At 44.0% G+C, this 144,179-nt stretch overlaps 2 long non-coding RNA genes across 2 annotated transcripts; both read left to right on the forward strand.

Moving 5' to 3' along the window:
* Positions 1-1,858: 1,858 nt before the first annotated feature.
* LOC120945943 lies at positions 1,859-69,578 on the forward strand. Its single transcript, XR_005750633.1, has 4 exons — positions 1,859-1,999; positions 58,794-58,856; positions 63,897-63,989; positions 68,293-69,578. It is a non-coding gene; the product is annotated as an uncharacterized LOC120945943 (long non-coding RNA).
* Positions 69,579-132,066: 62,488 nt separating this feature from the next.
* Positions 132,067-139,288, forward strand: LOC120944873. Its single transcript, XR_005750520.1, has 3 exons — positions 132,067-132,151; positions 136,008-136,142; positions 139,247-139,288. It is a non-coding gene; the product is annotated as an uncharacterized LOC120944873 (long non-coding RNA).
* The last annotated feature ends 4,891 nt before the right edge of the window (positions 139,289-144,179 follow it).

Raw genomic sequence — 144,179 nt, forward strand, 5'->3', positions numbered from 1 at the left:
AGGGGGGGAGGGTTCCGATCAGCGGAACTCCACTTTAGGGTGGAGAACCGCTTTAAGCGAAACATGGTCAATTTCAGTGCACCTAATCGGGTCACTAAGCAGGGATTCATTCAGCCGCCATCGAAAAGGGCCCACCTGACCTTGAGGCCGAGAGAGAACCAGACAGACCATGGAGTGGTTATCCAAGGCAGACTCCCTTATGTGTGTCCTATGTATAAGTGGATGCCCCTGCTAGAGAAAAAAATATGGTAAAATATATGGTAAATTCTGGCATATGTGGTGTGCAGAGCCGAGTAATATGTATAATCTCTACTTGTGGGGTGAGTTTTTCTCCAAATGCCAACCAGACCAAGGACATGAAGAATTTTAGCAAATAGTAAGCTCATATTTGGGGGCCATTGAAGCTGGGTGGTGGCCAGCCTAGATTTGGGGAGACTAGGCGAGATTGGAGTCCCGTCCCCCCCCCAAAGATCGCCACCCCCTCAAAACCCTCTTTTTAAAATGTTTATATCTTTGACTTTGTGTCTTGTAAAGTTCCTTGGGCATTTCTTTTTTTGTATTTATAATATATATTATGCAATATGATAAATGTTTGCTTTTGGGTTTAATACCGTTTTAATGTAATACAGAGTGCACTCATGACACAGAATTCCTATAACATTAGGTTTTATAAAGCGAGAGCAAAGCAGTAGCTACTTACTTTCAGACTCCAGCTCTATTTGAAAGTTCCTCCACTGACGCATACATTTCTGTTTTTACATTTTAGCTTGAGCTATTGAGTTCTGTAAACATCAGGGTTTTTAAAGCAAAGCAGATACAGATAGCCTGTAAAATTTAACAACATGAGCCTAGAGCTCCACCTGCTGCCTGAAAATTTGAATACAAAATATTGATATGTAATTTTTCATATTCACCTACCAGCATGTCTTTGGAGTGTGGGAGGAAACCCAAGCGCAGGGAAGACATTCAAACTGAACCAAAATAAAACACTAAGGCACTGTGATGCATTATTAATTTGTAATATATATCATGGAAAATACAAAAAAAAATTCAAAAAATAAAACATTTTCTTTTTAAGGATTTTAGTTTTATTGAATTAAAACCAAAATTGCATTGTTTGCATCTGCAGCCATCCAACTTTTCATTCATTTCCAGGTCATGTAACCTGAAACCAATATGTAGGCAGCTCAGCATTGTAGGCTTTGATGTTATTCAGGTCTTCTTTCACTTGGGTAAACATATATGTGTTAAAGCGGATGTGCCATGGGAAAAAAATATTAAAAGCCAGCAGCTACAAATACTGCAGCTGCTGACTTTTAATATTAGGACACTTACCTGTCCTGGAGTCCAGCGCCGATCGCAGCAGAGGACGAGCGATCGCTCGTCTCTCTGCTGCTCCCCCCGCCATCCACGCTGAGGGAACCAGGAAGTGAAGCGCTGCGGCATTACTGCACGGTTCCTTACGGCGCATGCGCGAGTCGCGCCGCGCCCGCCGATTGGCTCCCGCTGTGTGTTGGGAGCCGAGTGTTCCCAGCACACAACGGGGGGGTGACGGGATGTGACGGAATGCCCGTCTTTTGCCTGTGAATGCCGGGCCGGAAGTGGGTACAAATACCTGTCTTTAGACAGGTATCTGCACCCCCCTCCCCCCTGAAAGGTGTCAAATGTGACACCGGAGGGGGGAGGGTTCCGATCAGCGGGACTCCACTTTAGGGTGGAGAACCGCTTTTAAGCAGGGGTTATTAACATCTACCCTAAGTTCATCTTTAAAGCTGAACACTGGGCATTCTCTAAATTGTTAAAATGCCCCCTTCTTTTCCCAGCTGATAAAGATATAATGCTTGTTTTGTCTAGGAGATGAGGTCCTCTTCTAATATATACCAGAATATGCTGGTCCTGGATTCAAAACGATGCCATTGGCGAGGGCCAGCAACTAGTGGGGGACCAGTCATCACAACCAGAACCAATGGGGATGAAGACCACAGGAGCCTGGATTAAGGTAATACTTTGTTTTATACGATCACCTAGAAAAAAGCATTAAATCCTCGACTTTGGGGCCATTCTAATAGATTTGCAAATACCCCGGGGTAGATGGAAAACCCTTTAAATTATAGATGGAGACCGTAATGGGTCCTTTTTGTCTATTTACGGCTCAGCACAATTTGTGATTGCGCTAAGAATCTTATTAACTTCTTCAAAAAAGTGTTTTTTGGAGATGACTATTCCTGTGTGATTTAAAACTCTCAATCTGCTCCATAAGACTCACTATTCATTGGAATTACTGGAAGTTAGTGGCCATCTGCCAAATAAATATAGAAGTTTGTGCTTGGCAGTGTGTCTCCTAATTACCGCTATGAAATATTTATACAGGCATTTACAAACAAAACACTAATTTAATCAAATTTTTTTTTAAATCTGCAACTTAGCAAAACAGGACATGTAACAACTGCTGAGAAATAGAATTTAAAAGAAGAAAGAAAATAAAACAAATTCTGCTTTATTTCCGTTTCAGCTGTAGTTTCCACAAATTATGTCCTCTTATATATTTTTTTCTCTTAATTTGTCAAATTTATTGAAGGAAACTGTTTAATAAATGCTCTGTTTTTTCTTAATGCTGTCTTTGGAATTCTCCCAATGCAGTTCCGGACTCCAAAAACAAGAATTGCACATTCATTTTACACTGGCAGAATATAACCGTTTTACAGGTGTAATTACTGCAACATCTTAATAAGACAAGTAGTTTAAACGAAAATGAGATAATTTGGAAATTCAGTATGTTTTGGAGAAAATGTTTTTGAACTTTGGAACATTTTGAAGAATTCAAATTTTTACTGTAGAAAGGGGAGAAAAATGTGGGACTTTAAATGAAACGCACGGACTATATACGTCTCCATCATTGATACAATGTATATAACACAGAACAGTTGGGAGTTTATATGAGGTAAAAACAGTGAGAAAAATGTATAAATATTTATTATAAAAACAATACAAAATGCCATAGACACATACATGAGTTTACAAATAGTGTGTAGTCTTTTTTTGATGTCACAATGTAGAGAATACGATTTCCTATCATCTGTGCCCAGCGCTGAGCAATCCTCTTTTTATTGTTCAGTGAAATAAAACAGACTTTCAGACAAAGACCAAAGTCCTTGCTTGAGTGAAAGGTTATTTACATATCTCGTGCACTAGCCTGCAGACACGCACAGCTTCTTGTCTATGTATATTCTGATGGCTGTTTACACTGAACTGTGGATCACCTCATATTTTGAAACCATTTAATCAAAACACAGGAAAGACAGCCAATCCTGGGAGAGCTGGACAGGAGAGGAGAGGGGAGGGGGATGTGAATTGTGTACTTTACAGAAGCTGTGCATGTCTGCAAGCTAGTGCACGAGATATGTAAATAACCTGTCACTCAAGAAAGGACTTTGGTCTTTATCTGGAAGTCTGTTTTATTTCACTGAACAATAAAAAGAGGATTGCTCAGAGCTGGATTAACTCTGTGTGGCAAGACTGGGCACAGATGATAGGAAATATTTTTCTCTACATTGTGGCATCAAAAAAATATCCCCCAAGATTTAGCGTCACTTGAATGAGAGGGTGGCATAATAACATGAGAATTGTTGAGAGACTTAAACACATCCATATGAAAACAAGATGCATCCTGATATGCCCGACATGTTTCGTGGATCAACCACTTCTTCCGGGTCAGGTGCATCCATGGCTATGAAAAAGTATAAAGGTAAAGCCAATATAGTCTAATGCATAACCATAAATTGGGATAAAACAAAAGGTACCAGTGTATATATATAAAATACTACTCATAATATGTAGAGAAAGGAAATCATCCATTCTTCATATACTCAAATTTAAGCGCAGTCTAAAACCTATGGGGCTGGAACCCGAGGGCTATCCGAGAGGTCTATCATGGATGCTGTGGGAGGGTTGGCCGTGCAGAAATGACTGCACAAAAATAATTCCCAAACCATGGGAAAAACGGAATGTCTCAAATTGAGATCTGTGTGGGCTCCATTTCTATGGAATGCAAAAAATAAAATGGCTATGAAGAATTATTGTGATAAAAAAGGGGAAAGGAACACAAAGTAGGAGCCGACACCATAAAAATAATGAAAAATATGGTATGTGGACAGGCCCTCTATGTATGTCAAGGGTAAGCAACCTTGGCCCTCCAGCTGTGGTGAAACGACATGTCCCACAAGACATTGTAAGACCCTTAAAATCAGAGGCATGACTCCTAGAGGCAGAGGCATAATGGGATTTGTAGTTTCATTACAGCTGAAGGGCCAAGGTTGCCTACCCCTGATGTACATAGAGGGCCTGTCCACATACCATATTTTTTATTATGATATTGGGGAGTCCATGAAAAGCGAAGATGTACAGTGAGGAGATAGTCTTTTGATTTAAGGAATAAGGTACATATTTTACCTTATTCCTTAAGGTGTATTTCCACTTTTAAAGCCAAGTTTTTGAAAACACCTACTGTACAGTACTTTATACGCGTTGGCTTATTGATAAGCTGCACCAAAAATGTATCGTGCTTGTTGTTATTCAAAACGATTTAAAGTGCATTACACCCTTAATTACCACCCAACCCCATCTTCTCCATGAATCCCAATGCAAAAAAAAATAAAATAAAAAAATTCACCAAAATATTTTTTCTACAAAATGAAAACTGTTACATTTCTGCTTCCTATGCAGTATACCATGAATTGCATAACTACAGCTAATTTGAGATTAAACCAGTACAAAGAGTAGAACATGGAAAGTATGTATTCGAGACGGTCTTTTTTGTTTGTAGAATAGGCAAGAATTGAAACGGCACCTTTTCTGCTAAACAATTCTTTGCAAAATGAAACAAAAAATATGTTTTTCCTTTTTTGAGCTTGGTTATTCCTGAACCATTTATTTTTCCTAGAGCAGAACGCTGTCCTTGCCCAACTACAGATATATTTCTATTTACTTAGGGCCAGTTCACGCCATAGAAACCCCCTTGTGGGTAGACCAATTGTCGGGGGCATTGGGTCACTCAATGAGCGTCTGGGGGAATGGGTAGACAGTCAGTTGCAGCCTTTAGTAGTTAGCCTTCCTGGGTTTTTTAGGGACACCAAACAGCTCCTCATCAAACTGAAATATTTTGAGTGGAAAGCTAATTACAGATGGATCACTTGTGAAGTTACAAGTTTGTACGCCAGCATTCCCAAATCTTTATGTATACAAGCTGTCGCTTTTTCCTTAAACAGTCTGGGAACTACTCATTAGTCCTTCAAGAATTAATTTAGCTGTTCTTAGATTTTCTACTCGCACACAACTTTTTCATGTTCGACAGGTGCTGTTACCTCCAAATACGTTTTTGCCCTCCCTAGCCAACCACCGTATGGGGTGGTGGAAAAGGACACACATTTTTGGACATGATAGCCCCCGCCACGCAGACACAGCTTTCTTCTGTCGTTACATTGATGCCCTGCTGTTCATTGTATTGACGATCAGGTTGATCTAAATGTATGGCTCCACTATCTAAATGACAATAATCTCAATTTAAAGTTCACGGGACATCTGCATGATGCCTCTATTGAGTTTCTTGATGTACAGCTGTTGGGTAGGAATGGTGCCGTAGTCACTGGATCATACAGGAAACCTACAGCTGGTAATGCATTACTAAGAGCCGACTCTAGACACACTTTTAGAAGTGTCCTGGTTGACCAGTTTTTGAGGCTTAAAAGTTTGTGTAGCGATGATGTTGGTTTTATTAAGGAAGCAGAGGACATGTCCCAAAGATTTAGAGACAGAGGCTATCTAGCAAAAGTTCTCAATAGAGCCTTTTGTGTTGCCAGTGAAGTTCCTAGGAACGAGTTGCTACTAGAAAGGAACCCAAGGTATCGCTTTGATAGGAGACATTCTCCATCTGTGGCAGACCCTCCCATGTTCTCCACACCATAGACATTCTCCCTCTGTGGCAGACACTCCCGTGTTCTCCACACCATACGCATTCTCCCTCTGTGGCAGACACTCCAATGTTCTCCACACCATACACATTCTCCCTCTGTGGCAGACACTCCCGTGTTCTCCACACCATACACATTCTCCCTCTGTGGCAGACACTCCCGTGTTCTCCACACCATACACATTCTTCCTCTGTGGCAGACACTGCCGTGTTCTCCACACCATACACATTCTCCCTCTGTGGCAGACACTCCCGTGTTCTCCACACCATACACATTCTTCCTCTGTGGCAGACACTCCCGTGTTCTCCACACCATACACATTCTTCCTCTGTGGCAGACACTCCCGTGTTCTCCACACCATACACATTCTCCCTCTGTGGCAGACACTCCCATGTTATCCACACCATACACATTCTCCCTCTGTGGCAGACACTCCTGTGTTCTCCACACCATACACATTCTCCCTCTGTGGCAGACACTCCTGTGTTCTCCACACCATACACATTCTCCCTCTGTGGCAGACCCTCCCATGTTCTCCACACCATACACATTCTCCCTCTGTGGCAGACACTCCCGTGTTCTCCACACCATACACATTCTCCCTCTGTGGCAGACACTCCTGTGTTCTCCACACCATACAGCACTGAATTTAATAGGATTAAATACACAGTCACTAAGTACTTACCTATTCTTTTTAATGATCCTATATACAGCAAGGTTTTGTCCAAGGGTATCAAGACAGTGTCTCGTAGGGCCCCTACCCTAGGTGGATCGTTATTGCCTAGTTTATTCACCAGTAAGAAATCTGACTCTAATTGGCTATGTTTCAAAGGTAACTTTAGATGTGGCATGAGGGGTTGCGACTATTGTTGCCATATCAAAAGACGTTTGTTCAAGTGTCACCGGTTGCGGCTTTGAGATTTTCTCAATTGTAATACTAGGTTCTTGATTTATGTCATCAAATGCGATCTATGCCACATCCAATATGTAGGTCTGACAACACTCAGGTTAAAAGATTATCTTTACGATCACCTGCGAGATATTGAGAAAAGCAAGTCCACCAATGTGGCTAAACATTGGAATTTGGATCACTATACAGACATTTCTAGTCTGTAAATACAGGGTATTGTTAGGATAGTGACACCAATAAGAGGGGGTGATAGATTCAGGGCACTGTAAACGTGAAGTGTTCTGGACCTTCACGATGAATTCCAGAATTCCGGCTGGGTTAAAGTTTGAGTGGGATGTCTCCTATTATGATTAGGTATGCCTGTCATTAGTACTCTTAAGCCCTGTACACACGATCGGATATCTGATGGATTTTTTCATCGTATATCCGATGAAGCTGACTTTCATCAGTCTTGCCTACACACCATCGGTTAAAAATCCAATCGTGTCCAACGCGGTGACGTAAAACACTACGACGTGCTGAGAAAAGTTCAATGCTTCCGAGAAATGCGTCGATATGATTCTGAGCATGTGTGGATTTTTGACCGATCAACTTCCCCACAGATGATCGTTTTTTTTCTCTATCGGTTTTTTAACCATAGGAACATTTTTAAGCTCGTTCAATTTTTTTTTTCACTGATGGAAAAAAAAAACAATGGGGCCCACTGTCTGTATGATCCAGTGACTACGGCACCTATTCCTGTCTGATGAAAACGGTCCATCGGTCCGTTTTCATCAGACAAACCGATCGTGTGTATAGGGCTGCAATCTGGATGCCATGACTAGTCTATAGGTTTATATCAATTTAATCTACTATTTTTATTTTTTGATCCTGTTCCATAGGTACACAATTCATATTATAATTTAATTAGGTTTATTTAGATTCAGCTGTTTATATTTTGACGTTTAGATATTTGACCTTCTAGAATACGGCTCCAAGGGATGACATTACCTACTGTGTCAGTGTTTTCACATGATGTGATCATTGCAGCAATTGCTAGTATTTTTTTATTTACACTACACAGTGGATAGTGTCTTCATGATATGTTTGACCATAGAAGCCATTACTGACTTGAGATGTTTATTCGATGGTATTCATTTTTGATATTTTTCAATTTACTGTTGAGTGGATCTATTATTTGTCATATCTGTCGTTTGTCAATGTGGGCAGCTTGTGGATGCCTGATTTACAGATGAGTGCATTGATATACATTTATCAATTAATTGGCTAACCCAGCTGGTTGAATTTGGTATATAACATTGATCAGCCGTGAACTCAACAGCACTTTAGTCTGTAGCCTCGTGCACACGCTCGGTTTTCCCGGCAAGAAAACTGCTGGCAGAGCTTTCTTGCCGAGTAAACCAAGCGTGTGTACGAAGCTTTGAGGTTTCTCATCAGAAAAACTGCCCAGAATCTATATTTCCTCGTTGTGATTCTCGGCAGTGTTTTCCTGCTGAGAAACCAGAGCATCTGTATACTTACCTGTCGCCGTGAAAATGACTTTGACGCATGCGTGGTAGCTTCCAAGGCATAGGTAGGGTGTAACAAGAATACTCGAGGCCTTTTATTTGATAGGCTGTCAGGATTTTATCTGTGACTTTGCCCCAGGTAGGGAAATGGTACCTCCTGTCCATTTTATATCACCGTCAACTGGGAAATTAAAAAAAAAAAATCTTCCTAAGAAAATCAGAGGCGGCAATCAAAACCTGAATAGTTCTAACCCTTCCCCTTGCTAAAATAAACGTAAAAACTAGCTATGTTAAACCATTCGCCCAGGTCTGTGTCTCAGTGTATCTTACAGTCGAATGTCCATAGTGAAGGTGCGCGTAAACATACACAGGTGGTCATTATGCTATTAACTACTAGTATATTTTAGGATTATAGGAGGAAAACTACCTACACATGAGTAGACTATGAGGAAAAAAAAAGGTTCAGGTCTACACTGCTTTGAGTCTGCAGTGCTCACTCTTGAATATATATACAGAGTTGAACGCGTCCATCATAAGAGCTGTGGTGTTTTGGAAATTGAGATTCTTTTCCACCCATGTTCTCAAATACTCCACCCTGCAGCTTGCTTGTCTCTTTATTGACAGCTAAGTGAAAAGTGGTCCTGCAAATGAGCTTGGTGTTTATTGCCTGTAAGGATGGATGGACATCCAAAATGATGTATAGCTCATTAATGTTAGTGTTTGCCAAGGCGTGATGATAGAAATTATGGGAAAGTATTGGCTGAACTTTCTACAGCCTTAAAAGTCTTCCAAAGCCTAGCAGGGCTGGGACTTGTACTGTTTATCTGTGACAACTATTCCCAGGATTGTTCAGTTTCAAAATGGAGTTCAACTGGTGCTCACAAATATGACTGCTCCATTAAATGCTTGTTACTGGACATTCTGAAAATAATTAATATACAGTACTCGATCTAAACTTGCATTTAAAAATAAAGTCAGACAGGCCAAGGTTACAATCCTTACACTGGTTCCCATATGCTTAACATTGGGAGTTGAGGCGTTCAATCACCTAGTGATTAGATGTTTCAAGACTGTGTAAAAGCGTTCCATCCTTGAAATGGTTAAAGGGGTTGTAAAGGTCCAATTTTTTATTTTCCTAAATAGCTTCCTTTACCTTAGTGCAGTCCTCCTTCACTTACCTCATCCTTCCATTTTGCTTTTACATGTTCTTATTTCTTCTGAGAAATCCTCACTTCCTGTTCTTCTGTCTGTAACTCCACACAGTAATGCAAGGCTTTCTCCCTGGTGTGGAGTGTCGTGCTCGCCCCCTCCCTTGGACTACGGGAGAGTCAGGACACCCACTAACACACAGCTCCTTTATCTACAATTTAGAGAGCATCCTGACTCTCCTGTAGTCCAAGGGAGGAGGTGAGCACGACACTCCACACCAGGGAGAAAGCCTTACATTACTGTGTGGAGTTACAGACAGAAGAACAGGAAGTGAGGATTTCTCAGAAGAAATAAGGACATGTAAAAGCAAAATGGAAGGATGAGGTAAGTGAAGGAGGACTGCACTAAGGTAAAGGAAGCTACTTAGGAAAAACAATTGTACCTTTACAACCCCCTTAAAGTAAAAATAAATTTTGATACAATTGCCTATATTTTAATTGTTGAACCCCCCCCATATAATATATTTCTTACATTTCCTAACAAATCACAATGTTAATGAATTTTTTATAGTTTTTCAAAGCCCTGGCTTGATCCCCTTTCTTTGCAGTTAGTACAGTTGGTAGGCATGAACTTCCTCCTGGCCGACAATGTCTTAGACCCTGTGTCCTTAGGGCCCACTAACAGGCCAGATTTTATGTATTAACTTAGGGAGATGCAGACTAGTATACTGCAATCAATGAGCAGCAAATTATATCACCTGTGATTTATTTCAGTTATGTTGCAAACCTGGCCTGTTAGGCTGGACTCACACCTATGCATTTTTAGTGCTTTTTGCATTTTGCAGATTTGCACTACAGTCCATTTAACATGGTTTCCAATGGAACACGTTCTGTAGTGCAAATCTGAAAAATGCAAAAAAGCACTAAAAATACATAGGTGTGAATCCAGCCTTAATGGGCCCTGAGGACAGGGTTGATGACCACTGTCTTAGAGTCATGGATGACGTTGGGTTGGCGGCACAGCTCTTGGGATTTAGTGGCCTTTTGGCCCATCAGACACAAAGACTAGTTGAAGCTTTGTAGTCATATGACCAGATAGAAAATGTTTTAAAAATAGCATACAATAATAATAATAATATACATACACATACACATACACATACACACACACACACACACACACACACACACACACACACACACACATATTACTAAAAATATTGGCACGCCTGCCTTTACAAGCACATGAACTTTAATGGCATCCAAGTCTTAGTCCATAGGGTCCAAATTCTATTGGCCCACCCTTTGCAGCTATAGCAGCTTTAACTCTTCTGGGAAGGCTGTCCACGATGTTTGAGAGTGTCTATGGGAATGTTTGACCATTCTTCCAGAAGCACATTTGTTAGGTTAGGCACTGATGTGGATGAGAAGACCTGGCTTACAGTCTCAACTCTTATTCATCCCAATGGTGCTCTTTTGGGTTGAGGTCAGGACTCTGTACAGGCCAGTCAAGTTCCTCCACCCCAAACATGCCAAAGATGTCTTTATGGACTTTGCTTTGTGCACTGGTCCAAATCATTTGGTGGAGGGGGAATTATTGTGTGGGGTTGTTTTTCAGGGGTTGTGCTTGTGCTTAGTTCCTTTGAAGAAAACTCTTAAGGCGTTGGCATACCAAGACATTCTGGACAATTTCATGCTCCCAACTTTGTATAAAAAGTTGTGGGGATGGTCCCTTTCTGTTCCAACATGACTGCGCACCAGTGCACAAATCAAGGCCCATAAAGACATGAATGAGTGAGTTTGGGGTGGAGTAACTTAACTGGTCTACACAGAGTTCTGACCTCAACCTGATAGAACACCTTTGGGGTGAATTAGAGCGGAGATTGTGAGCTAGACCATCTCGTCCACATCAGTGCCTGACCTTACAAGTGTGCTTCTGGAAGAATGGTTAATCATTCCCATAGACACAATCCTATACCTTGTGTACAGCCTTCCCAGAAGAGTTGAAGCTGTTATAGCTGCAAACTCAATATTGAACCCTGTGGATTTAGATCAAGATGCCATTAAAGATCATGTGCGTGTAAAGGCAGGTATTCCAATAATTTTGGTAATAGTATATATAATATAATTTTTTAAATCATATTTAATTGAAGGCATTTTATAGATATAAACATCATCATAGGGTACAGAAAAAAAACATGGTCTAGCGCACTTATCTATATATATATATATATATATATATATATATATATATATATATATATATATATATATATATATATATATAATAATAATTGTGTGTGAGCAATAATATAGAGAGTGAACAAAATAAAGTAAAAAAATAATCCATGACATATCACCTCCAGGAATTGCATAGACCACATAGCCATGTCCAGAAATATCATAGACTATACAGTCACCTTAGTGAACCACAGAATTACAGCTAGTGTTTCTACAGGTCGGAGAGTCATTTTCGGGAATTCCATACACCACATGCACCATGCAGAGTAACCACCAACATTTTCACATATCACAAAAACACTGCCATTGGTTCTACAAAGATGAAGAGCAACCTACAGTGTTTTCCCAGAATATGAATGAATTATCTCCAGTGTTTTTTCATATGTACCATGAGTAGTCATCTCTAGATAATCCATAGACCATGAGGAGTTTGCCTTTATTGTTTCCATGAACCATAAAGAATCACCATTGTTTTTCCTAGACCACAAACTGCAAACATCTATTTTATAAGACCATGTTTCCACAGACTATGGAAAGTAATCTGTAGAATTCCTTGTTGACCATCCAGAAATTCTATAGACCACAAAGAGTAACCTCCATTAAGAGATATGGAGGTGCATAGTCGATGAAGTCACCTCAGGAGCTCCAAATCCCACAAAAAGTCCCCTCTCAAATTTCACCGACCACTAATAATCCTCTCCAGGAATTCACTGTGATACCAATTGTAATTCCATTTTCAAAACAGTTCTCTTTTTACAGACCCTACACATATGACTCCTATTCAATGAAACACCTAGTTATTTCCAGTGGACTGCGTCAGGGAAACGAACCTGCTTCCAGAAAGCTAAAAGCCGAGCATCTTACGAGAAATGTTATTAGAACAATTTATTAGTGTGGGCATATTTACTGTGCCAGCAAGAAAAATACAAACCAGTTACCTGCCATACATTCACCCATGCTTTCTATGTCTTGTTTGTACATTGTGTTTCCGTTACTGGAACTGATCATGAGGAAAGGTCAATACTGGAAGTCCAAACCTATTAATATTGTGAGAATGGACAACCGAGAGACAACACGTTTGAATTCTGGAGAAAAAAGCCAAGTAAAACCTAACTAAATCATCATCTGTCATCAAACATATTCTACAAACAGATTGCCTAAGAAAGTTGTCCATCTGGACAAGTACTTACTTTGATTTGTTACAAGTAATTTTTAAAAATGAATGACAAAAAGGAAAATTAAATTTTTAACCATTTTTTTGGGCCACCACCATACAACCTTTCTTAACCACTTCCCGCCCGGCCTATAGCCGATTTACGTCCGGGAAGTGGTTATGAAATCCTGACAGGACGTTCCAGAACGTCCTGCAGGATTTCATGCTGCGCGCGCCTGTGGGGGCGCGCAGCGCGGCGATCAGTGATGCGCGGTGTCAGTCTGACACCCTGCATCTCCGATCTCGGTAACGAGCCTCTGGCCACGTGATCAGCCGTGTCCAATCGCGGCTGATCACGATGTAAACAGGAAGAGCCGTTGATGGCTCTTCCTCACTCGCGTTTGACAGACGCGAGTAGAGGAGAGCCGATCGGCGGCTCTCCTGACAGGGGGGGTTCGCGCTGATTGTTTATCAGCGCAGCCCCCCCTCGGATTGCCACACTGGACCACCAGGGATGCCCACCCTGGACCACCAGGGTGGGCAAAAAAAAAAAAAAAGCCTGCAAAAAAAAGTCAAAAATAAATAAATAAAAAAAGCATTCAAAAAAAGAAAAAAGATGCCAATCAGTGCCCACAAATGGGCACTGACTGGCAACCTGGCAAAATCAGTGCTGCCCCACAGTGCCACCCCAGTGTCCATCAGTGCCACCCCACAGTGTCCATCAGTGCCACCCCACAGTGCCCATCCATGCCCAATGCCCACCTATCAGTGCCCATCTGTGCCACCCATAAGTATCCATCAGTGCCACCCATCTGTGCCGCCTATGAGTGCCCATCTGTGCTGCCTATGAGTGCCCATCAGTGCCACCCATGAGTGCCCATCAGTGCCGCCTATGTGTGCCCATCAGTGCCGCCTATGTGTGCCCATCAGTGCCGCCTATGAGTGCCCATCAGTGCCGCATACCAGCGCCGCCAATCAGTGCCACCTCATCTGTGCCCGTCAGTACTACCTCATCGATGTCCATCAGTGCCATCTCATCGGTGCCCATTAGTGCCGCCAAATCAGTGCCCGTAATTGAAAGAGAAAACTTATTTACAAAAAAATTAACAGAAAAAAATAAAAACGTAATTTTTTTTCCAAATTTTCAGTCTTTTTTTAGTTGTTGTGCAAAAAAAAAAATCGCAGAGGTGATCGAATACCACCAAAAGAAAGCTCTATTTGTGGGGATAAAAGGACGCCAATTTTGTTTGGGTACAGTGTAGCATGACCGCGCAATTGCCATTCAAAATACGACAGTGCTGAAAGCTGAAAATTGGCTTGGGCGGGAAGCTGCGTAAGTGCCTGGTATGGAAGTGGTTAATGTAAGCTACCTAAAAGTAGCATTTTTCTCAATGACAAAGCTCTGGCTTTTAGCAAGGTTCTTTTTTCCTTTTTGTTAAAAATGTTCTTGTCTTTTACGTGGTGCACAGAGGTCATCATACAGCATTTCAGTAAAATATTACGTGTGGTCATTTACACAGAACAGGATAGAGGAGGAAAGCATAGGTAGAGATTAGAATTGGCTCCATGGTAGGTACAGTATATCCTCAAATAATGTGGATTTGAATGTAAAGGGGTTGTAAACCTTTCCCGTTCTTTCACCTTAATGCATTATCATCAGCCCTTTCACACTGCTAGTGCCCAAAAAACGCTGGTAAAGCTCCGCTAAGACCCCTTTCACACTGGGGCATTTTTCAGGCGCTCTAACGTTAAAACAAGTGCCTCAATGGGAAGGGGTGCTTCAGGAGCGGTGTATTCACTGCTCCTAAAGCGCTGCAAAGAAGCTTCTTGCAGGACTTTTTTGGCGCCCTGCCAGCGCAGCGCCTCAGTATGAAAGCGCTCTGACTTTCACATTGGGATTGCAGATGAGGCTTCTTTCAGGCGCTTTACAGGTGCTTTTTTAGCGCTTTAGTGTGAAAGCATTCGGGCTTTCACATTGGGATTGCAAATGCAGCTTTTTTCAGGCGCTTTACAGACACTTTTTTTAACGGAACTGTTAGACAGGGCCAAATAAGTTTTGTTGCTGGTAAGTGAGCTGGGAATTTTTGCTTGTTTTTGATGCGAGTTGCCCTTCCATCTGCTGCTTGCTGCAAAGGCCAGTCATAGGTTGTGGTGGTTACCATTTGTATAGTTGCTGAATTGGTGTGGGGACGTACGGATACCTTCAGCTGCCATTGTTGCCTTGCTGGGTGTCCTGTGTGTTCCTGTACCTTTAAGGAGGGCTGGGCTCCCTCCAGGCACACCTATCCTTAAACTATACACTGCTATATGTGCTCCAACGTATGCAGCTTAGTTGACGGCTGGCTAAGTTGGTTATGGAGATAGAGCACGCATGAATCCATTCCAGTGGTTAGGCCTGTATGGCACTCCGTCAGTGTTTATTTGCATGTGACAAGAAGCAGAGCCGAGAAGTGGATTATGCTGTGCAGGACCGTGGAACACAACCTGAAGGAACTTCCCTGCAGAAGCTTCTCTTTCATGTTCAAGTGGTAGCTGCTTCCGACAAAACCACATTCAAATCAAATAGGATTATGGGACCCCTGTGTGGCAATCACAGCAGGCCCACCCCATACATTATGCCTTAATTGTCTGCTGAGTGAAAGCCCTTCAAAGCCAAGGCGAAACAAGTGATCTGTTTCAGAACTATACTTTGCTTCAGACATAATTCAATTAATGCCACATCCTGCTTCCCATCTGATTCCGCTCCTGTCTTTCTTGTGGGAAGCAGGTTAAATCCAACTGAAGAAAGCAGGGCAAAGTGATGCATCTGGCCTTGTTGTGTGTGCAGGTTCTTGCTGTGAGACAGTGTGAGTAGTGTTCAGATTAGAAACAGGCTTGCATTATTCCACACAGCCTTCTCTGGGCCTCAGAGCTTCTTCCAGTCCTCCAGATGTGACTGACATCACCGGTTCTGTCTATCCGGAGGTTGCATGTTGAAAGCAAATAGACTGATCACAATAGAGTTTTTTTTTTCATAAGATAACAAAGTCCAATGCATTGTAGTATATGTATTCTTCTCTTTGCCAGTGACAAAACAAAAGATAAACACAAATGTTGGCTCGTGTTTTTTACATACCAGGGATACTTTTTACTCTGATTAGCTGATTACAACTTAAGTGGTCAATGCTTCAGCATTTGATGCTACCCTTGTGAGAGTCGGAGAGGGGTCTGCAGGGACATTTAGGGGTTCTGCAGGATTTAGACCTGTCTTTAGGCCTGAGAGGTTTACAATAAAAGCTATGAGAGGCAAACAACCAGAGCTGAGACCTAAAATGGCATTGAGGTCAGCTATGAGAGGCTTCATTTTATTGAACTGAAACGGACTTTGTCCATCCAACTCCATACTGGATGATCAAATCTACTGTGTTTCCCTGAAAATAAGCCCTACCCCGAAAGTAAGCCCTAGCGTGATTATCGGGGCGGGCTGCAATATAAGCCCTACCCTGAAAGTAAGCCCTAGTCAAAGTTCATTAAAAATCTATTTTTTCAAACCTATACATTGCTGCAGTGTTTCCGTTTATTACTGTGTTAAACAATATGGTACCGTTATGTTTAAAGCCACTGCTGATCCGTCCTCTTCTCGCCTCGTCTGCATCCCGTCCCTCTTCTCTCTCACTCTCTCCTCCCGGATGACGAAAGAAGAGCAGGTGAATACCGGTACACCAGGGAGCTGTAAACCCTACGGTAAAAGGTATTTTCTATGGTACTGCACCATATACAGTGCCAAGATGTCTTTCTGAAAATACCGTAATGACTCCTGACCTGACAGTTGGGGGGGGGGGGGGGGGGGACAGGGGGACACAGAATCTTTGTAAAATTTGTACATTCCGTAAATAAATAAGCCCTACCCCGAAAGTAAACCCTAGTGTGTTGTTTGTGGACAAAATTAATATAAGACCCAGTCTTACTTTCAGGGAAACACGGTACTATCAAATGCCATCCTAAATTAGGTGAAAGATGGAGTTTGGTCTACTTCCTTTAAACTGTTTACTGTCACGCCGTGTCCAAGATTTGATCCTGGGACCTAGTGTTGTTCATAGACAGTTTTCTATGTCCTGAAACACCAGGGAACTTGTTTTAGGTTTGAATCCTGATTACTTTCTGCTTTTGTGTTTGATGTTGGCTCCACCCTGGGACCAGCTGTTTGTAGTTATCTGATCAGCGACCCTATAAATCTCCACTTCCTCTTCCTGTCCTTGCCCTAGTATAGGTTCCTGTTTATGGATGCTCTTAGTGTTGTTGCTGACTTGGCTCGTTCTTGACTTTGATTCTCGGATTATCCTTTGGACTTTGCTTATCTTGTTGCCGACCCCGCCTGGCTCGTTCTTGACTGCGTCAAGCCGATCACCTGCCAGTGCCCACAGTGCCACCCATTAGTGCCCACAGTGCCACTTGTTTGTCACCAATCAGTGTTGCCAACCAGTGCCGCCCTTCAGTATCAACTACCAGTGCCTGTCGGTGCCATCTATCGGTACCTATCAGTGCCACTCATCAATGCCACCCATCAGTGCCGCCTTATCTGTGCCTATCAGTGACCACCAGTGCCACCTTTATCAGTGCATATCAATGAAGGAAAAAAATTACCTGTTTGTAAAAAGTTATAACAAACTATGAAACGTGAAACATTTTTTATTTTTTCCCAAATTTTCCATCTTTTTTTGTTTAGCAAAAAATAAAAACCCCAGCAGTGATTAAATACCACCAAAAGAAAGCTCTATTTGTGTGTGCGTCAGCGCTGACAATTGGTCTGGGCAGGATGGGGGTATAAGTGCCCAGTAAGGAAGTAGTTAAGGACTCTACAACTTTGCTACAGACTAAATACGATACACTAATTTGGGTTATTTTCACCAAAAGAAATGTAGCAGAATACATTTTGTTCTAAATTTATGAAGAACAATTATTTATTTGCAAACTTTTATAACAGAACAGCTGAAATTTGGCCTGGAAGGGGGTAAAAGTACCCCGTATTGAAGTGGTTAATTGAACAAGCTGAATGGCTACCATGCAAAGCTGCACCAGATTTTGCTCTCTTCTGTTTTAGTAAATCAACCCCTTTGTCTACTCTGTGCCCTCTATCTTTGTAATCCCAATAATTATTATAATACAGAATTTATATAGCGCCAACAGTCTGTACTGTGCTTTACAACATGAGGGTCGACAGTACATTTGCAATACAATTTAATTCAATAGAGGAGGAATCGTGGGCCCTGCTCGTTAGAAGAGCCAATAATCCTAGATTGTAAGCTCTAAGCCTGCTGGGTATAGTTCAAAGGCCATGCAGTGTATTATGGTTTGAGTCGGATGAGTCTGCACAAAAATTCACCAGGACTGTGAATCTTGTACCCACAGGATTCATCTCAAATCCATGGTAGCGGCAAATCAAACCTCATCCAGTAATAAATGCAAGACTTGGAGATCAAAGGGCCTGTAAATACTAAACAAATTGGTTTGTACATAGTAGTTATAAAGGAAAAGAAAAATGTTCATCCACTAAGATCTGCCAGAAACTCAGCAGGTTAAATGTCTTGATTTAATTAGGGGCTTTCATAATAACACGTATCTGTTACAGTGCGATGGGGAATATGTTTGAGATAAATCAAAGAGATACTGGAACGAGCACTTAAGAATGTACTAATGCAGACATAAATTACAGGAAAACACATGCAGCAATAACCGTTCCAGGAACCTGAAATAACATTTCAAACAGGGTCAGAAGATTGTTGGACTTTGTACCCATGGAAAAAGCTATAAAGTCTTTTACCCAGACACACTTAGGGGTGGGTTATCAGATGCAAATCTGGCTGAGGCCAGGCACATGATTGCTTTTAGAAGAGCCACATTATTTTATAATACAAAAATGATTGCTGCTATGAACTATGAAGAAGAAGAATAATAAATAATAATAAATATATATATATATATATATATATATATATATATATATATATATATATATATATATATATATATATATATATATATTGTATTTTACAAAAGTGCCTACACCCCTCACATTTTTGTAAATATTTTATAATATCTTTTCATGTGACAACACTGAAGAAATTGCACTTTTCTACAATGTAAAGTAGTGACTAGTGAGTCTACAGCTTGTATTCGGCTACTTTCATAACTGAGACGCTTTACAGGTGCTATGACACTAAAAATATCGCCTGCATAGGGCCGGTAAAGTGCCTCTTCTCTTGCTCCAGTATGAAAGCCTGAGGGTGCGCTGGCAGGATGCTAAAAAAAAAAGTCCTGCAAGCTGCATCTCTGAGGCGCTGTAAGAGCGGTGTATACACCGCTCCTAAAGCACCCTTGCCCCTTGAAAAAGGGTTACTAGCGCTTTGTTGGTGCTAGTAACCCTTTTTCAGCCATTAACGGGGGATAAAAGCGTCCCGCTAGCGGCAGAATATCGGTAAAAGGTGACTGTAAATCGTCGCTAAAAATAGCGGTGATTTACCGCTGACGCCCTCAGTATGAAATTAGCCTAATGCCACGTACACACAATCGGACATTCTGACATCAAAACCGTGGTTTTTTTTTTTTTCGACGGATTGTTCGCTCAAACTTGTCTTGCATACACATAGTCACACAAATGTTGTCGGAAATTCCGAACGTCAAGAACGCGGTCACGTACAACACTACGACGAGCCGAGAAAAATTAAGATCAATGATTCCGAGCATGCGTTGGATTTTTGTGCGTCGGAATTGGCTACAGACAATCAGAATTTTCGACTAGAACTTTTGTCTGAAAAATTGAGAACCAGCTCTCAAACATTTGTTGAAGAGGGCGCTAGTGAGATAAATCACCTAGTGTGAATATATATAAATCCTGACAGCTGGGACACACCCACTATGGTGGATCCCAATTGGCAGGGTGATGCTACTAAAATTAAACACTCCACTTGATATGAATACAACAATCCGCGAATCTCTATCTGGAATGATAAAGATATCCTAGGTGTACACAAATAAGTCCAAAGTATATAGTATGTGAAAGTAAAAATTATAAATATAAAAATGCACAAAAAAGTGTGGAAAAAGTGTTTCTTGAATAGCACAATTGATAAGAAAACTCCCATCACAGGATTCTTCATTTACTGTTTATGCAAGTAATCCAGGTGATAATGCAGCCTCCGCTATCTATTAGACTTCACCCGAAGTGCTCTTAATAGGGAATGCGCTTACCGATTAAATGGACCACTTTAATGAAAAAGTAGGTCTGCTACGCTGAACAGGTTAAAGTGCCTGTACACTATTCATCAGACGCTGGAACTGGCACGATGCTTTCAGCAGTGGTATCCCAGAGATCCAACCACAAAAAACAAAAAGGAGTCTAATAGTATAATACCGCTTTAATAAATAATAGATAAAAACAGGCTGAATGGCCTCCCCCCTTTTTGCCTACATATACCAGAAATCTCTGCGGTCACGATCCACGAACGTACGCGCGGCCGTCGCATTTTCTTACATCGTCTGTAGTCGGCTTTTTCCGGCGTATAGTTAAAGCTGGTGTTAAGTATGGCCGTCGTTCCCGCTTTTAATTCTTTTTTTTTTAATTCTTTTTTTTTTTTTTTTTCGTAAGTCGTCCGTGAATCGGGATGGACGTAACTCACGTCTAAGTTAAAAAAAATTACGTCCTAGCGATGTCATTTAGCGCAATGCACGGAGGGAAATTTCGGAACGACGCATGCGCAGTTCATTCAGCGCGGGGACGCGCTTCATTTAAATGTAACCCGCCCCCTAATCGCCGATTTGTATTCTGCCGCCAGAGATACACTACGCCGCCGTAACTTACGGCGCGAAATCTTTGAGGATTGGAAATCCTGCCAGGTAAGGCGGCGTAGCGTATCTCTGATACGCTGCGCCCATCTATTTCTATGTGGATCTTGCCCTCCTTGTTCTTCTTTACACTGAAGAATATGCAAATCACTAGTTACGGCGATTCACGAACATCCGCGTTACCCATCGCTCTAACTTTACGTTGTTTCCGTCGAGATACGCCGCGTAAAACTAGGGATGCCCTCTAGGTGGACTAACCCATGTTAATTATGGCCGTCGTTCCCGCGTTGAAATGTGAAAATTCACATCGTTTGCGTAAGTCGTCCGTGAATGGCGCTGGACGCCATTTACGTTAACGTCTAAGCAAATGACGTCCGTGCGACGTCATTCAGCGCAATGCACGTCGGGTAATTTTCCCGACGGAGCATGCGCAGTACGTTTGGCGCGGGAACGCGCCTAATTTAAATGGTGCCCGCCCCATTTGAATTAGGCGGGCTTGCGCCGAGCGCATTTACGTTACACCGCCGCAAGTTTACAGGTAAGAGCTTTGTGAATCAGGCACTTACGCTGTAAACTTGCGGCGGTGTAACGTAATTGGGATATGTTACGCCGCCGCAGCGTAGCGTAAATGTATGTGAATCTGGCCCTATGTTTTCGTCCATAGTTGAGTCGTTTAGCCTTGTTTCCACGCTGGAAGTATGTTATTTGGCAGCAATTCTTCCATAATGACCACTTCTGGTCAGTCTTCTTAAGACAGTAGGTGATTGTACCTGGGGCCCACTGGTTTCCGCCATTACTGTGCTTATGACACTGCTGGACATCTTTCGATCTTGAAGGGAAGTAAGCATGATGGGCCAGATCCACAGCCCCGCAGCGCAACGTAACTTAACAGATTTAAGATTACACTGCCGCAAATTTCCTAAGTTAGGTATCGATCCACAACACACTTACCTGGAAATTTGCGGCGGTGTAACTCAAATTCGTCCGGCGCAAGGCGTTCCTAATCTAATGGGGCGAGTCCCATTTAAATTAGGCGCGCTCCCGCGCCGGACGTACTGCGCATGCTTGTGACGCAAATTTCCCGACGTGCTTTGCGCGACGTGACATCATTTTTTGATCGGCGCGTAGCGGATTTCCGTATTCCCGTGCGGCTTACGCAATCGACGTAAAATTTAAAAATTAGACGCGGGAAGGACGGCCATTGTGACGGTATCAGTATGATATCCCCGTCAAGCATTCCCTCCTCTCCATACAAGAACATCACAGGATCATCACACATGAGTCAAGACTGAATGCTGGAACCAAGACTGATTTATTGGCAGCTTGCTGCTGGTTATAAATACAGTTTTACAAGCTAAATCCTTAATCAAGGAACAATGGGAGCTCCACCCCCTTTTCACCCACTCGGGGGTTTCTCATACAGAATATAGCCAGACAATTCGGAGCCGACCTGAGACACATTTTCTTTAAATAATGACATCAGGGAAGTAAATTACAAGGTGTACAGAACAGATTAGCTGGGCAGCCTGGCACCGCATAATGAAGCAATCAGAATACATAACATGAGTTACCTCTAATCACAGTAACAGGTTTAACATCCCTTTGAAAGAAGGAGCTAGCTGCAGACGGGTCATTAACATGTCAATAGCTTGTAACACATGAATCCATTTTACCTCTAACCCACAATTTAACCAAGCAGGGAGATTTACACTGACATATCCTTCAAAATGGCCCCCCTTTTTCTCCCTGCTCCGGCAAATCCGGTTGGACCTTCCCTGGTCCAGTAGGGTTGACGGGTTCAGAGCTTTTAGTCCGAGGTTAACTCCGTTTGGCGTGACTGACCTCCATTGGTAACTGCTTCCGACTCAGGTATGCCACCGGGTCGTCAGATCACACGCCGGTCAGTCCCCAAGTCTTTGTGCGATCTGCAGAGTCACCAGAGGTCAGTGTGAAGACGGCGAATGGGTCTGTGCGCCGCCGTCTAGGTGTCCCGCTATGGGAGGGGCAGGTTATGGCTCTGAAGTGACAATCACAGGAGATTCATAAAAAGGAAAAGTTATATTTGTTGAAATGCTGTAGCACTGGTGCTCAGAGTCCGGGGGGGGGGAGGGGAATCAGAGCCCCATAAGGTCAGCCACCCCCTGCTCCCTCCGCAGCCGCCGGTTCTCCTCTTGGAGCTTCTCCAGCTCCATCTCCAGTTCATGGAGCCTGGGGGGGTCAGCCTGCTGTGACCTCAGGTGGTTGTTCTCCTCCTCCATGCGGCTTATGCACTCCTCCAGCTCTATGTATTCACGGATCAGCTCCTGCTTGCTCATGTCCTGCAGGCTTTCCACGTGGTCCTTCATCATCAGGAACTGGGTGGTGGTGTAAGGGGCCACCGGTGGGCCCTTGGCGAACATCTCGGCCCGCATCTGGGGCGCCCGATGCGATTCCATCTTCTCCAGTCGCTTCTTCTCCTCCCAGGTCCGCTGGTTATACGGCTTCCAGGACCTCTTCTTCTTGGGGGGTAGCCGGCGGTGCCTCTTTCTGCCCAGCTCCCTCCAGGGCCCCTCCGGCTCATGGCTGTCACCCATGACCAGCTGACAATGGTGTTCCCTGTTGTCCGTAATAACAGATTGTACCATGAGGGCTTCGTAAGGGGTGCCCAATGGTTCTTCCTGACCCAGCTCCTGTGGATCCCAAGCAGAGTCTACACAATGGGCTGCTGCTGGTGGGCGGTACCCAGGTTGAGACCAATTTGATCTGGTGTTGTCATTCAGGGGGCAATTCTGCTTGAAGTGACCCAACTGTTTGCACCGGAAGCAGCGTTGTTCGTTGTCCTCCTGGCGTGGATAGCGAGGGCTCGATGTCATCGGTCTGTTAGGCGGTTGGTATCTAGCGGCTGGTGGGTGTGAGGGCGCCGTTGGTCGTGGAGGTTGTACCCGTGGTGTGACCTGGTTTGTCTTGCGAGTATCCGCATATTCATCCGCCAACTTCGCGGCCTCTGGTAGAGTCATGGGCCTGCGATCTCTCACCCAATCTTTGACGTCCGTCTGGATGTGATTGTAAAATTGCTCCAGGAGCATTAGTTGCAAAATGTCCTCTGCGGTGGTGGCCTGGCTGCTGTTAACCCAGTTAGAGGCCGACCGGGACAACTGGCATGCCCATTCCGCGTAAGAGTCTTTCGTGGTTTTGCGTGAGTCCCTGAACTTCTGTCGGTGGGACTCTGGGGTTACTGCATAACGAGCCAGGAGCACTTCTTTAACCCGGGCGTAGCTATGGATATCCTGATCTGGCACGGTCCGGAAAGCATCAGAAGCTTTGCCTGACAGTTTGCCTGACAATATTGCAACCCAGTCTCCTCTAGCTATTCGGTGCAGGTTACATTGTCGCTCAAAATCTGCCAGGTAGTTATCAATCTCACAGTCCTTTTCATCAAAAGCTTTAAAAGCGCTAAACGGAATCTTCCTTGTGTCTGCTGTGCTGTACTCACTGTTTGGAGGATGTGCAGCTGCTTGTTGGACTGCTGCCAGTTTTAACTGTAGCTCTGCATCTCTTATTCGTTTATCCTTCTGTAGCTCTGCGTCTCTTATTTGTTAATCCTCCTGTAGTTCTGCGTCTCTTATTTGTTTAGCCTCCTGTAGTTCTGCGTCTCTTATTTGTTTAGCCTTCTGTAGTTCTGCGTCTCTTATGTGTTTATCCTCCTTCGCTAACAGGTCCATCACTTTCAGCACCACATCCGGCGTTGGGTTCGGGCCGAACCACGCTAGCTTCTCTCTCATTAGCTTGTTGGTTGGTGACTCCTCCTGAATCACTGGTGTCTCCATCTCTTGTACTGCTGGCGTTGCTGCAATCCCGTCCTCCTGGTCCATCTCCATTAATTCTGCTATGATGACCCGCTTGGTTTTGTTGCTAGCAATCTTTCCACGAACTTCCAGTAGTTCTTTTAAGCAGGGTGTAGCAGCCTTCCATTCACTGTTCCCAGTGTCTGCTTGGAGTCCTGGTGTAAGGGAGAGTAGAAGGGAAGATCCCGCTGCTGCCAACCAATTGTGACGGTATCGGTATGATATCCCCGTCAAGCATTCCCTCCTCTCCATACAAGAACATCACAGGATCATCACACATGAGTCAAGACTGAATGCTGGAACCAAGACTGATTTATTGGCAGCTTGCTGCTGGTTATAAATACAGTTTTACAAGCTAAATCCTTAATCAAGGAACAATGGGAGCTCCACCCCCTTTTCACCCACTCGGGGGTTTCTCATAAAGAATATAGCCAGACAATTCGGAGCCGACCTGAGACACATTTTCTTTAAATAATGACATCAGGGAAGTAAATTACAAGGTGTACAGAACAGATTAGCTGGGCAGCCTGGCACCGCATAATGAAGCAATCAGAATACATAACATTAGTCACCTCTAATCACAGTAACAGGTTTAACATCCCTTTGAAAGAAGGAGCTAGCTGCAGACGGGTCATTAACATGTCAATAGCTTGTAACACATGAATCCATTTTACCTCTAACCCACAATTTAACCAAGCAGGGAGATTTACACTGACATATCCTTCACAGTCATACTTTACACAGCAGTACGCCTGCTGTGTAAAAGTAGGGCTGGTTTACAAAAGTGTAACTAAGCGACGGGAAACTAACGTAGCGGCGACGTAGCGAACGCGAAAAAGCTTTGAGGATCGACGTAACTCCTCATTAGCATACCCGACGCGTAATTTTGACGATGAATGCCCCCAGCGGCGGTCGCGGTACTGCATCTTAAGATCCGGCAGTGTAAAACTATTACACCTGCCGGATCTTCTGTCTATCTCTTGGAAACTGATTCTGTGGATCAGTTCCAAAGATAGAAACAGGGATACGAAGGCGTATCAGTAGATACGCCGGCGTATCCCTTTTGAGGATCTGGCCCGATGTGTCTTTTTAATTGCTGCATTACATACAACTAACTGTAATCCTTCAAAATTCCAGTGGACATTACAGTGGATTTTTAAAGCTGTTAAAGCGTTTAAAGTGTAACTAATTTCGATTTAAAAAAAAATCAGATATAGTAGAAAAAAGTTAGATACCTAGTCAAGTTTTTATTACTGTCTGTGTCTCCATTGGAAAGATTCACCCTTTCCATTTGTTCTTGGTTGTCACAGCAAAAGGTTAAGGAAAGTCCTCCAATGGGGACATGGCTCCTATGACAACTCTCTTAGATGGGAATTTATTTTATTTAGAGAGATTTCTTCTAATTTCCTGTTGCATCTTTGGAAAAGGAAGTAAAGGGAAATCCCTCAAGAGACACAAGGACAGAAAAACCCTTATTAAAAGTATAACAGTCAGGGCATTTGTATTTTTTAGAAGAAAGTCAGCAACGATAGCCCCCTGTTTTTCTAATTACATATTACTATCTAATCTCCCTTTAACAGTCATACAGACACACATGAATAAAGCATTGGAAATGAGTAATAAGGCTTAGCACCCACCCCTTTGTGTGATCTCAAGGTCCTGTGGGTTATCTAAAGCAAGGCCCCAGTGGTAGCAGCCTTCTCCTTAATCTCACGTTGTCTTATTGAAACCTCAGACTATGGGGCAGAGATGTGGAGGAGTCACTCCACTGACCCAATCATGTGTGCATAAAGTTCACCTTGAGCTACAGAGATCTGTAAACAATATGATTTTTAGAAATAAAAATAGGCAGGGAGATATAGAAACATAAGAACACAGGCTGGAGCTTCAAATGTTGGCTGAAATGATAAAATATTTATATGTAGTATTTTACTTTTACATGACTGACTAAAAACTGAAGAATTAGGGAAAGGAAATATATATACAACCATTTATGTTTTACATTTGTTACACATTTTGAAGACGGGGCAGTTCTTGGCAATAACCAATCTCGATTTATCTACGCACACTCTTGTGGACGAGGCCAGTAGATTGGTACACAAGATGGAGTAAAGGCACACAGAGACCAAGTGAAGTGACACTGTTATTTGGTTGATTAGAAATAACACATAACATGTGAAGGACAACAGGAAGGTTCTTACTTGGCAGTCCCAACTAATATGGCATCAGTTTTTATACCACACATGGGTGTAATAGTTCTCATCAACCTTGGCGTTACTATACTATAACACAGTTCCAGCACTTAAGATGTTACCTTGATCATACTTGCGTTACCAGAACAGCATCTGAGTGGAGGGGGTTGCTGAAAGGCAGAGCAGCGGTACAAGCGAATTTAGTGGACCATTAAAAAGTTTCTTGTCCCAGCTCTCTTTAAAGTCACCAGATAAGGGGACCAGCAGAGGTAACCCTGCTCTGTCCCTCACCATGAACCTCTCTTCCAATCTAACAGCAGCTCCCCTGATCACACCTAAGGAGGCTTCAGAGGATCAAAGCTCCTCTCAACCTCCATTCCCCCTGTACAGTGGCCAGCCAAACAGCTACACCTACAGAGAGGGGGGTAAACTGCATCTGACTACACCCTTTGAACTAAGAGTCACCAATAAGCCCATAACATGGCAATCTAGCAAACGATATAACGTGGGAAAATTGTCTTGGGGCTCTTTCACACGAGCGGACCGTTTAGGTCCGCCTGCCAATTTTTTTTGAACGTGCGCTCCGTGCTCCTTTATGGAGCCACGGATGTCAGCGGTAATATGCCCACTGACAAATCCGACCCGCTCCGATCCACCAAAGTGTGATGGAGGAAAACCCTATTTCTCTTTCGTTCATAGACGGACACAGCATCCTTTGACCTTAGGGTTATGCTTCTTCCTACCAGGAGATTTAGGCAGAATTCTACAGCACTTAAGGTGTTAAAAACTTTCCTTCATGCCGCTCCTCCCAGGGGGCGTGGCTCCCCCAGGCATAACCCACACTCTGCTTTAGCAGCCTCAGTTTGTTTCTGCCTAACCGTCAGGAGAGTCAGGCTCTCTCTGGAGTCCTGGACTCTGGAGTTTTTTCTTGCAAATTTTTTTGCATTTTGCGAGTTTTTTCCTCGCTTTTTTATTTTATTTTTATTTTTGAATCCTGCGATTCTTCTATCAACAGCCGACTGGGTGACAGGCTGGGTCCTCGACCCTTGTAGTCCCCCCAGGTTCGGCCTTCGAGCGTGTGCCGGCCCTCAGCTCCGCTTTGGGACGTCCACGACAGGCCCCATTGCTCCAGGGGCGGCCGGGGAACTTCGGTTCTAGGGCACACATATGACCGGTCTCTATGGCCTTGTCACAGTGTGTCTGGCTGACAGCCATGCCGTTCGCGGACGTTGGTTCTGTCTGGGATACCTCCAGCCAGGTAGTCGCAGGACAGGTAAGTAGTGGCCCCTTACTCAGGTAAGTGGTCTGGCTGGAATGTTTTCCCTTGGGAGGTCGACTGAGGGTTTTCCCCTGCTTTCCTCTCTCCCTTATTCCTCTCCCTCCTTTCCCCTTTGGGTGACGGCTGTGCAGGGGGTTTTTTCCCTGGGGCTCATATTTTTTTTTTTTTTTTTTTTTTTTTTCACTCGGGTATGGCTGGGGCTGTTCTGTGTCACTGCAGGGGACTGTGGTGGACATTCTGGGCATTTTTGTGTGTGCTGTGTGCTGTTTTGGTGTACTGTCATTTTTGGGTACACTGTCTTTTTAAAACTGCGCAACGGCGGCCATTTTGCCGGAGCCGCGCTTGTATTATTCGGCGGCCATTTTCTTGTGGCCGGCGCCATTTTCAGCACTAGTTCGGCCTCTAGTGGCCGTTTCGGCGGGGAAAAAAGACCGCGAATCATCTGAGGGGACAGACGCAGCGCTGCAGCTTCTCCTCAGCACACACTTGCCTTCACAGACCGCGCTGTACCAGGGGGTGGTGAGTCTCAGGGGGCCCCATACTGTGCTCTAGCGGCCGGGAGGTGACCTGTGGGGGACTTTTTTCCTGCCCTTGGCAGTAGGGGTGAAATGGCAACGGCAATATGGAGCCTGAATCAGGCCCCTCATTTCTTACAATGCCGGAATTAACCCTTAAGCGCCCCTCCCCCTGCCACATCTGTTCAATCGGTGTCGGCTGTCCTGGAGTCTTTTCTCACCAGGTTTGAAGCAGCCAGTGCTCGGTTGGGGGGTAAAAAAGCGCCCCCCCCCCGGAGGCTGTTTCTGGGGATATCTCTGACGCAGAATCTGATGCTTCTGGTTCTGTCATGTCAGAGGATGCGGGCTTAACCCACATGGACAGCGAGGATGACTCTGCTGCGGAGTCTGCTGATAAGGAATTTGTTGGAGCTCTTATTACTGCGGTGCGTGAGGCTCTTCATTTAGAGGATTTGGCGGAGACACCAGCGGTGTCAGTCCTTTTGGATTCCGCAAACCACCGCGTACCGCTAAGGTATTCCCCTGTGTTCCTTATTTAGACAATATGTTGTATAAGGAATGGGATACACCGCAAAAGGCTTTTACGGTTCCTAAAAGCTTTGCTACCGTTACCCCCTGGAGGAGGACTTTTTTAAAAAAAAGTGGGTCACTCCTCCGTCGGTGGACCCTCCTGTGTCCAGACTGAGTAAGGCTACTACGTTGCCTGTGGAGGGGGCTCCTGCTTTCAAGGACCCCGCTAATAGGAGAGTGGAGGCCGTGGCCCGCTCCCTGTTCTCGGTGGTGGGTTCGGTGGTAAGGCCGGCTCTGGCCGGAGCCCTGGTAGCTCAGACGCTGACTGAAAGGGCGAAGCTCCTGCTGCAGGACCTGGAGGTCCAGGGGGCTTCCGAGTCCTCTAGGGACCTGGCTGAACAGTTGATTCAGGGTCAGAAGTTTTCTCTGCGAGGCGGATATGGATTAGATTCCTTTGCTTTCCAGGGCTTCTGTCTACGCAGTGGTTCTGCGCCGCCTTATATGGCTGAAGTGCTGGTCGGCTGACCAGTACTCAAAAAAGGCCTTGGTAGATTTGCCCTTTAAGGGCGGACGGCTTTTGGGGGCATCCCTGGATGACATCATTAAGGATGCCACTGGAGGTAAGAGCACCTTGCTCCCTCAGTCGGGGAAGGGTAGGGAACCTCGCCGCAAGCAAGGTCCTACTTTTACTACCCCCTAAACGGTTTTTTTTCGTGCGCCAGCGCGGCTGGAAAAGGTCCGCAAGGTGCAAAAGCCCTTGCTGCCGGGCGTAAGCGCCCCTGGTTCAAAAAACCGAACAAGCCTGCGGACAAGCCTGCTTCCGCATGAAGGTCTGCCCCCGCCCGGGTCTCGGGTGGGGGGACGGCTTCACGACTTCGTGGATCGGTGGAATTCTCTTCTATCCGACCGTTGGGTTTGCGAGGTGGTCGCCTCGGGGTACAAGATAGAGTTCCTTTCTTGTCCCCCAAACAGATTTTTTTCCATCCAACCTCCAGCTTCCTCCGGATCGTCGGCTAGCCCTGTCCGGGGCTGTCCAGGATCTTCTGGACAGGGGGGTGGTTGTGCCGGTCCCCTCGCTGGAACGGTTTCGGGGGTTCTACTCCAATCTGTTCGTGGTCCCCAAGAAGGGAGGGGTTCGCCCTATCCTGGACCTAAAGGCCCTCAACTCCTTTGTCAAGGTGCAGCGATTCAGGATGGAGTCGGTCCGTTCTATCATGGCGTCCCTCCACCAGGGGGACTTCATGGCGTCCTGAGGCGTCATGGACGCATACCTGCATGTTCCCGTTTGCACAAGCCACCAAAGGTATCTGCGCTTTGCGATCGGGGAGGACCACTATCAATTCGTGGCCCTCCCGTTCGGGCTGGCGTCGGCACCACGGGTGTTCACCAAGGTGCTCGCCCCGATCCTGGCCTTGCTACGGCAGCGAGGGATCGCTATCGTGGGATACCTGGACGACCTTCTCCTGAGAGCTTCTTCAGGCTCAGAGTTAGAGGAGGACGTGTCCATCACGTGTCGGACTCTGCAGGAGTTCGGCTGGTTTCTGAATCTCAGAAAATCAGTGTTGGTTCCGTCCCAGAAGCTGGAACCCCTGGGGCTGGTTTTGGATTCGGGGGAGACAAAAGTGTTCCTCCCATCGCAAAACCTGCTGACCCTGCAATCTGCAGTGAGACAGTTGTTGACCCAGAAGTGGTCATCTCTTCGCTTCTGCATGCGGGTTCTGGGTCTGATGGTGGCCTCCTTCGAGGCAGTTCTGTATGCCCAATCCACACCAGGGTACTACAGAAGGAGATTCTGTCACGATGGGACAGGGTCCCATCTTCTCTGGATCACCAGATTCGGTTGAGCCATCTGGCCAAGTCTTCCCTGGCATGGTGGCTGACGTCTCCGGTGCTTCGGTCCGGGAAGTCTTTTCTTCCGTGCCGCTGGACAGTGGTCACGACGGATGCCAGCCTCTTCGGCTGGGGGGGCGTCTGGGGCACCCAGTCAGCCCAGGGGCGCTGGACTCGGGAGGAGTCCCGCCTGCCGATCAATATCCTGGAGCTCCGAGCAATCAAGCTGTGCCTTGTCAGGTGGTCGCTGGAGCTAAAGGGCCGTCCTGTCAGGATCCAGTCCGACAACGCCACGGCCGTGGCGTACATCAATCATCAGGGCGGCACAAGGAGCTCGGCCGCGGCGACGGAGGTCGCTCACATACTTCGGTGGGCCGAAAGGTCCGTTCCGGCCCTGTCGGCGGTATACATTCCGGGAGTTCTGAATTGGCAAGCCGACTCCCTAAGTCGCATGACTCTGGATCAAGGGGAGTGGTCTCTCCACCCGGAGGTGTTTCAGATCCTGTGCCAAAAATGGGGCACTCCAGACGTGGACCTTCTGGCGTCCCGTCTCAATCGGAAGGTACCATGGTTTGTGGCTAGGTCAAGGGACCCGTGGGCAGACACGTCAGACGCGTTAGTGGCTCCCTGGGTCAATATCACCTGATTTACGCCTTCCCTCCTCTAAGGCTCCTACCCCGCCTGCTGCGCAGGGTGGAAGCCGAAGGTATTCCAACGATCCTGATCGCCCCGGATTGGCCGCGTCACTCTTGGTACGCGGACCTGGTACGTCTGGTGACAGACGCCCCCTGGCGTCTGCCTCTGAGGGAAGATCTCCTGTCTCAGGGCCCGATCTTCCATCCTGCTTTACGGTCACTGGCTTTAACGACGTGGCTGTTGAAAACCAGGTACTGAAGGACCGGGGCCTGTCGGGCCCGGTAATCTCTACCATGCTGCGTGCACGGAAGTCCACTTCTCGAAAAATTTACCATCGTACATGGAAAGCATACATCTCTATGTGTGAGGAGATGAAGTGGCACCCCCCGTACTTACGTGGTGTCCCGGATCCTGCTGTTCCTACAGCGGGGAGTGGACCAGGCTCTTGCCTTGAGCACGATCAAGAGTCAGATTTCTGCTCAGGCTGTTTATTTTCAGCGTCCCTTGGCAGCGAATTCTTTGGTTCGCACGTTTGTGCAGGGGGTCCGGCATGTGGCCCCCCCGGTGCGCCCTCCGCTACCTTCTTGGGACTTGAACTTGGTCCTCTCGGCGCTTCAGCGTGCCCCCTTTGAGGACATTCGGGAGATCCCCTTGCTGACTTTGTCGCAGAAGGTGGTCTTTCTGGTAGCTATTACCTCTATCAGACGAGTGTCTGAACTGGCGGCCTTGTATTGCAAGGCCCCCTACTTGGTCATCCATCAGGATAAGGCGGTGCTGCGCCCGCAGCCCTCTTTTCTTCCGAAGGTCGTTTCGGCCTTTCACATTAACGAGGACATTGTTGTTCCATCATTATGTCCTCAGCCGAAGAACCCGAAGGAGGCCTCTTTACATTCTCTGGATGTGGTTCGGGCCCTTCGAGTTTACTTGTCGGCGACAGCTCCGTTCCGGAAGTCGGACTCGCTGTTCGTGTCTGTGTCCGGTCCCAGTAAGGGCCTGGCAGTCTCGTCGGCCACCATTTCCAGGTGGATCCGACAGGTTGTGCTTCAGGCCTACGCCCTGAAGGGGCGGGCGCCTCCCTTTCGGGTCATGGCGCATTCGACCAGGGCGATCGGGGCCTCCTGGGCTTCCGACACCAAGCCTCTGTGTTACAGGTGTGTAAGGCAGCGACCTGGTCGTCGTTCCACACTTTTTCAAAGTTTTATAAGGTGGATGTGAGTGCATCTTCTGATGCCTCCTTCGGCCGCAGGGTGTTACAGGCGGCAGTTTAAGGTTGGAGTTCCTCCGTTGAGTAACTCCGGTTTTGTTTGGGGTGTAACCTGTTTTTGCTGTGTTATTTTCCCACCCCTCGAATTTTTTTGACACTGCTTGGGGACGTCCCTAAGGTCAAAGGATGCTGTGTCCGTCTATGAACGAAAGAGAAAAAAGGATTTTTGTACTCACCGTAAAATCCATTTCTCTGAGTTCATAGACGGACACAGCACCCACCCCTCCTTTGTTTGTACTGCTTGTTACGAACTGAGGCTGCTAAAGCAGAGTGTGGGTTATGCCTGGGGGAGCCACGCCCCCTGGGAGGAGCGGCATGAAGGAAAGTTTTTAACACCTTAAGTGCTGTAGAATTCTGCCTAAATCTCCTGGTAGGAAGAAGCATAACCCTAAGGTCAAAGGATGCTGTGTCCGTCTATGAACTCAGAGAAATGGATTTTACGGTGAGTACAAAAATCCTTTTTTTCCATCCGTCTGGCGGATCGGGTGACAACGGACTCTACGGTCCGTCGTCATCCGTTCCCCCATGGGGGAGAGCGGCGCCCTTGACAGGTCGGTCACTGCACAGTGTGCAGGGACAGACCTGTCATCTGCCCGCTCAGCGGGGATCGACGGTCCGCCAAGTGTGAAAGAGCCCTAAGTTTAAATAATCTGATGAATAATATATTAATAATAATATTTGTAGTTTGTGGTTATATATGTACATGGGGTAGCCATTTTTTCATCACAAGGAATTTAACATTAAAATAATTCCCCCCAAATTTCCATTAAAAACTGAAAAAAATCTAAATTTATTGACATTAAGGTGTCACAGGGTCTTAAATAGCTCCTGAGGGTTATGGGATGTCCCTATCATCTATCCTTGACCTGTTTTGTATCAAAAAGGGACACATATTATTAAAAAAAAAACACAAAGTAAAAAAAACAAGCAAATAAAAACAAAAATTTAAAAATGTGAAGAGATAGTTCACATATATTGATCATATACACAAAAGATGAAAATATAAAATACAAATTCCTTAAATATGCCCCCCAAAAATAGAGGAAAAAAAAGACGCGGGTTGTTTTTCTGTTTTTTTTTTTTTTAAACACAGAGCTGCCCGTTGTCAATGAGACTGAAAGACAGGGAAATCCAAGCTTTTGAGGTATTACAAAAACAGGAGATGAAGGAACGTTTTCCAATACAGACACTTGTCCCTGATATTCCACTCACTCTATAAAGATTTACTCTTACCTCCTGTGGAAAGGACAAGACGTGAGCAGAAAAATCCCCTATAGGACACAGATGGCAAAAAAACCCTAACAAGGGTTTTAACATTCCTATACTCTAGCCAAAATGAACAATAACGTTTTGGCTTTAGATATACTTGAAGCCAAAGTTCTTCTTTAATATGGCTTAGTGGTAAATGTTCCTTGCTGTGCTGAGCATTTGGAAAGGAGGGAACAGCGTGGCCGGTAGCTGTGAGAATTTATTGTCTGTTGGACAAGTCATTTCTTGGATTTTAATGCAGAAGAACTGCACATGAGGGACCTGGTTTTATTTAGGTTGTGCTATAATGATGAACAGTGTGACATCGGCTTCCATTGGACTCTGTTACTTCACGGCACAAGTGTAACGCTTTCCAAGCTGCTCTCGGCATCAACAGCCAGGATTATTTCATGAAGTAATGTGGCGAATGATATTCCCAGTCCTGAGCGTGGAATGTTTCTGATCAGCAGTTTTCCACAAAGTTTAGTTTTCTTGAGAAATCTTTGAAGGGCAAATCCAACCAAACAACTATCTATACTCTGAATGTAGATTGGAGTGGAATTTCAGAGTATTTAAATGACCAGCTCCAGCAAAATTAAAGCATTAGCTTCTCAACACTATCAACCTACCCACAGCAGTGGGTACTCTCAGGCCTCGTACACACGGACGGACAATCCGATGAAAACAGTCCGCCGGAACGTTTTCATCGGACATGTCCGCTGCCGGATTTTGGTCTGATGTGTGTACACACCATGAGACCAAAATCCCTGCGGACAGCGAACGCGGTGACGTGGTCGCGACGATGATGTGGCAACGTGCACGACCCTGGAAGGTCAAAGCTTTCACGCATGCGTCGAATCACTTTGACGCATGCGAGGGCTTTCGGCCGAGCGGACATGTCCGACGGACAGGCTTCCAGCGGACATGTTTCATAGCATGCTATTAAACATTTGTCCGCTGGAAACCTGTCCGCTAGGCCGTGAATCCGGTCCGGTCGGCTGTACAGACGACCGAACATGTCCGCGGAAACTGGTCCGCGGACCAGTTTCAGCAGACATGTTCGGTCGTGTGTACGAGGCCTCAAAGGAAAAAAATCCCCAGAGGATTGTGGGATATCTAAAAACAGAGCAGAGGGCAGGGAGGTGGAAGTCCTTCTGAGCTTAAGCTGCTGAGCTCTGTAACAGACGTTGTTCAGCAAAGCAGTTACAGTTAGACTGGTACACTTGAGAAAAAGGATCCTATAGTGGCAAATAGAATTATGAACCATTCATCTGCTATATGTCCTATTTACATAATGATAAAAAAAAAAAAAAACTAAGCATGTATTTTTAAACTTGATTGTAATAAATCCAGGAAGAAAAAATTATACATTCACATTTTAAATGAAACAATATAGCAGATTTCAGTTATGGAACATACTCAGGTAGTCAGGATTAGCCATCTGACTTTCTTCTCGCACCTTCTGACTTGCACAATCTGGTCAGAGAAAGTGTTGCTTTCCCAGGTGACTTAAAGGGAAAATTTCTCTTGAATTGAGTGGTGTCCAGTGGCACTAGTAGTGGGGGAAGTACCATAATGCCGCGTACACACGATCGTTTTTTTTATCCATCGGTGGAAAAACTAGGAACTTGTTTTAAAATTATCTGATGGTTAAAAAAACTATGGAAAAAAAACGATCGTCTGTGGTGGCACGTCCATCGGTTAAAAATCCACGCATGCTCAGAATCAAGTCGACGCATGCTTGGAAGCATTGAACTTCATTTTTCTCAGCACATTGTGTTTTACGTCACCGCGTTCTGACACGATCATTTTTTTTTAACTGATGGTGTGTAGGCAAGACTGATGAAAGTGATCTTCATCGGATATCTGATGAAAAAATCCATCAGACCGCTTTCATCGGATGAACCGATCGTGTGTACTATCTTCTGCAGGTAGAACTTTTTGGGCGTTTTTTCCTGATAGGGTTGTTTTAATGCATTGGGCCAGTCCATCTAAAAATTATGCTAATTTTCATCAAGAAAAATGTTGTTTGAGAAGGACAAGGTGCTCCAATTTTTCCACATTTGGTTTTACAGAAAACATAAAGAACAAGTACAGAACAAAATAGAACTAGCTTATAGTTAAGTGAAAGTGTGGTCCACAATCAACTTAATACAGACAATTTACATTGGACTTGTCAATTGAGTTTGAGAGTAGAGTTCAGTACATTCATTAAAGGATTCCCTTCATGGCAATAAAGTAAACTTGGTCCAGTTCCCAATATGGTGCCATTCATACATAATGGAAAAAACAAATAGAAGGTACAGTTCAATAAATTCAGTGAGCTATGGGCCAAATTCTCAAAAGAGATACGCAGACTTAACTGCTGTTCAGCCTGCGTATCCCTGTGCCTAACTTTGGAAACGATTCTCAAAAGGCTTTTTCCAAAGTTAGGCAGAAAATCTGACATGTGTAAGACACTTACACGGTCAGATTTTAGGATGCAGTACCGCATCCGCCACTGGGGGCATTTCTCATTGAAATGCAGCTTTGCGTATGCAAATGAGGACTTAAGCAGATTTTCAAAGCATTTCAGCACTTTGATTTCTGCCTAAGTTCCGAATTTGCCGGCGCAAAACTAGGGCTGGTTTTATAATGTGGAAAGTTAGCCAAACCTTGTAAAGGCCCATTCCAGCGACGGCATTTGGTATGCATTCCTGAGGGAGAACTCCACGGCAATTTTAAAATTCAAAACCGGCATGGGTTCCCCCCCAGGAGCATACCAGGCCCTTAGGTCTGGTATGGGTTGTAAGGAGACCCCCCCACGCCGAAAAATTGACGTAGGGGGTCCCCCTACAATCCATACCAGACCCGTATCCAAAGCACGCTACCCGGCCGGTCAGGAATGGGAGTGGGGACGAGCGAGCGCCCCCCCCCCCCTCCTGAGCCGTGCCAGGCCGCATGCCCTCAACATGGGGGGGTTGGGTGCTCTGGGGCAGGGGGGCGCACTGCGGGCCCCCCCACCCCAGAGCACCCTGTCCCCATGTTGATGAGGACAGGACCTCTTCCCGACAACCCTTGCCGTTGGTTGGCAAAAAGTAAAATGTAGTAAACACACAACACAAGGCTTTTTAAAATAATTTATTATTCTGCTCCGGATGCCCCCCCTGTCTTCGTTATTAGCTCAATTACCAGGGGGGGCTTCTTCTTCCACTCTCCGGGGGTCTTCTCCGCTCTCCGGGGGGGGGGTTTCTTCTTCCGCTCTCCGGGGGGGGCTTCTCCGGACTCCGGGGGGCTTCTTCCATCTTCTCCCCTCTTCCGCTGTTGACTCGGCGAACCCCGGTTCTTCTGCAGCTCTCCGGTGCCTTCTTCTTCAGCGCTGGCTGCCTGCTATGTTTGTGTGTTAGCTCGATTTCAAACAGGCAGCCGGCGCGGTCTTCTGTGACGCCAGGGTCTTCTGGTCTTCTGTTCTTCCGATGTTGCCTCGTCGCCTGTTGTCGCTGTAATGATGGAAGCGCGCCTTGCATCCCATTTATATAGGCATCACCGTCCCATCATGCTCCGGCAGGTACCCACGTGGTGGGTGCACGTGGGTAGGCACCCACCACGTGGGTACCTACCGGAGCATGATGGGACGGTGATGCCTATATAAATGTGATGCAAGGCGCGCTTCCATCATTACAGCGACAACAGGCGATGAGGCAACATCGGAAGAACAGAAGACCAGAAGACCCTGGCGTCACAGAAGACCGCGCCGGCTGCCTGTTTGAAATCGAGCTAACACACAAACATAGCAGGCAGCCAGCGCTGAAGAAGAAGGCACCGGAGAGCTGCAGAAGAACCGGGGTTCGCCGAGTCAACAGCGGAAGAGGGGAGAAGATGGAAGAAGCCCCCCGGAGTCCGGAGAAGCCCCCCCCGGAGAGCGGAAGAAGAAACCCCCCCCCGGAGAGCGGAGAAGACCCCCGGAGAGTGGAAGAAGAAGCCCCCCCTGGTAATTGAGCTAATAACGAAGACAGGGGGGGCATCCGGAGCAGAATAATAAATTATTTTAAAAAGCCTTGTGTTGTGTGTTTACTACATTTTACTTTTTGCCTCCAGGTGAATGGATAGGGGTACGATGTACCCCATATCCATTCACTTAGGGTGGGGGGCCGGTATCTGGGGGCCCCCTTATTTGAGGGGACTCCCAGATTCCGATAAGCCCCCTCCCGCAGACCCCGACAACCAACGGCAAGGGTTGTCGGGAAGAGGTCCTGTCCTCATCAACATGGGGACAGGGTGCTCTGGGGTGGGGGGGCCCGCAGTGCGCCCCCCTGCCCCAGAGCACCCAACCCCCCCATGTTGAGGGCATGCGGCCTGGCACGGCTCAGGAGGGGGGGGGACGCTCGCTCGTCCCCACTCCCATTCCTGACCGGCCGGGTAGCGTGCTTTGGATACGGGTCTGGTATGGATTGTAGGGGGACCCCCTACGTAAATTTTTCGGCGTGGGGGGGTCTCCTTACAACCCATACCAGACCTAAGGGCCTGGTATGCTCCTGGGGGGGGAACCCATGCCGTTTTTTTCTTTGAAAATTGGCATGGAGTTCTCCCTCTCAGGAATGCATGCTGAGCGACGCTGACATTTTTTTTTATAATTATTTGTTTTCCCGGCGCGTCTTTTTTTTTCACCCGTCGCAACTTTAGTGTCCCGTCGAAATTCTCAAAGCCGACCGGCGTTAATTACGCTCGCGCGCTGCACGTCGGGAAAATTACGTCACACGCATGCGCAGTACGGCCGGCGCGGGAGCGCGCCTCATTTAAATTTTAAACGCCCCCAGGAGAGGAGGACCGCCTTACGACGGCGGCACTTAAGTTACACAGCGTGTAATTTCTACCTAAGTGCTTTGACGATCAGGCACTTAGGTAGAAATTTTAAGTCAGTGTAACTTAACTGCTGAAATTTAAGTTACGCAGACTTTTTGAGAATTTGGCCCTATGATCTTAGTGCATGACTAAGGTAGGAGGTTGCAAGTGTAGGGTCGTTGAACCTACTGCGCCATATTTTCTCACATTTTTGAAGGCCAACTGTACAGGTTTAAAACGGAGTTCCGGCCACAATTTCACTTTTTAAATATAAATACCCCTGTAATACACAAGCTTAATGTATTCTAGTAAATTTAGAACTTTATAAAATAGAAATTGACTGGGGCCATCTTAAGCAGGGGCATCATGAAGCCAGACTGTATGACTTCCTGGATTTCAGCCTTGCACATGCTCAGTGCTGCACAAGCAGTGTCAGATCAGGTTTCAGCACCTGTGCTGTCCAAGTCACATGATTCTTTGAGACTGGGGAGTGCACAGACTCCTGGAAAGTTACACCCACTACATTCCCAGGAGTCTGTGCGGTGTAGGTTAGGAAGCTTAAGCACCTAGGTGCAGGAAGAGGGAAGATTAACTATTCTGCCTAGCAACAACACTTTGAAGGCATCTAAAAAAAAAAAAAAAATCGTAAAGGACTAATGACATTTTTTTAAAACTACTGATGTAATGTTATATTTATGGGTGGAACTCCACTTTAAGTTAAACTCTCTAACTAGGATATTTGCCTTCTGTGTTTAGAGGCAAGTTGTGGGAGGTTGGAAGTTAGCCAATATTGTACCATCGTTTTCCTGGCTAAGTACAAGTGACTCCTAGGTCTATCTGGGGATCATCAAGTAGTTTCAGAATACCCATATTTGGATCAGAAATGCAAGGAAGATTACATGAATGGGTAATAATATTTACCACATTTTGCCAATATATCGGATCAGTTTTGGGCACCTCCAAAACATGTGAATAAGATCTCCCTGTCTCATGGTACACATAGGGTATAACAGGGAGTCTACAGGAAATGCATTACATTCTTAGGGGAATATAGTACACCCAAAGTAGTCGAAAATATATTTTAATTGCAGGATTGTGATATAACATGAATACTCCAACAGTGAGATATCTCCACTTGAATGTTTTCCTACCTGTTTTTGCATGGCACTTCCAGTAATGGGGAAACATGTGTCTAATTCCGTTCTCTTCAATGTCACAGCATTGATATTTTTTCAACCCAGGCCCCCCAGTGCTTTCACATTGGAACAATGACGTGTTTTCAGCTTTGTAAAGCTCCAATTCTTGACTTGGAGCTTTCAGAGAGCTCATACTTGTTTCCACAAGCCTATAGGTAATAGGGAAGTGCAGAAAAAAAATACAACAGGATGAGTGGGAATCACAGCATTTGTGTAGAATTGGGAACTCAAGCACTAAGGTCTCACTAATGGAGTCCCCTAGAGATATAAGAAACTATTAGTTTTACGTGGACTGACTCGTTAATGAACATTTTACTCACAAAACATAAGTATGTGCAGTGCCAAAATATTGGTTAGAAGAAAAAAGAATCCTGAAATATAACTTCCACCAGGCGCAAGTGTTTGTGGCTAAACACGCTAAACCAAATGGGGAAACAATGCTTATGAATGAGGGTCACATTTATATTTAACTTATTGGGAGCCAACTGCAGGATATTTATAGAGTGTAGGGAAGTCTCTTGTTCCACTAAGTCAAGCAGCCTTGCAGTTCCCATTGGCCCATAATTAGAGACATAACTTCCCTTCTGGCAATCACCAGATTACCAGCCTGGGCTTGAATATGATTATAGGCTCTGGGGAACCTTGATGTTTTAGTAGAAAGATCAGTAATGCGGAAAAGTTCCCAGAATCTTTTATAATATTTTCATTCACAACAGCTTTTCTGGAAAATGCCGTATTTACGTGATGACTACTGTCAGTATGAACATATACACAGGTGTAATGATTTTGTATCTTTTTGATCTTGGATCCTCAAATATTTTTGTATACGCAGGAAGAAAGTTTGGGGAGATGAAACAATATGACCTTGCAGTTTTTAGAAAAACACTAAAAACTGCTATCGCAAAAACTTTGAAAAAAGTTGAAAAACTCACTGCAAAGATACTGCCATTTTTATAATGTTATTTTAATGTCCAGTGTGCATGAGGCCTTGGTCTTCCAACAGTTGTCTCCAGGAGGAGTGCAAGTGTGTGCATTTTTGTGTGCATAGTTTTGTGTGTGTTGTGTGGCATTGGCAGCCCATTAATGCACCAGTGTCATCACATCCTTTAGTATGAGTGTCACAAGGAGGGTTAGGGTGAGAATTACAAGGGGTGTAAGTGTTAAGGCTACACAAAGGGAAGTGTGAGGGATGCAGGTAGGGTTAATTTTAGATTAACAGGAAGGATTACAGGAAGGATTAACATGGAGGGTTAGCATTAGGGTTACACAAAAAGCTAGCATAAGGTTCACAGAGAGGTTAAATGTTAGGGTAACAGGGAGTGATAATGTTAGGGTTAGGGAGGGCAACTGTGAGGTTTAGGGTTGCAACAAAAGTAACTGTGAACAGCTTAGGGCAATGCTGTATGTCCCAGAAGCTCTGCAATTAAATGTACACAGTGCCCATAGCAGGATAGTCATATATTCAATTACTGGCTGTTAACCATGCTGGTGGGGATTCTGTAGGGTTGTATAATATAGTTTTATGCTGCATTTCCATCCTGGATTTTTGGGAAAGACAATCCAGGATAGCCAAGGTCTTTAAAAAAAAAAAATGTAGGTTTGTTTTTAATAATATAGACAGGGAAGCTAATTTCTTAAAAAAAAAAATATATGTATGGATCCCACAAGGTACTGATTCCTATTGTGTGTTCTATCCAGCCTCTATGCGATGGAAGCCTCCCAGGCGATGTCTATATACACAAACCATATCAACTACCACTTTATCTGTAATGGACCTACTTAGAAGACCCATCTAAATGTCTTCTTGATTGTAGAAAGAAATGTTTGGACAGCCGCACTCTGGAAAAACCTTCTCGGTTGCCTTTTATTGATAAAAGTATTCAAACACCACACATCACAGCAAAGACAGAGGCATACAGCTGACGTTTCGCACTACAATCAGTTCTTACTCATAGCTCATGTCTTCTTGCACTGTTAATTCTTCACATCTGATCTGAACTTTGGAAGTTCCTAGTTTAACAAACTTGAGGTGATTGTAACTGTATAAGTGCACTTAGACAGAGTATTGTCAATGATATTTTTTATTTTTTTTTGCACGTACAATTTTTCGGTACAAGCTTTTGGGGTATGTCCCCCTTCTTCAAGATCCGAGCAGTACTCAAGGAGGATCTTGAAGAAGGGGACATACCCTGAAAACTTGTCCTGAAAAATTGTATGTTAGAATAAAAAAAAAAAGGATTACGTACTCAATTGTTTCTAGTTTAACAAGAGATGAAGAAGTTGGCTATCATGTAGGCCAGGGGTCGGCAACCTACGGCCTATGGGCCACCCCCAGCCTGCCGCCGATAAATGTCTGGCCCTTCAATGCACGTGATGAATTGACGTGCACCCGACCCACGGACATTTTTTGTAGGGCCGGCGGATGGCTTTCTTTGGATAAAAACCGAGGCAGTTAAGAATCCCCCCTCCCGTTGCCCCCCCCCCCCCCCCCCCCCCCCGTGGCTCGCCCAAGCTCTCCCATCCCACCGGGAGGCTCGAGCGACGAGCCGGACGGTCCACCGGCTGGCTGGAGAACCGTACTAAGCCAGAACCGGCTTTGATTGGGTCTCGGATCTAGTAATCCAGAAGCGATGTTATGACATCACTTCTGGTTTACAGAAGACATAAAGGCGTTGGATTTAAAACAAATGACAGTATTCAAATTTGCCAAACTTGTTATTTTGAATGCTTTGAAGGTGCAAAGGAGGGATTTGGGGTCTTATAGACAGCAGAGCTCTCCATAAAGAGTACCTGTCACTGCCTATTACTGTCACAAGGGGTGTTTACATTTCTTGTTGTGACAGCAATAAAAGTGATCAGAGAAAAAAATTAATGAAGGGACAGCGTAAAAAATAAAATAATAATTTATTTTTTAAAGCACCCCTCCCTTCTCACGTGCGACATAAGTCTTGCCCGCAAATGTAAACCGTGTTCAACCACACATTTTGAGGTATCGCCGCAATCATTGGAGCAAGAGCAATAATTCTAGTACTAAACCTCCTCTCTATCTCTAAACTGGTATCCTGTAGACATTTTTAAAGTGTTGCCTATTGGAGATTTTTAAGTACCGTTGTCTGTCGCCATTCCACCAGTGTGCGCAATTTTAAGTCATGACATGTTGGGTACCTTATTATTATCTTCATTTATTATCAGGTGAATGCGGCCCTTCATTCATTCACTAAGTGTAAAAAAGGTTGCTGACCCCTGATGCAGGCTTTTTAGTTTTTAGGGTGAACATTCCACATGGCTGGCTTTGCTAAGAGAACAACAGAGAAACAGACAACAATTTCTAAACCGCCATGTTTCATAGAACTAGGGATGTTTTACTCTTTGCATTAGAATGTTTTACAGTTGCAATTAAATCATTTGTACTTTGCAGTAGTCAGATTCCCTTATGAGGGCTTATTGGGCTTGTAGAAACAGAGAATGTTTTTCTTTTCCTTTCAACGCATTCTGACGTTGGAATGGGCTGGAGGTAACGGTATATATCACAGTTGTTTTACAGGGGTAATCATACTTGTGATTTATCATAGCCATGTACCATAGCATACTTTTTGAAGTTATGCCACCACCGCTTAGAATGGAATTTTTTTTTTTCTATGAAAAGTTTCTAAAACTAGACTCTAAATCAATCTTGTAAATCCCCACCAATATGAAATGATGTGCTTTACAGAACTTCCACCCATTATTTATCCTTCATGATTCACCATGATTTAGGGTGGTGCATTGGCCAATAAAAAAAAAAAAGATTGCAAAAAATACAATTCAAAAATGATTTGTTTAATTAACCACTTAAGACCCGGACCTTTAGGCAGCTAAAGGACCCGGCCAGGTTTTGCGATTCGGCACTGCGTCGCTTTAACAAACAATTGCGCGGTCGTGCGACGTGGCTCCCAAACAAAATTGGCGTCCTTTTTTTTCCCCACAAATAGAGCTTTCTTTTGGTGGTATTTGATCACCTCTGCGGTTTTTATTTTTTGCTCTATAAACAAAAATATAGCGACAATTTTGAAAAAAATGCAATATTTTTTACTTTTTGCTATAATAAATATCCCCCAAAAATATATAAAAACATTTTTTTTCCCTCAGTTTAGGCCGATACGTATTCTTCCACATATTTTTGGTAAAAAAAAAACGCAATAAGCGTTTATCGGTTGGTTTGCGCAAAATTTATAGCATTTCCAAAATAGGGGATAGTTTTATTGCAATTTTATAATTTTTTTTTTTTTTTACTACTAATGGCGGCGATCAGCGATTTTTTTTAATTTTTTTTATTTTTTATTTCGTGACTGCGACATTATGGCGGACACTTCGGACAATTTTGACACATTTTTGGGACCATTGTCATTTTCACAGCAAAAAATGCATTATTTACTGTGAAAATGACAATTGCAGTTTGGGAGTTAACCCCTTCAGCGCCCCCTTGTGGTTATGTATGACCTAATATGTGTTTCTAACTGTAGGGGGGTGTGGCTGTAGGTGTGACATCATCGATTGTGTATCCCTATAAAAGGGATCACACGATCGATGACGGAGCCACAGTGAAGAACGGGGAAGCGGTGTTTACACACAGCTGTCCCCGTTCTTCAGCTCTGGGGACCAATCGCGGGACTCCAGCGGCGATCGGGTCCGCGGATCCCGCGGTCCCGGAGCTTCGGGTCGCGGGCGCCATGGCTGTACGTGCATGTGCCCAGCCGTGCCATTCTGCTGACGTAAATGTGCAGGAGGCGGTCCTTAAGCGGTTAAATCCAGAGACCTGCATTCCAAGCTCATTCATATCTGTGGATAATTATGAATATTGGGTTTTTGGCATGCAGCAAACACTGTGGATCTTTAAAGTGAAACCATGATAGTTTGGGCATATGTTTTTACACAATTTTTACATGTTTTTAAATCTCTTTCATGGATTTACAGGTTTTCAAAATAGGGCGTACAGTAGAAAATGATTGCTTTAAAGTGGAAATAAACCCTCCTATCCTGTTCAGCCAAGGAAGCTGCCATCTTAGCTTGAAGTAAATTCAAAATACTAACAACTACTTACAAAGCCATCCACACTTCAGCCCCCAGCTACATCACTAGCCTAGTCTCTAAATACCAACCCACTCGTTCTCCCCTCTTTCCTCTCAAGACCTCCTGCTCTCTAGCACCCTTGTCACCTCCTCACATGCTCACCTCCAGGACTTTTCCAGAGCCTCTCCAATCCTATGGAATGACTTAACCCAATCTGTCTGTCTATCTCCTACTTTATTAGCTTTTAGAACATTTAGACGATCCCTGAAAACCCTCCTCTACAGAGAATAGGGTGACCACATTTCCAAACTGCCATTCAGGGACACCCCCCTTCCTAAAAAAAATATATTTTTTATACCTTTTTTTGTGGCCCCATAGATTTCACTGGTTCATCCTGGGACCTAGAGTTCTTCACTGGTTGGGGTGGGTGGGGGGCGGTCACATCTTCAGCTCTGAGGGGTTCATGGTGGGACCTGTAGTCCTTCACCTTTGGGGGTCACATAATATCTAAAGATGTGACCTCCCCCAAATTTGAAGGACTACAACACCCAGCATGAACCCCCTGAGATCTAAGGGTGTGATCCCATAGATTTCACAGGGGGTCACACCCCCCAAAAGTAAAAGAACTACCTGTCCTAGAATGAACCCCTGAGATCTAAGGGTGTGACCTTAGATCTCAGCATGAACCTGTGAGATCTAGAGTGTGATCCCATAGATTTCACAGATCTATGCTGGGACCTGTAGTTCTTCACTATTTGAGGGTGGGGGGGGGGGGCACATCTTCAGCTCTGAGGGGTTCATGCTGGGACCTGTAGTTCGTCACTAGTTGGGGGGGGGGGGGTGTCACATCTTAAGCTCTGTTTATGCTTGGACCTGTGTCAGTTTCATTCCGGGACACTGTATTGTCCCAGAGTGAAGCTGCCCGGGACAGACCTGCAGAATGCGGGACTGTCCCGGGCAATCTGGGACACGTGGTCACCCTAACAGAGAATCCTATCCTATCCACACCTAACTGTATTTAAATTTTCTCCATCAGCTCACCCCCCACAGTTATTACCTTTTGTTCCACTTGATCCCCCTTCTAGATTGTAAGCTCTAACGTATTGATTTGTATTGTAACTGTACTGTCTGCCCTCATGTTGTAAAGCGCTGCGCAAACTGTTGGCACTATATAAATCCTGTATAATAATAATAATAATTTTGGCTTCTGTTTGATCTTCAACTGCCACGGTGCTGCACGTCATAAGTTACTAACTCCAGCCATTTACTTGTATGACGTTGGCACATGCGCACTGAAGAAACGGCACATATGTGCCGCTACCGGTGTCTCCCGGGCGCATGCACAGGAGTGACGTCATCACGGCCCTGGCCAATCACAGCACCTAAACCAAATTTTTTTTTTTTTTTTATTCTCGTATGGGAACAGAACAAACGTTTAATGTGTACTGTTTTCGTACAAGAAAAATCTGAAAAAAGACTGTGCATGATCAGAAACAATAAACAACAACAAAACAAGCCTTGGTCGTATTGAGAATTTTCGTAAGAATTTTTGCACAAATTTCCATTCGTCGGTTCTCATTTTAGTATTTGAGGGAGTTTGAAGCAGAGAAAGAGCTCACCCTGTGATGGTGAGGGTGAGCAATAATGACTAGATCTCACTGAGCAACGTCTTGGAAGTATTCCAGTCAGGCTTTTTGAGGTCAGACATCTCAAGTCTCCCGGCTGACAGCCGCAGCAGCCCGAGGTGCTAGGGTACCCACGTGTCCTGGATTGCCCAGGACTGTCCGGCAATTTACATCTCTGTCCCAGGTCTCGGGCGCCTTCATTCCAGGACAATACAGTGTCATGGAATGAAATGGAGGACACACAGCCAATGGCAGCCATCCTAACTGATCACCGGCGGAACTGGTTGCTAGGGCCGTCCCGCTTGGCGTCTAACAACCAGTGACGTCACACACAGGCTCTGAGTATGGTCGTGTCAGGAGCTTGGCCCGTGTTAGTGCTGCAGTGGCTCCACCCGTCTTCTCAGATGCCCATGGTCCGCCACCTGGTGACAAGATGCAGCAGAGGGACTGGTCTGGGTCCTGACCTGGGAGTAAAAGGAGTGCAGCAGCCAGGAGTCATGTCCTGTCTGGAGACTCTGGTCTGGAGTACTATGTGCAGTGTGAATGTTATGATCATCATCTTTGTCTGTGTTCTGTCACTGTGTGGCACTGGCACCTGGCTCAGGTCAACAGCTCCCTGACTTCTCCTCTTCCTCTTCTGCTCTGCCCTACTTTGTAAGCAGTGCTTACAAAAATATATGTCCACAGGGGTGGTTGCAGATACAGTCTAAAAACTAAGCACCTCCTGCTTACATGATTCTTGCCTGTCTTTGCATATGTATTCTTCTTTCCAAAGGTATAATTATAGATCAGGTAACTGCTATGGAGCTCATAAGCATGGTGTCCGATCACTCCGGTCCTGTACATGGCTTGGCTATGGAGTCCATGTCACGGAGCTGAAGAACAGGGAGATGCCTATGTAAACAAGGCATTTCCCTGTTCTGCCTAGTGACAGGACAGTGATCTACTGCTCCCTGTCATCGGCAGCACTGATCACTATCGTGTCACTGGTAGCCCACCACACCCCCCCCACAGTTACAATCACTCCCTAGGACACACTTAACCCCTTCCTTGCCCCCTAGTGGTTAACCCCTTCCCTGCCAGTGTCATTTACACAGTAATCAGTGCATTTTTATAGCACTGATCGCTGTATAAATGACAATGGTCCCAAAATAGCATCAAAAGTGTCCGATGTGTCCACCATAATGTCGCAGTCATGATAAAAATCGCAGATCGCCGCCATTTCTAATAAAAAAAAAACTAACCTTTACAACCCCTTTAAGATGAACCTTAAAGTGGTTGTAAAGCCTAAACACTTTTTACCTTAATGTAGAGGTGTCAAACTCGATTTCATTGTGGGCCGCATTAGCATTATGATTGCCCTCAAAAGGGCCGGTTGTATCTGTAAAATTAGATGTCCAGCGCATCCCCTCCCCTTTACATTATATATCAAGAGCCACCCCACCATCAGAAGTTGAGTCCCCCACTCTCCCTTACATCACAGTGCACCCCCCCTTTCCTTATGCTGCTGCTGGGAAGAAACTGGATGCATTGCTTGAAAGCGGAAAGTAAGGGGTCTCTGGAGTAGGGCCAGAGAAGGGCTGGAGCTCTCCTGCAGTCGCATGAAATGGCCTGGAGGGCCGGATTCGGCCTGAGGGGCCTTGTGTTTGACATCTGTGCCTTAATGCATTCCTTTGAATTAGGTAAAAAAAATGTAAGTTTCCTCACCCCCCTCCTTTTACTTACCTGAGCCGTCATTCGATCCAGTGTCGTGCATGCCTGCTGCTCTTCTCTCCCCTCAATTCTGGGTCTCGCTATGCCCTTGGCTTCCAGTGCTGTTAATCCATACCAGTGATGAGGGAGCGGGGGGCAGGGGCGTGTCCCGTTTTCTGTGTCAATGGACGCAGCAGCGGAGCTTGTGTGCGAGCACACGAGTGCCTTCTTGGGAAGCGGCTTCCTATGGGGGCACTGGACAGAGAGAAGGGGCCAGGACCACCGACAGGGACCCAACAAGAGGAGGTTCACCAGCGCTATGTGCAATTACGTTGCACGCAGCACGTGCCCCGCAGGGACTCGCAGAGAGCGATTGCTCGGGAAAATGTCCATGGACGTCCTCCCGGCAATTAAGGCCTGCGCTGTAGCCGTATTTCGTCTATAGCGCGGGCAGCAAGTGGTTAAGGAAAAGCTTAGTTCACACAATATATGCTAGCCAGGATGTTGAAGTCCCTTCTAATAAAGAAAGGTGATCTGGGAAATAAGTCAAGCCCAACAGAAATATTTCTGGTGCCGTGCTCAAATGCCAAAGCTCAGATTTGGCATTTTTTTTTCCTTTTTTACCTACTGCACTATTAAAAATAGAAAATATATTTCTGGCTGTAATGCTCCACTCCTCTCTGGTAAAAGTTGAATGACAAAGAGATCGAGGACATACTGTACAGCAGGGGTCTCAAACTGGTGGCCCTACAGCTGTTGCAAAACTACAAGTCCCATCATACCTCTGCCTGTGGGGAGTCATGCTTATAACTGTCAACCTTGCAATGCCTCATGGGACTTGTAGTTTTGCAGCAGCTGGAGGGCCGCCAGTTTGAGACCCCTGCTGTACAGGATACAGATACAAGTAGATAACCTGAGTTGTTAACCTGAGAAGCAAAATAGATTGTAAGGGCAGAACAACTCTTCTTCTGAATAGAGCAGATCCTCTAGCCCTGGATAACAGGAAACAATTCCCTATATATTTTGTGAGGGGAATGTGTAGGAATATAAATTTAATTAAAAATTAATATAAAATTCCCTGAGAACTTGATATCTTTTCCTAGTTAAAGGGGTTGTAATGGCTAGGCGTTAAGTTGAAATAACACCTGGTCACCAGCCACCCCGTTTTACTTACCTGAGCCCCTTCATCTCCTTGGCGTGAACACGCTATCCTTCTCTCCACAGGGTCCCGACTCTTGATTGGATAGATTGATAGCAGCGCAGCCATTGGCTTGCTTCTGTCAATCAAATCAAATGACGCAAGCGTCGGGGGGTGGGGACGAGGGACCACCGAGGGACCCCAGAAGAGGATGTTCAGGCCACTCTGTGCAAAACGAGCTGTACAGTGGAGCTAAGTATGACATGTATGTTATTTAAATAAAAAAAGATCCTTTTACAATCACTTTAAGGGGAATGTTTCATTACAGGATTTAATCATATATCCTGTTCTCGGGGTGAAGCTAGAAGACCCCATATGTCTCCCATGAGAGGACCTTTTCACTACTGTCACATAAGGGGCTTGACAGTACATACATATACTGTATACATGGTTGTAACGGTCACCACCGTTTACGTCATTCCATTCCGACCCATTCCAAAGGAATAAATAAAAGAGGAAGCCATTCAAATGTAAATATACCAAATTTTTATTGTGTGTTTATGAAATTATAATTATGGACCTATACACATTTTTTCCTTTTCCAACTATATATACTCTGATTAAACCAAGAGTCCTTTGGTAAAATCAATTGGCCAAAAGTGAAGATCTAGTGATCCTCTCGCCCATTTGCTGGCACACTGTTGACCAAGAGATTCCAAGCCTGCCCACCACGGCAAGGTAGACTCTTCTAGGGCAGGACCTACACTAACTACACTAAGCTACCCTACTGGATGCTAGTCATCCTTTTTCTAATGTTGGATGTATGTTTGTAGTAGGCCTCATCCTATAATCTGTGTGTGCGATCTACAGTACTCTCTCCTAATTTGGTTGTCTGTCTGTGTGCCACTATCTAAAGCATGTACCAGTCAGTTTATGTACATCTGGACGTCCTCTGTTAGTGTATGTCAGTGCATGCCAGTCATTGTATGTTGTCCAGTGTGTGTCAGTAAATAATTGTTAGTCCTGTTTTTAGCTTGGCACGTAGTCATACTTATCTGCATGTAAACATCGCTTGTGACAGGTACTCTTTATGGAGGGATTGGAGGTCTAAAAGACCCCCAATCCCTCCTTTGCACTTCAAAGTATTCAGATTGCCAAAATCTGTGATTCTGAATACTCTATATTTTTTTTTTAATCAGGCGCCATTGGCCGCTGAGTAAACTGGAAGTGACATTGTGACGTTGCTTCTGTGTTTACATACTGGAGACTGTAACTAAGCCATTTCTGGCTTCGTGACGGTCTCTGTCTAGACGCCAAAAGAGGCAGATCGTCGATCATGTCTTCCGTTGGGACGGGAGGCCCGGTAAGAGCGACGGAAGGCAGGGGGGGGGGGGGGGGGATGTCCCTTCCCGCTCCTTCGGGATAACAACCGAGCGGATTTTAGCCGCATCGGTTGTTATTCCTGGAAAGCCGACCACTGGCTCTAAAAAACAGTACTGTGTTGATGCCTGCAGCTGTGATCATCATCCCGGTATAACCCCGTAAAACCGAGGACACATATATGCCTACGCTGTGCGGGAAGCAGCTATATATATATATATATATATATATATATATATATATATATATATATATACACACATACACACATACACACATACACACACACACACACACACACACACACATATATATATATATATATATATATATATATATATTAGGGCTTTGTGGTCGATTAATCGTTTTTTTTTTTTTTAATCGATTAATCGACTAATTTCGATTAATTAACGCACATACAGATACAACTACTTTTAGCTGATCTCCTTGCATTGCAACTCTGCATTAGCCACTGGTAAATGTGGTGGGGGCAGTATGGGGGCAGATGTGTATATTCTTGCAGTATGGGGGCAGATGTGTATATTACAGCATCTGCCCCCATGCTGTAATATACACATCTGCCCCCATGTGTACATTACAGCATGGGGGCAGATGTGTATATTCTTGCAGTATGGTGGCAGATGTGTATATTCTTGCAGTATGGGGGCAGATGTGTATATTCTTGCAGTATGGGGGCAGATGTGTATATTACAGCATGGGGTCAGATGTGTACATTACAGCATGGGGGCAGATGTGTATATTACAGCATGGGGGCAGATGCTGTAATATACACATCTGCCCCCATACTGCAATAATATACACATCTGCCCCCATACTGCAAGAATATACACATCTGCCCCCACCACATTTACCAGTGGCTAATGCAGAGTTGCAATGCAAGGAGATCAGCTAAAAGTAGTTGTGTGGCAGATGTGTATATTCTTGCAGTTTGGGGGCAGATGTGTATATTACAGCATCTGCCCCCATGCTGTAATATACACATCTGCCCCCATGCTTTAATATACACATCTGCCTCCCATACTGCAAGAATATACACATCTGCCCCCATGTGTACATTACAGCATGGGGGCAGATGTGTATATTCTTGCAGTTTGGGGGCAGATGTGTACATTACAGCATGGGGGCAGATGTGTATATTCTTGCAGCATGGGGGCAGATGTGTATATTCTTGCAGTATGGGGGCAGATGTGTACATTACAGCATGGGGGCAGATGTGTACATTACAGCATGGGGGCAGATGTGTACATTACAGCATGGGGGCAGATGTGTACATCACAGCATGGGGGCAGATGTGTACATTACAGCATGGGGGCAGATGTGTACATTACAGCATGGGGGCAGATGTGTACATTACAGCATCTGCCCCCATGCTGTAATATACACATCTGCCCCCATGCTTTAATATACACATCTGCCTCCCATACTGCAAGAATATGCACATCTGCCCCCATGTGTACATTACAGCATGGGGGCAGATGTGTATATTCTTGCAGTATGGGGGCAGATGTGTACATTACAGCATGGGGGCAGATGTGTACATTACAGCATGGGGGCAGATGTGTACATTACAGCATGGGGGGCAGATGTGTACATTACAGCATCTGCCCCCATGCTTTAATATACACATCTGTCCCCATACTCCAGGAATATATACATCTGCCCCGAAATGTTACCACACACAGATGGTTGTCCTTTCTTACCTGACTATCAGGCAGGCAGACCCATCTGCAGAGTAGCTGATGGACACACGTGCGCAAGGGAAGAAGATACAAGCAGGCGGGCAGGTGATGATGACGTCAGCGCGCCGCTACTCGGCTGCCGCCGGGTGGACCAAGATGGCCACGGCTCCGGAGCTAGGCCGAAGCCGCGGCCTTTCCTATGGGCGAGACCGCGGAGCTCACTCCGCGGATCGTCATCGATCAAAATAATTTTAATCGACCAAAGAAATTAACGATTAATCGACCAATTAATCGTTAATTTCCGCAGCCCTAATATATATATATATATATATATATATATATATATATACACACACACACACACACACACACACACACACACACCTGGCAAGCGCACTCATGGCAGTGGCAAAACCACTGTTTGGGTAAGTAACCTTGATCTTTCATTCAGATCACATTTAGCTGGTATATTCAGTTCTTCAAGATGTAAAATAAGTAGCAATGGGAGCTGCATTTTTCAGAGATATTTTCTGCCGTGTCTTCCCAAAGTTGCATGTTTTAGCCAGCAGTCATGAAAGTCGGCAAAAGTGTGATTTGATTGCATTGAGTGATTTTAACAGCTCCTCTTTTTTTAAAACAACATCCTGCCTTTAATACCAGACAGAAGTCTTTTGAAAATCCAAGTCTGATCGAATGTTCCAAAACTTCCAATCTCCCCGCTCGGTGCGTTTTACGGAAACAACGGGAGGTGACGTGGACCAAGGCCACGGGATATATACAAAAGTATCAGGTTCTGGCATTTCTTTAAATAATTTGCCTATGTTGTACATTGTCTGCCCCAAAGAAAACAGAGTTAAACGGAGGAAAGTGTATTCGAAACAGAGAACCGCTCAGTGATTAAACAGTGAGCCATGCGAGCGGGACGCTTAAAGAAAATGTTGTCTGTGAAAAGTGAGTGTATGTTTTGGAATGTCGAGAGTAGAAAGCCTTCTAGGCCTGCCAATCCTCTTCGCCTCATTTACCTTTGCAACAAAAGACAAACAAAGACCTTTTTTCCATACGTTTCAGAATCCCGCTGCCTGTACACATCTTCCATGCTAGGGAGTCAAAGATAGGTAATTCACTCTATAACTCCCAGCTATGCTTTGATTTGCAGCCAACCAGCGGGAATGAGCTGTAAAACACAGAAGTTTTTTTTTTTTTTTTTACCCCCCCTTGCACATATTCACATTAATCAAAAGCCATGTGAAGTGCCATTACCAGTCTCTGGAACCTGCTAGGATGGCAGGGCAGAAAGGCCAAGAACTCCTACAGGTGCAGCTTCTTGTGTTCACAAAAAACAAGCACAGTCGTTTTAGAAAAAATTGAAAGTGGAAATTCTCAAGTTTGCGTGATTTACTTTTGTGAAAAAAAATCATTATTTAGAGAGTATGGCCCGGATTCACATACATTGGCGCACATTTATGCCGCAGCACAGAGAGGCAAGCACAGAATTCACAAAGCATTTGCCTCCCAAACTGCGCTGTGTTTCCTCGGCGTAAGCCGGCGTAGGTGGAAGTGGGCGTGAGGCATGCTAATGAGACGTGGCCCCATGCAAATGATGGGTCGAGCGCCAGACAGATTTGAATAATGAACGGCGCATGCGCTGTCCCATGGATGTATCCCAGTGCGCATGCTCAGAATCATGTCGGAACTATTCCCTAAAATACGACGGATCACTGCCTACGACGTGAACGTAACCTACGCCTAGTCATATTCACTTACAACGTAAACGACATAAGATACGACGGCTTGTGTTCCCTGGTCCATACCTTTGCATGGGTTGCACCTCCTATATGGGGAAAAACTTAACGCCGGACGTACGACTTACGCAAACCGCGTATATTATGCGCCGGGCGCAAGTACGTTCGTGAATCGACGTGTCTCCCTCATTTCCATATTTGAATAGGAAATCGATGGGAGCGCCCCTTGCGGCCAGCGTAAATATGTGCCCACGATACGCCGGCGTAGGCAAGTTTGGTCGGTCGGATAAAGCCTATTTTCAGGCATATCTTGGTTTCAGAGTCCGGCGCATAGATATGTTGGCGCATATTTACACTTATGCGGCGTATCTCGAGATACGTCGGCATAAGTGCTTTGTGAATCCGTACCTATGTGCTTTATTGGTAGTTATGTAGCACCTTCCTAGTTTAGAGCAGGCTGCTATGAAAATTTACTCACTCAATGCATTTTATTGACAGTAGCAAGAGCCAATGGCTCCTGCTGCTTCTCGACTGCAGTGTGAAAAGTAATTAAGGGAAGAATCCCCCTCCTGCCCAGACCAATTTTCAGCTTTCAGCGCTGCCACTCAATGACAATAGCATGGTCATACAAGTACCCAAATTACATTTTTATCATTTTTTTTTCTTAATGACAGAGCTTTCTTTTGGTGGTATTAACTCCTGTTGTGTTTTTTTTTTTTTTTTTTACTTACCCCTTCATAAAAAGAAATCAGGTTTGTCTGACAACTTCTGTCTTTCATGAATCATTGCTGTCTGTTGCTGAAAATATTTTCTTCCAGCAAGAACTCGTCTATGTGGTCTTGTATTAATCTCTCCAGTATCTTCTCATCTATAGAAGTTAAACTAACAGGTCTATAGTTACTTGGTAAAGACTTTGTTCCCTTTTTAAATATAGGCACCACATTGGCCCTGCGCCAATCCAGTGGTACTATTCCTGTCATTAATGAGTCCCTAAAAATTAGAAACAATGGCTTCGAAATTACAGAGCTCAATTCTTTTAGGATCCGTGGGTGGATGCCATCTGGTCTAGGTGCTTTATCCACCTTTATTCTGTCTAAATATTTCTGGACCATATCACTTTTGAGCCATTGTGGATGATTTGGGGCTGTGTCACTCCCACCCCCATTATGGACATGAGCTCCCCCATGCTCCTTTGTATACACAGAGCTGAAGAATGTATTTAATAAATTTGCCTTTTCCTTTTTCCCAGTAATCCACTCTGGATTATTTTGTAAATGGCACAAGTCTGTTTACATCTGACGCTCTATCGAGGTGAATGGAGGGTCAGTTTAGGTCCTTATGAAAAACGGACAGGTGGACCCGATCGGTCCGATTGTGTGAAAGGGGCCCAAGGCTGCTTTCACACTGATGCACTTCGGTTTACCTGCATCTCAACTGACCTCAATATTCACATCTTCCTCAGGATTCCTGCAGGGAATGCTGGCTGCTGCTGTTCCCCAGGCGTGTATGGCTATCGGCTGCTGCTGTCCCTAGAGCAGATATACGGCTGGCGGCTGCTGCTGGTTGTCCTCAATTGCAGGTATTGCTGGTGGGTACTGCTGGCTAGTACTACTGGTGTGTATCCCCTGGTGGCTGCTGTCCCAAATCACGTTTTCCCAACCCGCCATTCCTGATCATCAGGAATGTCCTCACACTCTCTGACCATCTCTTGTATCATGTCTCCTGCTCTATCTCCCTAAACCCTGCCCCCCCCCACTCATCTCCCTAACCCCTATCTCTCTTCCCCCTCTATCTCCCTGTCCCCTCCTCCATCTCCCTAACCTCCCCTCTATCCCCACCACATCTATTTCCAATGCATGCAGCCAGTGACATCACTGTCACATGTTCTCTGAAGCAATGGGCCATGTGTGGCGTTCCTTTCCGAGCCTGTGCATGCGCGGGAGTGATGTCATCGGGGCTCTGCGATGAAAACTAGCTCATTATGCCTTTTGTCTGACAGGTTTTTCTTTTTTGGGGGGAATTTTTTCAGATGTTTACAACCTCTTTAATATGCCCTACTGTGCTCCATAATGTGGACTCCTACCCCCATGTGCCCTCCTGTGTGCCCTTTATAGTGCCATCCTGTGTGCCCCATAATCTGCTCAGCTGTATGCCCCATAATGTGTCCTTCCCCTCCCCTGTAATGTGTCTGGTGTGCGCTCATGCCCCCTTGCAATATGCCTTGCTGTGCCCAATAATGTGCCCTCCTGCCCAATGTAATGCTTCCTGTTGTGCTCTATAATGTGCCCTCCCCCCCATGTAATGTGTCCTACTGTGCCCCATAAAGTGCCCTTCTCCCCCATCATATAATGTGCCCTGCTGTGCCCCTCTGTAATGTGCCTTGGTGTTCCCCATAACGTGCCCTGCTTTGCCGCCCCCATGTAATGTGAACTGGTGTGCCCCATAATGTGCCCTGCTGCTCCCCATGTAGTGTGCCCTCCTGACCCCCTGTACTCTGACCTCCTGACTCTTATATTTTGCCATGATTCCCCCCCCCCCCCCCCCGTGTTCTGCCCTGCTGCCTCCTGTGTACTGTGGAAATCGTTTTTGGTACATTTCGGAAATGTGCCATAGTTGCACTTTACTGTAAGTAAATTCTTTCTTTATTTTCTTAACTTATTAAACATTAATGCTAAACATGGTGTAGAGAAATTCTGGGACAAACGCATGAAATGTGGACAGTGCAATTAGTAGGTGTGGCTTGAGTGTGGGTGGGGACACAGGGGGCCCCATTATCGCATATTACCTGGGGGCCCCATGAGTTGTCAGTCCGCCCCTGGACTGCACTTTTGAGTAGGGGTCGTCAGATATCGATTTTTCAGGGCCGATGCGATACCGATTTTTCAGCTGCCTTTCAGGCTGATATCAGGCGCCGATATTCTGTAGATTTAAACTTTTTATTTTTACACATTCCATTAAAATTTACAGGTTCTCAATTATTCTAAAGGGAAAAATTATGATCGTCTGTAGCATGCTTGGAAGCATTGAACTTTAATTTTCTCGGCTTGTCATAGTGTTCGTCACCACGTTCTTGACGGTCGAAAGTTCAGAGAACTTTTGTGTGACCGTGTGTATTCAAGCCAAGCTTGAGCGGGATTCCGTCGGAAAAACCATCCGAGATTTTCCCAACGGAAAATCCGATTGTGTGTACGGGGCATTAGGGAATTACCACCCTGATTTTATGTGATAAGGCTTCTACAACTTAACAACCACTTAAGGCTCAGTTCACACTGGTGTGATGCGAGATACCCTGCAAATCCAGTGCGGCAGTTCACACTGCCCTATGCGAATCGCTGGGAGTGGCAATACAAAGTTAATGACACCCCAGATTGGTTTGCAGATCGCAGTGGTCAGGAATTGGATCACATAGATGTGAACACCCATGAGATCCGATTCTGGTGCGGACAATACAAAGGGTCCTGGACGATTTTGCTCCGAATGCGATGCAAACTTAGCCATACAATCTTTGTGGCTGAATTTACATCGCACAGACATTGCATGTGATCTGCACTGCAGTACGGTGCTAATCACATGCTATGTCTGACATCGCACAAGTGTGAACCGGCACTAACACGGTTTTATGTGTGTGGTTGTATTACCCTAATTTGACATCAGCGGCGCACGCGCTGTGAATGCCCGCCTGAAGTTCTGGCAGACGCTGCTGGACCTTGCCAGGAAGAAGACTCCCACACGCATGCATGGGAGTGATGTAATTGCGACTCTGGCCACTCACAGCACTTGAGCTGCAAACTCGGAAGAACGGCAGAGGACAAAATGTCAGCTCTCTCGGCGTAGACCGGGCTGCGATTCTAAGGACCTCGTCCTAAGGTAAGTATTTCATAATGAGCTAGTATGCGGTGCATACTAGCTAATTATGCCTTTGCCTTTACAGGTGTTTTTTTTTTTTACATGTGCAGTTACAACCACTTTATGCGTAAACCGAACCCATTGTCTTAATGTTGGGCTCTCTGGTACTTGCCAATATTTTTAAATCGGATATTTTTCTTCATTTATTAAGTGCGGCAACACCATTTTCTTATATGGCTTTATTGTAAAGTTAGTTTTATGAAGTAATTAGGTTCCTGGGTCATTAGGCATGCTCACTCCCATCATTTCCTGAATCTGTTGCATCACTTCCTGCCTAAATTTCTGTAATCTTGAACACTCCCACCATATGTGCGCCATTGTTCCTCTCTTCCCACAACATCTCAAACAAAGCGGTGATTTCTCTGGTTGATATTTATGTACTTTAGTAGGTGTTGTATACCATCTTGACAGACATTTATAATTAATTTCTATCGTGTTTGTATCTCTTGCTGTTCCATCTGCTAACGTCAATGTTTTCTCTTTGTCTTGCTCAATCCAGTGTGCACCAAGTTTCGCTTCCCATTTTCCTAGAAAAGGCGATACCATTGGCTCCGCCTTTAGGGTAAGAATCTTCTAAATCTGGGAAATACAGTGCTTTGGGGCCTTCTGTAAAGTGAGCAATTTTAAAAAATGGCAGTGAGCTTTCCCCTGATCTTATTGGGTGCGGCAATGTCTTTACAAAATGTCTAAAACCGGATCTCATCTATTAACAATAATTATATTTTGTGTCTTAGTTCCTGAATTGAGCATATCTCTCCCTCTTTCATAATATCCTTTAATTGTGCATTTTTATCATTTATCCATACTCCAAATAGTATCTTATTCCCTGGTAAAAAATAATTTGTTCTCAAAAGTGGTACTAATGGTGAATTATATTACCATTTTCTTTGTGCAATAAATCCCATATCCTAATTACATTAATTAATACATGTGTGCCTTTATAAAGTTTACGATATCACCTTAGTCAATAGTGTCTTACTTAAGGCCTTGTACACACGAGAGGATTTCCGCTGGAAACGGTCCGCTGGACCGTTTCCAGCGGATAAATCCTCTGGCGGATTTGGATCTGATGGCTGTACACACCATCAGATCAAAATCCCAGCGGAATACATCCGCGGTGACATGGCCGCGCCGTCGCCGCGACGATGACGCGGCGATGTGCGCGACCCTGGAAGGTAAATACTTCCACGCATGCGTCGAATCATTACGACGCATGCGAGGGATGGGATCGGACGGACTTATCCGATGAGTCTGTACAGACGACCGGATAAGTCCGGCGGACAGGATTCCAGCAGATAGATTTCTTAGCATGCTAAGAAATTTTTATCCGCTGAAAATCCGTCGGCTGGATTTTTATCCACCTGAAAATGTCCGCTAGGCCGTACACACAACCAGATCTATCTGCTGAACTGATCCGCGGAAAAATCCCAGCGGATAGATCCGGTCGTGTGTACGGGGCCTAACGTGTTTTCAGTGTCAACCTAACTTTTTTCCCTGTGCATTAAAAGTCCAATCTACAATTAGTGATAGCAAAACTGCATTCTATTATCTTTTATAGTCTGGTACAACCAATCCTTCATGTATTTTATCTTTACCTTAAACTGCAAACTGTATTCTCTTTTTTTATGCTGCCATATAAACTTAAGTATCATCTTTTTTTATTTTAATACAAACGTTTTTTATTGAATTTTTAAAAGCATAATCAGATAATGACGTTTACATATATTGTCAGGTAACAGTCATGGGAAAGTTTACATAAAATGCATAGCATACCCAAATCTTAAATCTTAAGTGTATTACAGCATGCTACAGTTCGTTCCTGTCAAAATCTCTTGTTAATACATACAGTACATGGTGTTAGTACCAAAACATCGATATAATACTTTATCATCTATAAGGCTTGGTAAACACATTCTTCTCTATTGAATAAGTGGTAGAGACAAAGATAATTTTTTTTTTAACAAAACTATAAAAAGAGAAGAAAACACCAACAAAGAGGCAATCAAGACTAAGATACAGGAGTCCTCCACAAACCAGGGGCAAACTACTCGGCTGTACAGAAAGGCTTTTGGGCTTTAAGGACCCTCTCCTTTTTTTTAACTAATGCTTGTATTCATTTCCATAAACTTGGACTGGAGACTTTCAAGCTAGTATTCAGTGAGTCAGGCTTACCCCTCTGGTCACTGGTGTCCAGCCTACTACACATAGCCTACTTCCTGACCACCCGTGTGTGCCCCTGGAACACTATTCTCCCTTTTTGCTTGCCAGCAATTGACCGCTGTATCACCCATTGCAACATTGTTTTGCTTCAAATGATAATATCCTACCCTCAACGCGGTTAACCTCTTATATTGAATTGTCTGTGCTCCTGAGGAAGCGCTATCTATAGTGCGTAACATGTAGAGCGAGCCCTCTTGTTCCTCTGGACTACCACTTGGTTACACACTACACAGTCAACTTTACAATTATGCTCTGTATTTGAGCCTCCTATGGTAGAACTGTATCATAATTGTGACAACCTATGTGGACCAGTTATTTACTTGATTTATTTTGATTTTATGTCTGTAACTGTTTTTATGACATTCTTATAAAATACATTTATTTTGTTTTCTTACCATATGTACTGTGTGCCTTCAAAGTCCACAAGATATGCTGTGTGCCATAGCAAGTTGAAAACCTGCATCGTTAGGTAAGTTGTTGAAGGGACCCTGTACCCCCTGCTATACCTGTCTATTATTTACTCAGCTCCCATAGGGTATGCAATTTTTCCATTTTGCGGTCAAACACATGCATTGTGTCTATGATTGTGTGTTGTACCCTTTCCATTGGTTTGATTGTTTTCATCCTCTGTAATACCTGAGGCCACGGCACGGTTGGAGTCCTCCAATTCAGTGCTATGCTATGGCCCATAGCACCGCACAAAGGAGAAGGCACATTGGTGCGTTCAACGATGCAAGAGCACGTTATTTGGCCTGCCTTAGAGGCTACCTTCTCCCAAATAAGTATCAACTTCTTAAAAACTTAAAACCTAAATTGATTGTAAAGGCAGAAAGTTTTTTTTTTTTTAGCTTAATGCATTAAGATAAACAGCCTTATGTGTGTAGCAGCCACCCCAGCACCCCCTAATACTTACCTGAGCCCCCTCTCTGTCCAGCGATGTCCAGGACTCTCCCTCCTGGTTGCAGTGGCAGCTGGTGATAATTTTTTTACATTGCACCCGGTCCAGTGGTTCAGTCGGGTACGGAGGACACTTGGCCCATCTTCCCCTTATCTCCCCTGTGGTCTTCCTGATTCTCCTCCCTTCACTTACTTCATCCTTCCATTTTTCTTTTAAATGTCCTTATTTCTTCTGAGAAATGCTCTCTTCCTGTTCTTCTGTCTGTAACTCCACACAGTAATGTGAGGCTTTCTTCCTGGTATGGAGAAAGCCTCTTGAGGGGGCGAGCAGGAGGGTCAGGACGCCCACTAACACACAGCTCCTTTCTCTATCTGCAAAGTAGAGAGCGTCCTGACACTCCTGCTCGCCCCCTCCTCTCTCAAGAGGCTTTCTCCACACCAGGGAGAAAGCCTTGCATTACTGTGTGGAGTTACAGACAGAAGAACAGGAAGTGAGGATTTCTCAGAAGAAATAAGGACATTTAAAAGTAAAATAGGAGGATGAGGTAAGTGAAGGAGGACTGCACTAAGGTAAAGGAAGCTATTTAGGGAAAAATAAAATTACCTTTACAACCCCTTTTAGGTTTAGGGTACCATATGGTACTGGACACCATCTTCGAAGGAGCTGCATCATTCTATTGTTTTTTTGTGATCACGTACCCATGTGACTGATCTGAATCCATGGTAGTTGGGCTTTACTCTTGGATACATAGGTTCAAATGCACAGTTTGCTATGGTTGAACTGGAAATATTTGCTGGTTTTATTATTTGACTTGTAAGATCTCATTCACACTGGCCATTTAGTCCCTGTGCATGATATTTCAGCATTTTTGTGCGAGTTGAAGGCACAGGTCACCATCCAACCCTTTAGCCGGCAGCTTGTAGATTGATTTAGACTGCTGGATGGTGCATCAAGTGGTAGCAGTGCATAGGGCCGTATGTGCCCAGGAAGAATGCCCAGAATGCTAGAAGTCTGCCTCACTGAGTTTTATAGGCTGCTGGCCCTCGGGGGTGGACGGGTGCACTTTTGCTTTTCGCCAGCACAAAAACTCCAGAATCTCATTTGCAGGGGGTAAACACACATACTTTGCTGCAGCCTTTTTCTACCCAAGTCCTGTATACCTGATTTGCTCTCGTTTTAAAATGTATTTGGCACCCGGGTTGAATTTACTCTGAAGCTATTTCAAAAATTCACACTGTGCTTTGACTCACTATTGCCAATTGTTCAGCTAAATCTCTTGTCTGGAAAATGTATTTCAGTATGAAAAATATATCTTGTTATAAAGGTAGTGCCATATTCTGTCTACGCATCCATGGGTTGTGTTCTGGATGCACTTCAACTTTCATGTAAGTTTTAGAACACGCTGTACTTTTGCTATATGACAAAGACTTTAAACATTTTAATTTATTCAAAATGTGCTAGATTTTGAGGAACAAACAGGGAAAAGGAAGACTGTTTTAAAGGAGAATTTCACAGAGTTTTGTTTGGCCACCAGGGCAGTTGACAAGGCAGTACAGCCAGCCCTCCTGTACTTGGCCCGGGCCTCATCAGTTCAAAAGGGGGTCTAAGCATCTGATGAGAAGGAGGGCTGGATGCATTACCTTATTGCTGGCACTTGTGATTCTTGTTGATCCCCCTGTAATGCTTACGGCTTCTAATTTTCTTTATCCCACTAGCTATGCTGCAGGGGGAACGGTTCTGTGTCCATTCCTCACTGAAGCATAATAAACGATGTTATAGTTTTTACTATGCTTCTGCTTGAACAGCCTCATAACACTTTCCATTTATTCACTGTACAGTGCACCTGAAACTGCAGAGAAAGGGACTGATGAATTTGTGTCCTTGGTCCATTTCTCATTCATTAGTTGTCTGTTTAGACTTTAGACCCATATTTCTCCAAGGGCCCCCCAAAAGGGCAGTTAAAAATTAAAAAAAATAAATAGAAGTCAAATATTTTTTTTTTAAAAAGTGGTCAAGTTCTAAAAAATAAAATAAAAAAATGAAGCACTCCTTCAGATGTTCTTTGATCTCTGAAGAGCAGCCAGCATTTGGATCGCTCCTAACCCTGGGTTCACACTATTGCAATGCGGGAACCATGCATCGCATCTGTCTCGCAGGCAGTTCACACTGCTCTCTGCGAACCGCTATCATGGCCCTGCCATTTTATTGAAAATATCTTTTGATATTTTCAAATGCTGGGCCCTGTTAGGTAGGTTGTAAGGGGCCCCATGATTTCTAACAGCGGCCTTGTTGGCCACATAACATAAACCCAATGCAATTTCGGAATAACAGTAACACCTTCTGTGGAAAAACATTGGTTATGAGATTTCCATGGATGTACAAGTCATACACATTTGGTCACAGCTTTTATTAAAGTGATTCTAAAGTCTATTTTTTTTATCTATTAAAATAACAAACATGTTATACTCATCTGCTGTGTTGCAGTAGTTTGGAACTCTAAAAAGCAATTGATTTGAGGAAGAAACGGTGTATGGACATGATGCAAGGTGTACTTACATATGGAACAAAGTTTAACTGGTGAGTTAAGTTCCACCTTAAGGCAATCTGAACACAGACAACATTTTATTCTGCGTGCCTGTTTGAGTAGATCATCTAATTTGCATTTTGGAGCCTGTCCAGCGTCAGAATAGAGAGAGTGATTTCACACCTCTGTGTTCTTTTGTGTCCCAGGTGCGGTGCTTAAAAAAACACTTGCTGCATCTATGGTGTGGTTTCCATCAAAATACACTTTCCATAGGGATGAATGGTATCACATGTAAAAACCTGTCTAAAAAGTGCCAAAAATGTTTCAAGAAACACAACCACACCTAAAATGCCATGCACCTTTAACATAGAGGTATAGATGTGGCCTGAGACATAAAATAAAGACTACATTTAGAGTTTGAAACATCTGAGTTGAAAATGTAAGCATAAGGCCGGGTACACACGAACAAACATGTACGGTGAAACCAGTCCGTCGGACCGTTTTCACCGTACATGCCTGCCAGAGGGCTTCTGTACGATGGTTGTACTAACCATCGTACAGCAGTCCGCGCGTAAACAATACGCGGGGCGTGTCCGCGTCGTCGCCGCGACGATGACGCGGCAATGACGCGGAGACGTGGGCGGGCCTGCCATTTAAGGGCTTTCACGCATGCGTCAAAGTCATTCGACGCATGCGAGGGACGGCGGGCGCCTGGACATGTACGGTAGGTCTGTACTGACGACCGTACATGTCCGAGCGGGCAGGATTCCAGCGGACGGTTTTAAAACACGTCCACGAATATTTGCCCGCTGGGAAAAGGCCCGGCGGGCAAATGTTTGCTGGAATTCGGCCCGTTCGCGCCTACACACGACCGAACATGTATGCTGAAACTGGCCTGCGGACCAGTTTCAGCATACATGTTTGGTCGTGTGTACGGGGCCTTAGGCTATATTTAATAAAAAAAAAAAAAAAACATTTTAACAGAATACTATAGATTTACAGTGCAATGCATCACAATACTAGGAGGTTAGTGATTGTCTACTTTATACACATCCATCTGAGGAGGGGTTGAGGATAATGCAAGAAAAACCTGTCAGTCTGCCTTTACTGGTGTATCTACTGGACCTTCTGTTGATTTCTCTGCAACTTTGTATGATTCCCTGAGCTCCTTCTGTCTCCTTCTGTCTATTTCTTGTTGCTGCTTTGTCTGATTCTCCAGGGTCCTCCTGCATTTTTATGTGTAACTCTTTTTTTTATTCATTTAAAGAGGTTACAAACAGATATCTAAAAAGCAGATTTGTACAAACATTAGGGCCTCATACACACAGACGTTTTAAAAAAACATGCTGTAAAGCTAGTACCGATGCCAGGAAAAAAGCAGTGTTAAAAACACAATTTTATCCGCGTTTTGCATTGGCATCAATGTGTGTTTAGCCACACTAGCTTTTAGCCGCGTTTCTGTCTCTATTCAAAATCAATAGTTCCCTATGGGAGCCCATTGATTTAAATAGAAGTCGCACCATAAGTCGGATCAAGACTTGTGTGCTGAGAATCCTGAAGGGGAACACCGCCAAAATGTAAACCAAAAATTAGTGTGAGGTTCCCCCCAAGATGATACCAGACCCCTCGGTCTGGTATTGATCTTAGGACGAACCCCCTACTCCCAAAAATGGTGTGACGGTTACCCCCCAAGATCCATACCAGACTCTTATCTGAGCACACAGCCCGGCAGGTCAGGAAAAGGTGAGAGCAAGCCCCCCCCCTCTTGGACCATACCAGGCCACATGCCCTCAACATGTGGGGGCGTGGGTGCTTTGGGGCAGGGGGGCTCTACACCCTCCCATCCCAAAGCACCTTGTCCCCATGTTGATGAAAGTATTTCAGAATGACAATAGAAACAATCAGCTTTCAGCAATACACAGTCAGATAATATGAGAAAGTAATTAGATTGCAATAGATAACAAGGAACAATGAGGTATCACAGTCTATAGCAGAGTCGTATAAAGGTGCGCACTGGTTGTGGGAAGGAAGCCTCCCACCAATGCAGTCATACTACAAAAAGCTATATGCACAGACCTAAGACTACTAAGCCTAACCGTATTGGATAGGGTATATATATATATATATATATATATATATATATATACACACCCTATTAGGAAGAGTCAGTTCGTAGTTGGAGCTAAATCGTTAGTTGGGGCCCCTTACAGTTGAATCATAAGTGATGATGAAGTTTAGGTCAGATCTGCATGTAGTGAATAAGGGGTTATAGGTTCTCCTTAGAAGAAGTGAGAGTAAATGTGTATTTTAGCGGTGTCCATGTGTGAAAAGCCGGGCTGGTGGGGAAGGGCAAAGGTGTCTGCTAGCAGTGTCCATGTGTGAGAGAGAGTGGGGGTTGGGCAGACTGCACTCTCACCAATCCTGAGTTAACGTAGCACTCCGTAACTGAAAAAGGGAAAAACAGGCTCTGCATCAATCATAGGACGATGTGAAGAATGCACAATAAACTGCGGGGAAGTTGGCGAAAAACCATAGGTGTGTCTAGATGTGGATATCTCTGTGCCTCTGGATGCTGGAGAAGACTGTGGTGCTGAGTACTGGCCCTAGAACAGGCGGTGTCACTGAACCTCTGGTGCTCTTCCAAGATTGTAACTGAACCCCTGGCTGCAGATGGACAGTGTAGCCATATTGTGACACACAGCTGGCAGAACGACTGCACCTGACTAGAAACTTTAGGGGTCCCCAAGGTAAGAGTGAACCCACTAGTTGCAGTCAAATTTATAGACTTCCCCGGAATCCCCTGGTACTCTGGTCCTGATGGAACTTGTAGTCTCCAGGTCATTTCCTTTTTACAGTAAGTGTTAAGTAAAGGACTTAATGTACCATGGTCCTCAGCTTCAGGATCAGGAAAGGCTGCCTCCCTCTAGAGGCAGGAAGATGATGCAGAGATATATCCATGAGCTCAGGGGGGAAGTAAACAGTTCATTGCTTACCCAGTAATGGCTCCCCATCCTATTACTTACAGTAGTATCCTCGTACCTGGCTACACTTGGCTTCCGCCTGTCAATTAGCCACCTAATTTAAGAGAAGCTGGGGAAATCAGGATCTGTGTTGGCCTTACTGCCAGTGAATAATATCCAGCCTGACATAAAGCCTGCTTTCCCATCATCTTCTTGGAGTAGGCACCTTTAGTAGTTAGTGAGCTTATATGAAGCATCAGAGAACATAAACACTGCAGAAGATCTGAGGAAGCTGGGCAGCTAAAAGCAGACTGTCTATGAAAAAGAAGTACAATCTCTATTTACTACTTGGCAGTAGATTATGTATATAAGGAAAGCTAAGTGTTTAGAAAATGACACTTATCCTTCATGGCAAACGAGTCTTGAAAATGTTTATGGGTCTGGAAGGGATGTGGTAATTTGCTGAAGACAAATTTATGATTCACAAACCTTGAACGTATTTGCCATGGTTTATTAAGTGATGAATCCTGCCACTGAATCAGGGATGATCTCGAAGGTCTGGTTTTGATCACACATGAAGTTGGAAAAGCTTGTCCCATACCTTTCTGTTAAGACATTGCTGTGGAACTGCAAAGTCCGATATTGTACAGTAGAGGTAATAAGCCCATCAACCAAGGACAGACAGAGGACTCCTATACCTGGCCCCTCATATGAGGCTCCTCATATGTGGATGTTCTCCTGCCATGATGACACTTCAATAGATCAGGACTCTGTTAGGAATTGACATGGCATAGTATGTTACATTTTTAAATACAGCTGTCGTGTCCATCTTACCATGTCTCTTTACTATCCGGACACTCATTATTCCATACTATCCAACTGCCCCCTTTGCTTTTCCAGCACCACTTTTTGTTACATTACCATTATGTTCACTCGTTGCCCACCTCTATTTTTTTTTTAGGTTTAGTCTATCTTGCCTACACCCTCTGTTTTACATGTGTCTTTAAATGGGACACAATTTAACTTCTGTAAAGCAATAACAAAAAGACCCCCCCCCACCCTTGCTATTTTCCTAATTGGATTATGTGTAAAAAAAAAATGATCTAGTAATAATAACTACTTTATATAGTTCAGGTAAGCTTGGTGATTTTACAATACATAAGAAATTAATTTGAACCCATGCAGGACATGGCAAGGGCAAAGCAAAAACTTTACTTAAATGCTGACCCATCATCGTTCCGCAGCTACTTCTACTAACCTTTCTTTCTGTGCCCTGGTATTCTTTTTTTCCTGCTGCAACTAAAGGAAAGTACATATCTGTAGCCAGGTGGTGGAATATAAAGATATGGTGAATGAGACATTGTTTTCTTTTACTGTGATACACTATGCCTTCCAGCCAGCAGGGGGAGAACTATACAGAAGAGCCTATGGACTTCACAGAGCACTGGAGGTCATGGGATTGTGAATTTCGGGATATGAATCATACAATAGACTTTATGGATGCACATACTACACTTCCCATGGGACCCTGAGGAGGAAGAGGAGGAGAGATATGACTTTTAAGAAACCGAATGGAAAGGTTCACTCTCTTGGCACCAGAGGACTCGAGGTGAGCACAACATCAGCAGGCCGTGGCAGCAGGGACTGGAGTCCGAGACTGGGCGATTCCGGCAGCTGAGAGAGGACCAGCAGGCATCCGCAGTGATCACATCACACCCTGCTTGCAGAGAAACTGGAGCAATTTTACATATTCACTCCCCCACACCCCCAAATGCTGGAGCCACCAGTGTGAAGCTATAAAGGGGCCCTTTTCTGCAGAAAGAACTCTGAAGTCATGTTGCAAGGATCTATGAGAGGGAAGATCACCTACCTTTTGAATACTGTAAAGCTAATTATGAGTTGCTGAGAGCAGGACAATAATCCATCTAGTGTCCATACTGAAACACTACCGCATAAAGACTGAATCAACACTACAACCACTTCACACGCTCATATTGTGCCAACACTGCACATAGACTGCATCTATACTGTATGCTGGACCATCAGGATTGTTAATAAGTGGACCAACGCTTATTAGGGGCCCCAACTATAGCCTGCAGGAGAACACCACAAAGAAATGCCCCATATTAAGAAACTCTATCAAAGCCCTTCCTCACCCCTACCTTTCATCCATCTACGGGTACCTCTTCAAAATAGGCCTAGCATAGCCTCCCTTAAAGCATTTTGGCAGTATAGTCTCCCAAGTTCAGTAAATCTTTCCTCTTTACTGCCTTTAGCACTCAAGGCGACTTGCTATAGTTCATGCTGCTCCTTGCACTTAGTTCTGCTTTACATCTTCATCTGATTACTGTTTCTAACATATTTTGGTTTGTTTCTTATTATCATTATACACGATTTATATAGCACCAACAGTTTACGTGGCGCTTTACAATGTAGACGGGCATGGACCCCTACATCCACCAGGTGGATATGGAGGTCAGAAAATATATCCATCGACCACCATTGCCGATCATGTGAAACTTCCGTATATAAATTTCAGTAATTTAAGACGAAGTGTCTCCGACCTTGTAAACTTTTAATCTAGTATGTTTGAGGTACTTGTGAGGTCGAGACAAAAAGCAGAGAACTCTCCCCATCCTGCGGCTTCTGCTGGGGTAGGGCTACATATGTAAGCTACAAGTCTTTCTGATTGGAGCCTACATAGGGCTAAGGATTCTCTGCCTACCCCCAAGTGACAGTGCAACTTGTCACTTAGGAAGCCAGCACTGTATTGTGGGAGGCAGGAAGAAAGTCATGTATTCCCCATGCACAGAATTATTATTTTTTTTTTTACTCCAGGCGGACAAATGGCATTGAAAAGGTGGAGAGGTGATTATAAAGAGAAGTAGAGATTGGGCATTTAGGTCAACTTGCTGCTTTGTTCTGCATGGGAAAAGCACAGGTTTACTTTAATACATGAAACAGTATCTCTAAAAGTAACTAATCTAGCTGTGCCTATAAAAATATAACGTGTAGATTTTTATAGTAACACAATTTCAAGAAAAAAGTGATGGTGTTCCTCTAAAACTAGTATGTTGGTGGTGAATACCAATTATATACTGCAAACCTACTCTGTTTTAACTATATTTGTACTGGTCCAGTGATCATAAAGACCATTGACTCGCACATTTGTTTTAACAGAAAAAAAGGAAAATTTATGGTGCTCATTGCCCAAAACAAATGTTTTAATATTAGTGTTTGACACCAACAATGTATTGAAAATAACCATGTGGACCTTTAATTAAAGTGAACCTATTGCAAAGCAAAAAACTTTCACATTTTATTATAGATCCTCTCTAAATATTTGTAAAGTATATTTCAAGCCATTTTTTAGTCATGGATGGCGTGTGGAAGGATTAGAACCCTCGTCCGGCTTTTATTGCGTTCTGTGTTCACACTGGGGAGATTCACCCCTGTATTGGTCCTGGTGACCATTGTTAGTGAGGCAGACAGTGATGGGAAATTCATTTTTTTTTTTTACAGTTTTCAGTGAAAATCTGAGCTATTCCCCTTACTTTGGGGAGATTTTATTCACTTCCTGGCATGTTTTTAAGACAAAATCTAACAGGAAATCTCCCCAACATGATATAGACAACAGTCAGAGATTCTAACCATTTACTACTCTGTTTAAAACTACAAAAAAGTTTTGGCAACAGATACATTGCAAGGCCTTGCATAATAGAACATATCAATAAAAACCCAAGTAATTCTGGTTGCATAGTTGAAATTCCCATGGCTTATTACTTAACTTGAGCATGAAACTTTAATTACATCATATTGTGCACACTCAAAGATTTCTATGAAATTTGTTCAAGAAGGGGAAAATAGTTAACTTTAGTTCCTCCAAATACTGAGCTCTGTCTCTTAAAAAAAAAAAGCCACAAGAATGCTCATTAATTTAATAATTTCCTGTCTCCGTACCTTCAGCTGGTTTCTTAGACATTGTGGAACCTGAAAAATAAGTTCAAGGAGAAGGAGGCCCAACGTGAGACATCAAAAAACACACAAATGCATGGGTGGTTTTGGCCATTGTCTACCACTTTCCAGTTCCGTTAGGCAGTTCCTCAGTTAAATGTCTTTGATACTTGGCACAAAATTTCAGGCTTCGTCTGACATGACTTTGATTTAGCATCTTTGGGCCACAGGCTTCCAATGAATATGAAAGGTGAGGCAACAGCCAAAGTCTACAAACTCCTCTCCAGACATCTTTGGTGTTCTGTTTTCCTTGCTCTTGGCGTGGTCGGTTCTCCTGTGGACATTACCATTTTATGAGCTTAAAAAATGTTGACTTTATTAATGTTCCTCTTGGGATACATTTTTACAGGTCATTTTCCAACATCAATTGATGACTAAATGCTCTTATTAAATCTACTAATCAAACAAGCTGCCTAAGAATTAGGATAAGAATAAATTCATTCTATAGGTAGTGCCTAGTGCTTGACCCAGGGAGGGTTGGAAACATTATTGGTCAAAAATTATCAAAGTGTAAGACTGAGCTATGTATTTTCTGGGGAAATTACAAGTCTGCTGACAGCAAAAGGAAAGCAATCCTTCTTCTCTAACACAGCGATCACTCACTCATCCTGTACATTGTAACAAGTTAAGAGACTGCAACAGTGGGATGACCTGTGTGAGACATTTATGCATAGCCAATATAATAAAACAACTTTGCGGGGATTAGGATTTACTTCTAATTCAATTAAATAAATGCAGACCCTGGATGATGCCTGAACAAAGGTGGGGATTGTTTCTGGGCAAAAATGCAGATGAAGGCATTGTCAGGGGGGGAAGTACTGTGATGTCTGTGAGATGTAATAAATGCCTAAAAGTGTTACAATCACATTTCTTAATATGATACTTGGCATGTACACAATAACCCCATACCAATTTAGAGGGGGATCAGAGTGTTAACTAGCTCTGATTCAATTAATATGTTCAAAATTGGGTCTCTGTCTCAGCTTGGTTGTGCTGTGGGCTCACTCTGTTGTCCCTGGAGTGCTATTCCCACCCCAGGATGATAGGTGGCAGCAGTGGAGTCGAGGTTTGGGTGCTCTTTCCCAGCAGCCAATCAGGAGGGTTTTTTCCTCGCTGTGCATGCTGGGGGAGGGTACTTATGGGTAGCAATAGGAGGAAGGAGATGGACAGCCGCACTCCGAAATAACTTTTCAAAAAAGTTGTCTTTTATTTTCAAGCAGGAACATGCATAATCACCACAACCATAAACCAGGACAGCCATTGGTCTGTATGGGACAGACGCCATTGGTCTGGTTTCTTCTTCTTTGAGTGCGGCACCCACCTTCAGGGTGACTGCATCACGGCACCCCGGTGAAATGGCCTTCCAGGCTGGGGTGCGCGTGCCACGCAGTGTTCCTGGTTCCGGTACCAGGTTGGTCCGGAACATTTGAGCTGTGGCGGGGAGCCCAGTAGTCGATTAGGTTCCCAATCCTGAAAGATCCCAAGCGAGGAAGCTGTTCGGTGGGAAGTCCATCTGAGGAGAGCCAATGAGGGGCTGTGATCCAATAGGGTCTCAACAAACCACGGGGAATCAAGGTAACCGGACACTGAGAGGTTGGTCACCTATCAGTTGGTAACCTGCAAACTACCTGAAGGAGATCCTGGCACAAATTCTATTAAGGAGAATCACCTCCGTTATTTCAATCCTAAGGAGGGTCTGTGGCAGAGACTTTTTCCTTCAAGTTCCGAGTGATACTCTGGCTGCCAGGCCAGTAAGAGAGGCCTGTCCGGGTACACGAAGTCCACTCAGGCAGGAGTGGCGCAAGAAGTGTTACACGTAGGAGCAGGACTGTTTCCCTATTATTATGCCTGAATCTGCTGTTCTCCTTCTGCTTTCTCTACCTCTCTACTCTACCTTTCACCAAAAGTTTTACTGTTTTTACCCGGCTGGGTAATAAAGAGCACAGCAAAAGACACCTGTCGTGGACATTCCATTACTGCTACATTCACCATACACCCTTAGGCCCCATACACACGAGAGGATTTATCCGCGAATACGGTCCAGCGGACCGTTTCCGCGGATAAATCCTCTCGAGGATTTCAGCGGATTTCCATGCGATGGAGTGTACTCACCATCGCATTGAAATCCGCGCCGAAATCCTCTGGCGATGACGTGTCGCGCCGTCGCCGCGATTATGACGCGGCGACGCTGTCATATGAGGAATTCCACGCATGCGTCGAATCATTACGACGCATGCGGGGGATCCCTTCGGACGGATGGATCCGGTGAGTCTATACAGACCAGCGGATCCATCCGTTGGGATGGATTCCAGCGGATAGATTTGTTTAGCATGTCGGCAAATATTTGATCTGCTGGAATCCATCCCAGGGGATAAATATCCGCGGAAACAGATCCGCTGGAGTGTACACACCATAGGATCTATCCGCTGAAACCCATTCGCTGGGATTTTTCAGCGGATGGATTCTATCGTGTGTATGGGGCCTTAGACGTCGGAGGAGCCATGAGTTAACATGCCACCCAAAACAAACCAGCAGCTCCTTCGGGGGTAGTGCTACATTAGGGCTGCAACTAACAATTATTTTCATAATCGATTAGTTGGCCGATTATTGTTTAGATTAATCAGAAAATAGCCTTAAATAAAATAAAAATGGCATTTTTATATTTTTTTGGGCCAATTTGTTGTTGGGCAGATTACAAAACACACATTGCCGCTAAAAGACATAACATGCTTTTCTGCAGCTTCTCCATTGAAGTATATTGAACCAAAAAAAACAAAATAGCACCATTTTGCGTTAAAGTCCTTGCCCTTTCCAAATACGCAGCAGCTGAAAAAAAAATCATGGATGTGAATGTGTCCCATAGGAAAACATGTAAATGAACTGTAGTGTGTTTCTGTAAAAAGCACCAAAAAACTGGTGTAAACCCAGGCCTGAGATGTTTAGTAACATAATGGGGTTAATAAAACAAAATAAGTACAAAAAGAGCAAATAATCGCTACTGTAAGGCCTTGTACACAAACTATAGGTTAAACAGAGGACAACGGTCGGATGGACCGTTTTCATCAGTCAAAACCGATCGTGTGTAGGCCCCATAGGTTTTTTAACCATCGGTTAAAAAAAAAAAGCCAACTTGCTTTAAATTTAACCTATGGATTCCTAACCGATAGGTCAAAACCGATCGTTAGTAGGCACGACCATCGGTTAAAAACCCGCGCATGCTCAGAATCAAGTCGACGCATGCTTGGAAGCATTGAACTTCATTTTTTCAGCACGTCGGTGTGTGGGCGCGATGGACCATCAGTCAGCTTCATCAGTTAACCTATGACAACGGTCCTTCAGACCGTTTTCATCGGATGGACTGATCATGTGTACGCGGCTTTAGGGGTTAATTTTTTTACTGTGGGAGTAATATTTACAGTAGCGATTTGCTTTTTTCTACTCTAAAGGGCTAATTTTTGTTTTTTTTAACTCCATTATCTTACTGGCCGATTAATCGATTATGAAAATTTTAATCGTTTAATTTAATAATCGATTAGTTGTCGATTAATCGATTCATTGTTTCGGCCCTATGCTACATATATATAAATTACTGTGTGTATATATTGTTTCATCTGTCCGCAGTTCTTCTTTAAAATATATATATTCTGTATTATAAGGACGCCGTGACAAAGTCTGAACATGCATTTCACTTAAAATAGTGAAAGCGGCAGGTGAAGCGCTGAGAAACTTTAATGAGAAACTCCACTACCATTGGCCTGCCAAGCCTGAGATAAATGTAGTAACTGCGATATAGCTCCCGTTATTATCTGATGAGGAATTCCTTGCACTTTGCAATCCGTCACAAATATCTACTTCATCTTATGATTCTCAGATTGATTTCAAACCTGTGATCACAGATCATCTGTCAGCAAGTCAAACTTCAGAGATCTGTGCTGGCTGAGTTCCAGGAAAAGGTCATCAAGATTCCTCAGGCGAGAGTGTATAATTATCCTAGCCAAATGTCAAGATACAGCGCTTACATAGCAACTGTAGCCAAAAATGAAGGAAATAAGTGACTGGGGCATTTTGAGCCTGTGGATATATAACAAGTGACTGATAGTTGACCCCCACATTAACAACTTTATCATTAAATATCTACAAAGGCAATGAAAATATTGAAGAAAATAGGCCATGGTACATGTATTTATTAACCTTTATAAAACAACTTATAACCTATTTCCACCAGGCTTTTTTAACCACTTCAATACAGTGCTTCTAAACCCCCTTCTTACCCAGACCAATTTTCAGCTTTCGGTGCTCTCACACTTTGAATGACAATTACTCAGTCATGCAACACTGTACCCAAATAAAAATTGCGTCCTTTTTTTCACACAAATAGAGCTTTCTTTTGGTGGTATTTAATCACTCGTGGGTTTTTTATTTTTTGCGCTATAAACAAAAAAAGACCGTAAATTTTGTGAAAAATTGCCTTTTTCTTTGTTTTTGTCATAAAATTTAGCAAATTAGTAATTTTTCTTCATACATTTTGGCCAAAATTTATACTGCTACATATCTTTGGTAAAAATAACCCAAATCGGTGTATATTATTTGGTCTTTGTGAAAGTTATAGAGTCTACAAACTATGGTGCCAATCCCTGAAAAATGATCAATCTGATCACACTTGAAGTACTGACTGCCTATCTAATTTCTTGAGATACTAACAAGTCAGAAAAGTACAAATACCCCCCAAATGACCCCATTTTAGAAAGTAGACATTCCAAGGTATTAAATAAGTAGCATGGCGATTTTTTTTAAGTTGTAATTTTTTCCCACAATTCTTTGCAAAATGAAGATTTTTTTTTTTTTTACAAAATTGACATATTAACTGGTTATTTCTCTCACAGAGCATATGCATACAACAAATTACACCCCAAAATACATTCTGCTGTTCCTCCTGAGTATGGGGATACCAAATGTGTGGGACTTTTACACAGCCTGGCCACATACAAAGGCCCAACATTGAAGTAGCGCCATCAGGCGATCTACGAGCATAAATTGCACATCTCATTTCTCAACCACCTATTACAATTTGAAGGCCCTGGAGCACCAGGACAATAGAATTGCCCACAAAATGACCCCATTTTGGAAAGCAGACACCCCAACGTATAATCTAGGAGGCATAATGAGTCTTTTGAGCGGTTATTTTTTTCCAGAAGTTTTGGGAAAATGTGGAAAAAAAATGAAAACGCATTTTATTTACACAAAGTTGTCTATTTATAAAGATATTTCGAACACATAGCATATGCATAGCAAAAATGACACCCCAAAATACATTCTGCAACTCCTCCTGAGTATGGGGATACCAAATGTGTGGGACTTTTACACAGCCTGGCCCCATACAAAAGCCCAACATTGAAGTAGCACCATCAGGCGATCTACGAGCATAAATTGCACATCTCATTTCTCAACCACCTATTACACTTTTGAAGGCCCTGGAGCACCAGGACAATGGAATTGCCCAAAAAATGACACCATTTTGGAAAGCAGACACCCCAACGTATAATCTATGAGGCATAATGAGTCTTTTGAGCGGTTATTTTTTCCAGAAGTTTTGGGAAAATGTGGAAAAAAAATGAAAACACATTTTATTTACACAAAGTTGTCTATTTATAAAGATATTTCGAACACATAGCAAAAATGACACCCCAAAATACATTTTGCAACTCCTCCTGAGTATGGGGATACCAAATGTGTGGGACTTTTACACAGCCTGGCCCCATACAAAGGCCCAACATTGAAGTAGCGCCATCAGGCGATCTACGAGCATAAATTGCACATCTCATTTCTCAACCACCTATTACACTTTTGAAGGCCCTGGAGCACCAGGACAATGGAATTGCCCAAAAAATTACACCATTTTGGAAAGCAGACACCCCAACGTATAATCTATGAGGCATAATGAGTCTTTTGAGCGGTTATTTTTTTCCAGAAGTTTTGGGAAAATGTGGAAAAAAAATAAACACATTTTATTTACACAAAGTTGTCTATTTATAAAGATATTTCGAACACATAGCATATGCATAGCAAAATTGACACCCCAAAATACATTCTGCTACTCCTCCTGAGTATGGGGATACCAAATGTGTGGGACTTTTACACAGCCTGGCCACATATAAAGGCCCAACATTGAAGTAGCACCATCAGGCGATCTACGAGCATAAATTGCACATCTCATTTCTCAACCACCTATTACACTTTTGAAGGCCCTGGAGCACCAGAACAATGGAATTGACCACAAAATGACCCCATTTTGGAAAGCAGACACCCCAACATATAATCTATGAGGCATAATGAGTCTTTTGAGCGGTTATTTTTTTTCCAGAAGTTTTGGGAACACGTGGAAAAAAAATTAAAACTCATTTTTTTTACACAAAGTTGTCGATTTATAAGATATTTCCAACACATAGCATGTACAGAGCAAAAATTACACCCTAAAATACATTCTGCTACTCGTTCTGAGTATGGGGATACCACATGTGTGAGACTGTTACACAGCTTGGCCACATACAGATGCCCAACATCCAAGTAGCACCATCAGGCATTCTAGGAGCATACATTACATATATAATTTCCTGGCAACCTATCATTTTTGAAGGCTCTTCATATTTCTAACACATAGCATGTACATACCTAGAATTACAATCCAAAATAAATTATATTGCGGAAAGGGTAAAAAAAAAGTCTTACCTGTGCTTTTAGTAGTGTCCACAGAAGAGAGCACTGGTCCAGGCAGCAGTCAGGGATGTGCTTAGCGACAGCTATAGTGATTCTCCAGGCAGCATATTTCCAGGCAGCATATTTCCAGGTAGCAGTGGTCTGGCTCGTTCATGCCGCAGGCAAATATGATGGCAGGCATGATGGCAGTAAGTCAGCAGCAGGCTGAGGGCTGCAATCGGGTAAGACCTGTGCACAGGGGCACAGGGGTAGAGGCTTCGACCCACCCAAATCTCTATGAAGCCTCCGGACTCCAGACCCTAATCCGGAAATTACGAAACCCGGAGAAAACAAAAAAAATGTTTTCTCCATCCGGAAAAACTATTCTGGAGCCCCTCACATATGTGAGACCCCTGTGTACTACAATAGCAGGGCAACAGATCAGTCCAAGTGGTAGGCAAAAGCATAGTCCATAAAACAAGCCAGGGTCAGTTCACGTGAAATCAGTCCAAACGGTAGGCAGAGGCATTGTCAAAAAACAGGCCAGGGTCAGTTTACGTGGAAGCAGTCCAAGCGGTAGGCAAAAGCATAGTCCATAAAACAAGCCAGGGTCAGTTCACGTGAAATCAGTCCAAACGGTAGGCAGAGGCATTGTCAAAAAACAGGCCAGGGTCAATTTACGTATAAGCAGTCCAAACGGTAGGCAGAGGCATAGTCAAAAAACAGGCCAGGGTCAGTTCACGTGGAAGGCAGTAGAATGAAAATGGTCAGAAAATGGTGAGATGGGGGAAATGGTTAAAAATATAGACTAATATTTTAGGGATTCATGATAATATTCAAAGCATTCTCCAATGCAAAGGCCAGGTTGGGAGGGACATCGGGGACAATGGTAGCTGGTATCTTTTCGAAATCCTTTTTTGCTGCACATGCGACATCTTTTTTGCCGTCTTCGGCCTTCTTCGGATGGTGGGATGTTGTAAGGGTAGTGGAGTCCATGAAGTCGGCTAACAACATCAGAGCAAAGGGTTTCAGAGGGGGGTCTTTGTGGATAGATGAGGGCCGTGACTACTTCTTCTGTGAAGTGTAGGAAGGGGGCAGGGTTTTCAGTGGATTTGGAGTAGACTACATAAGAGTTATAAATGGCCAAATGGATAAGGTAAATTGCTACCTTCTTGTACCAGAATCGGGACCTCCTTATTGATAGATAGGGCTGAATCATTTGATCGTTGAAATCCACCCCCCCATGTACAAATTATAATCTTGGACACATGTCGGCTTTTCAATGGGACCTCGTCTTCGTTGAACAACAACAGCAGTGTCATTATGAATGGTGGACAGCATGTGCACGTCTCTGCTATCCTTCCACCTCAAGGCCAGCACTTCGTTGCACCTCAGTGTTGCTCTTTGCCCCCTTCGCAGCTTTTTGCTTACAATGGATTGTGGGAAGCCCTTCCTATTTTTTCTGGAGGTTCCGCAGGCCAGGGTTTTTTCAACATATAAGTGTCGGAAAAGGGGCAGGCTCGTATAAAAATTGTCAAGGTAAAGATGATATCCTTTTCTCAGGAGTGGGTAAGCCAGGTCCCATACGATTTTTCCAGCTGTGCCTATGTAGGCCGGGCACTCAGGAGGCTGGAGCTGGGAATCTTTTCCTTCATATATGCGGAACGCATACAAATATCCCGTGGCTCTCTCACACAGTTTGTAAAACTTGACACCATATTTAGCCTTTTTACTAGGAATATATTGCTTTATTCCTAGACGGCCACAAAAGGGTACCAGGGATTCATCCACACATATGTGTTTATCGGGGACATAGAGTTCTGCAAATTGTTGGGAAAGGAAATTTATCAGGGGGCGAATCTTATACAACTTATCGGAATCTGGATGATTACGGGGAGGGCACTGGGTATTGTCATTGATATGAAAGAATCTCATTATCATTTCATATCGGGACCTGGGCATTGTGGCAGAATACATGGGCTGGTGGTAGATGGGTTTGGTGGACCAATAGGAATGTCCTTGAATTTTTTTGTTAAGCCCCATGTTTATGGTAAGGCCAATAAACAATTTGAACTCCTCCAAATTTACATCTCTCAACTCAAATGGACGGGCATAAGATGATTGGGGGTTGTTGGCAATAAACTGCTGGGCATACAAATTTGTCTGGTCGATAAGGAACTGCAGAAAAGTGTCGGGCAAAAAAAGATGAAGAAAATCAATTTCCAAAAAATTTTGGGTGTTGGCCTGCACACCTGGCTGTGCTGTGAAAGGGGGAATAATTGTTGATCCAGATCCGGAAGGCAGCCATGTTGGATTGGCAAGAACATCTGGCATAAATGTAGTGGCCCTGGCTGCTGGGGGACGTGACACTCCAGGAGTTGGGGGGGTTGAATTTCTTGCGCTGGTACTTGGATGTGATGTGGCAGCATTGGTACTGGGCCTGGGCATTTGTTCGCGAGGGGTTTCGCTGGCGGCATCGCTGGTACTGGACCTTTGTTCCCGGGGCCTATTGCTGGCGGCAGCGCTGGTACTGGGCCTATTGCTGGCGGCAGCGCTGGTACTGGGCCTATTGCTGGCGGCAGCGCTGGTACTGGGCCTATTGCTGGCGGCAGCGCTGGTACTGGGCCTAGGAATATATTCCTGGTTGCTGGCGGCTGCCTGGTTTTCAGAGGGCCGTGCCCTTTTAGGGGGGACCCATTCTTCATCTGAATCATTGCTGTGTTCAATCGGTTCAAATGACGAATTTGATTCGGAATCAGAAATGGAATCTGATGAGAGCTCCCCGGTGCTCTCATCGGTCATTGAGATGATCTGGAACGCCTCCTCACCAGAATACAATCTTTTGGACATTTTGGCGGGTAGCTGTATACGATGGGTGGCAGGTGACGGTCACTGATGGGTGATGGTGTGACGGGAGATGGTCACTGATGGGGTGACAGGCCACGGACGGTGACGGGTGATGAGTGACAAGCCACAGACGGTGACGGCGATGGTCACAGATGGGTGACAGACGATGGTCACTGATGGGGTGACAGGTCACGGATGGTGACGGGTGATGGTCACAGATGGGTGACAAGCGACAGACGGTGACGGGTGATGGTCACAGATGGGTGACAAGCGACAGACGGTGACGGCGATGGTCACTGATGGGTGACGGTCTCTGATGGGTGCACCGCTGATGGTCACTGATGGGTGACGGGTGATAGGGCAGGTCACTGATGTGTGACGGGTGCACCGCTGATGGGTGATGGGAGATAGAGCACAGTCACTGATGGGTGACGGGTGATGGGTGACAGGTGCACCGCTGATGGTCACAGATGGGTGACAGGGCAGGTCACTGATGGGTGACGTGTGACATGACGGGTCACTGATGGGTGACAGGACGGGTCACTGATGGGTGACGGGTGACAGGACGGGTCACTGATGGGTGACGGGTGACAGGACGGGTCACCGATGGGTGACGGGACAGGGCAGGTCACTGATGGGTGACGGGACAGGGCAGGTCACTGATGGGTGACGGGACAGGGCAGTCTCTTTGTGTGACAGGTGCACTTTATGGGTGACTGTTGGGTGACTGGTGACAATTGGGGGGGGGGGGGCAAAGGGACAGGTGTGGTGTTTGTGCAGACACTACAGAAACAGAACTAACTCACTGCTTCTAGCTCTTCTCTCCTCACACTGGAAATGATGTGTGAGGAGAAAAAGAGCTGGCAACAGTGTTGCAGGCTCTGTGTTTACACTTAGTGATCAGGCTGTGAATGGATCACAGCTGATCACGTGGTACACAGCCCTGACCAATGGCTGTGTACCATTGTCGGTGACGAGCAGTGTTCCCGAGAACACGCTGCCACCGACGTGCACTCGCGGGGCGCGCGCGCGCGATCCGCATACAACGCTTCTTCCTATTTTGTGATCAGCCGTGAATTCATCACGGCCGATCACAGGGTTAACAGCGCATCCGCGCCGCTGTTCACCCCTGTCGGTGATGAGCGGTGTCTCGGTGACACGCCGCCACCGACAGTACAGGGATGCGCGCACGCGATCGCGCGCATTCCCTATTTAAATGACAGGACGTCATATGACGTCCTGTCAGAACAATGGAGTCCTCCGCCCGCCGTCATTTGACGGCGCGCGGTGGACAAGTGGTTAAATCTGCAGGGTAAACCAGTGCCAGTTGACCATAAAAGTACCATGGAACATATTAACCACCTACACTGAAGCTTGCTGTGAGTGGAGGACACAAGCTCCAGCTACACGACCTGGGAACCAAAAGTCTTTGATGGAGCTTTGAATTTCTTGTCTTGCTGTGTTCTATTGTGAACAGTATTATCCAGGGCCAGATTTCAGCTTTGAGGGTTCCTGGTTGCCTTGGGCCTAGAAGGCATCCAGGGGCCAGTCACCAACTCTGCTTAACTAAGTGACTTTATCTCAGTATCTACCAACCTTTCCCAACACTCAGCCCAGCAAATGAGAAATAGTCGGTGGTGGATCGAAGATTGCACATTCATTAACAACCAAGTAAGCAGGAAGAGTCCAAAGATGCTGAGATTCCAACATGGAGAAATCTCATCATGTCATGCTGTAATCTCATCATCTTTGGACTCTTCCTGCTTACTTGAAGACTTAGGGCCCTCAGAGGTTAAAAAAGTTGCTTAATCTGCGGTTCCCTTTGGCTCTTAGAACCTTAGAGTGCATACAAATAGCTATTCATGTCTGTGTCTTTAACCATGCAATCAAAACCTGCCTCTACATAGAAGATGCCCTTTGCCCTAAGATCTGCGCATTAGCACATAGCTGTTTTGTGGATCAGTACAGAGTCGGACTGTGCGTTCATCTGTGGTGTTCACGCATGTGCATTAGCGTGAGTTAGCAGGTGCATCTGCACTGGCGTTTGGCACCCATTGGTCTATTTAAAACCACTTGCCAACCGGCTCACGCCAATATACGGCAGCAGAGTGGCACAAAAAAAATTATAAAAAATGCCATAAATCTACTCACTATTTTGTAGACGCTATAACACATTTGCGCAAAGCAATCAATATAGGCTAATTGCGTTTTTTTTTTTTTTTACCAAAAATATGTAGAAGAATACATATTGGCCTAAACTGATGAAGAAATTATGAAAATATATTTTTTTCTAAATTGTCGCTTTTGTTTTTTAGTTTATAGCGCAAAAAATAAAAACCGCAGATATGAGCAAATACCACCAAAAGAAAGCTCTATTTGTGGAAAAAAAAAGGACGTCTATTTTGTTTGGGTATAACGTTGCACGACCGCACAATTGTCAGTTAAAGCGACGCAGTGCCGTACCGAAAAAAAAGGCCTGGTTGTTAGGGAGGCAAATCCTTCCAGGACTGAAGTGGTTAAAGCGTTACAAGACTAAAAGGAATTGCTGAGTGGTTGCCAGTTTCAGTGACCTTTGACCAGATCATCCTGTGCCCTTGACCTGGATTGGCTACTGGTTTGCACTCTGACTTCATCCTCTGCCTGCTGATATCAACCCAGGCCTGACTTCTGACCCTTCTTCGGTCTTTCGAATTGGTACCCTTTCTGCCCGGTTGTCTACTCTGGCTTGTTTTGACTACTTTGACTCCTGTGCTCCATCTGTGTGAAAACATTCTGCACAAGTTCCAGTCTTGCAGCCTAAGCATTTCAGCAGTATCCAGACTGCCATCTAGCCACCCACCGTGTCAGGACCTACTACAGGCACCCATGTTACTCCTTGTCCTGCTGCATCATGTCAACAACTCCGGGGGGTACTGGACAGGAGGTGTAAGGGAAGCCCTCCCATTGGCTCGGCCAATACCAGGTATATGACACTAGCAGTCAAAGGCAACAGTGCCTTGGAGTGATCTGTCTACTTGTCTTTTTTTGCTTGTCTATTTTTTAAGCGGACCCGATCAAACCATTCATTACCCTCTATGGACTGGTGATGTAAATGGACATGTGTCCGTTTACACCCACGACATCCAATTCAATCCTATCTGCTAAAAACAGAAGGATGCTGGATCGTCTAGCGATTTGGATGACAGTCGGATGTAATCGGACAGGTGGTCTGTTTAAATCTGACCGCTGTTAGAAGAAAGCGGGCTGTGTCAATATCGGCTTGCATAAGCAGAGGGGACAAGGACCTGTCATCCACCTGCTTAGCAGGGATTAGCAGACAGAGTCCACCTGTGTAAAGAGCCCTTAGATCCGACACTGCCCAAACATAATCACAGTCAGAAAGTGTGTTGCTATTTTTCAAGGGGGGAATAAAAGTCAAAAGGATTTTTTTTTTTTTCAAGATAATGCTTATGCACAGTTGAGATTTCTATTAATGCTATTAAACTTCTATATATTCCCTATAACATACTATAGCATAATTTTCCATTTTTGAGTTTATGTCCACTTTACCTAATCCGTTTCCTACTTCTAGACATGCTCCACCTTCCAACTCTGGTGGCTCTAGAGTGATGAGTGATATATGCTGTTCATCTTTGGAGGGCAAAGCTCTAAGCAATCATTTGAAATACAAAGTTGTATATGTCTAAATACTTTAAAGATTCTGTGGCAGTGGTGCCAGACCTACGAGCCACATGTGGCCAAAGACTGCAATGAAGGTGGCCCAACACAAAATCATAAACTTTCTAAAAAAAAATTGTAAAAATGTATTTATACTTGGCAAACATATGGGGCCGAAGAACAATTTGACCGTGTCTCTTTACTGGACTTTTATAAGTTTTATCTTCCCACAGAAAATTATCCCCTCTTCACAATCACACCTTATTGATGTCATCAGTTCTCTGCAGCACCTATATTTGTGAGCAACTTCTTTCAAGGATGAAGCATTTGAAGGGAAAAAATACCTGATGAGAACCATGAGATGTCATTGAGGCTGGGTTCACATGTGTGGCACTGGGTTCGTGCCTTGGGTCTGATGCGTGTCTGTTCACTGGTTCAGGTGCAGATCAGATCCAAATTTTTGCCTGAAATTGCACCTGAACTGGACTCAAAAACCACCGGACCCTCCTGCAATACGGACCGCGGCCACCCCGGACCTGTGTGAACTGGTTCCATTGAAATTCCGACAAGAAAACCATGGATTTTTTTCCGACTGAATTTTGGCTCAAACTTGTGTTGCATACACACGGTCACACACAATTTTCAGACTGTCAAGAACACGGTGATGTACAGCACTACAACGAGCCTAGAAAAGTTCAGTGATTCCGAGCATGCGTCAAATTGATTCCGAGCATGTGTGTTTTTTTGCACGTTGGAATTGCATACAGACCATCTGAATTTCCGACAATAACTTTTCCCGTCGGAAAATTTGAAAACCAGCTCTCAAATTTTTGCTGTCGGAAATTCTGACAGAAAGAGACCGATAAGGCCTACACACGGTCGGAAATTCCGACCAAAAGCTCACATCGAACTTTTCTTGTCGGAAATTCCAACAGTGTGTACGCAGCATAACACTCGCCTGTCATTCGAAATTGGATGCAGGGAAATTCACATATATGTGAACCCAGCTTAACAGTTGGTACTGCATCCATCGACTCAAATATAGATGCGTTGGTTGATAAAAAACAGTTATTGCACTAGTTTTATGTCGCCCTCTTTTATTTTTATAATAAAAAAATATTACAAAAAAATGATCTATATCGTGATCAATAAAGTCCTACTAAATGGGTGTTTTAAAAAAAATAACAAACACGTTATACTTACTAGCTCTGTTCTGTGGTTTTGCACAGAGGAGCCCAGATCCTCTTCTTCTCGGGTTCCTCGTCAGTGCTCATGGTCTCTCTCTCCTGTCTAGTGCCCCCACAGCATGCAGCTTGATGTGGAGGGCATCCATCCAGACAAGGATCCATGGCTCGGTCCGCCCCCTCTCACCCCTCATTATTATATTATACAGGATTTATATAGGGCCAACAGTTCGCGCAGGACATAAGAAAATGAAGGCATACATTACCGTTGCATTACAATTTGGTACAAGAGGAATCAGAGGACCCTGCTCGTTAGAGCTTACAATCAAAGTGATTGCCCTCATTGGCTCACTGACTGATTCATTGACAGCAGTGGGAACCAATAACACCCGTTGTGTGTCTCAGCCAATCAGGAGGGAGAGACCTGAACAGCCTAGTCTCTTGTGCAACATCGCTGGATCGAGATAGGGCTCAGGTAAGTATTAGGGGGGCTATGGGAAGCATAGTATAGAATGCATTAAAAAAAAAAATTCTGCCTTTAGAAACACTTTAACTTGTGATCTGCCTGACTTTCTCTGCTAATCAGCTATCCTTGTGGTTAGTGCCCAGGAAGGTCAAAATGTTGGGCACCCCTGTTTTTATAGATATGCTAGATCAGAGATCTTTAAATAAAGTTTGTGAATATTTCCCCTATTCTTACTGGCCCACCGCACACAAAATTCCCCCTAGTTACTTTAATGAGCTGAAACTTTAATTTCCAGCTGCTCCAATTAAGCTGATGTTAAAAACAAACAGTAATTCTATGTCTATAGTACAGAACATCAATCAGTGTTCAGCCTTTTACGCATGGTCCCAATTAAAACTGAATAAAGCTAATACCAAAATCTCTTTTAAAAAACATACCAATCTTAGTTAGCAATGTTTCTACTTCAGGCAAATGGCTGAGAAATATTTTACTTTCATATTCACATTACATGTTAATTGGGACAAATGAAACTTAAAACACGTACTCTAATTGAGAATATCCGCAGTTATCTAATGGCCACATCTCAGTTATCCCAGGCTAGGCAAGTAGGAGACTTCTCATGGCTTGGAGCCCTGGAAATGTCAGTTTTAATAATGGCCCAATACAAATCACAGTAGGATGAGTAAAGAACAATAGAACAAAGGGGGAGAGAATGTGCAATGTTATTAATACTAGAGCATCTTCTGACTGAGGACATGTGGCAGCTTTTGGCCAAATGCTAATATGAAGACAATAACGTCTTTCAACGATATTGAAAGAAGAAAGGCTGATGTTTAAAAAACATGCCATTCTTTTCAGGTCTGGATCGGAGTGCAGACGACACGGGCCTAGGTTGGTAGAACAAGTACAGGTGTCACTGGCCAACAGAAAGCCGAGTCTTATTAATACTGTGCCAGATAGTTAAGCAACAGGTACTTGCCAACGTAATGCAATTATTGGTTCTCTTGTGCCCAGGATCCATGCAACAGAGATGAGAGCATAAATACCTTTAATGAAATTATTGCCACGAGTCAAACTGATTTGGAGAAACTCACAGGTAAGGTAAACTTACACTTGGCCTACTAACAAGATTTCACAGAGACAGCCTAACCATCCATTGCCAGCAGGGCGAATGAGAAACACAATACATAAAATTGACAGATGCAAGTTTTTTTTTTCAATAAATGTTTTTGAAGGTAATTGCAATATAGGCTATAGCAATAATGGTAATATATTTTTCATTTAACAATTGGCATAAACCATGTAGCCTAGGCATTGTGTACGTGGGTGTATTATAAAACAGGAGTAGGATACAACAAGTTATCAAAGTGACTTTCATGCTGAGATAACTGGATGGATCATCTGTGGCGGATCCCTAAAGACTACAAGGTGGAACAAAAGAGGGGGAGAGTAGGGAAGGTTGGGGTGGTGGTGGTGGGGGGGCGTACACCAATTTATACTGTAAAAAAGACATTAGGACTGTGACTAAAGTCATGAGCTGGGTGCTCTCGGTCAGGGTTTTGGTGATTGAGGTATCGGTGAGGAAGGAGGGTGGTCATGTTGGAGGATTTCTAGAACTTCGAGTCCCACTGGTTGTGGGTTGGTTGTGGGAGGAGAGCCTCGTAGTATGAGAACATTTTTTTTCTTCTTTAGATAATGTCGATTTCACGAAGACCTGCCATCTGGTGTATAAACGTGCATTGGATTCTTTGTGTTTGAGATTGGTGTTGAGTTTGTCTTTGTGCAATAAGTGTTGAAGTTCCTGTTTGATTTGTGAGATCTTAGGACAGTTGGGGGAAGTCCAATTTTTTTAATATGGATCTTCTGGCAACTAGGTGGCAGATCAGGGTCTAGTCTTTGTGTGGTGGGTGGGTGTTGGGGGACCATTGTAGTAGTTGATTGTCCCAGTACCCGAAGATGAGGAGCAGGGGGTCTTTTGGTAGTTTTAGCAGGGTTATATCAAGTATGTAGGAGATGACTTGATCCTAGAAGGTAGAGATGAAGGTGCATGCCCAAAAATGGTGAGTTAGGGATGGTCTTGGCTGGTGGCATAGGGGGCAGTTGGCGGTGCCCTGGTTTTTCTTGTCTGACAGGAAGGGTATATAGGCATGGTGAATAATTTTTGGTTGGGTTTCTCTCCATGATTCATTGGGGATCAGTTGTTGGATTTTGTTTTATCCTAGTAGAAGTTCATCTACTCTGTCTGTGTCAGGAAAGTCTCTGCCCCAGTTTTCTGCTGATGAGGATGCTATCGTAGGAGTGGTCTTTTGCAAGAGAGGTTTGTAGATGTCGGAAATTGTATCTGAGCAGAAGAGCTGTGATTGTCACTTTAAATCTCAGATAAAAGTGATTGGTTGTTTGATTGCTTAAACTGACCCCCAGAAGTGTAACCCACCAGCCCTTAAATCCAAGCTCTTCTGTCCCACCTGCATGGCAGCTGGCATCAGGTAGAGGGGAGGGAGACCAGAAAACATTAGTTCACTTGTAGTAGTAGTCCCGTAGTGCAGTCTATTTTATCCAATGTAGGTGGCGCTAGACCACAGGGGCATTGCAATTGGAAGGGAAGTCGAGAGGAACTTGGTTCCTCTTTGGTTTCCTGAGTCACTGGGGAAGCTATCCGATTGGATGCTGCCACCCCATGTAATTCTGACAGCCATTTAAGGCCCTGGCTCCCAGGTTTGGCAAACATTTCATGTGTGGTTAGTGTTGGGACAGGTGACCTGTCTGACAGGGACAGTGATTAGTGACAAGGAGAGGTTCCAGACAAGTAGTGAAAGGATAGGGACATGCCATCCTTCCTGGAGACCTTTCCACTTGGGTATGGACTCGGCAGGCCGCTTTCCGCCTCTCAAGACAGATGCTATCGACACATCTGAGACCTGCTCTGTTACACATCGCTGATGCATTCTTTGAGTGTTCCTATTTAGGCGCCTTACCGACCGGCTTGTTGTAAATGATTGAACTTTGACATTTGACAAGTTCTGTATAACATCGTTTCCGGTTTCTGCTCAATTTTTGGTTTTCTAATGGCGGGCAAGCACATTTTTTACAAACAGACCCCAAATTTTGGTCACGGTCTTCTTAGTTCAGCTGATAGATGGATATTCTTTGCCGTTCAAATGTGCATAATGTTTCTGGAATCTTATTCTTGACTGTAGACATTTCTTCCTCTCATTTTTTTTTTTCTCGAGTTTTAAAAGGTTTTTCCCTAAGACTTGCTGAAGAATGACATAACTATGAAACAACATCAAATGTAGTTTTATAATCACTAGGATTACAACACATAATACAAACCCTAATCCTATCCATTTCTTTCAATGAAAACGCTGTGCCCAAAGGAACCAGTTTTATTATATTCCATGTTTCAGACACTCTGACCCAGATTCCATCCTTGTTACTGCAGAAAAAAGTACTCTACTACAGATTACAAGGCTACTCATTGACGCAGGTGTAATGAGAACATGTGCTTCATTATAAAGTATTAGCTCTGGACGGGTATGGGTTTAAGACAGATCATTTCCACCTTCCAATGACAGAACTTTTCAGATGAAACAATAGTGTGCATGGACCCCAGTGGCCAGCTCTGTCCTGCTCACTTACTTTGTGCCAATTTATTTGGCACATGTAACGTATAATTGAGTTTTTATGAACAGATGGATTTCATTACTTGGTATTATACTACCAGGCATATCTTCAGTAACATAATTATGTGCTGAAATAAGTGGAGTCAATGAAAAAATATAGACTTTATGTGAAAAGGCACGTGTTGAATTCACACTGGCTGCAAGTTTGGCCGCAAGTTATCTAGCAACGCATCTGTCTGTGTGTCTATTAATAATACTATATTTACACACTGTTGCGCTTTTACACACCAATGTACCATTAATAATGAATAAATCTATATTTAGCATATATTGGAGTCCAGCATGTTCTTGGAGCTAGCATGATCATCAGAGTGGAACCGGTTAGTGGATTTCCCCCAACTACAACCCTACCATTTTGTATATACCTCATGGTATCTCTTGCCTTACCACCTTACTAACAAAAGTTACACTTTAACCAGTTCAGTGCCAGCACTTTTTAGCCTTTAACATTTTTTAAGTATATGTACAGGCATTGCCTACATTTACCCCCAAACTCAATTTCCCCCCTCTAAAGCATGCCCTGGCATTATTGTTTTTAAATATTTTTTCTGTAATAAATAAAAGCCTTTATTGCTTCCTGTGAGTTCATCACCAGGTTTGTAAACATTTTCCAGGAGCAGCTTCTAGGAACTAGTTTCTACATCTCCCAAGAGCCTTTTCCTTACACACTGTGGTCAGCCTTTTGGGAGTCATGGGAGCAGTATTGGTTTTCAGGGAAAAATCAATGTGCACATGTAGGGAAGGACAGACAGAGATGGAGGTTAGTTGAAGTTCTGTATCCCAGCAGGCAGGGATGACAACACTGGTTGGCATTTCGGTGCAGCAAAGGGCACTGTGCAATGAAAAACGCCACAATGACGTCACATACAGTCCATGCCGTCACATACACGTACACATACAGCGTGGTCTGTATGTGATGTCATAATGCACGAGTTGCCAATTGTAATGGGTGTTTTTCATTGAGAGCCATCAGCCTGCTGTTTTACTTTTTGTACACTGGATTTGTACTTTTGGAGTACTGTGGATTTTTGGAAGCCTAATAAATGGTGAGAGTATTTTTAGACATACTTCACTATGGAAGTGCATTGTTTTACCCTTTTTTACCCTTTTTTTACAGTGGTTTTCTGCTGAGTGGTGTAAGTGTCCCTCCATTGAATGTCTGCTCATAGGGTTGTATCAAGACGAGTTTGACCATTTATAATTTTTTTAATCAAATTTTTATAAAAAAAAATTCTTAAGATACAAACAAGGCAAAACAAATTAATAATTTTATGGCCCATCATATTTGATGAGGCGCCTGTCAACTGCTGTTATCTGGGGGTGGACCCCACTCATTTCCATAAGAGCACATTGCACCTGTTGATTGTGGCTCTTTGGATATATTGTGACATGACTGGACTGGTTTCTAAACTTGATTTGATTAACTTTTTTGCATGTTTCAATTGGGTTTATGTGTGTATAGGGCCTTGTTTATAAAGTTTTCTTGTATATTATTCCTTGTAAAATCCTGGGGTTCTCCGAGGCATGGAGCTTAAGCCAACCTGCTTCTTCACCAAGGCCCCTGATAGTGGGGATGGACTTGAAGCAAGCTGGAACCAGGTTGCAGCCCCAATGTTATGTATCACGTACCTGGTAGCCAGAGCCCGATGGTAGGAGAAGGCCTCTCTTACAGCTCCGGCTCGTGAGCTGCCGGATTGGGAACAGCAGACTCAGGAGCCTGGCGGGGTAGGAGTGCCGGCGTGCTGGGTAGGTGAAGCAGGTGCTGACTTCCTCTGGACGGGTAGGCTGGAAGGTGATTGGATCACTGATAGCAGACGGAAGCAGAGTCAGGTAAGCCGGGTCACAACAGATGGTTCAGGTAATCAGATGCAGCAGGCAGAAGAGTAATCAGGGTACAAGCAGGAAGGTCTGGCAATGGTAGGTCAATCAGAAGAGGTGGTCAATGGAAGCCGAGGTCAGGATCGGAGAGGTACGGATGGTCAAACAAGCCGGGTCACAAGTTCAATCAGAAGTTCAAATCAGGTAAGCAGGTTCTCAGGTTCAAGTTCAATCAGGGACTGCAGATCAGACAGCAACTTGCAGGAAGCAAGGACTGAGCTTTTAAAGGCGTTTTGGCGCCAAGGAGGGTTCACGTGCACGCGCGCGCTCCCGCTGCGCACGTGCGCGCGCGCGCCGCTGACGCACGCGCGCGTCCCGCTGATGCACGCCGCTGTCTCAGCCCAATGCTGGGCTGACGATTTTGGAAGGTGAGTCCCTGACATTGCCCCCCCCCAAGGGGCAACCTCCGGATGCCCAGTCGGGCCATTTTGTCAGGATGAGCGAGAAAAAATGCACGTATTAGTCTTTTGGCATGGATATTACCTTCGGGTTCCCAGGAATTGTCTTCTGGTCCATAACCTTTCCACTTGATCAGGAATTGGTTTTGTCCTTGTCTTTTCCTACAATCCAGGATAGTCTCTACCACGAATTCCTCGTTGCCATCGACATGGATCGGTTCGGGAGGTTTGGACCCCCTATTAGGAAAAGGATCTGGAACTGCGGGTTTTAACAAAGAGACATGGAACACAGGATGCACTTTAAGAGAATCAGATAAGGATAGTTCATATGAAACTGTATTGATCTTTCTTTTGACCGGAAAGGGTCCCAAAAATTTTGGTCCCAATTTCTTGGATGGACAGGCTAGTCTAAGATTGTTCGTAGAAAGCCATACCTGGTCTCCCGGTCTCAGATCTAGCTCACCTCTCCTTTTCCTGTCAAAGAACCTCTTACTGTCAGCCTGGGCCTTGGTCACCGTCTCCCGTAACAGTTGGTTATTGCGGTTGAGGAACTCCATAGTGCTCTGTACAGCCGGAACTGAGGACTCTGAAAGAAAGTCTGGTAAAAAGGTTAAGTTGAAACCATAGTTGGCAAAAAAGGGAGATTGCCCCGTAGCAGAATGACTGGCGTTATTGTACGCAAATTCCGCTAGGGGTAACAGAGACACCCAATCATCTTGGGAGAACGTTGTAAAACACCTGATGTACTGTTCCAAAGTCTGATTGGTTCTTTCAGTTTGCCCATTGGTCTGAGGATGATAGGCCGAGGATAGAGCAAGTTCAATCTGTAGCGTCTTACAGAGAGCTTTCCAGAACCGAGAGGTGAATTGAACTCCTCTATCTGACACGATGTTGGAGGGCACCCCATGTAGTCTGACGATTTCTTTAATGAATACACGAGCAGTCTCAATGGCAGAAGGTGTATTCTTTAAAGGAAGAAAATGGGCCATTTTGGTCAAACGGTCCACAATCACAAAAATGACAGAACAACCCTCAGAGCAGGGAAGTTCTACAATAAAATCCATGGCGATCATTTTCCATGGTCGATCGGGTACAGGTAGTGGTTTCAGTAGGCCCCAAGCTTGGTTTCGGGGTGTCTTGTTCCGGTTACAGATAGGGCAAGATCGGATATAGGACTTGCAAAAATCCTCTAAGCCGGGCCACCAGAAGGTGCGGCGTACTAGTTCCAGGGTTTTGCGAACCCCAAAATGTCCTGCCAGTGGGTGGTCGTGCAGATGTTTTAAAACTTCGACTCGGGTCTTTTCAGGTACAAAAATTTGGCTTCCTTTCCAAAATAATCCATCTCTGGACTCTAGAGAAATATTGGGAGGTTTTGAAGATTCAGATGACGCTCCTCTAAGTAATGATATAAGATCGGCATGTAATAGCAGAAAGCTGTTTTCTGGAAGAATGGTGTCAGGGGTAGAGGTGTCCTTTGGGTTGTCAAACATTCGGGACAGAGCGTCTGGCTTGACATTCTTTGATCCAGGACGGTAGGTGATGTGGAAACAGAAACGGGAGAAGAAGAGAGCCCAGCGGGCCTGTCGAGGTTTCAATCGTTTAGCAGTTCTTAAATATTCCAGGTTTTTATGGTCCGTATAAATTAGTACTGGATGTGCAGCACCTTCCAACAGGTATCTCCACTCTTCTAATGCGGCCTTGATGGCCAATAATTCACGATCACCTACGTCGTAGTTTCTCTCCGCAGGGGAGAGTTTTCGGGAGAAGAAGCCCACCGGGTGTACTAAGTCCTTGTTCCCAAGTCGTTGAGATATAACGGCCCCTACAGCGACTTCAGAAGCATCCACCTCAAGGAGAAAAGGTAGAACCGGGTTGGGGTGACTGAGGATCGGAGCAGAAGTGAAGAGTCCCTTCAAGGTGTCGAAGGCCTTCTGAGCCTCGGAGTTCCAGTGGAAACGGAAATTTTGTCTGGTGAGTTGTGTAATGGGAGCCACGATGGAAGAAAAACCTTTAATAAAGCGTCTATAGAAATTTGCAAATCCTATAAATCTTTGTACCCCCTTTTTATCTAGAGGTACTGGCCAGTCCAGAATGGCAGACACTTTCTTTGGGTCCATCTCGATTCCCGTCGGGGAGATCACCAGACCCAGGAACTGAATGGTGTGTAACTCAAATTCGCATTTTTCTGCCTTTGCGTATAAGCCGTGCAGGCGGAGCCGGTTTAAAACTCTGCAGACATGCTCCCGATGTTTGTCTAACGAGCCAGAGAAAACCAGTATATCATCCAGGTAGACGATGACGAAGATGTCTAAAAAGTCTCTAAACACGTCGTTGACGAAATGCTGAAAGGTAGCAGGAGCGTTGCATAACCCAAAAGGCATAACGAGGTACTCGTAGTGGCCATACCGAGTGCGAAAGGCAGTTTTCCACTCATCACCGTCTCTGATGCGAATTAAATTATAAGCCCCCCTCAGGTCCAGCTTGGTGAAAATGGTGGCGGATCTTAGTTTTTGGAATAATTCAGGTATTAGGGGCAACGGGTATCGGTTTTTAACCGTGATGTTGTTGAGCTCCCGATAGTCGATGCATGGGCGAAGGGTTTGATCCTTCTTGGCAACAAAAAATATTCCAGCACCCGCCGGTGAGGTGGATGGCCGAATGAATCCCTTGTTTAGGTTTTCATCAATGTAAATTTTCAGAGCATCTTGTTCTTTCTCGGATAATGGAAAGATGCGCCCAAAAGGGATCTCAGCCCCAGGAAGCAGTTCTATCGGGCAGTCATAAGGACGGTGAGGTGGTAGGGAGTCGGCCCCCTTTTTGCTGAACACATCGAGGAACTCGTGATAATGTTCCGGGACGGACTGGAGTAAACTGGGATCGGTGTTCAGGCATAGCAGAGTGGGAGAAAAACTAGGTACTTTAGGTAAACAATATTCTTGACAGTACCGAGAAGGAAATCGCAAAGTTCCAGAGGACCAATCAACCTGAGGGTTATGAATCCGGAGCCAGGGAATGCCAAGAATCACAGGAAAAAGAGGAGAGGAGATCACATCCAAAATTAATAATTCCTTATGATGAGCGGAAGTAGTAGCAGGTAGAGGAAGGGTTTCTTGTGTTACTTGTCCTGATTTAATGTGGGATCCATCAGCTAGAAAAACGGAAAGTTTGAAGTTCTTCCTTCGAAGAGGAATATTGTGTAGGTTGGCAAAGGCGGCATCAATGAAGCAGCTGCAGGCCCCGGAGTCAATAATTGCGTTGACCGGAATCGTTCTTCCTTGGAGCTGAAAAGACAGAGAGAGAGCAAGGTGGTTTGTATTGACTGGGAGAGCGGAAACGTTGAGAGAAACAGAGGAATGGCACTTACGCATCTTGGTGGGACAGTTGGCGACGTAATGACCGGGCTCACCGCAGTACAGGCATAGATTCAGTTGACGACGGCGTGCTCGTTCTTCTGGAGGCAATGTGGGTCGCATGACTCCGAGTTGCATAGGCTCAGAAGTATCTGGAGGGGAGCTGGCAGGACTTGGGCAGACAGGTGGTTGATATCGGGATGCAGGCATGGGTGCTTTGGTAGTGACCCAAACTGGACGATTTAAATGAGAAGAACGTTCGGTCCGTCGTTCCCGTAGGCGTCGATCAATCTGAATAGCCTTGTCGATCAAATCTTCTAAGGTATCAGGAACCCCGATGCGAGCCAGTTCATCTTTTAAGGCCTCTGAAAGTCCCAGGCGGAACTGGTGTCGCAGAGCTGCGCTGTTCCACTGAGTGTCCGCACTCCAGCGGCGAAAGTCCGCGACATAATCCTCCACTGCTCGGCGGCCTTGTTGAAGTGCGAGCAGGGCGGCCTCGGCAGTGGTAGTCCGCTGAGGATCATCATACATTTGTGCCATGACCCGAAAAAAGGCTAGTAAAGTCTCTGTGTTGGTGCCATTTTCTTCCAATAATCGGTGTGCCCAAGCTAGGGGCTCTCCTTGAAGAAGAGAAACCACAAATCCCACTTTAGTGGCTTCTAGGGAAAAAGTCCTGGGTTGAAGGGCAAAATATAATTGACAGGCATTACGAAAATCCCGGAATTTGGAACGATCCCCGGTGAATCGCTCTGGCATCGGAACTCTGGGTTCGGGCGGTAGCATTACTACGGATGGAGCAGAGGCCGATGGAGATGATCTGGCAGCGGATGTAGAAGCTGTGTCTCCGGATAGGTTCTGTACTTGACCTTCCAGTCGCATGTAGCCGTCCTGTAGGTTCTTTACAGCTTGTGTGAGGGATGCGAGGTGTTTGCAAATCTCCTCCATGGCCGGGGCCATTCCTGAGGGCTCTGTCATGGCTGTCTGATACTGTTATGTATCACGTACCTGGTAGCCAGAGCCCGATGGTAGGAGAAGGCCTCTCTTACAGCTCCGGCTCGTGAGCTGCCGGATTGGGAACAGCAGACTCAGGAGCCTGGCGGGGTAGGAGTGCCGGCGTGCTGGGTAGGTGAAGCAGGTGCTGACTTCCTCTGGACGGGTAGGCTGGAAGGTGATTGGATCACTGATAGCAGACGGAAGCAGAGTCAGGTAAGCCGGGTCACAACAGATGGTTCAGGTAATCAGATGCAGCAGGCAGAAGAGTAATCAGGGTACAAGCAGGAAGGTCTGGCAATGGTAGGTCAATCAGAAGAGGTGGTCAATGGAAGCCGAGGTCAGGATCGGAGAGGTACGGATGGTCAAACAAGCCGGGTCACAAGTTCAATCAGAAGTTCAAATCAGGTAAGCAGGTTCTCAGGTTCAAGTTCAATCAGGGACTGCAGATCAGACAGCAACTTGCAGGAAGCAAGGACTGAGCTTTTAAAGGCGTTTTGGCGCCAAGGAGGGTTCACGTGCACGCGCGCGCTCCCGCTGCGCACGTGCGCGCGCGCGCCGCTGACGCACGCGCGCGCGCCGCTGACGCACGCGCGCGTCCCGCTGATGCACGCCGCTGTCTCAGCCCAATGCTGGGCTGACGATTTTGGAAGGTGAGTCCCTGACACCCAAGGTACGCCCAGCTGATGATACAGACACCACTCGCGTATGCAGAGTACAGATGGCAGGAGATATGAGGATGTGGGAAACAAGGCGAGGTCAGGGTAAGCGGCAGGCAAGCACTAACAGAAGACAAATCCAGGGTCAGCACATGGGAAGTCAGACACTCAATACACTAAACATTAGGCAAACAGGAGCTTAAAGTGGAGTGCCACACGATTTTTTTTAGTTAACCTTAATAGCATTCTCGCATTACATACATTGTCAAATGAAAAACAAATAAAAAATTCCCAGGGGATACCATGTTTTCTATAGCGTTTCTTGTCTCTGACACCCGCGGGTATGGTTTCATATCCAGCGCACTGTCTCCTGGGAGCTATGTGTCGTCATTCCCAGGAGTCAGTGCGGATGGGCGCCGCTAATTCTCGCAAGATTTGTTTATCTTCATTGCCATCACAACGGGGCGTGGGCACTTTGGACGATGCCGCCCGATGTGATGGCAACGTCGAAAGTTTACAGCTGTGCGCCGTACATAATGCACATGTGTGGGAACGAGCGGTGCATGCTGGTAGCTCAGCATCACCGCATCCCGGAACTGTCTGCTTGTAGGCTTCACATGCCCACAGGCAAGAAGAAAACGGCCAGGAAGAAATTGTATAACTTCGTATTTTATACGAAACCGGACATTGGGGATATATTGGAAAAAATAAGTGAGTGTTACATTTAAATTATATAAACTTACGAAGTGTTTAAAAAATCGAAATAAATTGACGTTGGAACTCTAACTAGCAAGTTGCGAAGGCTCCACTAAGCATGTGTTTTATGTAGGGAAATAAAATAAAAACCCACAGAATAGCAGGTGACAACATAGGTGAGCACAGAAGCCAAACAACACATGTGAAAAGAATCACAGGTCTAGCAAAACTACTGCAGCAAAGAGGTAAGAATTATGCAGGCAGGAAATTGCAGGCTAAACCATATGATGGAAAAATTGGAAAAAACTGCGCTAAAAGGTGCTAAAAGGAAAAAACAACTATAGAACTAAGTTGTAGTTTGTTCAGTGCCGCGATTAACATGTAAACAATTGGTACAAAAGAATATATGAAAAGAAAAAATAAATCGCGCTTCCCCCTAACCATGTGATGTAAATATAAATTAAGAAAATTTCAATCACCAAAATTATAATACCAAAAACAGGCTAGTAATTAACTTAACAAGAAAGGACAACAAAGGCCTACTCACAATTGTGGTAGAAAGATACCCAGTAAGAGGCATAATCCATAAAGACTGCAGCATGTGGAACCCAAACCACACTCCAAATGGTCATGGAGGAAGTGAAGAGGGTCACTGCCGGCTGACGCGTTTCAAAGCACAATGCTTCTTCATCAGAGCCCAGCAGTGTACTACCCTCAGTAAATCCCCTTTATATACACCCATGCGCACATGAACCTGCACCACAAAACAAGCCATGGAGGACCTCCCAGAGGTAATAGAGACTCCTCCCACCAAGGTGGGAGGTCTTGCATAACTGACACTAGAGATGGTCAACAGCTAATGCCCTGTACACACGATCAGTTCGTCTGATGAAAACGGTCTGATGGATTTTTCCATCAGTTATCCAGTGAAGCTGACTGATGATCAGTCGTGCCTACACACCATCAGTTAAAAAAACGATTGTGTCAGAACGCAGTGACGTAAAACACAACGACGTGCTGAAAAAAATGTTCAATGCTTCCAAGTTCAATGCTTCCAAGCATGCGTTGACTTGATTCTGAGCATGCGTGGATTTTTAACTGATGGACGTAACCACAAACAATCGTTTTTTTCAATAGGTTTTTTATCCATCAGATAATTTTAAAACAAGTTCCTAGTTTTTTGACTGATGGATAAAAAACCGATGGGGCCCACACACGATAGGTTAGTCTGATGAAAACGGTCCATCAGACCGTTTTCATCAGATGAACTGATTGTGTATACGCAGCATTAGGGTGGACATAAGATGAAAGATAATAATAAAGAAAATAATGAAGCACCCATAGGATATGCGACCATGGCAAATCACCAGCACTGGCAAGGCTAATAACAGTAAAACACGCAAAGAGTAGTAATATAACTAAGCGTGCATACAAACATATATACTACACTTTTTGTGGACGAAGTAAGTTATTACAAAACGGACGTAGGGCGTATCGGCGCACTGACGTCCCCTTAAGCTCCACACGATCCCCCAGTAGGACGGGTGTCTGGATTCTGTGTACCGGCCGGCACACCAGATTCAAGACCTATTTCTTTCTGCTACATTGTAAGTGTAACATCAACTTTTTAAATAAACATTTTATACGTTTAATGTGCTATGTTTAGCTATCATTATCTCTTGCATGTCGGGTGCATATGCCGATGAACCATGAGACCAATGAGATTCACTGGTGTTCAGCATTGTTTGTGTATTATTCAAGCACCTATGGACTTTATTTTTTATTTTATTTTTTCATTTCCATTTATGCATTGGTTATTAATTTAATTTAATTGTATTAATTGGCATGAGATTGCTTGCAATATGGTAACTGATGCTTTATAATGTTGGACACATTAGTCTTTTATTACCATATGCTATTAGTCACATATTAGTTCATTGCTAGCCTGTTTTTGGTATTATAAATTTGGTGATTGAAACTTCCTTAATTTATATTTACATCACGTGGTTAGGGGGAAACACGATTTATTTTTTTCTTTTCATATAAACCATATGATGAAAAAGGCACAAACCGGTTGATTTACTAAAACTGGAGAGTGCAAAATCTGGTGCATGGTAGCCAACTAGTTTCTAACTTCAGCTTGTTCAATTAAAGCGGAGGTCCACACAAAAAGTAAACCTCCGCTTTTCGAAACCCTCCCCCCTCCGGTGTCACATTTGGCACCTTTCAGGGGGGTGCAGATACCTGTGTAATACAGGTATTTGCACCACTTCCGGGAATAGACTCCCGCGGGAGTCACACCCCTTCCTGTCCCCTCCCCCCTGCTGTCTTCTGGGAAACACACTGGTCCCAGAAACCGCTCGCACAGGGAACCGGGCAGTGAAGTCGCAATGCTTCACTTCCTGATTGCCTCACCAAGGGTGTCAGTGGGGGCAACCGAGAGACGAGCGATTGGTCGTCCTTGGCTGCTGACATTGCGGGCGCAATGGACAGGTAAGTGTCCATTTACTAAAAGTCAGCAACTGCAGTATTTGTAGCTGCTGTTTTTTTTTTTTTTTAATTGGGTGGACCTCCGCTTTAAGCTTTGACAAAAAAGAAAACAAAAATTTGTAAGCCGATTGGTTTCTATGCAGATCTGCACCATATTTTGCACTCTCCAGTTTTAGTAAATCAACCCTAAAGTATTTTTTGGTGAAAATCGTACAGTATGTCAAAATAACCAATAGGTCCAGAGATATAGAGGGTTGACATTACTGTAAATGCAGACTTCAACTTTTTCTGTAGAATTCTACCTTTGCCCCACCTCCTCCCACTTCTTAAGCCTTCTGTTTGGTTTTCATGTGACTGCATCACATTAAGAATCAATAAGGACCCATAAGAGGTGGGAGGGGGCAGAACCAAACCTGTTTTCGCAGGTAACAGGGTTACTTTAAAGTTTTCAAAGGTATCACTTCTGTTCCAAAAAAAGTATTTTGGAATTTGTAGTCTATCCTAATTCTAACATTCTCTGCGACATGCAGAGCTTTAATGTAAAAATGGTGTCTAAGACTGATGTGTATGTGTAAAATTTATTTTCTGTGATTAAAGTTGAATGCAGCATGAAATGTCCACAAACATCTCATGTTAATTTTCTGGTGATCTGTGATCCAGCGTCATCTTATCCTGCATTTCATTACCTCTGTGTATTCTGGATTATGTTGGCTCTCTCCTCACTATGTGGATGTTCTGTAACTTGGTAATGTCAGTGTATCCAGTGTACTGTATAACTGCAGATAAAAGCTTTCCCACACTCACTGGAATGTCCAGTAAAAATATCAATTTATTGGGTATCTGGAATCACACAGTAAAAATCACAACTACAGAGTATTAAAGCATCCACCTGTATTCATATGAAACATTGGGGAAGGCAGTTTAAATAAGCAACAAGTTAAAGAATCGGTACAGACAAAACTGGCATTTAGGTTTTTGGTGTATGCGGGAGGGTTATATCATGTAACAATTTATTCTATGTCTTAGGGACTGTATTGGTAAGACCTCTGCTCTTGTGTTCCTAGGTCTACACAATTTCTGTGGCGATCTTCAAGGACTTCTATTCTTCCTGTTGAATTTCTGTTTATTTTATATTATCGAGAATGGAACGTAAAAAAGCTGTAACGTACAAAGGTGGGCAGGAACAGCCAACGTCAGGAATTATGTCAGGGAGATCTTGCTCTTGGAGTACCCAAGTCATAAGCCAGGGGCTGACACAGTCCATCAGGGGCTTCTTATATCAAAAACTCTACTTTGGGAGGATTGACCTTGTAATTCAATTGGTGAATGACTAATCAAATCTAGGAAACAATACAGATGTGGTAAAATAATAATTTAGTATAACTGATTCTAGACAGAACTGGAGGGAATACCCAAAACTCCTAGATGGACAGGAACAAAGTTAGGAAATTATGTCAGGATGACCTTGATCTTGGAGCACTTAAGGCATATAAAGCCAGGTGCTTATACCAAAAATAAAATTTTAAGAGGAATAAACTTGTAATTCAGTTAGTGAATAACTAATCCTATCCAGGAAACATTTCAGGTGTGTTAAAATCATTATTTAATATAACCAATTCCAGACATATTCTCAGTGCTTACAGAAGAGACTGGTAGGAACATCCAAAATGTCAGAAAGATCCTGTTCTTGGAATATCAAGACATACAGTAAGAAGCTAGGGACTGATGAAGGCCTCTTATATCTAAAATTATACTTTGGGGGGATTGACCCTGGTATTCAATTGGTGAATTGGTAATCGTATCCAGGAAAAATGTCAGATGTTTGACAATCCTAGTTTAATATACCCAATTCTGGGAAAAATCTCAGTGCATCCAGATGGGACTGCAGCATCGTCAAATGACTGTGCAACATTTCTTTTGTAAACCCAACAAAGGACATTGCTTGGGAACAATTTTTTTTTACCTCCACTTCAAAAGGCTACTATTCGTAGCTATTCAGAAAAATTGTGTCACCAATAGCCACAAAGAGAATTCCTCCCCCTTTCGATAAAACTCTAATAATAAAGATGAAAGTCCCTAAATGATTTATTATCATTTTATTAGTACTTACTTTCTGAGTTTTACCCCAGAGTACATGGAGGCCTTTTGCCCCAGTGTAAGGTTCCCTTATGCTGCTAACCAATAGAGGATCTAAAAGGTTCCCTCTTACAGCCTTAACATACCCCTCCTGTCCTTCAGGCCACTGGTGGGGAAGCATAGACACTCTGACTTCTCATGTAAACCCTTCATTTCATCTACGTTCCAATACAAAGGCTGGGAAGTGTTGTTCTTTGTCAACGCAAGCCAAATCAAAGGAATTTGACAGATTGCTTACCGTTACAAAATATCTCATTACATGAAAAGGAAACATTGTCATGTATCACTTTCATTTACAAGCCACTAACTTGTAGGGCGTGCTTGTCTCAGCTTGGTTTCCGTGGGCAGGAACAATCCTTTTTCTTGATCATATTTCAAGACAAAGTTTTGCAAGAAAAGTTATAGATCTTATCATAAGCTTCCAGATTTCAACTTCAATCTGCTATGAAAGCACCTCTACTTAGCTTAACCGCAGCCGGACAAAGTGTTTTGCATGCAAGCAATGTGACATAAAGATAGGAAAATGAGATCAAGCAATTTGTAACAGGAACCATAGCTATTCGACCAATAAAAGCACATAATGTGCCATTCCTTAACGGATAAATAAAACTGATCGCAGATCTGGAATATGATTTTTTTTTTGTTTATTTAGAACAGACACTTTAAAGGAAAACCGTCTTCAGGGAAATATGAATGCTAAGGTTGCACAAGCATATGGGAAACAAAAGCAAAATTCGTGATCTACAAACTTGCTCTGGGTTCATGATTAGTAACAATGGTCGCCAACCTTTCGGACCTCACGGACCACCAAACTCACAATTTTGAATCCCGCAGACCACTAACATGAATTTTACATGCCTTATACACGCAGTGCTCCGGCTCTCGGCCCCCCCTCCCCTGGATCACACTGCTGCCTTAAACTCACAATTCTTAAGTGGTTAAGTGAGTTATTCCTAAGAATTGCAGGCCTACAATAATAAAACGCCAAATTTCCATGCAACATAATTGTACCGCTTTCAGCACCTAAAACCAGAAAGAATCATACCGCCAGGGAGGTTAAACTATTTAGAGGGTTCTTTACTGTAAGAGCGGCAAGGATGTGTAACTCCCTTCCACAGGCAGTGGTATCAGTGGGGAGCATCGATAGTTTCAAAAAACTATTAGATAAGCACCTGAACGACCACAACATACAGGGAAATGGAATGCAATACTGACATATAATCACACACATAGGTTGGACTTGATGGACTTGTGTCTTTTTTCCAACCTCACCTACTATATGTAACCATTTACAAAACATGCCTAAAATAATAATAAAAAAAAAAAAGCTATTTTTTTTCCTTTCTATACATTTTTGGAGAAGGTCTTGTACAGACTACAGACTACTCTGAACAATTATTGAAATAAAGAAATTTAACAATATTGTAGAAATACAGTTTCATAGACAATAATAGGAAGATAGTCAAGAACAGTATTTGACACAATGCAGCATAAAACAATCATGGACTATCTATATTGAACATGTATTCCATTTTGCATTGTATACAAAAGAAAAATAATAATTAAGAATCAAAGATATGAAAAACATGAGATCAATTTAAGTAAACCGTCAGTTATCGTCTGATAGAACACACATCATTCAAAAGTTTAAGCCTAGGTTCACATTGCTGCGGGTTAGAAATTGTGCGAGTTCAGCTGAATGAAAGCATGTAACAAAAATAGGGTAGAGGTTATCCCAATTTGGCAGCAAAATTGAAAATACGCTTTTATTAAATAAATTGTAAAATCTGATGTCCCGTAATCTAACTGATCTACTACCCTTAGATCACCAATTCTTTATTATTCATAGATGTGGGCATCAAAAATCAGCTATGAGATAAAAGATTAGGAAAGTAAACTTTGGTCAAAAGTCAGATGTTAACAAAGTACAAGATGTGAATGCTGGAGGTGATCCCAAAATTCAAATAGAATCAGAGTTGTGACCAAATTGTGATGTCCTGAGCCAAATCAGATTTCAGAGTTTTTTTTCTTTTTTTTTTTAGCATTTTGGTTTCCTAAAATCTCTCTCACTTATACAATTCTTTGAAAAAGTGACTCATGATTAGAGTGCCAGTGACGGGAGTCACTTTGGGCGGTGGGCTTGTGGAACTCAGCTTAACTTAGAAAGCTCTGGAAACCTATTTTCCAGCTCCACTGGCACTCTTATGTGTAAATCACCCAGGGCCAGATCCACAAAAGGGATACGCCGGCGTATCTACTGATACGCCGTCGTATCTACTGATACGCCGTCGTATCTACTGATACGCCGTCGTATCCCTGTTTCTAACTATGGAACTGATCCACAGAATCATAGATAGGCAGAAGATCCGACATGTGTAAGGGACTTACACTGCCGGATCTTAGGATGCAGTACCGCATCCGCCGCTGGGGGCATTTCGAGTCGAAATGCCGCGTCGGGTATGCAAATTAGCACTTACAGAGATCCACGAAGCTTTTCAGCTTTGTTTTTTCTCCGTAAGTATTAGTTTGCAAACGCAAAATTAGGGCTGCTTTTACAAGGTGTAAAGTTAGTACACCATGTAAAAGTAGACCCTTCTTTCCCGTGACGCTGTAATTTTTTTTTTAAACTTTTTTTTTTTTTCCGCTGTATCTTTTTTTTTTCCCGACGCAACTTTTTTTACCCGTCGCGATTCACAAAACTCGGCGTAACGTAAAACCGCGCAAAGCACGTCGGGAAAATGACGTCGGGAGCATGCGCAGTACGTGGGACTCGCCCCATGAAATTAGGAACGCCTTGCGCCGGACGATTTTAAGTTACACCGCTCAAAATTTCTAGGTAAGTGCTTTGTGGATCGGGCACTTAGGTAGAGATTTTGCGGCGGTTTAACTTAAATGGAAAAAAATACTTTGCGCCGGGTTTTTGTGGATCTGGCCCCCTGTGTCTATTAAGGGCAAAGGGTGACTGAGCACCCCAGTTTGGTCTGTCCTAACCAGACTCACCGTACAACCACACTGGACTCGGCATCTTGTTTTACCCCTGTTATCCAGGGTTCTATATGTGTGGTTTGTGGTGAAAGCAGTAAGGGGCTCTTTCACTTGGGAAAGTAATATTTATGAACAATATCGCTTAAGAAATATATGAAAATAAATAATTCCACCCTTCAGACTGTTAGAATATTGTAGGATTGTCTCATAGACCATTGCTAGATAGTTTGAGGTGGGGTGGTGGTAGCTATGTGTTTATTTTTAAGTGGCTATATCCCATTGTTCTATTGTTTCTGTCTGCCTTGGGAGCAACCTATTATGGGATGTATATGTGTATGTGGTTTAGCTGCTAAAGGGGAGGGGGGATTTCTCTTGCAGCCTTTCCGAAATGTAGTTTTCCCCCGCCCTGAGTCATTATGCAGAGAAGGAGGATTGTCCCCTGGATGTATATCTCTTTGTACCTGTGTTTGAATAAACAGTCTTATGTTTTGCGCCACCCTACACTGATGTCTCGACAAGTGAATGGGTGAACTAAGGGATCTTGGATCGTGCTGGTACCAGGCGGAACATACTCGGCGGACATACTACTCTTGAGAACAGGGGTCTGTCACAGTGCCCCTATGCCTGCTGGTTTGATTACCTTGCCACCCCCAAGGCTCCTGCCCCCTGCCAGGCTCAAATTCCGAGTAATATCTTACCATTCCTTCATCAATATTTGGAATGCTTGACTCATACTACTTCTTATGCTTCCACTCACTTGAATGGGCTTCCCAACGCGTGACAGATGCCCCAAAGTTGCTCCAGAACCTTTTTAGTTGTGGATCATTGGGTGTTTTCTTGGTGTGCATTTTGAGGTGTTTGTAGCTTGACAAACATGCAACAAACGCACATCTGCTGCCCGCGCTTGGGGTGCCATTAAAAGAACATTTCTGAAACGCACAGCAAACTGCACATTTTTGTGTATGTTGTCACACATTTCAGAAATGCACAGGTGTCAATGCAGCCTAAGGCCCCTTTCACATGGGCGCCTCCGTTGGACGGAATTCATTTGCTCAGCGGGGGATCGCTTTGCTGTTCTCTGCTGAGCAGGCGGGTGAGAGGTCCTGAAACGATAAAAAACGTTGCCGCACTAAACATAGATATTGAATAAACAAGTGCATCTCCACCGATATTGATACAAAATGCCTCCTTACCAGAGGTCTAGACTCCAAATAAGACAGGTAATATGCAAGTATAGAAGATCTAATCGGCTTCCTCTATTATATTGCAGGTGGTGGTACTGTTATGGCTGATGGTAAAGTTTACTCCATAGTAGGGCCCATGAAGGAAAGAACAGTCACATGCAGTTTATTAACCACTTCAGCCCTGGAGGATTTGGCTGCCAAATGACCGGGCCACTTTATGCCATTCGGCACTACATCGCTTTAACTGTCAATTGCGCGGTCGTGCGAAGTGGCTCCCAAACAAAGCTGACGTCCTTTTTTTTCCCCCACAAATAGAGCTTTCTTTTGGTGGTATTTGATCACCTCTGCGTTTTAAAATTTTTTGCACTATAAACAAAAAAAAAGAGAACATTTTGAAAAAAAAAGCTATATTTTTTACTTTTTTCTAAAATAAATATCACCCAAAAATACAGAAAAAAACTATTTTTGTCCTCAGTTTGAGCCGATATGTATTCTACATATATTTGGTAAAAAAATCACAATAAGCATATATTGATTGGTTTGCGCAAAAGTTATAGCATCTACAAAAAAAGGGAATGGTTTTATGGCATTTTTATATAAAAACATTTCTTTTACTAGTAATGGCAGCGATCTGTGATTTTTATCGCGACTGCGATATTACGGCAGACACTTTTGACGCTATTTTAAGACCATTGTCATTTATACAGTGATCAGTGCTATAAAATTGCAGTGATTACTGTGTAAATGACACTGGCAGGGAAGGGGTTAAGTGTGTCCTAGGGAGTGATTCTAACTGGGGGGCGTGGCTTACTGTGGCACGACACTAATCGCTGCTCCCGATGACAGGGAGCAGGCAATCAGTGTCCTGTCACTGGGCAGAACAGGGAGATGTCTAGTTTACAATAGCATCCCCCCGTTCTGCCGCTCTGTGACACGATCGTGGGACACCGGCAGACATCGAGTCTACGTGCACAGTCACGAAGCTCACGGCAGACGCACACACATGCCCGCTAGGTGCCGGTTTCAATCAACGTACCTGTATGTTGCTTTGGCTGCCCGTGCCATTCTGCTGACGTATATCTGTTAGGCAGTCTGCAAGTTGTTAAAAGAAATCAGTGCTAAACACTTATAGAAATCTGGTATAAAACGAGCCTTAATAGATCCAAGACATCCTAGAAGTCGATTGACCAGTATACAGGATTGGCTTGCATGGTACCTCATGGACATGGACTTCCTCTGACGCGCTTCATTAGAATTAACGTCCTGTCATAGGTCCTAACAGGTCCTGTCCACTCACTGTGCAGAGCAGAGACAGACACAGTCCCGCTCTCCTCTATGGTGAAAAAGGACCCTGTCCATTTTCATCCGATCATATATGATCCGACAGATGGATGGAAAATAGGACCTCCATCCGTCTGGATTTTGCCGACAGGATCGGATCAGATAGCGGCGGATGTCAGCGCACTGTTAACCTCTGCCGCTCCATAGGGGTGAATGTAGGTTTCTGAAAAACTAACAGGCGGACCTGATTGGACAGCCCATGTGAAAAGGCTATAAGGGGACACAGAAGTTTGACATACTTGGAAGTTACATAGTTAGTCAGGTTGAAAAAAGACACAAGTCCATCCAGTTCAACCACAAAGTGTTAGGCCTCATACACACGACCGAACATGTCTGCTGAAACTGGTCCGCGGACCAGTTTCAGCAGACATGTTCGGTCGTGTGTACGGCCGACCGGACAAATGTCTGGCGGATCGGACAGGTTTCCAGCGGACAAATGTTTCTTAGCATGCTAAGAAACATGTCCGCTGGAAGCCTGTCCGTCGGACATGTTCGGTCGTCTGTACGACTTACCGGACATGTCCGCTTGGCCGAAAGCCCTCGCATGCGTCGAAGTGATTCGACGCATGCGTGGAAGCATTGACCTTCCAGGGTCGCGCACATCGCCGCGTCATCTTCGCGGCCACGTCACCGCGTACTCTGGCCGCACGGATTTCGGTTTGATGGTGTGTACAACCATCAGACCGAAATCTCCGAGCGGACATGTCCGATGATACCGGTCCGCGGACCGTTTTCATCGGACATGTCCCCTCGTGTGTACGAGTCCTTAGGCTCCCAGTGGACTTCAGCAGAGGATTGCTCTTGAACTAAGTGGCGTTCTGCTAGCACGGGCCATGGGTGAGGTAAGTATTCCCTTCCCCTTTTCTGTAGGTAGCCCTGGTAGTCCTAATTGGACTGCTTTAACATGATTAATACATTAGAGGAAGTTGTTTCTTTACAGGATTTGTGTGGAAAATACTGCATCGTAAAATTAGATCCTGCCTGCTTTCCCCGACTTCAGTCATTATACATTGTGAAGAGAGGATTTTATTTTTATAGGACCGCAAAGTACGAAGACCTTAACAGTTTAGAGAAACGTAAGAATGGGGGGAATGAGGATTTCACCAGGGATCAGAACAACAGAAAGACTGTAATAGAAGGATACAGAAATCCCTATGTACAGTACGAGTGCTCCTAATCGAATTGTTACAGTGTAACATTACAGAACGCCTGTTTAAATCACTCTCTAAAAACACAAGAGAAAACATGGCGTTATTAGATTTCACAAATACAATGTTTCTGCTATGACCGCATTTTCACAAGGGGCGTCTAATGTGTTCTCTATATAAACAAAACGGACTTAAGAAATGGGTTTGAATCTTGTTAAATTGTTGAGTATAGAGAAATAATTGAATTTAGATTTTCATGGGCCTCAAAAAGAATTTCTAGAACTACAGGTTTCTCAAATAATGTAAAGTGTATCCTTTAAAGGGGGATTCCACTTCCATTAAAAAACAAATGTAGCCTATAAAATCGCCACACAAGCCATTTTGTAATTTTAGATTATTAAAAATTAGCTTTATACCTCATTCTGAAGCCAATGTAATTTTTTAAAACTTTCAAAAAACGAAATGCAATATGGCAACCTGGAGGCGCTCTGTACACCATTGGTTTACAGCATACTTCCAGAAATGTTATTTCCTGCTTGTATGATTGAATACAATGAGGGCAGGGGTCAAGTCCTGGGAAAAAAGTGTGGGAACTCACCCAAGATTCACCCCCACCTCAAAAATAAAGAAGTGTGGGCCAGATTCTCGTCCAGCGGCGTATCTTTGCGGCGGCGTAACGTCTCCGATTTACGTTACGCCTCCGCAACTTAGACAGGCAAGTGCTGCATTCTCAAAGCACTTGCTCCGTAAGTAAAGTAAATCTCCCAGTGTGCATTGCTCCTAATACGCCACAAGGACGTATTTGGTTTTGAGGTGAACATAAATTATGTCCAGCCCCATTCACGGACGAGTTACGCAAACGACGTAAAAAATTAAAAATTCGACGCGGGAACGACGGCCATACTTAACATTGGTACGCCGCACTTACGCCACCATATAGCAGGGGTAACTATACGCTGGGAAAAGCCTAACGTAAACGTCGTAACTTTACTGCATCGGCCGGGCGTACGTTCGTGAATTCGCGCATCTAGCTGATTTGCATATTTCGACGCGTAAATCAGCGTACACGCCCCTAGCGGCCAGCGTAAATATGCAGTTACGATCCGACGGCGTAAGAGACTTACGCCAGTCGGATCTAATGGAAATCTATGCGTAACTGATTCTATGAATCATGCGCATAGATGCGACGGCACAACGCAGAGATACAACGCCGTATCTGGAGATACGCCGTCGTATCTCCACTGAGAATCTGGCCCTGTGTGTTTGTGTGTGTGTGTTTTAATATACATACTCCTTTTTTAACAAATAAAGTGCATTTTTTGTTTTTAAGTGCTAGTTTACAAGGACAAGTCCAAAATGCACATGCATTAACCTCTTGACCACCGACGTCCTCGGCTTTGTGCGGTGATATCTGAATGATGCCTGCAGCTACAGGCATCATTCAGATATTGCCGTCTTCAGCCACCGATTCTCTGCACCATAAGAATGATCAAAGTGGCGGTTCCGCCGCTTGATCGTCCTTAGAGGCAGCGGGAGGGGACGTCCCCCCCCCTCCCGGCCACCATCCGGTGCTCCTCCGGGCTCTCCCGTTCCATCGGGGGCCCTGAGAGCGAATCGGGGTCTTATTTACCCCTCATCTCTTCATAAAGAGGACCTGTCACACTGATTCCTATTACAAGGGATGTTTACATTCCTTGTAATAGGAATAAAAGTGAAAAAAAAAAATGTAAAAAAAAAGCTTAAAAAAATAAATTAAATTAAAAAATAAATTTAAACGCCCCTGTCCCCGTTATCTCGCGTGAAGAAGCGAACACGCATGCAGGTCCCACCCACATATGTAAACGCCGTTCAAACCCCACATGTGAGGTATCGTTGCGTGCGTTAAAGCGTGTGCAACAATTCTAGTACTAATGTGAAAAGGGGGAAATACTGCGCTGATCTAAAATATCAAGTGAGCAGCTACACAAGCAATATGACAAAAATTGAAAATAAAATGGTGGAAAAATATGCAGCGCTAAAAATTCTTATAAAGAACAAATTATGCATCAATGTGATGATAACACAATAACCTGTGAATGAGTGTCCATTTGAAACAACCAACACAAAAAGAAAACACAAAGAAAAAAGTCCATCAATAGGGGGTGTATGACCACATCCTCATCTTTGGAAAAACTTTCTGCACGGTAGAATCAGAAATAGATGGAATACTCTTACCAGATGACGTGGATCTGCTTGTCAGCGACAACAGATCACAAAGGCATGTAAAGGATCGGCTCGGCTCTGCTCGGCTGGATGATGGTACAGTGGTAGACTCACCACGGGGTATCCTGTTGGATGGCTGTAAGCCTGGACTGGAACCTCACCGTAGGTGTACTCGCTCCAACTCGAATCCGTGGACAGGAACAGAGGGTCCGATTCTTTAAACGCCAACTGGTGATACGAACAGTGGTGTCCACTGATGCAAGGTGCACACTGGTATGGAGTTTTGAAAAAACTTTTGCATCCAAGCAAGTCATGCAGGGAAGAGAAAGAAAACAATGCTCCGGATGGTGCAGGTAAAAGAGGGTAGGTTTTATTGAAATAAAACCAATAACATGAAAGTGATCACTTCAGTATAAAATTGAATAAAAGCAATATGGGGTGCAGGTATAGCTATACCTGCACCCCATATTGCTTTTATTCAATTTTATACTGAAGTGATCACTTTCATGTTATTGGTTTTATTTCAATAAAACCTACCCTCTTTTACCTGCACCATCCGGAGCATTGTTTTCTTTCTCTTCCCTGCATGACTTGCTTGGATGCAAAAGTTTTTTCAAAACTCCATACCAGTGTGCACCTTGCATCAGTGGACACCACTGTTCGTATCACCAGTTGGCGTTTAAAGAATCGGACCCTCTGTTCCTGTCCACGGATTCGAGTTGGAGCGAGTACACCTACGGTGAGGTTCCAGTCCAGGCTTACAGCCATCCAACAGGATACCCCGTGGTGAGTCTACCACTGTACCATCATCCAGCCGAGCAGAGCCGAGCCGATCCTTTACATGCCTTTGTGATCTGTTGTCGCTGACAAGCAGATCCACGTCATCTGGTAAGAGTATTCCATCTATTTCTGATTCTACCGTGCAGAAAGTTTTTCCAAAGATGAGGATGTGGTCATACACCCCCTATTGATGGACTTTTTTCTTTGTGTTTTCTTTTTGTGTTGGTTGTTTCAAATGGACACTCATTCACAGGTTATTGTGTTATCATCACATTGATGCATAATTTGTTCTTTATAAGAATTTTTAGCGCTGCATATTTTTCCACAATTCTAGTACTAGACCTCCTCTGAAGCTCGAAAATAGTAACCTGTAAAAAAATGTTAAAGCGTCACCTATGGAGATTTTTAAGTACCGAAGTTTGGCGCCATTCCATGAGTGTGCGCAATTTTAAAGTGTGACATGTTGGGTATCTATTTACTCGGCGTAACATCCTCTTTCACGTTGTACAAAAAAATTGGGCTAACTTTACTGTTTTGTTATTTTTTAATTTATGAAACCGTTTTTTTTCCCCAAAAAAGGTGTTTGAAAAATTATTGCGCAAATACCGTGCGAGAAAAAAAGTTGCAATGACCGCCATTTTATTCCCTAGGGTGTCTGCTAAAAAATATATATATATATAATGTTTGGGGGTTCTGAGTAATTTTCTAGCAAAAAAAATTAGATTTTTACATGAAGGAGAGAAGTGCCAAAATTGGCCCGGTGGTAAAGAGGTTAAACAAATAAATATAGAACAGATGTAACAACAAAATGATTTAACCACTTCCATACCAGGCACTTATACACCTTCCTGCCCAAGCCAATTTTCAGCTTTCAGCGCTGTCGCAATTTGAATGACAATTGCGCAGTCATGCTACACTGTACCCAAACACATTTTTTATCATTTTGTTCCCACAAATAGTTTCTTTTGGTGGTATTTGATCACCTCTGCAATTGATTTTTTTGCGCAACAATTTGAAAAAAAAATTGATATGGCTGCACTGACGGGCACTGATAAGGCTGCACTGACGGGCACTGATAAGGCTCCACTGACGGGCACTGATAAGGCGGCACTGACGGGCACCGATAAGGCGGCACTGATGGGCACCGATAAGGCGGCACTGATGGGCACCGATAAGGCAGGACTGATGGGCACTCATAGCTGGCACTGATATGCACTCATAGCTGGCACTGATGGGCACTCATAGCTGGCACTGATGGGCACTCATAGCTGGCACTGATGGGTGGCATGGACGGGCACTGATGGGTGGCATGGACGGGCACTGATGGGCACAGATGAGCACTAATAGGTGGCACTGATGGACACTGGGTGGCACTGATGACACTGGTGGGTGGCATTGCTGGGCATCACAATTTTTGTTTGTGCCATGATGGTGCCAGTCAGTGACCATTTGTAGGCACTGAATGGCATATGTTATGTATACATTTGTACATGTGGATGGCCATGGGGACTTACCTGGCCATCCACATGTTGTGTGCTTCCCTGGTGGTCATGGGCGGCATCCTGGTGGTCCAGTGTGGGCATTGCTGATAAACAACCAGCGCAAACCCCCCCTGTCAGGAGAGCCGCCGATCGGCTCTCCTCTACTCGTGTCTGTCAGACGCGAGTGAGAAAGAGAGCCGATCAACGGCTCTTCCTGTTTACAATGTGATCAGCCGTGATTGGACACGGCTGATCACGTGGTAAAGAGCCTCCGCCGGAGGCTCTTTACTGAGATCGGTGTTGCGGTGTGTCAGACTGACAAACCACCGATCGCCGCAATGCACGCCCCCACGGGCGCGCGGCGGCTGTTATCCTGCAGGACGTCAATAGACGTCCAATCACGATAATACAACCACTTCTCGGACGTCAATATGCTATGACCGGGCGGGAAGTGGTCAACCTTTATGCTATACTAACAAAAAACACCACAATGTGTGATAATGGTTCCCTCGCAGGGAATTTATGTGGTCCAGTTCTGATGATCACGTGGTTTTCACTTTTGACTGTGGACATGGGTCAGCATGGGCATCCTGACTGGTCTGCAACTACACAACCCCATTTATCTGCTTTCAACACATCAACTTCAGGGACAACATTTGACAATGCAGAGACCAATATGTTTCATTGTGTAGCAAAGTTCTAATTACATCTTATTTATGTGTATAGTGATCACAAGCCACCCTATATGTATAATACAGAGGTCCCAGCCACCATCATCACACAGGGCTTGAACTGCAATTCTGTGCTATAATATGCATTTTCACAGTTACTTTTCATTTAAAAAAAAAAAAGATAAAAAATAAATACATATAACCAGAAGTTTTGTACATTTTCTGCCAGTTTAACCACTTACTCCTGGGTAATGACCTCCTGGGGAGACCATGCTATCACAAGGGCTGTTTTCCATCCCTTGTGATAGCAACAAAGTTGATACAAAAAATAATCAGATGGTGTAAAAGAAAAAGTTTTAAATAAAATTAAACTAATGTTAATGTCCCGTAAACAATCTTCAAGCCAAACCAAGCCTGGTACACCTTTGGGTGCCCCAAAGAGAGTAAAAATGCTGCAAACAGTGGGTGTGGCCAATTTGCTCTTGCTGACATAATCGCCCTGCCCACAGCTCACAAGCGGCAACAGATATTTGTGTGACTATCTTGGTTACTTAAGGAGCCACAGCCTGGTCTGAATAATGTGTCCGGTTTTCAGTCTACCTGAAACCTAGACACATGATCCAAAACCCAGGCTATCCGGGTGAATCCTGGACAGGTGGCAACCCTACCTAGACCTCCTGTGTAACTCAAAACTGGTAACCTGTAAAGACTTTTAAAGGGTCGCCTAAGGATTTTTAGGTACTGTAGTTTGGCACCGTTCCACGGCCATAGGCAATTTTAAAGCATGACATGTTAGGTGTTTATTTACTTGGTGCAACATAATCTTTTATATGTTACCCAAAAAAATAGGTGTATTATGTTGTGTTTGTGTGAAGGATTCATTAAAGTGTATTTTTTCCAAAACAATTTGCGTTTGAAAAACTGCTGCGCAAATACCATGTGACATCAAAAATTGCAACCACCCCCATTTTTATTCTTTAGGACTTCTACTTAAAAAATATATAGGGCCAGATTCACAGTCGAAATACGCCGGCACTCCGGCGTATTTTCAAATTTGCCGCGTCGTAGCGTTGTTTTGAATCCTCAAAACAAGTTACGACGGCTTTAGGCTTCGATCCGACAGGCGTACGGCTTCGTACGCCTTTGGATCGTAGGTGTAATTCTTCGGCGCCCGCTGGGTGGAGTCCTCGTCATTTTCCGCGTCGGGTATGCTAATTAGCTGTTTACGGCGATCCACGAAGGTACGCGCGTTCGTCGCATTCGCTTACGTCGTCGCTAGTCGGCTTTTTCCGGCGTAAAGTTAAAGCTGCTATTTGTTGGCCTATCTTTAGACGTCCCATGTTAAAGTATGGCCGTCGTTCCCGCGTCGAATTTAATTTTTTTTTTTTTTTTCGTAAGACGTCCGGGAATACGAAAGGACGTAACGCACGTCGCCGTTCAAAAAACACGTCGGGGCGCCGTAATTTCGCGCAAAGCACGGCGGGAAATGTCCTAACGGAGCATGCGCAGAGCGTTCGGCGCGGGAACGCGCCTAATTTAAATGGTACACGCCCCATTTGAATTAGGCGGGCTTGCGCCAGACGGATTTACGTTACGCCGCTGCAAGTTTACAGGCAAGTGCTTTGTGAATCAAGCACTTGCGCTGAAAAGTTGCGGCGGTGTAACGTAAATGAGTTTCGTTACGCCGCAGCGCAGGTACATGAATCTGGCCCATAATGTTTGCGTGTTCTAAGTAATGTTCTAGCATACAAATGCTGATTTTTACATGTATGTGAGAAGTGTCAGAATTGGCCCGGTAGGGAAATAGGTAAAGTTACTGGAGTTTCCCTTAAAATATTTATGGGAAATCTGTCCATTGATATGGACAATGATGGTAAAAAACACATGTAGCATTAGTTGTACAATTGATGGTCCTTTTGAGATGCTGTGCAGGAGCCGTCTGCCTGTCTAGGATATGACTCCGTCATGCGAGTCGTTTTTGGTGAGTCATCTTACTGTGACGCGACCCATTCAGCAGGAACGTTCTCCTTTGTTCTCGGATCCTGGAATGTATGAAGTCACAGAGAAAGCTGGAGCCTATTGGAAGTTACGACCAGGAGATTTCAAAAGATTCTGACATTGTTGTAATATTTCCCATATTCCAGCTGTGTTCCCATAATGGGAAAAAACCACAGGTGGAGAATTTGCTGCTTTCCCAATACTGTGTGGGCCATATTCTGAGTAAAGTTACGATGGAGTAACTCAGGATACTCCATCGTAACTCCCTTTTTTGACCGTGTATCTATGCTCCTGATTCTCAGAATCATTTTTGCATAGATACACTTAAGATCCGCCATCTGTAAGTCACTTACACTGGCGGATCTTAAATGCAATGACGCCGGCCGCCGCTAGATGGCATTTACATGAAGGAGTCATTTGCATATGCAAATGATCCTTCTACGCCGATTCACGAACGAGTTCGCGTCGCGTAACCGTCGCTAACGTCGTTTGCGTAAGCGGAAACTTACCCCTGCTATATGAGGGGTAAGTTTCCGCAAGTCTCGCGTAGGCCATGTTACGGATGGCGTCGGGTCCCCGTCGTGTTTTTTCGTCGGATACGTCGTTTACGTAAGTCGTTCTTGAATACGACTTTACGTCAATGACGCACACGTCGGCGTCATTGACGTTTTCCGCCGAGAACTGGAGCATGCGCACTGGGCTTTTTGCAGCCCGGCGCATGCCCAGTTCTTTTGCATCGGGGGCACGCTTCATTTGAATAGAAGCCGCCCCCTTGGAGATCCGCCAGGCTACGCCGGGACATTTACACTCCGCCGTCCCAACTTATGGAGCAAGTGGTTGGGGAATACAACACCTGCTCCAGTAAGTTGGGACAGCGGAGTGTAAGTGCCCTAAGCGCAGCAGGCGGATATTTAGAGAGAATATGGCCCTGTGTGTCACTTAAAGTGAAACTCTAGTTTTGTTGAGAAATACTAAAGAGGAACTGCAGTCTGCTAACGTAATTTGTAATAAAAACATCTTTGCCATTCTGAAGCTTCCCTCCAACCACTTTGCATATTATTTTATATATACTCTGATTTTGTACTTGCCAAATATTCTGCAGAAATCTCCCTTCACTGAGTCTGGCTGTATCCATTTTAACTGTGGGCAGCTGAAGCTGCTGCTTGTTCACTTCCTGGATTTACACAGACACACACCTCCAGCTTTACAGCTTTCATTGGGCCTCTTATGGGCTGTATAAGGTATTTACTGGCAGAAAAAATAAGTTTTACTATCCAAATTTAAAACAACAAGGGCAGAAGATTTAATAGATGGAAGGATGAAAAATGACTGAAGTTCCGCTTTAAATCCTGTTCAGGTGAATTGCATGAATATAAAGGGATTTTAGCAAACACTACTGCAAATGCTTAAAGCTGAACTTCACTCTAAAGGGGAAGTTCTACTTTTTGCCTTCCTCCCCATTTTCCTCTTCTGTTTTTGGCTTTTTTTTTGGGGGGGGGGGGGGGGTGTAGTGGGATGCCTGGTTTTGAAAGGTGCCTGCTCCCACTTTTGGTCGGATTGCAATCCAAAGGAAGTAGACTCGTCGCAGGTCCCAAAATGCTACGGGGCCATTCACAAAGCTCATCATGGCTTACACATGTGCAGTGGGCATCTGCCTGTGAAGCTGTAAGAAATGTCACACGCATAGTAGGACCTGAAGACTGGCGAATAAGTGAGCATGGTGCTGGACCCCTGGGCAGGTAAGTGTATTTCTATTAAAAGTCAGCAGCTGCAGTATTTGTAGCTGCTGACTTTTAACGTTTTAACTACAAGGCAAGAACCGCTTTAAGATACCAATTTAAGTTTTGTCATTTCAATTTATTAAGCACAATTGTGCTGAGGTTGGCTGTGGCAGCACTTGTGTCAGGAACAAGAATGAGCCAGGGTTCAAATCCACAAAATACGTTCAGTTGCTACCGTGGTATTCCCCAGCCCACAGCCACATGTCACAAGGGGGCAAGGATGCGGGTGACATCTTTACCCAATAGGGCCACATGGCCCTATTTGATCAATGACATATTAGGTCAATGATGTCCCCATTATCAAGGAGTTCCACAGCCACATCTAATTGGGTCGTCGGCCTTTAGTCCAAACCTTAGCTCTTCCCTAGTTAGGAACATTGGGCCTGATCCACAAAAGGGATACGCCGGCGTATCTACTGACGCCGTCGTATCCCTGTTTCTATCTATGGAACTGATCCACAGAATCAGTTTCTCATAGATAGGCAGAAGATCCGACATATGTAAGGGACTTACACTGTCGGATCTTCGGATGCAGTACCGCGGCCGCCGCTGGGGGCATTTCTCGTCGAAATCCAGCGTCGGGTATGCAAATTAGCACTTACGGAGATCCACAAAGCTTTTACGCTTCGTTTTTTCTCCGTAAGTATTAGTTTGCCGTCGCAAAATTAGGGCTGCTTTTACAAAGTGTAAAGTTAGTACACCATGTAAAAGTAGACCCTTCTTTCCCGCGACGCTGTCCAATTTTTTTAAAAAATTGTTTTTTTCCCGCCGCAACTTTTTTTACCCGGCGCGATTCACAAAACTCGGCGTAACATAAAACCGCGCAAAGCACTTTGGGAAAATAACGTCGGGAGCATGCGCAGTACGTCCGGCACAGGAGCGCGCCTAATTTAAATGGGACTCGCCCCATTAGATTAGGAACGCCTTGCGCCGGACGGATATAAGTTACACCGCTCAAAATTTCTAGGTAAGTGCTTTGTGGATCGGGCACTTAGGTAGAGATTTTGCGGCGGTGTAACTTAAATGTCAAAAGTTAAGTTACGCACGTTTTTTGTGGATCAGGCCCATTGTGTTAGCCATCAGCAATTAAGGCTATTGTGCATTTATTTCTGTGTGTAGAAACCTAACTAAGATGGGTGACATTAGCATTAACATGCACACATCACAGCATCTGCAAAAATGTGCATGAGCGTTCCCCACAGGCATTGGCGCCCAGCGGGCTATTTAAACCTACATAGGTTTATTGCTGAATGGGGTTTCAGTTTGTGTTCCTTTGACCTGTGAACCTTGATCCTGAACTGATGCCTTATCTTAATTGCCGATTGGCTTCTGTCTGACCTGCTCTTGAATTTTCTTTGTCTGCCTATGACTGCTGATCACCTATGTTACTATGTTACCAACTTTGGCTTGGACTTCCAATCAAGATTTTACTTTCTGCTACTTTGTACCTTGCTGCCTGCACATTGCTAACCCGGTTGTTCCTGAACCCGATTGTGCATATGCTTTGATGCCTTTACTGCATGAAGCCTGGTATACACGTTGAGAATATTGGACGAATGAGCATCCGTTTTTGTGGGGGTTCTTTTGCATGCCAGTCTTGTATCAAAAATGAATGGGTTGCGAAAATTCTTATAAGACAGAATACAACATTCCCGCGATTATGTAATCTATTGTACAGTATTATATTGTAATGTATTCTTTCATTTCTGAGCATGAGCGGTCTTGGTCACTTAATTTTTTATGGAAGAATACTGTAGCGATTAACCACTTAAGCCCCGGACCAATATGCTGGCTAAAGACCCAAGGTGTTTTTACAGTTCGGGACTGCGTCGCTTTAACAGACAATTGCGCGGTCGTGCGACGTGGCTCCCAAACAAAATTGGCGTCCTTTTTTCCCCACAAATAGAGCTTTATTTTGGTGGTATTTGATCACATCTGCGGTTTTTAGTTTTTGCGCTATAAACAAAAATAGAGCAACAATTTTGAAAAAAATGCAATATTTTTTACTTTTTGCTATAATAAATATCCCCCAAAAACATATATAATTTTTTATTTTCCTCAGTTTAGGGCGATACGTATTCTTCTATCTATTTTCGGTTGGTTTGCGCAAAATTTATAGCGTTTACAAAATAGGGGATAGTTTTATTGCATTTTTATTTTTTTTACTACTAATGGCGGCGATCAGCGATTTTTTTCGTGACTGCGACATTATGGCGGACACTTCGGACAATTTTGACACATTTTTGGGACCATTGTCATTTTCACAGCAAAAAATGCATTTAAATTGCATTCTTTATTGTGAAAATGACAGTTGCAGTTTGGGAGTTAACCACAGGGGGCGCTGTAGGAGTTAGGGTTCACTTTGTGAGTGTTTACAACTGTAGGGGGGTGTGGCTGTAGGTGTGACGTCATCGATCGTGTCTCCCCTATAAAGGGGATGACGCGATCGATACGCCGCCACAGTGAAGCACGGGGAAGCCATGTTTACACACGGCTCTCCCCGTTCTTCAGCTCCGGGGACCGATCGCCGCACTCGAGCGGCGATCGGGTCCGCGGGACCCGCGGTCCCGGTGCTTCGGACCGGGTCGCGGGGGCGCGCGCCCGCGACCCACGGCTGGGTACAAGTACAGGAAGTATATATACGTGCTTGTGCCCAGCCGTGCCATTCTGCCGACGTATATGTGCAGGAGGCGGTCCGGAAGTGGTTAAACAAAAAAACGTTTGTTCTGTCATCATACAAAAAATAATTTTGTGCTCGTCCCTTTGGATAATTTTGCATGAACTGTCGTGATCAGTTCTCAAAAGCTGTGTACTAACAATCAGATTATCAGACGATTGCTCCAAAAACTGTTTTTTTCATCTGATTTTCTCATCGTGTGTACTAGGCATGATGGTTGGCCTGCCTTGTGATCTGACGCCACCATATCTAAACTTGATGTTTCCTCATTATATTAACAGCTGTACTCCTGCACACTAGCACCTTCAAGTTCCAGTCACTGATTCCAAACACCCAAACACTTGTGTCCTTCCATTAACTTGCAGTCTCTGTCTTACCTCCTAAGGGTGTTCAAATGAAAATTGTGCAAGAAGTCATCTTGTTATCTCAGGCTCCTCATACAGGTATGTGACAACACAAGTATACACCACATATTTGCACATTATGATAGACTTGCCTGTTAGTTTGCCCCCCTTCAGTGATCCAGTAGCTGAAGAAATGAGACAACCTGTCCCATTCTCTGCATTCTGACACCTGGCTCCATTCTTGACCTCTTACAGATCCCTAGATAGTATGCTGCACTCTGTATGCACTGTAGGAGGAAAGGACAAGGACTGTATAGGGAAAGGGCTCAAAAAAGTTAACAATCATACATACAAAGTCTCTTCTACTAAAAAACTCTACCGGCTAGCAATTTTGTCCTCAGAGTCCAGATATGCAAAAAACCTAAACAGCAGGTTAATAGCACAAACTGGTCAGCATGGGACGGCTCACCTGTCCAGGGCCTCTCAAAACTGTGCAGCAGATTAACAGTGGTAGAAGACTCGAGGATGTCAACAGCATCTGCCACAAGGAGCAAAGTGTGGCCTGGCCAGTCTGACCCAAATGGGAAGCTTCCTGAAGGTTAGACCCTGCTCCACCTACTCCACTGGAACCGATCCCTATCGCTGTCACCGTCCCTCATTGTCAGACAGGGAACCTATCCCTACCCTGTCCGCTCACATAAAGCCTGCGCCGGTGAACATGGAAATCATAGAGAAACCCAGCTTCCCTTAACTTTATCCCCAGCTTCCCTTAACTTTGACCCCCATCTGCATTGCCGCTGCAGTCAAGTGCCACCGGCACCTGCTAACATCCAGGATAGAGGAAAGGCTTACTCTACTGAACCAAAAAACAGAACTGGGTCTTTGGCACAGACACCCAGTGAGAGTTAGCACTCTAGCAACTCACAGCTTACCACTGGACTTTTCGTTCACTTGCCGTGGCTCATATGCAAAAGGATGGTGAAAATGTGTGGGTGCATAGTTGTCCACTGGGACATGTTAAGGATCCTGGAGTGAACACATGATCTGGGACCCATTTTACTTAATCGCTAATTATGATATTCTTGTGTAGATGAAAGCTTTTGTACAATAAAATTGGACAGGTGGATAATACCTCTATGTCCAACTCTGCCCCACCTCGAACTGAGGGGGTGGTAGGGGCTTGGAGGAGCCCTACTCATCTTGACCATGTGACTCGAAAGTGAGATTTTGTATAGCCATTACTGACATTTGTAAATGTTTAAGCCTTTTTGAATGTGGCACCAAACTGATTCTATAAGAGTTTGTACTTGTACTGTACACTTACTATAAAACAATAAAAAATATTGGAAAAGAAAATGTGTGGGTGCATAGGGCAAAACACAAATTCACTTTAAGGTAAGCTCTGCAGTAATTTAAACTATAGTTCCCCTTTAAAGTGATTAAAATCGACTTGGTGAGAATGCTAAAATAATACACACATGCAGCCAACATGTTGAGTTTCTTTTTATGTCTACCGCTGTGCTCTTCTCATGGTAAAAACCTCAACAACTTTGTACAACTTGGACCATGGCCATAAAACAATTTGACCACTGAACAAACATTTAAGAATCATGACCAAACACCAATGCCGTGTCCATGTTCTCTGTGGGGATCTATCCAAGTACATTTCAGTTACAGCTTCTATTCATGCCAAATTCCTCTACGTAGATGACACTGAAGAATATTTGAATTACTGTAAGATTTATTGCAATGTCTGTTGCAAATTAGGAATCTACATCATACTAGTTTTCAGTGTTCAAAATAGTTTCAGCCATGTTCGATAACCATTCATAAACCTGAGCTGGAGAACTCCAATTGTACCCAAGTTCGGGAAGGAACATTAGGCTAATCCAGAGCAAGCCAATGTTCATTGCAGATTGCTTGCCCATCCTGACCAATTAATCTAATCATCTGTGACTTGGTAAAAAGATCCTTCAGAGCCCTTCCTGATGCCATGGCACTATGCATGAAAGGCCTGTGTTCCATGTCAGAGCATGAGCTGTGCAGTATTATTAAATGAGTAGGTGAGACTCAAATGGATCCTGCTTCCATTAGCTGACAGAGATCCCCCCGCCATCTGCACATTTCCCTAACAACATGATATACTGTATATAGTTTTCATCTTGGGGAAATATTTAAATTAGTGTTTAATGCAGATTTTTTTGGTGTCCATTTCTGAATACCGTATTTGCCGGTGTATAAGGCGACCGGGCGTATAAGACGACCCCCTAATTTTACAGTTTTTTAAGATTTTTTGCCTGTACTCACCGTATAAGACGACCCCCCTTCCGACGCTTTATATTTCTTCCTTCTGGAGCCAATCATGGCGAGCAATGTATTCTATTAATGAATACAAAGCTTGCTTGGATTGGCAGAGGCTGTAACATCATCAGCCCACGCCTCTCTGACTCTCAAAGTCAATCCGAGCAGGCTACTGTGTATGTAGCCTGCTCGGATTGGCAGAGGTTGTTACTCCAATCCGAGCAGGCTCTGTATTCATTTGAATACATCGCTCACCGGGATTGGCTAAGCGTTATATACTATATGTAGCCGAAGCTACATACAGTATTACCACACATCCAGCAGGCATCCGAACAGCTGACCCGGCGTATAAGACGACCCCTGATTTTTGGCCAGTTTTTTTAAGTGTAAAAGGTAGTCTTATACGCCGGCAAATACAGTACATTTCTTTCTGGTTCCAGTGCAGTGGGCTTATACCCATTGTACAACCAGAGTTAGGTGTTAAGAGTTATGTTTCATGCACATGGGCTGAAAAAACACCGCTTTTAAAGGTATTTGGGTTTGTATTTATAGAGTAGCATTTAGGGGCCTCAAAAAATAATGCCCCAAACCTACATTCAGAGAGGAGATTACTCAGTATTTTTGCACTGACGTGTATAAACATGATCGTATGTGTGTAAATTCATTCCTGTAGCCAGAATAAATGAATATCCTGGCCAGTAGAATGAGTTGATGCTCATATGCTTCTAAAAGCCATACACCTGTAAATGCACATAAACGCACACAATTGCAAATCAAAACAAGCTTTTTTTACGATTGCTTTGCTCATAGAAAGATCTAGCGTAGATAGGTTAAATGTAATATTAACCAGTTCCCGACCACCGCATGTACATATACGTCCACAATATGGCACGTACAGGCACATGGGCGTATAGGTACGTCCTCGCCTATTAGCGGGTGGGGGGTCCGATCGGGACCCCCCCCGCTACATGTGGCGGTCGGGTCCGCTCGGGGAGCGATCCGGGACCACGGCGCGGCTATTTGTTTATAGCCGCTCCGTCGCGATCGCTCCCCGGAGCTGAAGAACGAGGAGAGCCGTGTGTAAACACGGCTTCCCCGTCCTTCACTATGGCGGCGCATCGATCGCGTCATTCCCTTTATAGGGAAGACACGATCGATGACGTCATTCCTACAGCCACACCCCCAAACAGTTGTAAACACATACTAGGTGCACCCTAACTCCTACAGCGCCACCTGTGGTTAACTCCCAAACTGCAACTGTCATTTTCACAATAAAGAATGCAATTTAAATGCATTTTTTGCTGTGAAAATGACAATGGTCCCAAAAATGTGTCAAAATTGTCCGAAGTGTCCGCCATAATGTCGCAGTCACGAAAAAAATTGCTGATCGCCGCCATTAGTAGTAAAAAAAAAATAAAAAATAAAAATGCAATAAAACTATCCCCTATTTTGTAAACACTATAAATTTTGCGCAAACCAATCGATAAACGCTTATTGCGATTTTTTTTACTAAAAATAGGTAGAAGAATACGTATCGGCCTAAACTGAGGAAAAAAAATGTTTTTATATATGTTTTTGGGGGATATTTATTACAGCAAAAAGTAAAAAATATTGCTTTTTTTTCAAAATTGTCGCTCTATTTTTGTTTATAGCGCAAAAACTAAAAACCGCAGATGTGATCAAATACCACCAAAAGAAAGCTCTATTTGTGGGGAAAAAAGGACGCCAATTTTGTTTGGGAGCCACGTCGCACGACCGCGCAATTGTCTGTTAAAGCGGCGCAGTCCCGAACTGTAAAAACACCTTGGGTCTTTAGGCTGCATATTGGTCCGGGGCTTAAGTGGTTAACCACTTGCCTCCCGCCAATGACAGATTGACGGAGGCAAAGTGGTTTAATATCCTGAGTTGACGTCATATGACGTCCTCAGGATATTGAGCCGCTGCGCGCCCCCCGGGGGCGGGCATCGCGGCGATCGTTGTTGCAGGGTGTCAGTCTGACACCCCGCAACACCGATCTAGGTAAAGAGTCTCTCACGGAGACTCTTTAACACGTGATCAGCCGTGTCCAATCACGGCTGAACACAATGTAAACAGGAAAAGCCGGTAATTGGCTTTTCCTCACTCGCGTCTACCAGACGCGAGTAGAGGAGAGCCGCTCGGCTGCTCCTCTGACAGGGGGGGTTTGTGCTGATCGATTATCAGCACAGCCCCCCGAGGATGCCCACTTGACCACCAGGGATGCCCACTGGACCACCAGGGATGCCAAACAAAAAACACAGGTATGCCACCCTAGACCACCAGGGATGAAAATGACACAACAAATGGATGCCAGTCAGTGCCCGCAATGGATGCCAATAAGTGCCCACAATGGGCATCACTGATTGGCAGGCATTGTTTGGCACTGATTGGCATCCATTAGTACAACACATACGATAGTGCCGCCTAATAGTGCCCATCCGTGCCACCTATCAGTGCCCATCCATGCTGCCTATCAGTGCCCATCCATGCCGCCTATCCGTGCCCATCTGTGCTGCCTATCCATGCCGCCTATCAGTGCCCATCCGTGCCGCATATTGGTGCCCATCAATGCCACCACATCAGTGCCACCTCATCGGTGCCCATCAGTGCCGCCTTATCAGTGCCTATCAGTGAAGGAGGAAACTTACTTATTTACAATGTTTTTTAACAGAAACAAAAACATTTTTTGCGGTCATTTTTAATTTTTTTTTGCAGAAAATAAAAATCCCAGAGGTGATCAAATACCACCAAAAGAAAGCTCTATTTGTGGGTACAACATGATAAAAATTTAGTTTGAGTACAGTGTAGCATGACCGCGCAATTTTCATTCAAAGTGCAACAGCGCTGAAAGCTAAAAATTGGTCTGGGTGGGAAGGTGTATAAGTGCCCTGTATGGAAGTGGTTAATTGTCAGGATTATATCAAGAGTAAGGATTAAGTTTAAGATGTGGCATTAGCTTTAGGTTTAAGCTCGCCAAACACTGTTAGAACTTCCTTTGATTTAGGAAATCGGCCTGAATTTTAAGGCTTGGATCACACTAGTGCGATGTGCTCTGAATTTGAGAGCAAAAGTCGCATGACAAGTCACCCCCCCCCCCCCCCCCCCATTAAGTAACCGTTCTAATAGGAGCGACTTGAGAAAAAGGTTAGCTTGGATACACTTTAAACAAGGTGAAATCTGGAGACAACTTACTGACCACACCTATGTTTAATGAGAGAAGCCACGATAACACCACCATGGTAATCGACTTTTCAAATCTCACCCATAGACTCATCCAAAGTCTTCACTTCTCATGGTAATTGGCCTGTTTTTTTTTGCTAGTAACACTCTTACTATAAGTATACTACTGTATATATGGGGGTATCGCTTAATACGGCATACGATGCAGACATGCTCATGTATCGATGTACTTATTGGCAAATTCTTCTTGGAACACATACAGTATAGGAATCTCTCAATCTCGGTTCTCTTTCTTAGAGAATGGGACCATTTAATCATGGCACTGCATGTCTGATATCCAGCCTCACCCCCCACTTTTGATCCTGATTTGTGTCCATCGTTTTATTTGATAGAACTCCTTTCATGTGAATTTTAGTGGCATCTCTATATAAGGACCTCTGTGGGTGATAGTGTGGTCTTTTGACCCTCTACCCCTCCATCTGGGCACCGTATTGCTGTCCTCCCCCTACCAGACACTGACAGAGTTTGAGCTCTCTTCTTGAATACTCAGTCACATACGATTCACTGCATCACAATCTGCTTATGTGGTAGGTATTCCTCACATATCCTTAGAATAATATTGCTATATGTATCTCCCCCATGGCACCCCTGATGAAAGGTTTTCCTGAAATTCTTCGGGTGGAGTGGAGACAACATTGATTCACATGCATATCTTGTAAGCATGTCATTGTAATCATATGTTTTTTATCATTGAAATTGTTCTATTGTGTCATGAATTTTACCTTGTACCAAAAAATGTTTACTTTTTATCTAACACTTGGGTGATTGTTTACCATTAAAGTCCCATCCATCTATCGGGGTTTCTTCTTTTTGTTGAATATACCTGGGATGTGGGCAACATACACCCATTTCTTACACGGTGGATGCACCATTGCTATGTTTAATGAGTGGAGCAGAGGTGCAGGTAAAAGCAGCACACAAAGTGTGTAGTGCCGAACTTGGCCAAAGTATACAGTGGGAGGGACTTAAACCCCCCCCCCTCCGCCCAACACATACAGTGGGGCAAAAAAGTATTTAGTCCGCCACCAATTGTGCAAGTTCTCCCACTTAAAAAGATGAGAGGCCTGTAACTGTCATCATAGGTATACCTCAACTATGAGAGACAAAATGTGGAAACAAATCCAGACAATCACATTGTCTGATTTGTAAAGAATTTATTTGCAAATTATGGTGGAAAATAAGTATTTGGTCTCCTCTACAAACAAGCAAGATTTCTGTCTCTCACAGACCTGTATCTTCTTCTTTGAGAGGCTCCTTTGTCCTCCACTCATTACCTGTATTAATGGCACATGTTTGAACTTGTTATCAGTATAAAAGACACCTGTCCACAACCTCAAAACAGTCACACTCCAAACTCCACTATGGTGAAGACCAGAGAGCTGTCCAAGGACACCAGAAACAAAATTGTAGACCTGCACCAGGCTGGGAAGACTGAATCTGCAATAGGCAAGCAAGCTTGGTGTGAAGAAATCAACTGTGGGAGCAATAATTAGAAAATGGAAGACATACAAGACCACTGATAATCTCCCTCGATCTGGGACTCCACGCAAGAACTCACCCCATGGGGTCAAAATGATTACACGAATGGTGAGCAAAAATCCCAGAACCACACGGAGGAACCTAGTGAATGACCTGCAGAGAGCTGGGACTAACGTAACAAAGGCTACCATCAGTAACACACTACGCCGCCAGGGACTCAGATCCTGCAGTGCCAGACGTGTCCCCCTGCTTAAGCCAGTACATGTCCGGGCCCGTCTGAGGTTTTCTAGAGAGCATTTGGATGATCATTTGGATGATCCAGAAGAGGATTGGAAGAATGTCATATGTGTTTAGAGGAGAGAGAATGCTGAGTTGCAACCAAAGAACACCATACCTACTGTGAAGCATGGGGGTGGCAACATCATGCTCTGGGGCTGTTTCTCTGCAAAGGGAACAGGACGACTGATCTGTGTACATGAAAGAATGAATGGGGCTATGTATCGTGAGATTTTGAGTGCAAACCTCCTCCCATCAGCAAGGGCATTGATAAGGAAACATGGCTTGGTCTTTCAGCATGACAATGATCCCAAACACACCGCCTGGGCAACGAAGGAGTGGCTTTGTAAGAAGCATTTCAAGGACCTGGAGTGGCCTAGCCAGTCTCCAGATCTCAACCCCATAGAAAGCCTTTGGAGGGAATTGAAAGTCTGTGTTGACCAGCGACAGCCCCAAAACATCACCCTGGTTTTGTTTCTGCCAACAAAGAATATATAACAAAGTATTGAGATGAACTTTTGATATTGACCAAATACTTATTTTCCACCATAATTTGCAAATAGATTGTTTCCATATCAGACAATGTGATTGTCTGGATTTGTTTCCACATTTTGTCTCTCATAGTTGAGGTACACCTATGATGACAATTACAGGCCTCTCTCATCTTTTTAAGTGGGATAACTTGCACAATTGGTGGCTGACTAAAAACGTTTTTTTGCCCCACTGTATGTATGGCAGCAAAAAGGTGAACTTTAAGGCCCACACACCCCACCAATGTGCCTCAGGGCAGCCAATGTTTATGTACTTATAGTGCGCTCACTGCACACTCTCAGCACAAACACCAAGCTATCAAAGACAGTTCTCGGTCTGGGGTAATGATCGGTAGCCAGCGGGACCAGCTTTCGATCATGTAACCACTTTTGTCATACAATCGCTGATCTTTCCCACCCCCTGGATGTTCGAAATTATTTAAAGGGATGACATGGAGTGCGGCAAGGGGTTATAGAGGTATGGGTAAATAAAACCTAAGTCTACTCTTCTCTGAGTCAAAGGGGCGAGGAGTAAATAATGCAGTGAGGTCAAAAGTAGGTAAAGCACAAAGGGCCAAATCCTCAAAAGGGATACGCAGGCGGAACTGCTGTTCAGCCTGCGTATCCCTGTGCCTATCTTTGGAACTGATCCTCAGAAGCAGTTTTCCAAAGATAGGCAGAAGATCTGACATCTGTAAGACACTTACACTGTCAGATCTTAGGATGCAGTACCGCATCCGCCGCTGGGGGCATTTCGCATTGAAATGCCGCTTTGCGTATGCAAATGAGGACTTACGGAGATCCACAAAGCTTTTCAGCTTTGTTTTTTCTGCGTAAGTTTACGTTTGCATACGTAAAATTAGGGCTGCTTTTACAAGGTGTAAACTGTTTACACCTTGTAAAAACAGACCTTTTTTTTCGATCGCCGCCATTTTTTTTAAATTTTGAATTTTTTTTTTCGGCGCGTAACTTTTTTTTTACCCGACGCAACTTTATTGTCCCGTCGCAATCCACAAAGCCCGACGTAACGTAATTTCGCGCGCTGCCCGTCGGGAAAATGACGTCACGAGCATGCGCAGTACGGCCGGCGCGGGAGCGCGCCTCATTTAAATTGTCATCGCCCCCTGCAGAAGAGGACCGCCTTGCGCCGGAGACATTTAAGTTACACGGCCGAAAATTTCTAGGTAAGTGCTTTGTGGATCGGGCACTTAGGTAGAAATTTTCCGCCAGTGTAACTTAAATGGTAAAAGTTAAGTTACGACGCCTGGCTGAGGATTTGGCCCAAAGTGCCTTACAAACAAAATTTTGCTAAGCAGATTATGCCACATCTCACAGGCTGGGGGCATTATTGGAGAACCAAGGACACTTTTTTTCTGGGACAACAGCCTTAAATTTGGGACTGTCGCCAAAAAACAGGGTCATCTGGCTATCCCAACTTTAAGGTTTTTGGATATAATAACTGCCAAGTCTATATATCTTGTAAGCATCAGTATCATTTAAAATATACAGTAGGTGTCAGCAACAAATATTTGTGCAAAGTAACTAGTATCAAAAACTTCATACACTGATATTCCCATGCCAAGAACAATTGTTCCAGTTTTTGGAAGCAAACAATTAAGCATCCCGCCAAATGTCCTCCACAGACAGTTCATCCAGCTGAACTGAAGAACTGTTGCCTGACCTGGTTCTAAGACGCTAACGTGATGTGAATTCCCTTCACTTATTCACTAAGTCAGATTCAGTCTATGTGAGGCTATTGTAGGACTAGTCAAAATAAACAATTGAAGGGTTCAGCAACACTACCTGCTGTGAGGTCTGCAGAGATCAAAATTAACTTTCTTTGAGCCGCTGGACTTTCGAGCCAAACTCAACAGAAGATAAACACAATCCGGGCTAAACTAATAATTGTGCGATAAAAGCACAAAACAAACTGAACACTGGCCACATAATGGACAGGCTTCACGCAATGAATGAACATATTCATTGAAAGCAGACATTAACTCAAAGAAGCTCTGGAACGCCGTCATGAACATTAAAGGTACCCTGTCGCCAGGCCATTTATTTAAAAAAATATTGTATGTGCTTTTAACATATTTTATGCATGTTGTTAACCTGTAAAAGCCTCCTTTGTGTAGACATACAAAGATAGCGGCTAAGCGCCGCCATCTTGGATGTGATCTCTGCAGACACACAGGTATCACTCAAATGACACTATAGTATTCCCCTTCGCTCATTCCCTGGCAGATAAGTAAGAGGTTAGGTAGGTAGGTGGGGGCGGGGATGGACAGAGGAGTTGGGTCAGCACAGATAGTAATTAGACACTCTTAGATGAAGAGAGGGACATGATGTACAAGGGGAGAAGGACCTGTGAATTACCTAATCAAAATTTTTAACAAATTCAAAGGCACTTGGCAAGTAAATTAAAAAATAATTTATAGAAAGGAAAAACACTGTAATTACATTTAAAATACATTATTTATCTGTGCTTCTGCAGTTTTTTTTAAAGTTGGTGACATAGTTCCTTTAACTTATTATAATTATACTAATTATAATAAATAAAAGTGTTAATTATTAATATAATTAATCATTATAACAATTGACTATAATTTATACATATTTACATTATTGTAATAAACTATAAAATATTATATAATAAAATCACACACATAGGTTGGACTTGATGGACTTTTTTTTACCTCGCCTACTATGTAACTATGTAATACTAATATAAATATATAACAATTATAAAACAACTCAAATATTTAGGTTTATATAATAAATCATTAATAATCCTATAATGTATTATATGTATAATAAAGTTATAATATAATAATGTATAATACATTTGAAATTTTATAATAACTTTATTAAGAAATACTTTTAAATAATTCTGATTTATACAAGCCCATGAGATATCCAATTGTCTTAACTTGAAAAAATGTAACATTAATGTTTATTGTATCAGATTATTATTTTTTGGATGAACCCCTTGTACATTGTTATATACGCTTTCTAGCAAACTTTGCAGAAAGCCAGCATAGGCGGAGCAGTCTGTTAATTATTGGTTGGTCACCAATTTTTGTGGGCGTGTCTGGTGATAAAAAATTTGTTTTGCAAAAATTGGCATGGTTTAATTTTCCCTAAATATTGGGCATGGCCCAATACATCCACCTGTCCATAGAGAGGCATGGGCCTTCCCATTATGTTCGCCTGAAAATTGACAGGCAGACCTGGTCAGGACAGCTGTGTAAAAGGAGCCGATTGTGTCAGCAAGGAGTGACTGTGAGAAACTGGGTTTAAAACTGCACTGCCCAATTTCTCACAGTCAGGTCAATGCTACAAGTATACCGGCACCCTGCATACTAACACAGCTTTAAAAATAAATACAAAAATATTAAGATCAATAGAAATATTAAGATAAAAGTATCAAAAATATCAAATATTATATTAAAAACATTTTTAAAAATAAATAATAATTAAATATAATATAGATATATGAAATTGAAAAGATCACACATTCCCTTCAAGAGATATTCGCTTTACCTAGAATGTTTGATGGACTGAATGTTATCTCTATAATCTGATCTCTTCTCATTCAGCTAGGTGTGAATACAGGACTCGAGGTTGAATCAGTCATCATGATGTCAGCACCTCCGGGCACACCTCCAGAGACAGCTAGTAAGCTTGAAAAGATTTTCCCAACACGGCAGCTACAAAGACACATATAGCCTATGGAAAGGATGAGATCTTCAGTTAGATATGACATAATGGGAAGAAATTGCCTTTCTCATTTTATATATATATATATATATATACTGGATATATTTTTTTGTTTTGTTTTACAATATTTAACATATTATGGTCAGTTTAAGCCCTTGCTGCTATTCTGAAAAGCAATCCACAGTGGATTGCTTTTCAGAGGAGTTTGACAGGCGAGGAGGAGGCCTCCTCACCACTTGTTTTAACTCTGTAAATGCGGCACCATTGTGCTGCAACCATGCTCATTACACAGAGTTGCAGGGACCATAACACCTAATAGGGTCAACTTCATCATTGGTACTGCCCGGCAAATGCAACATGCTGTTTAATTTTTTCCAAAGCAACAATGCAGTGCTATTTGTATGTGTACACCCCTGAGCAGCTGCATGCCCTTCCTTCTTTAGGTGGGAGGTTGCTAACTCCACCCTGGCTGCCCATGTGAACAAGACCCTAAGGTGCTAAGGCTTCAATAATGTATGAAAACATCTGATAGAGCTAAGAAGGGTTATAACCTCCATCAGTACATTATGCTGTGTGTAAGGGAGATATTTCTTCTTACTTCCTGTCCAGATGACAGCTTTCAGATAGAATGAAAAATCTCTTCTGATTTGACTGCACACTGTGAACTTTACACAGTGTTCAGCTATAATGTTTAGAAGCTGCAGAAAGTCAAATAGAGCCATAAAAGGAACCTGAATTATGCATTGGAGCAGATTTACTAAAGCTGGAGCACCAATTTGGTGCAGATGTGCATGGTAGCCAATCGGCTTCTAACTTCAGCTTGTTCATTTAGCCCAGGTTCATACTGGGTACGATTTTGTACGATTTGAGATGTGATTTCACATGTCAAATCGCATCTCAAATCGGCGGCATTTGCTGGCAATTGTCGGCAATGGCACCGTCCTAATTGGTACGACGCCGCATCTGCGGCGCTGCACCGATTTCAAAAAGTAGTTCCTGTACTACTTTTTTATGATTTCGGGCCGCGATTTACATTGACATCTGTGCAGAAACCTGCACAGATGTCTCTTAAATCGCGGCAAAACCGCAGCCGCGAAATCGCGGTAAAACATTTTTAGCGCGATTTTGAATTCGCAGCAGTGTAAACCTAGCCTTAAGCTTTGACAATAAAACCTGGAAGCTGGTTGGTTTCTATGCAGAGCTGCACAAGATTTTGTACTCTTCAGTTTTAGTAAATCCCCCCTATTGCATCTGGCTCCTGCATTCCCCTGTACAACAGGGAAAGGGAGAAGCACCACAAGGAGCCAGTCGATTGTGCTGCATTGTTCACATGCTAACAAGGAACGTGCTGACAGGAGGAGAAAGAAGAGTGACAAACAGATGAAATAATGCTGCTTCACTGTGAAGTCACAAGCTGGGGGAGGGACAAGACCTGTAAGTGTTATATAGACTGTAACCAAAGGCAAAACTTTTTATAGTTTTGGAAAGAGTGGAGATTACTGCTAAAAATCTAAAAAATTATGAAAAAAAAACGTGCTACACCAATGACTTATTTACTATAAGCAGCAACTCACCTGTAAGACATGTACAATTCAAAAATTGGATAGGTGTAACAAGTTGCGCTAGAGTAAAAAACAATATAATCAAAAACCCAAATAAACTGTAATGAAAAAAGTGTCCACAAGTGATGTGACAATAAATATTATTTCCAAGTAACGATAATCTTGTTTGTGCAATCTTGTGCATCTCCACCACTAATTACCATAAAGGCCTGTACACACGAACAGATATTTCGACAACAATTGTTCAATGGACGTGTTTTGTTGCATAATCCGTCTGTATGCTCCATCGGACAATTGTTGTCGGAATTTCCGACAACAAATGTTGGCTGTGCATGCTCTCAAATAGTCCGACAACAAATGTGTTCCACCGGATCATCCGATCGTGTGTACACAAATCCGTAGGACTAAAATCCAAAGTACAAACACGCATGCTCCGAACCAATTCTAAACACCAGACAACAATAGCAGAAGTTGCCCAAAGGGTGGTGGTAAAGAGCTGAAAAACCATGTGGTTTGGTGTATGTTGGCTGAAAATGTTCTGCCGTCTGTATGCAGAACAAGTTCACGGACAATGCCCCTTCGGACACAAATCCACGTATTTGTCCAATAGAATGCCACCACCAAAGGCAGGAATGTCTGTTTAGCAGCTCCAAATGACCACTCACTACAAGAGGTCATTCACGCTTGTGGTTACAGTCCAGCCAAGGCCTTTACTGGTTCCCGGAGCCCTCCTGTCCGAATTCCTTACCCAATATGGGTGTGACAGCGTTCACCAAAATAAGAAAGAGCTCCATATGGTGTAAAATCTTTAAAACCTTTATTCATGCAAAACTTTATATTGCATTTACCAGAAATCGCCTTAAGTTTGGAGCGTCGGCCTGCATGCATCCACACAGCCCGTCCTTCCGGGACTTGAGGGTATTGGTGACGTCAATACGTCACTCCGCGGACGAGTGACGCTCTGATGTCACCAATACCCTCAAGTCCCGGTTCAGGAGCCTGGCATTCGTCACTAATACCCTCCAGTCCCAGCTCAGGAGCCCGTGACCGGCTTTCAATGGAGCTGGTTCACACAACTCCGGAATGGCTGCGAAGTGGATTGCACGTCCTGTGAGTCTTCTGGTCCGTTGCAGGTCCAAATTCAGCCAAAAATTCAGACCGAAATCAGACCTGAAACGATGAACAGGGACACGCTGGACACCTGCTGTTAGCCGCTTTGCACAGAGACGTGAACCCAGCCCTTTTCTGGGGTCCCCCCCGTCAGTGTCCCCCCCCCCCCCCGAGTGTTTACCATAGCAAGCCACTTGCTATGTGGGTACTGGTGAAGGCTCTATCCTGACACACTCTATCCCTTCTCACTGGCTGTGATTAAAAGCAGCAGGAGCCAATGGCTGCTATCTCTGAGCCAATGAGGAAGGAGAGAGCAGAGAGAGGTGCTGCTCTCAGGCACAGCACTTGATTGGGTCTCAGGTAAGTTTACTTGGAATAAGCAGCACACGTTAGTTGAGGTCATGTGCACTGCTCTACACACATTACACACACTACAAACCCCATAGTCCACAATCCATCTTAGGAGGAAGCAAGTGAGAGTGGCTACGTTCCTACATTCAGTGGGGCCACGGAGAAGGAACGTAGCCACCCTGTAGCTGAAAGTTGGATCACAGCAGCAAAAGAAAATGATTTTGGAGTAATAGAAGAGACCATTTGAGTTGAAAATACATACGAGAATATACTTTTTATTTTTTTTAAACCAGAGTTTAGTGTCAGTTTAACTTTAAGGAACTTTTAGATCTTGAAAGTCACCCTATAGATCCCCCCCCCCCCCCCAAGGATCCCCAAAAAGTTTTTTTTCCCCCCTTCTTATGGTTAATTTGTTTTATTGTCTGACCTGTATGAGCAACATGCAGCTGCAAATCTTCATTGTTAAAAGATGAAGTCATGGCATAGAGTAGAGCTCGAACAATACTCCCCGTAACATTATTATTCTTTCAAGAGCCGCCGATGCACAGGCAGAAAAGTCATTAGGTAACATAATGAGTGGGGTGTGCATATCCTGGATGCCTCTTATTGTACATGGCACCCTGGAAGCCCGGAGGCTTTCCTGGAACAAATGAGTTTTATTGTGTTACACGATAGCCCAAGGAAAGTGTAGGAACTCTTCATCCGAAATTCGGAAAGAGAGCTAGCAGGTCTGCAGACAATCACCTGCCCGATGGTTGGTGCAAATGCTAATCCCTACTCTCATTATACAGGCTATCACGTCAATAAGGCACCGTGTAATTCCATACCAATCTAATTGGATATCATCAGCAAGGTTCACTACATGGGACAAGTCCAGGATTCAAAACATCTGGATGAAAAGAAGGCTTTTTCATGTTCTTATCAAGGTAAATAACATAGCGAGGAACAGCTGTGTTGTGTAATGTTAGCAGATCTGAGGTTCAACGGATACTGAGCACATTACGGAGCAGTTTACGTCAGAGATTTTAATGACATTCAAGGTAAAGAGTTCACAAGTGCGTTAGAATAGAATAGAATAAAAAAGAAGATTTTTCCTACTTATAGCAGATTTCCTGACCATAATCCTACAGAACAGAGACATTTCACTCCTTAAAGCGGAACTCAACTGTATCTAAGCACTGCAAATGAAAAACACTGTTTCATTAATTTTTAATATGCAAAGCAAACTCACTCCATCCAGCCATGTCTGTTTTATTTTGTTGAAAAACACCAATCTAGCATTTCTAGCCACGTCCATCTTGAGTAAGGGCAGGTAATTCATGTAGCATTCATTTACTTCCAGTAATCCATCTGCCCTTAGTTTAGGCATGCAGGCAGTGGGGTGTGCTTAGCTGAGAAAGCATCTCCTCCCCTCCTGAAGACTCCTGGCATGTATGGCATCATTTTGCCCTAGGCCAGAATCCAGAAAGTAACTAAAGGAAAAAAACTTCAACACAAGTAAGTAGAATATACCTTCCTATCCATTTACTTAGGCTAGCAGTTTAAAGATTAAACATAGTCAGTGTTGATTGAGAGAGTTAAGTTCTGCCTTAAAGATGGACTCCAGGATAACTACAGAGATTAAATGAATTTAGTTTACCTGCCAATGTTTTTGTATTTCTGCCCATCCAGTCTTAAGATTTATACCGACCTGCCAGATGACTCAGCCAATGTGGAAAACGGTTATTTTCCTAATTGCAGTTGGGTAAATGGTCATAACCAATCTTTGAATATTACTGTAGAGTGGAGAGAAGGTCTTTATGTGTTTTTTTCAGGGCAACACCGAAAATACACAAATCCTTTTACCCCTTTGCGCCTTCTCCAGGTGGCCCGTTATCCAGATGTTTGCCAACTTTTCCTATGCTTTTACTGCAACAGCTTCCTGGCGGGAGGCGGCGGTCCTGTTGGCTGAGAGGACAGTTGTGCTTTATGTCCCCCATCTCACAGCGGGATACTCATACTTTGCCCTGCTGTGGCACAGGGTTTGCCTAGGGACCTGGTCTGGGTGGTTACTAAGCCAAGGCCTTGCATTACTATAAAGTGGGGGCTTCCTGAAATGTGAGCCTTCATGGCAAAGAGAATTAGTAATACTGAGTACCAATATGTGTCTAATGTTGTGTGTCCAAGGAGAGCCATGGGACACTGGTGAGGTATGGGCCATGTTCTGCATACCTATCCTACAAGGGTTAATCATCTCGAGAAGGTGAGAGTGCAACAGTAGTGTGTGTTGGCTCCAGGTGTGAATAGGTTAAGTGTCCAGGAACCAAAGTGTGAAAAACTACTTAGATGGCTTGCGGTTTCTAATCACCCTTTAGGGCAGGGGTGTCCAAACTTTTTTCAAAGAGGGCCAGATTTGATGAAGTGAACATGCGTGAGGGCCGACCATTTTAACTGAAATTCTTTGAACCATTAAAATTTGGTCTAATTGTGTTCATCCGAGCACTAGTACACTGCCAAACAAGAATTTTCTTGCCTTTGTGGCTATGTGTGAGTAAAGAGATGATCTCAGGCGTATTATTTATTGGCATATAACATGCACCTTCACTTTAAGAGAGAAGTTTCAGGAAAAAATAAATATATTTAAATAAAGAACTGTGAAGCAAAATAAGGGTCAGTGCCCACCTGCAGACCCACCATTGCCATGAATGTAGCCTCACCATTGCCAGGAATGCACCCACCATTGCTAGGAATGCACTTACTATTGCCAGGAACGCAGAACCATTGCCAGGAATGCAGCACCATTGCCAGGAATGCAGCACCATTTTCCAGGAATGCACTCACAAGCACAAAAGATTAATTACAGGACTATCTCCTGTTTACACAATGGCCTCTTTAATAGAAAGTCCCATCTCCTTTGATGGACAGAACAGTCGTCCAATGGCACGTTCTTTTACAGAGGCCGCCCATTAACAGGAAATTCTCCTGTGTGTGTGCGGCGCTCGTCCCGTCCCCTCCCTGTTCCGTTCCAAGGCATATACATCTTTGTGGCCCCGGCGCTGGGAGATCGTCGGGGGCCACAAAACATATATATGTCCAAGTAACCAGGCGGGCCTTTCAAAACTGGAACGCAGGCCGCGATTGGCCCATGGGCCGGACTTTGGACATGCCTGCTTTAGGGGGTGAACTCCCTGTCCCCTCCACCTACACCCACATGTATGTTAGCTCATCTGATTGATGCAGTCATTTGTAAACCGAGAACGGGCAGAAGAAGACATCTACTACTAGTTCCTCTGCCAGTCTCTACGTTCGAGCATGTCGTCTGTCCAAGCCGCACAAAAAACTAATAGTACAAATTAAATAATTTCCTCTTCCCGCTCTGTGTCTACCCAGTCTTATCCGATTAACTTATACTTGGGGACTGTGCAAGCCCCAACAAGACCCCTACTTGGTTCGGGTCCCATAGCAACCCCTTGAACTGCTATGGCAGTAGTTTTACCACTGCATAAAAACCTGACACATAAAAATCTAAACAAAGTAACTAAAACTAAAAAAAAAGTTATGGCTTTGGATACATTTTAAGTGAGTAAAGACTGCACCCCACTTAGTCAAGCCAGACATGCCATGTGGCACTTCTACTGATTGGCAGTATGCAACATAAGCATTGCAGAGACCAGGAAGGGGAGGTGGAGTAATAGATATATATTTTTTCTTCTTTTATAAAAAAGCATTTATTACATATTGGAAAAAATGTTTTTGTGCATTAGAGAACTTCTACTCTATAAACGTATTTGGTACAAGATGGAGCTTTTTATTATTTTAAATTGTATCCATTCACTATAGTGTCACCCACATGTGTATTGTATTTAAACCTTCAGAGAACATAAATACGAATGTTCCAAACAGGTCAAAATTTCATAAATAAAAGGCCTAATTTTGTTTTACTTAAACAAATCTTTCGTTTGGAATTTTGGAACCATTTGTAGTTAATATCACATGCAGTTTCATGCTAAATAGGCCATATGTAATAAAATATCTCTACTTTTATTTCTAGTTCTGGAACTAAACAACTGATTAACTACTTCTTGACCAGACCTTTGATTAAAGCTACATTCATTCAAGAGATGAATAATGGAAAAAGGAACAAAGAAAAGATAAAACTTTTCCCATGGGCAACTAATCTTGTCTTGACTTTTTTTTGCCTGGAAGAATGAAAAAAACAATCTGGCTGCTGCCCCACTTGTGTGGCTCTTCAGTCTCGAGGTTTGTTTTTAAAGAAGTACTCTCATGAATATGTGTAAACTTTAATTAAATTCACCAGAGAACAAAGTACCTGTAGCATCCAATCCCATTCTGATTGGTGGCCTCATTGCAGATGAAAAGCATCTCTTTATTTATGTCAATGTTGGCTGTAGCTGCACCCCAGTCTGAAGCCCAATTTATGTTTGTTCCTTGGGGGGGGGGGTCGTACAACCAGACATAGGCGTGCGTACAGGGTGTGCCAGGTGTGCCCAGGCACACCCTAATCACCCTATGCAGCACAGATTCCTCCTACTGCCCTGGTTCCCCCCTCCTGCCCTACACCCCTCTCCTGCCCTACACCCCTCTCCCTCCAGCTGTTGCTGCGGGGGTGTTTTAGAATGAGTGGGGGAAGAAGCTGCTAAATATGTAACTTACCAGCCCCTTCCCTTTCATCGTGAGTGATCGGTACTATGTGTTTGATCTTTGGGGTGCACATCCTAATGCAATAGGCTGCGCACTCCTATGGTGACAGAGTTAATAGTAAACATACACAGCTCCGGCAGCTCTATCACAGAGCCCCGGCAGATCTGTTGATTCATTTATAATAGTAAAGGATCTTTTAGCACTGACAGGGTGCCAGGCATTAACAAGATGTGTCCGTGGGATGTAATTCTTATATGCCTCCTTATAGCATGTATCTAAACCTAAGAACAAACAGATGTGATGGCTGCATTTGGCGTGTTTTCCCATTTATTTTCAGCTGGTTGACTATCCTGGATTACACTTCCTGGCCTAGTGTGTCAACACTCTTTTGCTGTACTGTAGCTATAAAGGATTAGTGGTATAACCCGTCTTTTGTCTTTAAAGAATATGTGACCCCCAACATATCATATTTATGTATTCATACTATGTAACTATGATATGTGTTGTACCATGTACTTAAATTAAAATGTATCCTCTTTTCTTTGTATTGGCTCCTTTGTGTGAAATCCCTGGTGATTCTGCCAATCCCCATTTTTCCCCATTTCATACTGACCATGCTAGGCACACCCATTCAAGCGTGGTCAGTTTTCTGGCTGTGTTGGGAGCATACTTGTGCTGATCCACCAGCCCACACAGCCAAGCACTGGGAAGATCATTGTACTGCTTTTTCTCCACCCCATCTCTCTAAGCTCCTTATGTAGTTAAAAACAGCTGTGTGCTTATAAACAAAAAAAGAAAGTGCTGTAAATTAAAAATTCTTTAAGAAATGGAAGTGTTAATAGTTTATTTTTATCAATTATCAAAATGGAAAGTAAATGAACAGAGGAGAAGTCCAAATCAAATCAATAATTGGTGTGACCACCCTTTGCCTTCAAAACAGCATCAATTTTTCTAGGTACACTTTATCATACATTTTGAAGGAACTTGGCACTCAGTCTGTTCCAAATATCTTGGAGAACTAACCATGCATCTTCTTTGGATGTAGGCTGCCTCAAATCCTCCTGTCTCTTTATGTAATCACTGACAGACTCGATGATGATGAGATCAGGGCTCTGTGGGGGCCAAACCATTACTTCAAGGACTCCTTGTTGTTTACACTAAAGACAGTTCTTAAAGCGGATGTGCCACTAAACAAATATATTAAAAGCCAGCAGCTACAAATACTGCAGCTGCTGACTTTTAATATAAGGACACTTACCTGTCCTGGAGTCCAGCGGTGATCGCAGCAGATGACGAGCCGATCGCTCGTCACCCTGCTGCTCCCCCCTCCATCCACGGTGAGGGAACCAGGAAGTGAAGCGCTCCGGCTTCACTGCCCGGTTCCCTACGGCGCATGCGCGAGTCGCGCTGCGCCCGCCGATTGGCTCCCGCTGTGTGCTGGGAGCCGAGTGTTCCCAGCATACAACGGGGGACGGACGGGAAGCGGAGGAAAAACCCGTCCTTTGCCCGTATCGTAGGGCCGGAAGTGGGTGCAGATACCTGTCTGTAGACAGGTATCTGCACCCCCCTCCCCCCTGAAAGGTGTCAAATGTGACACCGGAGGGGGGGAGGGTGCCGATCAGCGGGACTCCACTTTAGAGTGGAGATCCGCTTTAATGACATTGGCTGTATGTTTGGGGTCATTGTCCTGCAGCAGAATAAGTTTGCAGCCAATCACACACCTTTCTGATGGTATGGCATGATGGATAAATATCTGCCTGTATTTCTCAGCATTGTGGACACCATTGATCCTGACGAAATCAACAACATTTGCAGAAATGCTGCCCCCAAACTTGCAAGGAATCCCCACCATACTTCACTGTTGTCTGCAGACACAAATTATTGTATATCTCTCCAGCTGTTCATCCAACAAATTGCCTCCTGCTGTAGCCATATATTTAAAATTTAACTCATCAGTCAAGAGAACCTGCTACCATTTTTCTGCACCCCAGTTCCTATGTTTTCGTGGATAGTTGAGTTCAGTCTTGTTTCCACGTCAAAGGTATGGCTTTTTGAATGCAATTCTTCCATGAAGACCACTCCGGACAGTAGATGTATGTACCTGGATCTCTCTGGTTCCTGCCAGTTCCATGCTGATGGCACTGCTAGGTATCTTCCGATGTTGAAGGGAAGTAAGCGTAATGTGTCTTTCATCTGCTGCATACATTCATACATTCATGCATTCTTGCTTCTTCAAAAGCGCTTGAACAGCACATCTTGAAACCCCCAGTCTGCTTTGAAATCTTTGCCTGGGAGTGACCTTGCAGATGCAGTATAACTACATTGTGTCTTGTTGCTGTGCTCAGTCTTGCCATGGTGTATGTGACATGACTGTCTTCCACAACCTCAAATTAGTAGCAGAGTTTGGCTGTCCCTCACCCAGTTTTAAGCCACCTACATGGCTGTTTCTATTTCAATCAATGACTGTGTTTCAACCTACATATGAAATTGATGATCATCAGCACCTGCTTGGTATAACTGATTAAAGCGGGGGTTCACCCTAAAAAAAAAAATAATAATTCTAGCATGCCATCAAGCATACTAGCGCGAGCTACGGTATGCCTTTATTTTATCACTTACAGTATAATCCCGTAGTGAAGTTTCAGACTCCCCGCGGTGATTGGGCGTTCCTATGCAGAGGGAAGAGGGAAGATGATTGACGGCCGGCTATGGCGCGTCACGCTTCCCGAAAATAGCCGAAACCTACTCCGGCTATTTTCGGGAAGCGTGACGCGCCATAGCCGGCCGTCAATCATCTTCCCTCTGCATAGGAACGCCCATTCCCTGCGGGGAGTCTGAAACGTCACTACGAGATTAAACTGTAAGTATGGCGCCAAAAAAATAAATAAAGGCATACTGTAGCTCACGCTAGTATGCTGCATTTGATGGTAGAAACTTGTTTCTTAGGGTGAACCACCACTTTAATCAATCATACACTTAAATCTAACCCTACCAAATCCCATACTTTGTGCAAGTGTACAAATGTTTGCTTGTTTGAAGCCAAAGCATTCTTACTTTACAGCATTTCTTCACACTTGCCTAAACCTTTTGCAATGTACTGTACATATACAAATGCTTTGGCTTTCATTTTTAGTTTAAACAGAATAGGTTATTTTACATGGTAAGGGTTTACAGCCAGCATATTTTAATATATGGGGGTGGGAGATTCTGTAGTCTACAAGATAAGTACATATTAGCAAATATACTTACCCTAAACACAAAAACAAATACCCCCATCACCCTCTGAGAACATCTAAGCTGCAACATATATAACAAATATATAACCCATACTTAGTTGCACTCTGCTGAAGCATAGGTCAATGATCCTGGCTGCATCTCCGACCCATCTTCTACATGTCCAGCAACATGCTACCTCTCGGAAGTCTAAGTACTGTATCCAATTTAATGGCTTCTATCCAATGCCACTCATCTTTTCCCTCCAGCTGCACCATTTCTTTCTAATGCCGTGGTAATGCGTTCCTTTGTTGCAATGGGTTCCCATAGAAAATGAATGACACCACAACACACTAACGGGTATAATGTGCATTGTCACATGTTGTGGTAACACTCGCATTAACATGTAGCATAGGTGTGATTGGGCCCTTAGTGTTTGCCAGAAAATATCTGTCCAAATATAAACAGAGATAAGGGCTTCCAAGAGTAAACAGATGGGTAATATTGCTCATCATGGAGCTTGAATGTCATGCACATAAGTGCAGTACAGCAAACAAGCTTAGAGGTCCCGATGGTCTGTTTTGCTTGTCACAGTTCTGTGTTTACAAGGCGTTCAGCAAAGCACAGAAAAACCAAGAGTCGGCTGAGAAGAACGACACCAAGCTCATGGCTACAGCTTGTTTTAGGCCATTATATATGACTTATGGGGGTCAAGTGGATACAACATCGCCAGATCCTGCTCCTTTTCTGAAAATGTTTCACCCCCAAACAGGAGTTATAGTCATATGAAGGAGAAAGAGTAGGGTCTGGATGAGAGCTATGTGATTTGATTTGTTTTTGTGAATTTATCCAAACTTTTGGAAGAAATAAAAAAGCATGTTGTGGCAAATATGAGGCTTTCTTGATTTGAATCTAAATTTGTTATGGTGACCATTGTCACTGGGACAGAAAGTGATGGTGAATTTGGAGTTTTACAGTTTCCACCTGCACAGGAAAAAAGAGGCATTCTTCCAGTAGGCACCCCTGTTCTTGTGACATCTGTCTGAAAGGGGATTTCCTCTCACTTTGGAGAGTTTTTATGCTCACTTCCTGCTGCATCTTTTGGACAG

Source organism: Rana temporaria, chromosome 7 (genome assembly GCF_905171775.1).
Source record: "Rana temporaria chromosome 7, aRanTem1.1, whole genome shotgun sequence".
NCBI classification, from domain to species: domain Eukaryota; kingdom Metazoa; phylum Chordata; class Amphibia; order Anura; family Ranidae; genus Rana; species Rana temporaria.